Below are 144,179 nucleotides of genomic sequence, written 5' to 3'. Positions count from 1 at the left end.
AGAGGCAGACAGAGAGGGAGAGAGAGAGAATCCTCAAGCAGACTCCCTGCTGAGTGTGGGGCCTGATGCAGGGCTTGATCCCAGGACCCTGAGATCATGACCTGAGCTGAAATCAAGAGCCGGCTGCTTAACTGACTGAGCCACCCGGGTGCTCCTCCACCCTTACTGGACTCTTAATGGTGTTCTCTCTCACTAGGTGGAGTAGGAAATAGGGACTTTCATCCCTACCAGGTGGTAATGAGCCCTACCCAAACACTTGGTGTCAGTGGAGACCACAGGAGAGCCTAGACTTTTACCTCCGTTGACAGTTAGGAGGTACCCCTTTCCCTCTCTGCTGGGGTATTATCAGAAGAGGCCTAATGGAGAGTCAATATTTTCACTGTAAGTAGAGGCCCACCCCTTCTCCCACCATGACCTCCCTCATCCCTAACAATCTTCACCCCTTGTGGTGTGGTGTTAGTGAAAACCATGTGGGGAGCAGTAATAAATATTCCTACCCTTTCCAGTTGGAGACCTAGTGGGGATCCAGTATTCCTGCCCCCACCCAGCAGTAACAAGGAGCCTCCCCTTAGGGTGTCAACAAAGGCTGAGTAAGGAACCTCGGGCTTCTGATCCTACCTGGTAGTAATTAGATGGTGCTCCACTTTTCCTGTTGAAGAGGTGTTGGAGTAAACCACCTAACACAGAAAGCTAAATAAGATCCAGAGCCCTATAATGACCAAAATATTCAGATCTCAACCAAAATTCACTCATCATACCGAGATCTCAGACCGAATGAGAAAAGACAATTAATAAATGTCCACACCACTATGACAAAGATGTTAGAATTGTCTGGCAAAGATTTTACAGCAGCCATTATAACATTGCTTCAGTGAGCAACTGTGAACACACTTGAAGCAACTGAGAAAATAGAGTCTCAGCAAAGAAATAGGAAGTCTCAGCAAATATAGAGAAGATATAAAGAAAAACAAATGGAAATTTTAGAACTGAAAATATAATAAAAAGCTTAGGGGATGGGCTCAACAGCACAATGACAGGGATGGAGGAAAAAGTTAGTGGACTGGAAGATACAGCAATTGAAATTACCCAATCTGAACAACAGAGAGAAAATACAGTAAAGAAACAGAAGAGCCTCAGAGACCTGTGGGACTGGAACAAAATTTCTAACGTTCATATCATTGGAGTCCCAGGAGAGGAGAGAGAGGGTAGGGCTGAAAAAGTCCCCTAAGATGTAATGGCTAACCACTTCCCAAATTTGGCAAAAAACACAAAACTACATATTTAAAAAGCTGAATGAACTTCCAAATAGGATAAATCTGATCTGAGGAGACTCACATCGAAACACGTTATAGTCAAACTTCTAAAAACTGAAGACAAAAAAAAAAAAAAATCTTGAAAACAACCAGAGAAAAACAGCACCTTACCTACAAAGGGAAAAAACAATTTAAACAATAGTGGATTTCTGGGGCGCCTGGGTGGCTCAGTCGGTTAAGCGTCTGCCTTCAGCTCAGGTCATGATCTCAGGGTCCTGGGATCAAGCCCTGTGTCAGGCTCCCTGTTTAGCAGGAAGTCTACTTCTCCCTCTCCTACTGCCCCTCACCCCAACTTGTGCTCTCTCTCTCTCTCTCGCTCTAGTCTCTGTCTCTCAAATAAATAAATAAAATCTTAAAAAAAAAAATAGTGGATTTCTTACCAGAAAACAAAGAGGCAAGAGAAAATAACATTTTTTAAGTGCTGAAAGAAAAAAACTGTCAACCCAGAATCCTGTATCCAGTAAAATATCCTTTGGGAAATCAAGACATTCTCAGATGAAGGAAAACTAAGAGAATCTCACCTCAGACCTAGCCTAAAAAATGTCCAACAGAAGTTGGAAGGTCTCTAAACAGAAAGGAAAGGATTTTTTTTAAAAGGAATCTTGAAACATCAGGAGAGAAGAAAGAACATAGTTAAGCAAAAATATAAATAAGTGCAATAGATTTTCCTTCTTCAGTTTTCTAAATTACATTTGATGATTGAATCAAAAATTTATAATACTGTCTGATGTGGTTCTAAATGTATATAGAGGGAATGTATTAAAGACAATTATAATATAAACTGAATAACCAAGGAACATAAATATGTGAAGCAAAAACTGATAGAAATGGAAGGGGAAATATCTAAACCTACAATTATAGTTGGAGATTTCAATACCTCTGTTTTAACAATTTATAGAACAAACTAGACAGAAAATCAGCAAGAACATAGAAAACTCAACAGTGACATCAACGAACAGGATGTAATCAACATTTATAGAATATTTCACCTAACAATACAGAATACACATTCTTACCAAGTCCCCACGGAGCATACACTAAAATAGATCATATCCTGGACCATAAAACAAATGCAGCAAAATTTTTAAAGTTTTTTTTTAATTTATTTTAGTAATCTCTACACCCCATGTGGGGCTCGAACTCATGGCCCTGAGATCAAGAGTCACATGCTTTTCCAACTCAGCCAGCCAGGCATCCCAAATCTCAGCAGTTTTTAAAGAAGGAAATTATACTCAGTATGTTCTCCAACTACAATGGAATCAAACTGGAAATTTATAACAGAAAGGTAACAGGAAAATCTCTACATGCTTGGAAACTAAATAACACACTTCCAAGTAATCTGTGGTCAAAGAGTAAGTCTCAAGGGAAAGAAAAATACATTGAAATGAATGAAAATGAAAATGCAACATATCAAAATTTGGGGGACCAGCTAATGCAGTGCTGAGAAGGAAATTTATAACACTAAAATGCACACTTTAGAATAAGAGGGAAAGTCATAAATCAATAATCCAAGTTATCATCTCAGAAAGCTCAAAAAAGAACAAAATAATCCAAAGCAACAAAAGGAGGAAATTTTAAAGAGCAGAAATTAATAAAACTGAGAACAGAAAAACAGAGAAGATCAATGAAACAAGGAAGCTGGTTCATTGGAAAGATCAATTAAAGTGACAACCTTGGGGCACCTGGGTGGCTCAGTTGGTTAAGTATCTGACTCTTGATCTCAGCTCAGGTTTTGGTCTCAGGGTCGTGAGTTCAAGCCCAGTGTGGAGCCTGCTTAAAAAACAAAAAAAAGTGACAACCTCTAGCAAGACTAACAAAAAAAGAAGACACAAATTACCAATATCAGAAATTTGAAACATGAGATATCACTATAGATCCTGCAGGTAACAAAATGATAATAATGGAATGCTACAAACAACTTTACACATATACATTTGACAACTTAAGTGAAAGACAAATTCTTAAAAACACAAACTACCTCAACTCATTCAATATGAAATAGATAATTTTAGTAGCCTTATAATTATTAAGGAAATTGAATGTGTAATTTTAAACTACAAAAGAAATCCAGTGGCTCAGATTGATTTCACTAGAGAATGCTACCAAACATTTAAAGAATTTTAGCAAATAGAAGAGGAAGGAACACTTCCCAATTTATTTCATAAAAGTAGAATAACCCTGATATGAAAACCAAATAATACAGTACAAATAGTGACAAAGAAGCCTGCAGACTAATATTCCTCATTTATAAAGATGCAAAAATTCTAAAAAATGTTAGATAAAATTCAACTATATATATATATATATATATATATATATATATATTTTTTTTTTTTTTTTAATCATTCACCAATCATGCACCACACACCATGACCAGGTGGAGTTTATTTTAGAGATGCAAGGCCGTCTCAATATTTGAAAAATTAGTGTAATCCACCATATTAGCAGCCTAAAGAAGAAAGCACACAATCATATTTATCACTGCAGAAAGACAGTTGACAAAATTCAGTACCTATTTATGGTTAATGCTCTAAAAAAACAGGAATCAACTTCCTCAAGTTGCTTTCTGTCTCTGTGTTTTTGCTTTTTCTAGATACTTCATATAGGAGGAGTCATAAAATATTTGTCCTTTTGTGTCTGGCTCATTTCACTTAGCAAAATGGGTTTTTCTGGTTTTTTTTAAGATTTTATTTTATTTATTTATTTATTTGAGAGAGAGAGAGCGCGTGCATGCACACAAGCAGGGGGAGGGGCTGAGGGAAAAGGAGAAGCAGACTCACCCCTGAACAGGGAGCCTGATGTGGGGCTTGATCCCTGGACTCAGACATCATGACCTGAGCCAAAGGCAGATACTTAACCAACTGAGCCACCCAGGTGCCCCTAGCATAATGTTTTTAAGGCTCATTTGTGGTGTAGTCTGTATCAGATGTTCATTCCTTTTTATGGCTCAATAATATTCCATACCACATTTTCTCCACCCATTCTAATGTTGATGGACACCTGGGTTGTTTCCACCTTGTGGCTATTGTGAATAATGCTGTGACAAACATTGGTATATAAGTAACAGAGTCCCAGTTTTTTATTCTTTTGGACATTTTCCTAGGAGTGGAATTGTTGCACCATATAGTAGTTGTATGTTTAACTTTTTGAGGAATTGCCAACCTGTTTTTTACAGCAGCCGGACCATTTTATATTCCCACCACCGAGGTACAAGAGTTCCAATTTCCCCCACATTCTTGCCAATACTTATTATCTGTTTTTGTTTGGTTGGTTTTTTTTATAGCAATTCCTAGTAGGTATGAAGTGGTATCTCATTGTGGTTTTGATTTCATTTCCTTAATGATGTAGAATTAATGGGTAGAGTTCATGAATGAATGAATGAATAAATGCACAAAGGGACTTACTATTTTATTTTATTTTTTTAAATATTAAAGATTTTATTTATCTGAGAGAGAGAGAGAACAAGAGAGAGAGCACAAGCAGGGGGAGGGGCAGAGGGAGAGGGAGAAGCAGACTCCCCGCTGAGCAGGGAGCCCTATTTTTATTTTTTTTATTAAACATTTTATTTATTCGAGAGAGAGAGAGAGAGAGAAGGAGAGAGGGGGAGTAAGCACTAGTGGGGGGAGGGGAAAGAAGTAGAATCCACACTGAGCAGGGAGCTCAATGCAGGGCTCGATCCCAGGACCCTAGGTTCACTACCTGAGCTGAAGGCAGACACAACCAACTGAGCCACCCAGGGGGTCCCTGGGACTTACTATTTTAATAAAATTTATCATAAGAGGGTAAATCACTCTTCTAGTATATATTTGATTATGTTAATGCATAGGAGCATTAATATTAGTTTTGATAATGATAAATCATACCTCAATATTTATATATATTTGCCTTGATTATACAAAATACCCTTTTATTAATCTGCAATATAGTTTATCCATACATCATGGTGACTATAGATATTCTGCATTAAGAGAATATTGCAACTAATGTGTAATAGTTTTGTCTTTTTTTTATTTCTTGCCATGTGCCAGGCCGGGCCCTTCTTGGGAAATGAGCTATGCCATAAAATGAATTACAGCTCGGTCATTGTACAGTGACAGGGTTCATTTGAACAGGCACAGGCCACCTGTGCCTTCAGTATTCTCTGTAAAAACAGAGATACTTTCAGTCTACATTAGCCCTAAAAGCAGCCCCGGAGGAAACCATGAACCACTTTGATTGTAAATCATCATATACAGAAACCAGAGTGTAACACAATATATTTTTAAGTATCAGTGATGTGAATTGTGATAACAATGTATTTATAAAGTATTCTCTAGCAAACATGCCTGATGCTATATATTCAACCATTACATCATAAAATCTCAGTAAGTCATATTAAAAAGTTGTCTAAACCACACAGAGAAAAGCTTAAAATCTCCCCCTCCAAAATAAAGTGAAAGTAGTTTGCCGTTTGAACATTAGAAGACCTCAATGTTCTTCCACCCATTCATGATAAGGGGAGAAGGTCTAGGGGAGGATATAATCCTCCTCACCACCTCCACATAGGAAAACCATAGAACTTTTATATTAGTCATACTTGGGGCCAGCAGTCATGCGAGATTAGACACTTTTCCAGTCCTTCCTCTTAGAAATTATGCCCTTTCCTCAGGGTCCAAGGTGAATAAACATAAACACATCTATTAGACTATTTGTTTCATGTCAAGCAGATTCATTGTTTCCCTGTTTACACTTTCATTCTCAAAACTAACCTTTATCCCCAATATTAACTAATGGTTAACACTTCAGGACACCTAGCACATAGCGGGTGCTCAATAACTATTTGCTGGATAAGAGTGATTTAAGCAAAGAATGTTATCTTGATCCTCTCTCACCTTAGGGAAAGCTATGCAATTTAAAGTATTTGTTTTGCTACCAAAAGCCAGGCTGTTTCAGTATATTAACCTGGGCAAATAATTAGCCTTGAGAATAGAAAGTCAAGAAAAAGTAAATCAATTTGCAAACTATTCTGGTCTGAGGTGACATTAACTTAAGTCTACGGAGTCCCCAAAGGAAGCACTCTTCTAAACGTTATCTGAAGAAAGTGAAACATTCTAATGCATTCTAATACTTTCAAGAGGAATAAATTAAATACAGCAAAAAGCTTTTGCCACACTGGTGTAAAGAGACAGAATCAATATTTGTGATAAAGTGTTAAATATCAGGATTTTAATGTATGAAGTTTTGGTTTGGGGATGTGATTTATTCCACGTCAGATCAGAATCAAGGTAATAAATAGCCATGCTCTGATGGAGTTCTACTAAGTTTTAAAACGTTAAAAATATTCCCGCAGAACTGTCGGATGAAAGTCAAACCGTATTCAAATTAAAGAAAATAGCCCCCCAAATTTAATTTCTATTTATAGGCCCAGCTGTGTGACACTGGGTAAGTAATTCTGATATTTTAAAACCTGCCACAAGAAATGAGTTTCTGGATGGATGAAATATTGTGTATTAACCATATTAAAGGCTCTTCCTCCATGTAGGGTGTGGCCAAGAAGTAAACGTTTACTATGTCAGTGTGCTAATTCTCGTTAATGAATTGTTCGATTATCAAATGTAATAGAATCAGGGTCAGCCCACGGGGGCATGTCTCTGAAATGCAAATAACCTAGCGTGATGAAAATCCTGCTGGCAGCAACAAGTGATCCCCCTGCGGTGAGCGGCGGCGAACGGGCTGTGTGTGTGTCAAAGGGCGGGGACGGGGGCGCCTTCGTGGGAGGATGCAGCCCGGTACTGGACGGCGAGATCCGGGACCGAGGTCATGGTGAGTACTTCGTCTGCCTCGCCCCCTAGCGGCCCTCCTCCTTTCCCCTTGCGAGCCCTGCCTCTCGGTCTTCTAGAGGCCCTGAGTGACCCGTCATTCCGGGAGTGACCCCGCCTCTCGCCTCCTTCTCCGCCCCTCGGCGTCCCACCCTTCTCAGGTGCCTCGCCCCCTGACGGCGCACCTTTCCTCCCCTGCCAGTCTCGCCTCTCTCTCCCGACTGGAGGCCCCGCCTTTCCGGGCGTGGCCCCGCCTCTCCCTCCCTGGAGGCCTACCTTCACTCTCCGAGGCCCCGCCTCTCCCCGCCCAGGTTCCTCTTCTGTTCAGCGGCCGCGAAATGGACTGGCGGTCCTGGCAGGCAACAGCCCCCGGCACGCACTAGAGCCTCCTCCTCGAGTGTTCTCTCTGGGGCTAGCAGTTGGGGCCTCTGCGCCCCGGTCAGCCTCAGGCTTGTCCGGTGCTCTTGCCTGATGGCTGCTGAGGACGTAAGCTAGAACCCAGTTTGCCCTAAAGACTTTTCTCTCCGACCTGGGCAGAAAGCCTCTTCGTCTGACCCCATGCTCTCCTTCGTTTTAACGTTCCAGAAGGACTAATGTATAAAGGTCTTGAGCTCCATGGAATGGATTTTTTCATACAGATTTGAGACATAACCATTTAGGATGAGTGCATTATCTATTCTAACGTTTAAGCGCCTCAAAATTAACTGCCATTCAGGTTACGTTTTGAAGAAGCAAAACCTCATGTAGCCAGACCTGACTTAGTTTATTGAACTATTAAAAAGTAAACAATCTAAGGGCGCCTGACTGGCTCAGTCCGAAAATCATAGACTGGATCTAAGAGTGGTGAATTGGAGCCCCACTTTGGGTATAGGGATTACTTAAAGAAAAATAAACTTTTTAAAAATGCACACTTAGGTTAAAAAAAAAACCTAGATAATTAATGGTGGCCATAATGTGGAGAAAAGGGAACCCATGCGCACTGTTGGTGAGAATGTAAACTGGCTCAGCCATTATGGAAAACAGTATGGAGGTTGCTCAAGAAATTCAAAATAGAACTACCATGTGATCCAGCAATCCCACTTCTGGGTGTATATCCAAAGGAAATGAAACCATTATCTGGAAGAGATACTTGTACTTCCATGTTCATTGCAGCATTATTTGTAATAGTGAAGGTATGGAAACAACCTAAGTATCTATCAACAGTTGAATAGATAAAGAAAAAAAAAATATATATATATATGGATGGATGGATAGAATATGATGGAATATTATTCAGCCTTTAAAAAGAAGGAAATGTTTGTGACATAGATGAAACTGGAGGGCATATGCTAAGTGAATTAAGCTAGACAAAAAAATACTGCATGGTATCACTTATATGTCAGATCTTTTTAAAAAAAATTGTCAAACTCATAAAAACAGAGTAGAAAAGTGGTTGGCAAGGGCTGGGGGCTTGGAGGAAATAGGGAGAGGTTGGTAAAAGGGTACAAACTTTCAGTTATAAGATGAAAAATGTCTGAGGATCTAATGTATAATACAATGACTATAGTTGATAAACACTGTATTGTACAATTGAAATTTACTAAAAGAGTAGAACTTCAATGTTCCTACCGAAGAGGGAAAAAAGTATGTGAGGTGATGGATGGAAGGAATCCTTTTACAATGTATACGTATATCAAATCATCATGCTGTACACTTTAAATAGTTTACAATTTTATTTGTAAATTATACCTCAATAAAGCTGGAAGGAAGGGCGCCTGGGTGGCTCAGTCGTTAAGCGTCTGCCTTCGGCTCAGGTCATGATCCCAGAGTCCTGGGATCGAGCCCCGCATCGGGCTCCCAGCTCTGTGGGAGGCCTGCTTCTCCCTCTCCCATTCCCCATGCTTGTGTTCCCTCTCTTGCCATGTCTCTCTCTGTCACATAAATAAATAAAATCTTAAAAAAAAAAAAAAAAAAGCTGGAAGGAAAAGTCACAGAACCTAAAAAAAAAAAAAAACCAAACACTGATTCAAGCTCGTTAACTGACTTAGCACTGGATATTATGCATATCACTAATTCATAAGACAATGCAGGTAAAATGTGTAGAATGATGAAGAGCTGGTAAATGTAATTGACAGTAATTGAATTTAAATCATCCTAAGTTATGCATCAAATTGAGAGGCTTATACTACCACCAAAAGTATAATGACAAATGAGAAAAACAGAACATAAAAGTTTTATTTACAACATATTATGCTGAAAATGGATATGAATATGAAGATTGAAGGAGGACACAGGACTCAAACTAGAAAATCAGACTTCTTACAGGAAGTTGAGTCTGATTCATCCAATTGGGGTGATGCCTGTAGCTTGTTTGGTTTCTGCCCTTTCTGAGTTCTGGTTAGTCAGGGTTTTCCTCTGTGAGCTTTCCTGTGTAGGTTAGAGTACTGAGTATGCTACAATAACAAGACTCCCCCCCCCCCCAAGCCAAGTACAGTAATTTAAATGAGATAGAAGCTTATTTCTCATGTAACAGTCCAGAGGTAGGAGTGGCCCAGGCTGGCAGGGTGGCTCAGCTCCATTAAGTCAATAATGGACTCTGGTTTCTTTCGTTTTGATGCTCTGCTATAGCCTAGGATATTTTCTTCATTTGCATAGTTAGAGCTGGGGACTGCTGTGGGTTTGCCTTAGCGCCATCTAGCTCTGGGGAAGGGCAAAAGAGCAGAAGTAGAGGACAAAGGATTTATTTTTAAGCAAGTGATGCAGAGGTTGCACCTATCACTTTCACTCATATTCCATTGGTGAGAATTTGAACACATTTGGTTGTAAGAGAAACTGGGAAATGTGGTCTCTGACTTGGAGAACAAGGCGAAAGGAAATGTAGATAAAATTAAATTTCCTTACAACTTGCAGCACATTGACAAATACTTCAGACAGGCAGAGTATGACATTCCTCCAGGAACTCCCAAGCATCTTCATGTTAATGCTGTGATGGTGGCAAAAAGCAACCTTAGCTTGACAGGAGCTAGGCCTCCAGGATCTGTAAGTCTTCTTTAACATATGAAAATCCTTTTGGAAACTTCCTTTTGTCTCTACCCGCCCCCTCAACTTAAAATTATATAACCAATCACGCCTTACAATCCCAGTGCAGCCCTTTCTGCCCATGGGTCCTGTCCCCTGTGCTTTAATAAAACCACCATTTTTGCACCGAAAATGTCTCAAAAATTCTTTCTTACCATTTGCTCTTGGACCCCACATCAAATCACATCTGTCTCTAAGTGGGGCTTCATCTGCCCAACTAAAAATTTATTAGTGTAGGAAGAGGTGAGAACAGACAGGGACAAGTACCGTTCTGCCACATTTGCCCCAATGCCTTCCAATGAGTTCTTGCTTAAGAGGAGTTCCTTTATGGGGATTAACATAACAATAAAAAAAATTTAAAAAAAAAAAAAAAAGAGGAGTTCCTTTACTTCAGTTTACACATAGCCCTTATTGCTGGCAATTGAAGTACCCTAACTAATGTCTCATTCTTCAGGCCCCAGTTCAAATGACACCTTCTCAAGGAGGTTTACCTGACTACTTTCTCTTAAGTATGTCCCTCCCCCATTCCTGCCATCATTTTTCTCTCAGCACTTGGTTTCCTGCAAAGGCACTTAACAGAGCATATATATACTGCTGTGTTTTTGTCTCCCCCAAATGTCTCTTTTCATCGCCACCACATTTCTATCATCTAGCACAGAGCCTGTCATTGGATAAGCAAGAAAATAATATCTGGTGGTAAATGAATGAAACAGTGGTCAAGGATGACTGAGACAGTTCTGAAATGACCAACTAAATAATTACATTGGTAAAGAGTGAGAATATAGGAAATTGGGTGGGCAAGTTTAGAGGTAGGGATCAGAAGATGGTTAGGTTTGCTTGCACAAGTTGAATTTGAAGTTTTGAATGATTTCAAGTTGATATCCAATAGGCTGCTAAAAATATGGATCTGGAGCTCTGGAAAGAGCATCAGATTGGAGTTATAGATTTGAGAGCCTTGAGAATTGATGAGCTCATTCATGAAAAGTATGGCAAGAAAATAAAGGTTTAGAGGGGAACTACAAGGAACAGCAACATGTATAGAGTTGGCAGACGAGGGACTGGCAAAGCTTGGGAGGACCTATCAGAGGCTATCAACAAGAACCAGGGAAAAGAAAACTTCAGGGAGGAGGTAGTGGTCACAAATGATACAGATGGGGGTGGTGATAAACTATGTCACATAAGTCTTAAAGGGTTCCTAGATCTGTCAGTTAGGAGCATAGGCATGGGAGCCTTAGTAGAATAGTTTCAGTGAGTCAGTGGGCTGTGGACTGAAGATAGAATGTTAGGAACTGAATGTAGTAATCGTAGAACAAGCTTTCAAAAAGTGCAGCCATGAAAACAACACACATTCCATTTGGAAAAAGAGGCAAAGTCAAAGGAGAGTTCTTAAGATGAAAGAAAACTCAGCATCTCTTTAAACAAGTAAAAGAGAGATAGGATGGGTATGGAAATGATGGAGAAATTTTTACCTACTAGATTTGAGATAGGAAGCCACAACAGAGTTGCCCTTTCTTGAAAATGTAAACACAAATTTAGAGGAGGGAGTAACCAGGACTTGATAGAGTTTTCTGATGGTTTATCTATGAGGGAGGGATTGAAGTTGTGTGATGCAACAGAGGAGGTGGTGGGGGAAGTTTGGACTATCTTCTAGGAGAAAAGAGGAATGGGAAAGATTGTGACGGGACAGATAGAAGGTCTGGTGGTTGCAGATCCACTACGGTTGGAAATCCTTCTTTCTTCTTCCTCCTACCCCTTCCTAACCCACACTTCTTCCAAAAACGACGCCAGGCTGACAAATCCTAATCCTTGCGCCATCTACCCATATAGTAGATTTTTTTTCCTACAATAACCGGCAAAGAACATGCGAGGGCTACGAAAGCAGACCACTCCCTCAAACTTCCTTCATTTCAATAGTGAAAAGTGAGTTGGCCTCAGACATTTTTGCAGACCCCCAACCCCCTTGCTACGACAAGTTATACTTCTTCGTACAGCTGTAGAGCAAAGGCACCTGCTTGCTGTGGACAATGAGACTTTTAGGGACAGATGGTTCCCTCGTAAGTAACTTCCCCCAAAAGTTGCAGTATGTACTAAAGCCTGGTTTAAGTACAAGAACACAGTGTTCGGGCAAAACACCCAGAGCCGAGGCCCGAACAGTGAAAGCGACTTCACCGGCTCAGAGCCCAGTAAAGCAGGACAGCAACCCATCCCCGATGACGTCACACGGCCTCAGCCTCCGGACCGCCTCCCACTGGGCGTTTCCATTCTCGCAACAGGCACAACCCCGCCTTTGCTCCGCCTCCAGGTAACGTCATCACACCGTAGCCTCTAGTATCTGCTTTGCAGGCCTTCTGAGCGCCGGGCGCGGTGGCGCGCGCCTGTAGTCCCAGCTACTCGGGAGGCTGAGGCAGGAGGATCGCTTGAGCCCAGGAGTTCTGGGCTGTAGTGCGCTATGCCGATCGGGTGTCCGCACTAAGTTCGGCATCAATATGGTGACCTCCCGGGAGCGGGGGACCACCAGGTTGCCTAAGGAGGGGTGAACCGGCCCAGGTCGGAAACGGAGCAGGTCAAAACTCCCGTGCTGATCAGTAGTGGGATCGCGCCTGTGAATAGCCACTGCACTCCAGCCTGGGCAACATAGCGAGACCCCGTCTCTTTTGCCTCTCCCGGATTTAGAAGAGAATCCCGTCTCCTAAATAAACGGTAGAAGTTTGCCCCCTGTTTTTATGTATTCGGGAGTCTACTAATATGCACATTAAAAATAAATGAGATGTAACTGGTCTCTATTACTGGTTCCCTCGCCTCACCATTTTACGTTTGTCTCCTATTTTGCGTCTCTAGGGTCCAAGCTGACGGGGTAACTTAGAATATTCGGTGTTTCGGAGCCGCCTCATCGCTGACCCCTACCGGACCGTCGCCAAAACTTCACTGCGAAGGGCTGTTATCACCCTCGCAGCCAACAGGGGCTGCTCGTTTACTCACCGCCTGTTGGAGAAGATGGCCGTGGAACACGAATACGAAAAACGCGCCAGCATGCCCAAGTTCGCCCGGCGGCGGTGCAGCTCGCTGCTCTGTTACCACTGTTTCCCCGGACCTTTCCTCCCCATCTCCAGCCACGGAATATTACTTTCTTTCACCGCTGCTAGCTCAAGGTTTTTGCTTTCAAATGTTGCAGACGAAAGATCTGGCAAATCAACAGTCGTTCACCCCAATCCTTACACTCTACCTGTTTACCGGTAGGGCTGAGCTTCCCCCGGGGTATCCTGCTACTCCCTCCTTGGAAGGGGAAAAAAAAACCCACAAAACTTAAGAGGCGCCCGCACGCCTTTGTGAGAGCATATGTGAGGGGCCAGCGTGGCAGAATGCCGTCACCCGGTCTCCCCCTTGATTCTTGGATTGCCAACAGCCAACGTCAGGGATGGAATGAAGCGCAGGGAACTTAGAGCACCCTGTGCGCCGCTGAGTCTTGAACCCAGTGTTGCAGAGAGCAAAACCTCAGCGCTCTGCACCGAGCCGCACCGAGCCGCACCGAGCCAGTCTTGTGTCCCTATCTAATTTTTAAAAGGAAATAAATGAACACAGTATGAAAGAATAGAATGTTTCAAATAGCCAGAAGTTTTTGGTTCTCTGTGATCGTAATTTCACCTTTACGAAAGAACTATCTTAGAGGATTCCCTTTTAAATTCAGACATTTTAGGGACAGCGGAAGTTGATCAAATGTTCACATCGATCTTAACATTAATCTGATCATCTATTGGGAATTTCAAGACTCTAAGCACTAAACACAGACTTCACCACTTGTAAAATGGCCAGGAAAGGGGACAATGTAGTAAGCTTTTCATAAGGCTAATTGTATTAAGTTTCTTTGAGGTGATTCATTCTGTTTGAAGAAAGATAGCTGTCAGAAAAGGCCCTCCTTGAATTGAACGGATATCTTCCTCTGATGCTCTGGGTCTGCCCTCTACAACTACATGGAATAAATCCTATTCCAGTGCTTCAGGACAACATTTCAAGAATTTATAAGTCACCTCCAAATCAATACATTTCCACAAAATGGAAATATATGGAAATGCTTTTTTACTTTTTTAAACTTTACCCCGCTCCTCCCAGAAAACAGAAAAATACTTCAGGCATTTCTCTCTCTCTCTCTTTTTTTTTCCCACTACATGGACCCCTGAATTTGGCCCAGAATGACTTAGCTGTGACTATAAGGACTGCATTTCAGATACCACCTCTGCTAGCTTTGGACTTTACAGTTTCTATTACCCTTCAGTCTTTTCCATCACTTCTAGAAGAATGTAGCTTTCTGGAACTAAGGTGGGGTAAGCAGAATAGTGACCCCTCCCCAAAGATGTGCACAACCTAATATGTGGAACCTATGATTTGTTACTTTACATGGTAAAAGGAATTTTACAGATATGAGTAAATTAAGGATCTTGAGATGGGAAGAATATCCCAGTGGTTCCAATGTAATTACAAGGATCCTTATAACAGGGAGGGAGGCAGGAGGGTCAGAGTCAGGGAAGGATATATAGCCTGAAAGCAGAGATTGGAGTCATGCAAAGCCACCAAGCAAGAAATGTGGGCAGCCTCTAGAAGCTGGAAAAAGCAAGGAAACCAATTCTCCACTAAAGCCTCCAGAAAGAATGCAGCCCTGCTGACCCATGTGGGACTTCTGACCTTCAGAATTGTACGATAATAAATGTGTATTGCTTAAGCCACTGAATTTGTAGTAATTTGTTACAATAGCAATAGAAAACAAGATTAGTCTGTACCTAAAAAAGCTCGTTAGGTCAGAAAGGAAGTATATAGTAGATAAGCAGAAACAATATAGACTAGTTCTTGCCTTTGTAGAGCTTCTGGTCTAGTTGAGGGGGAGGAAGAGACCATCTTTTAAAAATGAGCCATGTAGGGCGCCTGGGTGGCTCAGTCGTTGGGCGTCTGCCTTTGGCTCGGGTCATGGTCCCAGGGTCCTGGGATCGAGCCGCACATCGGGCTCCCTGCTCTGTGGGAAGCCTGCTTCTCCCTCTCCCACTCCCCCGCTTGTGTTCCCTCTCTCGCTGTGTCTTTCTCTGTAAAATCTTAAAAAAAAAAAAAAAATGAGCCATGTAAGTTGTGTTTTACTCTTCTCATGATGCTCTTCCAACCATATTCAATTCATTAGCCTGCCTGTATGCCTGAAATCTCCAATACCAAAAACTTTCTCCTGGGTTAAGACATGGTTTTCAGTTACAGATGCACTTTGGCATTTACTCAACACCATTAGAGAACTTCTATTTCAACCACCCACCTGATACTTGGTTATACTTTACAATTTCCTACAATATCCATGAAAAAAGTTCAGTATATCATGAACTTGACCATACTTTTTTTTAAGACTTTTTGTTAACGTAATATTCTTGACATACAATGACTTTAAATTTTATGTATTCAAAACTGTTAGTCTTATCCTTTATGGTTTCTTTTTTTTAAAGATTATTTATTTATTTATTTGAGAGAGAGAGAGCAAGAGAACACACGAGCAGGGGAAGGGGGAGAGGGGGAGGGAGGAACAGACTCCCCACTAAGCAGGCAGCTCAATGCAGGGCCTGATCCCAGGACCCCAAGATCTTGACCTGAGCCAAAGGCAGACACTCAACTGAGCCACCTAGGCTTCCTCCTTTATGGTTTCTGCTTTTAATGTTTACTTTGAAGGGTCTCACCCATCGCAAGAGCATGTACATAGTCATATTAATGTTATAATAAAAAAAGTCATATGTACACATGTGACTGATTTTAAAATAACAGTGTTGGGGCACCTGGGTGGTTCAGTCAGTTAAGTGTCTGCCTTTGGCTCAGGTCATGATCCCAGGGTCCTGGGATTGAGCCCCACATCATCTGGCTCACTGCTCAGTGGGGAGTCTGCTTCTCCCTCTCTCTCTGCCCCTCCCTCCTTCTCATGCTCTCTCTCTTTCTCAAATAAATAAATTTTTAAAAATCTTTAAAAAATTAAAATAAAATAACACTGTCTCTCCAAAACAATGTTTTTTTATTCTTAACTCTACTTTGTTGTTTTTGTTGTTGTTGTTGTTCACATTCCTGGTGCAAGGTGCTTTGGCAGTAGCAGAAGCAGTACAGACATAATTCTCAAAAAATTGTAGTTGCGTGTTTTGACCTGGCTGGCAGCTCCCTAAGGGATCAGTTTAAGAGTTTGCCTTTGTTTTGACTACATAGGGGCTTTTCCAGGGCTGGGAAGGCTTCATGGACCATATTTGTTGAAAGCATTTAAAGGCAAATGTATTAGCTCCTGCAGCTGGGGCAAGAGATAATAGGGCAAGAAATAGATTAAAAAGGCTTGGAAGAAAGGAGCTGAGGAAGGACATACTTGGAGGAATATAGACTGTGAAAGTTCTGGTATATTACAGGAAATCTAGAAGGTCACACACATGCCTAGGGCAAGAATGCATGCTCAGAAGAGACCTCTCTCACCTCTGTTTGACCTTCAGGCTCAGAACAAGAAGGAAATGAAGGCTAAGGCAGAGTCATAAACTGCCATGCTAAATGTTGAAGTGCCCCAACATAGCACACTGCAAAATCAGAGAGAATTCTTTGTTTGGTTGTTTGGTTGATTGGTCGGTCGGTCGGTCGGTCTGTTCAAGCATTTAAGGAAATCTGTCAAACCATTAATGGCACATTATTCTAATGGAATAGGGACTTCAGGGGACACAAACAACAAAGAATAAAGACTTTACAAAATTAGTTCAGAAAGAGAGAATTCTGGAAAGATGGTAGAGTAGGAAGCACCAGGAATCTGTCTCTCCACCTGGACAGTAGTTGCAGAATTGCAGACAACAACTGTCAGAACCTGTCTGGGTACCTGTTTTGGAACTCTGAGTCTACTGAATGTCTGCAACTTCTAGAAAAAGTCTTGCATGGTAAATTACGGTTAGCTTTTATCAATTTCCGCTCCGAGCCCCACAGCAAGCAGTTGTGTACATGCTCCTGGAGCAGCTTGCACCTAGCTTTTGGCAGCCAGGACAGGCAAAAGGACCCTGTTTTCCGAATATTGAGCGTCTATGCTCTGATGATTGCAGCTTCTGGTCACAGAGGTGCAGACAGAGAGGCCTGTGGCCATTGTTGTTGCCCCTCCCATCATTGTTGGAGGCCACTGCTAACTTCCAGAGGATTAAAAGGGCCAGCCCCCTTTTTTCCTGTCTCTCTCATTCTCTCTCTCTCTCTCTTTTTTTTTTTTCCTTTTTCCCCTTTCGGGAGCCAGATATCAAAGACTAGGACATTCAAAAGCAACTGCATATATGGGGAAAATTAGAAATTTCTGCTTTTCAAAGGACTTGAATAGACATTTATCCAAAGAAGGTATTCAAATGGCCACTAAGCACATACAATCTGCTCAACATCATTGATCATTAGGGAGATGGAAACTAATACTACAATAAGATATCACTTCACACCCATTGGAATGGCGAATATATATTGGAAAAAAAATCCAGAAAATAAGAAGCATTAGTGAGAGTGTAGAGAAGTTGGTGGGAATGTAAGACGGTATCGCCATTGTCGGAAACAGTATGGTGGTTCTTCAAAAAATTAAAAATAGAACTACCATATGATCCAGCAATTCTACTTCTGGGTGTATACTCAAAAGAATTTATAACAGGGTCTTGAAGAGATATTTGTACACCCATGTTTGTAGCAATATTATTCACAACAGCTAAAATGTTGTAGCAACTCAAGTGTCCATTGATGGATGAATGGATAAGCAAAATGTGGTCTATACATACAGAGGAATATTATCCAGCCTTAAAAAGGAAGGAAATTCTAACATGCTACAGCATGGATGAAACTTGAGAACACTATGCTAAGTGAAATAAACCCATCACAAAAAAGACAATTACTGTATGATTTCAGTTATATAAGGTACTTAAATTAGTCAAAATTGAAGAGACGGTAGATTGCAGGTTTCTAGGGGCTGGGGACAGTGGAAATTGTGAGTTATTGTTTAATGGGTATAGAGTTTCAGATTTACAAGACAAAAAGAGCTATAGCGTTGAATGGTGGTGATGGTTTACAACATTATGTACTTAATACAAAATGTATTTTAATACCACTGAACAGTACTCTTAAAAATAATTAAGATGGGGCGCCTGGGTGGCTCAGTCAGTTAAGTGTCTGCCTTCGACTCAGGTCATGATCCCAGGGTCCTGGGATTGAGCCCCACATCGGGCTCCCTGCTCAGCGGGAAGCCTGCTTCTCCCTCTCCCACTCCCCCTGCTTATGTTCCCTCTCTCGCTGTGTCTCTCTCTGTCAAATAAATAAATAAAATCTTTAAAAAAAATAATTAAGATGGTAGATTTTCTATAGAGCATATTTTACAACAATAAAAAAGTGGAAAAAAATTAGTTCAGAAAAAAAACTGAAGTGTTTAGTTCACTATACAAACAAACAACAGCTACAAAATAAAAATGTTTGACCAAATATCTAGGCACAGTGGCCCAGGTAAGTTGACACATAAAATTAACCATCACAAGTCCACCCGTGGTCAACTAGATACTCATATACATCTTCTTAAACTATACTTAACTTCTAAATAAAGGCAATAACTATCCTGTGTGCAACCAAAAATGCACTAAGCCTTTCCCCAAAAAAGAGTGTTGAGTCGTTGGGTGATGTTTGTTCTTCTCTTTGATATCACATAATTTGAATACTATAATGTAAAATTAACAACACTTAAATACTATGATATAAAGTCATTACATCTTATGTTACATGATAAAGGGATAAGAAAGGGAAGAAAGCAAAGATATTTCCTTCATATATACATATCAAAATACACACACAAATACACACACAAAATAAGGAAGAAATATTCATGACAATTACAGTTCTTGTTTCTGTAACTGGGTATGTGGTCATAGCTGGTATTTATAACTCTTCCTTTGCCTCAGCTGGTGGTCATGGTCCTTTAACTGGTGGAGTTACACAAACCTTCTTTCCTGAGGGGTCTAAGCCATTAGTAGTCTTGTCTGGATCAAGTTTTTGTAGTTCTCTATTGACTTTAATCTCAGAGCATGGTAATGCTAAGAGATTCTCTAAGGGATCTACTATATTCCAGACATACTCTTCCTTACCTCCATTGTGGAGTAGCAAATTTCTCCTTGGTAGTCAGGACCAATCACCCCTGTAAGCACAATAACTCCCTTCTGGCCTACTGATTCAGAGGTACGAGGAACCCAAAGTGACTCAGCAGCTGTCTAAACTTCCAGTTCAAAGGAACCATTATTGAATCTCAAAACTAGCAGCTTTTTGAGTCTCTTGGTAAATGGACCTGAGTAGCACACACAAATGAGGAATATGCTGTCTCCAAAATCCACAGAGTCCACTACGCATTGTGGGCTCTTCTTTGTTGTAAGGGGGACATATGCAACAACTTATCTTTCACATTAAAAGGGATATCTGGCATATCCCTCATCACTGGTTCCCCTGGAAATTTCACTGAGGTAGGTCTCTGAATTTTTGTCAGATTTACTTCCTCCCTCTGACACAAATGTCTTACCAATGAGTCTACAGTTGTTTCTACTTCTAGTTTACTAGGCTCAGTCAGCATAATGTCATCAGCATAATGAACCTGTGATATCTTGTGGAAGGGAAAGGCGATCAAAATCCCCGTGAACTAAATTATGATACAGGGCTAGAGAGTTGATATCCCTGAAATAGGACAGTGAAAGTGTATTGCTGCCCTTTCCAACTGAAAGCAAACTGCTCTGGGTGGTCTTTATTAACAAAGATGGAGAAAAAGACATTGCTAGATCAATAGCTGCATATCAGGTACGAGGGGGTGTGTTGATTTGCTCAAGCAATAAAACTATGTCTGGTATAGCAGCTCCAATTGAAGTTACCATTTGGTTGAGTTTACAGTAATCCACTGTCATTCTCCAAGGTCCATCTGTCTTCTGCAGAGACCAAATTGGCAAGTTCAATGGAACATGGTGGGAATTACCACCACTGCCTCTTTCGAGTCCTTGATGGAAAAATTTAAAAATTTTTTTAAAGATTTATTTATTTATTTTAGAGAGACAGCAGGGCAGATGGAGGGACAGAGGAAGAGAATGTTTAAGCAGGCCCCGCCCTCAATGCAAAGCCCAGTGCAGGGCTCAATCTCACGACCCCTGAGACCATGACCTGAGGGGAAACTAAGAGTCGGTTGCCCAACCGACTGAGCCACCCAGGTGCCCCATGGTGACACTAATCTTTGCAGCCCTTCCAGGAATGTGGTATTGTGTTTCGTTTTAGGTAGAAGCAGTTTTAGTGGCTTGACATTTCCCACCATGATAGCCTCACTCCACAGGCCAGAGAATCTGTGTGGGGATTCTGAAACTGCTGAGTACGTCTATTCCAATCATACATTCCAGTATTGGGGAAATAACCACAAGATACGTTTGGAGGGGCAGCTGGGTGGCTCAGTCAGTTAAGCTTCCAACTCTTGGTTTCAGCTTGGGTCATGGTCTCTCGGGTCGTTGGATTGAGCCCTGTGTAGGGCTCCGCACTCAGCGCAGAGTCTGCTTGTCCCTCTCCTTCCCCCTCTACTCCTCCTCCTCTCTCTCTCACTCTCTAAAATAAATAAGTAAAATCTTAAAAAAAAAAAAAAAGGAAAAAGAAAAAAGATGGGTTTAGAGATCCCCTGGGACCACTGTGAGGCAGATCTGAGCTAAAACTTCATTTATCACCTGACCTCCATAAGCCCCTACTTTGACAGTGGACCAAAGTGACATTTTGAGTTTCTTAGAATTACTGTCAGTGAAGTCAGTGTCCAGCAATCCCCAAAAGGGATTTTTTTTTTAATTTTATGATTTACTGACCATTTCCTTTTTCCCCAAAGCACAGTTGCCTTAGTAAAAGGCCATCAGTCCCTATGGGGAAGACTGAGAGAAAGATTAACAGTATAAATTTTTGGAAGTATGCTAGGGTTCTTCTTCAAGGGGGGGACCTGGTCTCCCTTTCATTCAAGGGGCTTTGGGTCTGTAAACTGGCTCAAGTCTGGAAATTGACTGAATATGACTCTGTTTTTATGATTTAAGTTAGATTTTTGTTCACTTGAGCTAGAACTCTTCTACTTATACAGATCAAGCGAGAATTTAGTAGGCTTCCCATATATTTTTCTTCTAGGAACACCGTGATCAAAAGCCAACATCACAGGTCTCCAGGAGTCAGACTATTTGATTGCTGTTTTGACTCTGCTGCCCACTATGGTAATGATACCCAATTTGCCTTTGGCGATGGAGTGCTGCCATTTGGGCCCTGCCACTTCACCATCCAATTATTTTCATTGCATTTAGGTTTCTCAATTCAGTGGCAGCAGTTCCAAATATAAGTTCTGGCCTACAGAGAAATGTGACTGTAGAACCCTTCAAGGATGCTGAGGCTTCCCTCACAAATTTATTTCTCACTGTTGCAGTGAAAGGTGTGTCCACTGGAAATTTGCAAGGTGGGTGAGTAGGTCTTGAATGACAAATGCATCCTGGGGCACCTGGGTGGCTCAGTCGTTATGCGTCTGCCTTAGGCTGAGGCCATGATCCCAGGAGGCTGAGGCCATGATCCCAGGGTTCTGGGATTGAGCCCCGCATCAGGCTCCCTACTCAGCGGGAAGCCTGCTTCTCCCTCTGCCACTCCCCCTGCTTGTGTTCCCTCTCTCGCTGTGTCTCTCTCTGTCAAAAAATGCATCCCAATTTTATGGAACTAGACAGTGGAGATGGTTTCACAACATTGTAAATATTTTAAGAGTTACTGAAGTGTATATTTTAAAATGGTTAAGATGGTGAATTTTATGTTATGTGAATTTACCTCAATTTTTAAAAAATCTCGAAGACTATGTATAAAATATGTCCATGAGTTGAGTAGAAAGTAAGATTAATTATATCTTATTTTATGTGAAACTACATTAGTTCCTAGTGATCACCACTTCATCTTCTAGAGATCAGTCAACTTTCAAGTATGGGCCAGAAGCCCCTTTCATCTTGGTAGTTAAAAATGCAGATATGTTGAGCCAAATAACTCTGGGTGTGGTGCCCAGGAATTTGCTTTAATTATGTCTACAGTAATTACTGAATGTACACTAAAGTGTGAGAATCATAATTCTAGATGCCCATAAGTCACCCATTAATAATTTTCTCTAAATTTTTGGTTGCGCCACATGTTAATAGCACCTGTCTGTGGTTTCAAATAGTCACTTTTATCTTCTTTTTGAAAATCAGAAGATGATTTGCTCACCCTGGTTGCTTCTTATTTTTTCCACAAGTCCTCAAGTAACCTGTCTCAGAATTTTCTCAAAGTAGAGAAATTACTTCAAAAACTAGAAATGATAGAATTCAGTAGTAAATGATGCAGTTCTCTGGTAATTTTTACACTTATCTTGATCTACCTCTTCCCTTAGGGATTTTCTTTCATTTTCTTTCTGATCCCCACTTTCCTTGACAGACAAAGCAGAAGCAACGTATGAGTTAGTTAATAGGCAGACGGACCCTGTATAACTTAAATCAGTGTTCCTGCTCCTATCTTATTGGTCCAGTGCCCTAAGGTGGGAGTTTTGTTATGAGTACTTCAGTTTTTGTTTTTAAAGAAACACCTGAGTGTTGTCCCTTTCAATGTGGAGTTTTACTCGGCTGCTTTGATGCAAGATATTTAGGCAATCTTTTGGGAATGCCTTCAGAGCGAACATAATAACCTTAGTATTGTTTATGTACCCCGGGACCTCTCATTTTTGCAATTTGGACCACAGACTACTTGGCTCCCGCTCTCTCCTGACTCTCCAAATGGTTTATTTTACATTTTGAGCTATTCTGCATGGTTTAGTGTGTCCTAAGGCGCAGTGATGAATGCTGTGTGCCCTGTGTCCTATAGCAGTCTTCCTTAGCATCTACAATTCCCGCTTTCTTCTGAAATGGCAAGCGCATCCTTTCAACTTAGAGTCGCCTTCTGCTGGTGGGAATTGTGACGACTGGTCGCCGGCAGACTGGAGAATCCTCCCAAGCTCAGGATCCTCGCCGGGCGCGGTGGCGCGCGCCTGTAGTCCCAGCTACTCGGGAGGCTGAGGCAGGAGGATCGCTTGAGCCCAGGAGTTCTGGGCTGTAGTGCGCTATGCCGATCGGGTGTCCGCACTAAGTTCGGCATCAATATGGTGACCTCCCGGGAGCGGGGGACCACCAGGTTGCCTAAGGAGGGGTGAACCGGCCCAGGTCGGAAACGGAGCAGGTCAAAACTCCCGTGCTGATCAGTAGTGGGATCGCGCCTGTGAATAGCCACTGCACTCCAGCCTGGGCAACATAGCGAGACCCCGTCTCTTTTGAGTTCTCACCTTAAAGTATCCTTTCTTCTCATGCATCTATCGAACACAACGAAAAGTGGCATACTTATATTCTTGCCCAACAGTTTTCCTACTACCCTGTGAATTTCCCCATGGTGAGGCAATCTTCTCTTATTCTGTCTTACTTTTGATTATCTAGCGAAACACCTGAATATTCAGGTTGCCTAGCGTTTATGGAGTTCCTATTGTATACCAGGTACTACGCTGAGGCAAGGGGATGCCAAGACCGAGGTTAAATGAGAATCCCACAATACATCTCAAAATACTCTTCTGAGAGCAGGGCCCATCAAAATAGGAACTCCTTTCTGAACGTTGCTTCACCTTTATCATTGAGGGTAATTGTAAGGCGAATGAAACAGTTCCGCTTCGTCGCATTTCAAAATTCTACTGGTCCAGGTAACCGAATGGAAAGGGGTTGTTGCTCTGGCATACCGAGCCCTACCGCCCTTCTAGGGGAAATCCTCCCAGTACGCGCCTCATAAATTTTTACCACCAGCAGGGGTCACTAGGGAGGCTTGCTTAAGTCCCGAAACACACGGGGGAAAGGTAACCGGACTAGTCCGTCAGCTTTCCAGGAAGAAATGCACTTTCAGAGAATAATTTGGATTTATTTCGAATTCTTTTGGCATACGAAAAGCCAGCTGACGGCGACTTAATAGTCCAAATCTTCAGAAAAGTGACGCAAACACCTTCGCTTCAAGGAATATTGGGTCTTCTGCGCGGCCGTAGCTTTCGGCCAAGTGCGCCTGCGCATAAGAGTAGCGGCGTTGAGTCAGGCAGTCAGTGGAGAAAACTGCGGTAGCGACCCTCGGACCTCGCCATGAAGACTCGCTTTAGCACCATTGACCTCCGCGCGGTACTCGCGGAGCTGAATGCCAGGTACTGAGCGATAGGTGACCAGGCTCGTGCGGGGAATGCAGAAGACAGAGGCCAGTGCCCCAAAGCGGAAGAAAGACCAGCCTGATGTTTCCCCTTAGTCCCCAGTGCTTTTCTTCTGCGGACCTGGCTAGGCCTGGGTGGGCGAGCGCGTGACACATTTCCCGTGGCCCTCAGGACACCTGCGGGACCCCAGCGTCCGCGTGCCCCACACCCCGCTCTCGCGGGTTGCCTGTCTCACCAGGTCTTGTGTCAGGCTTTGGCGGGGCCCTCGCCGAGCTCTCGCCTTGTTGGCCTGAGTTGCCTGGGTCTGGCAGCAAACGTTTAGTAAAACACGAGACACCAGGTGCAAGCCAGGATGCCCCAGTAGGCTTTTGCCTCAGGGGTTTCCAGACTGGAGGCCTGATTTCTTTGACACTCCTCCTTACTCCTAAGAGGGAATATCGGCGTTTTAGCTGCAAGTAACAGATTCTAGTCAGGTTTCTATTCAGCTGTGTGAGTTTTGTCATTTTTCCAGGGTTTCGTTTATCTTTTTTTTCTTTTGTAATAAAGTGGATTAGATTGTACTATATTTCCTTAAAAATATTGGGTCATTTCAAGGACGCAGGGCATTGCATGGTTTTCTTAGGTTTGGCATACCACTTTTGTTCATAAAAAATTACAATTAAGTTTTGGGCTGAATGCCTGATGGCCTTCAGGCTCTGCTCCCTGGTTGACTCCATATCCTTAAAAGTTGGGGATCCCCTCTTTCGAAGGCTCTGCTTCCGCCTGCCGCTTTAATTTTTGTGAAGTTTTATATTTCAAATGTTGTTACAGGTTTCCTTTCTCTTTGCAGCTTAATAGGAATGAGAGTAAACAATGTTTATGATGTGGATAATAAGACCTATCTTATTCGTCTTCAAAAGTAAGAGCATTTTACAGGCTTGTTTTACTTTGGTAATTAAATATGAGATTATTAATTTTTTTTACTTGCACTTTTAGTCTGTTTTACTGAGTTAGCGTTGACAAGTGCCCTAAAGAAAAATTTAACTTTTTTCTTCTACAGACCAGACTTTAAAGCTACACTTTTACTTGAATCTGGCATACGAATTCACACAACAGAATTTGAGTGGCCTAAGAATATGATGCCATCTAGTTTTGCCATGAAGGTAAACTTTAAATTATACTTGAAGCTAAATTTTAAGGCCCTGAGATTGGTCACTAACGATTTAAGTTTTAAAACATTTGGTTTTCCTTTACTGTTACGAATAAAGTAGAGATAAAATAGTTGATAGATACTGGGATGAATAAAGTAGCTGTTTATTGACTTCTCCCTGTTACTCTTCACACCCCATTGTGCTCCAAATCTTTCTGTTCCCACAGTCACTATTCTAGTTTGAGCTTTCATAACATTTCCTTAAAGTCCCTTAATTACAGTCTACTTCTTGCTATCAAAATATCTAATTGTGTTAGACCAGTGTTAATTTTTCTAAAGCCTCATTTTCATCAGTTTTTCACCTTTTTATAATTCCCTAATTTCTGAATCCATATCCTGTTATTCTTGGCTTTCTATGATATGCCCTCCTCCCCTTTCCTAGTTTTCTGCAGTTCACTTTTGAGCTACCAGTCTGTATTTTGTTGGAATACTCAATGACATTAGTATGTTACCAATCATATCTTTTTACTTTTCACTTCTTTCTTTTGTTTTTTTCTTTTAAAACTGAGATTCTGCATTTGTGGACGTGTTACCTATCCATTTGTTGACATAACAGATATACTGAAAGATTATGTGGTACAGAGGAAAGACATTAGAATCAAATATACCTAACTTTGAATTAATGATTTTGCCGCTAAATAATTTTATAACCCAGAAAAGTTACTTAACCTCTTGAAACTTAGTTTCTTTAAATGTAAAATGTGGATAATACCTCCCTCATGGGGTTACTGGTGAGGATTAATTGAAGTAACATGTAAAGCACCTAACACAATGCCTGACACATATTAGGGCTCCATATGTATTAATTTCCTTCTTCCTCTCCTCCTCACTTTCCTTCAGAAATTTATTTGTTTTGGCATTGTGTTATTTCATTAGAGGCTTTACAGAGAAGAATCTTATCCCCAGCAACTTAGAATCTGTTTTGGATTACAAGTTAGGTAAGTGTTTCCCAAATCACAAGGCCTGTCACAAAATTATCAAACTCTTAAAAGTTTAATATACTTAATAGTAAGCCTACATGGTTCTTTTGGGAATTGTCCTTAATAATGGTGACACTTGGTATTTGTATAGCACTTTTCAAAATAAATGAATAATGTATATTTTAAGTTGTTTAATATAACAGTGGATATGAAGAACAGTTATTTTAGTTTTACAGATGATGTAACAGATGATAAGATATATGATACTGGGATTGTGTAAAAATCCCCAAATCAGGCTATACTAATAGGAAGCCAAATACTCTAAAAAGAGAATTTTATGAGTTAGGTGTACATGTTAAACTAAACGTATAGAGAGATACTCTCCATTGGAGCAGACAGTGTTAAGCACGTTATAAATAATTTAAAATAAAGAGCTGCTACTGTTGTATGGCATAGTCATGCTCAGTTTGTGGTAAATCACAGTGATTGTTCCTCATTCTCACATTTGGGGATGCCAGTTAGTGCTTTGTGGCACTGACAGTCATTTTCACCAAGCTCCTAATAGGGAAATAAACAAAATAAGCACTACATATGTACTGTATGCCCATCTATACTCATGATAAATAATCTTCCCTTTTCTCCATTCCATGGTGTGGATTTCTGTTCCCTTCAAGGATGCCTTTTATCTCCATTTTAACTTTATTTTTCTTGAATAAAAATGCTACTGGGAGACTCTGGAAGGATTGTGATTTTCCCCTGGGGATTTAAAAATAGCCCTATATGTAGGCCACTGTTTAAATCAAAATCATCATAGACCACTCATAAATCAGAACTATTGAATATAGTTAGAAGTTTGAAATTGTTAGAAGTTTGAAAAGTCTTATTACATCTGTCTGAATATACAAGTGCATAAAATAAGAATTTTAGTCAATCTGAACTATCAGGTCTGGGGAAGAAGTCTTGGTTATCAAAGAGTTGGCATTCTAAGAATGATTGTATATTTCTTTCTCTTTTTTTAAGGTGACTTTATATTAACTTCTCTGTAAAATTTGTCTTGAATTTAAGTCTTGAAAGCATTCTATTTTACTGGGCTTGACTAAGGGGTCATTCAAATTCAAGAATTAGAAACAATTGGAAGATTTTTTAGGCACTACAGAGTAATCTTGTTTCTGATCTATGTTATGCTTAAATATCTGTACTAAAGGATGGTATATATAATCTAAAGCAATAGGTATTTACAAAGTAATTTGTATTTGGGTTTAAAAATGTTAATTTTATTTTAATTGCTAATAAGAAAAGAACATTGTGACTTAGGGGTAGGAAGAATGGGATTTGATAAGGAATGAGAGTTAATACATTTGGATTTGAGCTAGGTTGATCAAAACCTTTGGAGAGAGTACCAGAAAAATTGTCTGGGTTATATTAATAAATTTGTGGGACTATGGGGCGCCTGGGTGGCTCAGTTGGTTAAGCGACTGCCTTCGGCTCAGGTCATGATCCTGGAGTCCCGGGATCGAGTCCCACATCGGGCTCCCTGCTCAGCAGGGAGTCTGCTTCTCCCTCTGACCCTCCCCCCTCTCATGCTCTCTGTATCTCATTCTCTCTCTCAAATAAATAAATAAAATTTAAAAAATAAAAAATAAAAAAAAAATAAATTTGTGGGACTAGAAGGTAATTGGATGAATGTAGAGGATTATACCAATAGAATACCAATAAGCTCATGGTTCAGAATTTGTATTTGAAGTGGAAGATTAGTGAAAACCACTAATTAATTTTGAACACAAAGGAAATTGGGGATACTTAAAAGATGGGACTAGAAAGAGGCTTAAAAAAAAGGTTATGGTTTTGAATGAGGTCATCAGGGTAAGAAAAAGGGATTTAGCAGTGGTATAAACAACAAAATAAATTTCTCTGTAGATCTGTCATTATCTTCTTTAAAAAGTATAAAATACTGTTTCAGAGTTAGAGTCGTCTGAAGTGTTTTTCCTTTGATTATCATCTGCAAGCTTTTGTTTACTACTTTTTAAATGTTATTCTTGATGATAATGAAAAGAGGAAACTTATTTACAAACCAGTATCAAAGAATTAGGAATTGACTTCTACATAAATGACATTTTCTTCTGTTTTTCACTAGTGCCGAAAACATTTGAAGAGTCGGCGATTGGTCAGTGCAAAACAGCTTGGTGTGGATAGGATTGTAGATTTTCAATTTGGAAGTGATGAAGCTGCTTATCACTTAATCATTGAGCTCTATGATAGGGTAAGTTAAATTTGGGGAATGAGATAAAGGATAATTGATCATTATATTGTTAATTATTTGTGTAATACTACTGTACTGTGAAACATGGGCAGGGAATGTTCTGCCCCTTCCCCTGCAGGCAACTGCAACTGCAGCCCATCTGAAATTGATTTTTGTATGTGGTCTCAGGTAGTGGTCAGTTAAAATTTGCATGATACCTACTTAAAAAAATTTTTTTAAACTTTTGTTTTGAAATGATTATAGATTCACAGGAAGTTGCAAAGATAAGAGAGGTCAGTGTCCCTCAGTTGTTATATTTTACATAATTATAGTACAGTATCAAAATCAGGAAATCGATATTGGTACAATGTATGCATCTAGTTCTGTGCATTTTACCACCTTTGTAGATACATGTAACCACTACTGCAGTCAAGATACAGAATTTTCCATTACCACAGAGATCTTCTTGGTGATACCTCTTTATGGTAATACCCACCCACCTCTCTTCCTCCCACCGTCCCAACCTCCTGACAACTACCAATGTATTCTGTCTCTATGATTTTGTCATTATATTGAGTCTTCAACAAAGAAGTCAGTTTCAGAACCTTGCTGGAAAGGATATATCAGATACTCTTAAACAGGAGTAGATAAATTACAGCTGGTGGCCCCTTGTTATAAAGCTTGTGAACTTAAGAATGTTTTTTATGTTTTAAAAGGGCTCTTAAAAAAAAAAAAAGAAGATGCAACTGAGACCATATGTGGCCACAAATGCTAAAATGTTTACTATCTTGCCTTTTACAGAGTTAGCTTTGTAAAAAAGTTTGCTGACCCCTGCTCTTATATAATAGACTCACATCGTCTGAGCCAGTATTGCTTAGACAAATGCCAAAATGTATCAGGGGACCAAATTAGAATTTATGAGACTGACTTTAATCTAGAAGCAGGTGCTTTTATGAAAATAGAGTGCCAACCTGTGGTCTAGGATGATTAGAATTAATCAGACAGGACTAAATAAACTGGAGAGAATCTAATTGTGGTTAATTTTTTTCAGAATATTGTTGGTGTTATTTTTATGATGAGTGTTTTATGGTAGTGTATGATAAAGCCCTTTACCTTTCTCTTGATCTGTAGTAGTTTGTACTTCTGCAAATTGAAGTGATACATTCTTTAAATGGTAATTTGCTCTCATTGATCCCTTAGAATTTAGGAACAAATGTCTTTTACGGAGATTTTTTTTACTGCTAATGGCAATGTGTATATTTACATAGGTTTGATAAGAATTTGTCCTTCCTTTTACCAAGATATAAGTAGGCAAATTGATTGTGCAACTAAGGTCAAATCTGGGGTATCATAGTTGAGAATAAGTCTCATTTAAGTAGGATAACAAGCTCATCATTAAAGAACAAAGGTTATATTGTATATGCAGAAGCAGTGTCCACAAAGCCCTCCTGAGAAACTGGTTTTGTACCTATTCTGTGGCGTGTAGGATCCTAGCCTATTGGTAGTAAGGAAGGGTAGGTTTGAGTAACTTTAAAGAGGAATTTACCTACATTTATAGGTATACCACAGACACAATGAGTAGTGGTTTTTTTGTTTGGTCTGGTTTCATAGCTTTGAATTAGAAGCAAATACTAATTGTTAAATCTCTGGGATAACAAACTTTTGAAAATAAAATCCCAGATTTCTTATGAATTCTCCAGGCAGCAGTAATTATTATGGCTTTAGTAATTGCTTCATACCTTGTGGCTCTAGATTTGCTGACTATAAGGAGATTTGTATATGTTAATTAACATTTCTTGCTGTACTTATATAAATAAATCGGGCCAAGATGCAGTGAGAGTAGCTTATGTGTATGTATATTTGTCATCAATAATTTTAGATGTTATGATCATGAGAGGGGACTGTAAAAAAAAAAAAAAAAGAGGTATCCAAAATTTGAAAAGAGACAAAAAGGACACAATGTCATTTTAGTATCCTGCTGAGTGCTGTCTAGCAGGCACTCCTGGGGATTATTTTTTTCTTGAAGGATGTATATCTTTGATTTGCTATTTACTATTGATTAGGTTTTTAAAACAACTCTATAAAGATAGATTTTAACTTGTAGGAAACTGATAGAAATACAAATAATTCTTGCCTCATAGCAATGAAAATAATTGCATCTAGTAGAGATTCAAATTATATCTGTCCATAGAAAAGATATCCCCAAAGGTTGGTCTTATCTAACTGCCTTGAATTGGCAATCTTATACAGTCATTCTCTCAGTCACTCTAAATATTTCACTTATTTCATTTCTCTTACAACCAGTTTTACAATCTAGTTGGTTCTCTTATTAATTAAATAAACTTTTTACAGTTACCAAAATAGTATATTGTCTTGTGTCAACCATTGTTTCTAGTGAAATCAGTGTTGGCTCTTTTGAAGGTAATCTGGCCTTTTAATCTGGATGCTTTAAAATTTTTTCTCTTCGTGTTCAGTTTTCAGTTTTGCTGTGGTGTGCCTAGTTGAGTTTTTATTTGTAATTATCTTTTGGGGGTTCATAGCACTTCTAGAACTGAGTTTATGTTTTTCATCAGTTTTGGGAAACTCAGCCATATTTTCTTTTACCTGTCTTCCAGGTCACTAATTTTATTGCTATCAGACAAGAATCATTTGGAGTCATTTGGAATTGCTTTGAGCGTCTGTTTTTTTGTTTTGTTTTGTTTTTAAGATTTTAGTTATTTGACAGAGAGAGAGACAGCAAGAGAGGGAACACAAGCAGGGGGAGTGGGAGAGGGAGAAGCAGGCTTCCTTCGGAGCAGGGAGCCTGATTCGGGGCTCAATCCCAGGACCCTGGGATCATGACCTGAGCTGAAGGCAGACGCTTAATGACTGAGCCATCCAGGCGCCCCTTGAGTGTCTGTTTTTATTGTCTGTTGTTTCTTTTGATTTTAATTACATTGTCTTGTCTCCTCACATGTCTGGTTATTGTATTGTGTGTCCGACATTGAGTAGGAAAAACAGTAGTTATATTGTGAGATCTGGAATGATGTTGTCTTCCTTTAGAGAAGATAATTGCTTTTGACAAGTGGCTAAAGGCACAGATAATCCCAGATTACCTCACAACAGTCAAGAATTGAATTGATAGAAGCTGGGCCTGGAAAAGCTGGTATATTTCCAATTCATCTCATCCCCTGAGATGCAGCCTTTATGACCCCCTATTCAGAGCTGGACCTATAGGATATCCCTCCCTCCCCAACTCATCTTTCACTTGGACTCTGAACTCTGGTTTTATTCCCCTTAGTTGTCCCGTAAGTCTATCAGAATTTATGCTCAGCTTCTCAGCCTATCATCAGCTGCTTCTTAACTGTTAGACAAATGATCCGAGGGGAAAATTAGCCCCAAGTGTGGGACCTATCTTTCTGAGTTTTCTTCTCCTAGGTTTCAGTCCTGTAAATGTTTACTATCTTGCTTGCATTTTTTATTTCTTAAAAGACAGGCTTTGTGTATTTTGTCCATATAATGTGATGTGTATATCCCCTAGAGAAGGATTTGTTACTTAGAATTTTCAACTTACTTGATCACAGAGTTCTTTTTTTATGGAGGGGGGACCATCTTAAGGAAGAGTTTGGGAAACCTTGATTTAAGGAAAAAACACTTCCAGGGAAGTAACTGCCTTACTGGAATCTGCCAGATGTTCTCGGTAATTGCACATTTTGATTCAACAAACATTTATTGAGTACCTTCTGTGTGCCAGGCTCTATGGCCAGGTGTTTTTCAAGTCACATATTCCTGAACTAGACACTATATGGACATTTTTCCAAGCTCCCAGCTTTCCTTCTCCAGTTAACTTTTATGTTAAATGCATGAATGCTTTGAAGTCAGAACTTTCAGGAGTAGGTATTACTCTTTGAACACCTAGTAACTTCTGGTTAATCAAGGTGAATGGTGGCCCCATCTACTAAAGCCACTTCCCCAACCTGAGATTGGGGCTACTCTTCCTATCTTCTCTGACCAACTTCTAAGTAGTTGCTAAGGCATTTGTGATTATCTATTTTAATTCTGTAACAACCCCTGTCTTCACTGTCTATAATAAATTTGGAAGGCTATATTCTTTAGGCAGTTTTATTTTCATTAAGTTTTTCCCCTTCTTCGCCTGAGTGGCTGAGTCAGTTAATCGCTCAACTCTTTAGTTTTGGCTCGGGTCAGGATCTCGAGGTTGTGGAATTGAGCCCCGTGTCCAGCTCTGTGCTCAGTGCAGAGTCTGCTTCAGATTCTGTCTACCTCTCTCTCTCACACTCGCGTGCAGTCTCTCCTTCAAATAAATAAATAAAGTCTTAAAAAAAAAGTTTCCCTCCTCTTTTTTATTGAAAAGATTATGTAACAATATTTTTAAGTCTTTTTAATATTTTCATTTTCCCATATATTTGCTTTCTACTTCCTAGAATACAGAATTTTTTTGTCTTGCTATTTTTTACTTAAGATTATAAACATTCTCCTACTTTTTCAAGACATAGTCTTAATAAGTTAACAGCTTTTAAATAGTTTGTTATGTTGATATATCATAATTCAGCAATTTCCCTAATTTTTACATTTAGGCTGTTGCCATTTTTTTTTTCTATTGTAAATAAACTTCAGTGAATATCTTTAAGCATGTAGCTTTTGGTTTTATTGAGTTATTACAGTAGGATATATTACAAGTGTGGAATTACTTGGATAGAGAGTATAACTGTCCTTATTCATTTTCCACGTAACTATTGCTATCAAAAGACAAATAGCTCTTCACTTAGCTCTAAAATGTCTGTTCTGAATTGTTCTTAATAAGCCACAGTATTTGTAGACCTTCCTCATGCAAAGGCAGCAGTTAGTTCAGCTGGTGGTCATCAGCGTGTTAATTGACTACAGGTTTCCCCTGCTATCCAAAAGTAGAGCCGTTCTTATGAAACCTTTTATAAGCTGAAATGGTGTAAAGCAAAGAAGCAGTTGCCATCAATTTATATGGAAAAATTTTTGAGCACTCCCAGACGCAAAAAATAACTTCTCTTAGGCTCTTCTGATACTTTAGGTCGTATCTTACTAATAGGTGCACAAAATAAGTAGAGATAAAGCACAGATGCTCACAGTTCAAAGCTATGATGGCTTGCTGCTGAGATGCTGAGTGTAGTTCCAGGGAATCGGCAGTGCCACCTTTCACTGCTTGGGGTATGTCCTGACTCTGTAACAGATCACTGCAAAACACACTGAGTGCTTTTTTTGCTTTTTGCCTTTTTTTCATAAAAGTGAAAATCCTTTAAAGATTTCTTTCAGTTAGTGAAAACAGGTACTAATGTAGGTCTTTTATAAGAAAGAAGTTTTGAAAACTGGGGGATAACTGTATTGTGCTTCCATTAGTGACTTCTATAGAACCATCAGACAATGAGTTTAAAGTTGCTGTACATTCCTTCATTATGTTTCAAACTTGGGGTCCTTTATTTGCTTATCTTATTTCACAGTCTGTGCTGTGCTAGTGCAAAGAGCAGTGTTTAGATGTGATTTAAATGTTTTTTGTTTGTAACTTCATTTCTGTAGCTTGATTAAGTTTTCAAGAGACTGCAATATTTTCCTCACTTTTTAAGAAGTTTCAAGAATGATTTGGGAAAAGCAGTAAATTATATTTTATTCTATTACAGGGGAACATTGTTCTTACAGATTATGAGTACCTAATTTTGAATATCCTGAGATTTCGAACTGATGAGTCAGATGATGTTAAATTTGCTGTTCGTGAACGCTATCCAGTCGATCATGCTAGAGCTGCTGAGCCTTTGCTTACCTTGGAAAGGTAACATGTTTTGTTTATAAGCTCATTTCATAATGTATTAGGAGGTAAAATAGGTCAAAGGTCAGAATATGAATGAACTGTCACATAAGAAAATATTTTGTTTACTTGCATGCAATAACTAAATTTGGATTGCTTGAACTACATAAATGTGCATATAAGCAATTAAGCCTCATTTGCAACTAGCAAATATATGTCTTTTTTTTTTTAATTTTTAAACATTTTATTTATTTATTTGAGAGAGGGACAGAGAAAGTGAGAGAGAGCGCAAGTGGGGTGAGGGGCAGAGGGAGAAGCAGATTCCCCGCTGAGCAGGGAGCCCGATGCGGGGCTCGATGCGGGGCTCGATCCCAGGACTCCGGGATCATGACCCGAGCTGAAGGCAGACGCTTAACGACTAAGCCACCCAGGCGCTCCGCAAATATATGTCTTTTTAATCTAAGTCTGGTGTTACTTCAGATGTTTATGATTTCTTGGTAAAGTGAGGGGACTTACTAGCTATTCTGTAAGAAGACAGATGTCTATCTTAGGCAGAGTGCAAATGGAAATGGTTTAGCCAAGAAAAGGGAGTACTGTGGGATAAGGTGCTGATTGTAATTATAAAATTATGATGATGAAATGTTTGCAAGAAAATGTAGTGCTCTTCTGGCTGAAAGGTTTTGCTGGCTAATAGCTATAGCAGAGGTTCTGAAAGTGTAACATGCATCACATTCACCTGGAGGGCTTAATAAAACATAGATTGCTGCCCTTGCTTCCAGTGTCTGATTCAGTGGATCTGGGATGGGCCCAGGAATTTACATTTCTTTTTTTTTTTTTTAAGATTTTATTTATTTATTGGACAGAAAGAGCCACAGTGAGAGAAGGAACACAAGCAGGGGAGTGGGAGAGGGAGAAGCAGGCTTCCCGCTGAGCAGGGAGTCCGATGTGGGGCTCGATCCCAGGACCCTGAATAGATCCCAGGACCCTGAGATCATGACCTGAGCCAAAGGCAGATGCTTAACGACTGAGCCACCCAGGCAGCCCCAGGAATTTACATTTCTAACAAGTTCTCAGGTTATGTTGATGCTGCTGATCTGGGGACCAGAGGGGCCCACAGCATCGTTAAGAGTTCTTATTAAAGCCATTCCAGGTATTAAGATATATCACCAGGTTCTACAAACATTTACCTGTTATATAAAAACATCACTTTCCTGTCATGTATGAGCACATTGACAATAAGCAATATGACTTAGTTGAGAAAGTATTGATTTTTCTTAGGAAATTTGGTTTCAGGTCCCAGTCTGCTGCTCCAAGGAACCCTTGGATAAATTACTTTTACAACCCATTTTCTTACCTACAAAGTGAACTAATTCCTCTTGTACTTTAGAGTACCATGATAATCAGGCAATTTGATGTGTATGAAAGTATTGTGAATATGAATATTGCTATAAATATAAGATAGTAAGAGGTGTGTCAATTTTGTTTTCACAGATTGACTGAAATAATAGCCAGTGCACCTAAGGGTGAACTATTGAAGAGAGTTCTTAACCCATTACTTCGTGAGTAATCCTAAATAGAGCAGTGAAATGTTTGCAAGAAAATGTAGTTTTCAGGATTCTCTTATGAATTTAGAAGGCATTAAAAAATTATCTCTGCAACTTTCCAACTGTTAGTATAGCACACATAAAACTTGTAAGTTTGGATTTTTTATAAATTTACTCTGTTAACATGGTGTATTGCATTAACTAGTTTTTGGATGTTAAAACAATCTTTCATTCCTGATTTATGTCCTTTATATGTGGCTCAATTCCATTAAATTTCTATAACTTATGCACTGACTTCTATAATTGTTTTATAGTCTCAAATATTTATAAGTACTTGAATTGTTATGTCTAATAACATTTCAAAAATAAGTAAAAATAAAATCTTAAAAAGCAAAATAAGTAAATTGTTATTTTCACTGGCTACTGTTATTGAGTAGATATTTATATTGGGATATAAATTTTGGATTATATTTTGAATGTTAAATTTTATAGGAAAATACTAAAAATGATACCCTCTGCTTTTATAGCCTATGGACCAGCTCTCATTGAACACTGTCTTATAGAAAATGGATTATCTGGAAATGTCAAAGTGGATGAAAAATTTGAAAGCAAAGGTATGCCTGCATGCTACAAGATTGGTCCATTTTCATTTATTTCCTTTTTTAAAAACTATGAAACTTAATTCTGGGAAAATAATAAAAGTGAGCAGGTAGCTGTAAACTTAAAAACATTTAACCCGTGAATGTTCTATCCATATGGTATTCCTGGCTTCCTACTCTAATGTGGCACTTTTACTTTTTTTTTTTTCTTTTTAAGATTTTATTTATTTGAGAGAGAGAGAGAGAGAAAGCACAAATAGGAAGAGGAGCAGAGGGAGAAGTAGGCTCCCCGCTGAGCAGGGAGCCCAATGCGGGGCTCAATCCCAGGGATCATGACCTGAGCCGGGGCAGATGCTTAACTGACTGAGCCACCCAGGCTCCCCGCTTTTCTCCTTTTTAAAGATTTTATTTATTTGGGACAGAATGAGAGAGAGAGCACAAGCTGGGGGCGGGGGGTGCAGAGGGAGAAGCAGACTCCCCGCTGAGCAGGGAGCCTGACGAGAGGCTTGATCCCAGGACCCCGGGACCATTACCTGAGCTGGAGGTGGATGCTTAATTGACTGAGCCACCCAGGCACCCCTCTAATGTGGCACTTTATCCCTAGTAACTCACAGTTCAGTCTCTGCCTTATTACCTTTCAACTTTAGAATATTCTCTCTTCCTCTCCCTAAATATTTGAAGTGGTTACCAAACTTGATAGTCTCTGTTACAGGCTTGAAGGAGTTGAATTACTCACCTTCTGACTAGGAAGTTGGAGTGCTTTTAGAAATAGCATTATTCATGCATTTTAATTCTGTAAGAACTGTAATGTAGCTATAAGATGAATTAGGCTTTTGTAATTACTTAAAGGAACCTAACTAAATTGCCAGATTAGGATAATAAAAATTAGAGGAAATATAAGGGAAATGGAAGACTTGGTTTTTGACAAACTTATCTGCAGATTCTCATGTAAAATTTTTAAAAAGTCATTCTTCATGTTTGTATTTTGGGGTTATATATAATTTAAGCTTTAGGGATAGTAATTTTTATGCTGTAAATGTTTTTATGTTTAAAAATACAAGTTAAATGTTTTAGTGAATGATTTAGTATTTAAAATACTAATTCAGTGCAATCCTGATCAATATGCCAACAGGTGGTATTGTTTTTGCAACTTTAGTGTTTTGTTTCAAATATGATATTCTTGTGGAATAAAAGCATGTGAAAATGTTCAGGAAAACTGGAAAATAATAGTAATGATGGAGAATAGCCCTTTCATAGATTAAAATATATTAAGAACCTAACAGTAAGTTTTTGAAGAAATACAAAATAAAGAATTCAGAAACAGGCCCAAGTATATATGGAAATTTAGTATATGAACAAAATACCTTTACCATCATGAGGGGAAAAATGATTCAGTAAAAAGCTGTTCGGATCGCAAGCTGGCCAAAACATATTCTTAATTACATCTACGGATTACAAACATGAAATAACTGTATCTACTTTTCTTGAACATTTTTTACTATTGCATCAGCACTTTTCTGTTTTCTACATGGTTGTTTAATAGTTGTTAATTGACACTTGATTTTTTCCATTTTTATTCTGTTAGATATTGAAAAAGTACTTGTTTGTCTGCAGCAAGCAGAAGACTATATGAAAACAACATCCAACTTCAGTGGAAAGGTAGCACCACATATACTTATTGTACATTGTTGTGGTTTTATTTATTTAGATTTTCAGAATTTAAAGTTCGTTAAGGATCACTACATGTAAGTTTTTTGTTGTAATTTGGAAATTCAACATCTATAATATGCTTACTCTAGGGTTTTTTGTTTTTTTAAATTGCTGTTGGGTTTATAATTTTTCTTGTTTCTTTTATAGGAAGTATTAGGTGAAGTCATTATTGTTATACCAGGAAAGTTGAGGGATTTGAAAATATATCCTCTTAGGTTGATTTTTAGATAGAGAAGCATGTTTTAATTTACCAGCACTTTTTAAAAAATTGGTGGTTTACATCACTCAATTTTTTATATTAAAAAAATTTTTTTTTAATTTAAATTCAATTAACCAGCATATAGAACATCATTAGTTTCAGATGTAGAGTTCAGTAATTCGTCAGTTGCATATAACACCCAGTGCTCATCATACCACGTGCCTTTCTTAAAGCCCGTGACCCAGTTACCCCATTCCCCCACCCACCTTCCCTCCAGCAACCCTTAGTTGCTTTCCCATAGTTAAGCTTCTCTCCTAGTTTGTCTCCCTCTCTGGTTTCTACCCATTCCGTTACATCACTCTAATAGGTAAACATCCTCTGAATTACCTCATACCTTCTTTTTCCTCCCTATTGGAAGTATAACTTTATAACAGAAGTTCAGAAAAAGTTCTGAGTAATTATACCTAAATACAGTGTAAATATCCTGCCCAGTTTTTTAAATAAATTAAAATTTCCTACCAACAAAGTGAATCTAAGATTTTTTCTGCTGGAAGTAAAATGCTTTTGGTTGTTTTAAGTTGCAGAACATCTAAAAATGGAAAGAAAAAAGCATAGTGCACATGTATAATCCCACCACTTTATTAAATCACTAGTTTTCATTTTCTTCCTTATTTTTTCTTGTCCATGTGAAAAAAAAAAAGTATTATTTAATAATACTTAGCCTAGAAACATCATCTGAGAATTGATACAGTCAATAGACAAATGCAGCAGATTATTTAAAACTGGAATAATTTTTTAAGTTAAATTAATAAAATTTGTATCAGAAATGGAAAGTAAATCTTTGTTAACTATGAAGAGAAAGAATTTTAATACTGGATTTTTGTAGGGGTACATCATTCAGAAAAGAGAAATAAAACCAAGCTTGGAAGTCGATAAACCGACTGAAGACATATTCACGTAAGCATGTAGGCATGAGTCAGTTTGCTTTGGATGTTTATTAATGTTCTCGAATGATATAATAAATATGTTTTGCAGGTATGAGGAATTTCATCCTTTCTTGTTTTCTCAACATTCACAATGTCCATATATAGAATTTGAATCATTTGACAAGGTGGGTTTTCCAATTCTGTTTTTTTGACCAGTTAGCACGATATGAGTTATTAAATTAATACCAACTTGCTTTGATTGATAAATTGAAAATATTTTTGGTTTACAATCACTGAATCTGGGCATTAAAGATCAATGCAGTCACAAATAAAAACTATTGGAAATTTTTGTTGCCATTTTATTTCAAGATGAAGGACCAAAGATTTTAACTTAATTTGATTCTGTCTGTTTAGCTATATGATACATTTACTGGGAATCTGTTCAAGTTCTTTGAGTAGTGTTATAACACAAAATGGACTCTAAAATTCTATGTATGTAAGTTGAAGTAGAGACCATGTTTTTTTTTTAACTAGTTACTATCTTTTTTTCTTTTTTTTTTACTAAGGCTGTGGATGAATTTTATTCCAAGATAGAAGGTCAGAAAATAGATTTAAAAGCTTTACAACAGGTATGGTATTGCTGAAAACATTTATATTAAACCAGCTAGCCTTAGTGTGGTTTTTGTGTGGATGATTCTTTCACAATAGGAATGGGCAGCCTTTCAGAAGTAGTATGGGAATGCCCTGATCCCTTGGTTTATTGATAAAGGTACAGGGGAGGTCTCATTGTTGAAAAGCGTTCCCTCATTTGTTCCATCAGTATGTCAGATATTCTCAAAAACGGAAAATACAGTGGGAATGTGAGGCCTGTTATTTATTCCCTAGTATAATTTGTGTTACTGCAGCAACCCAAAGCTTCCCAAACTTTGATATGAAGGAAATACTCTTCCGAGGAGATTTTTATATAGGCCAAAAGAGAGGGAAATGTCCTTTCTTTACAAATAATCATATTTATCATTAAACTGTTTTTTTCTAAGTGGGCTTTCTAACTCCACAGGAGAGTTTAATATGCTCTGTTTCCCCAGCACATTTGACCATGTTTTTGGAGCATTGCTGCAGAACAGCTTCAGAAATCAGCCACACTCTTGATTTGAAATTGATTTGATTTTTCAAAAATATTGATAAGTAAAGTCTTGATATATGTGTGAAAAATTTGGAATTATGTGAATCCCTATACCCTCCCCCTGTTATAAAAAATTAACAGCACAGAGGCACCTGGGTGGCTCAGTCGTTAAGCATCTGCCTTCAGCTCAGGTCATGATCCCAGGGTCCTACGATCGAGCCCCGCATCGGGCTCCCTGCTCGGCGGGAGGCCTGCTTCTCCCTCTCCCACTCTCCCTGCTTGTGTTCCCTCTCTTGCTGTGTATCTCTCTGTCAAATAAATAAAATCTTAAAAAAAAAAAAAAAATTAACAGCACAATTTCAAAGCATGTGGGTTGAATGAATTAAATAGTGTGACTGCCACATGGTGGCAGCACATGAACTAGTAAACATATTTCGTGGGCACATTGAATGGCATGTTTTTATGTGCATCAGAATATCCATGAATTATTTTAGTGATCACTGTGTTCTTTTAATAGTCACTGTTCTTTTTTTTTTTTTTTTTTTAAGATTTTATTTATTTGACAGAGACACAACGAGAGAGGGAACACAAGCAGGGGCAGTGGGAGAGGGAGAAGCAGGCTTCCCGCTGAGCAGGGAGCCCGATGCGGGGCTCGATCCCAGGACCCCAGGATCATGACCTGAGCTGAAGGCAGACGCTTAACGACTGACCCACACAGGCGCCCCTGTTCTTTTTTTTTTAATTTTGTTTAAGATTTTATTTATCAGAGAGAGAGCATGAGAGCATAAGCAGGGGGAGGGGCAGAGGGAGAGGGAGAAGCAAACTCCCTGCTGAGAAGGGGCCCAATGCAGAACTCGATCCCAGGACCCTGATATCATGACCTGAGCCGAAGGCAGATACTTAACCGACTGAGCCACCCAGGCGTCCCCTTTTATTAAAAATTTTTTTCCTTAAGATTTTATTTATTTATAGCCACCATTCTTAAAATTCAAATTTTTTAAACATTACATCCAGCATTCAAACATTCATTAATTAGTGATGCTATTACTAGTGTTAGAAAATTTGCTCCAAATCAGTAACCTTGAAAGGTAAATGATATATGATAAAATGCTTTATAGAAGGTAAATTAACTACCATGAGCCTTTGTGGCATTAATTTAGGAAAAAGAGTACTCTGTAGAAATGATGAGAAAATTAAAAGCAGCAATAAAATAAAAAGAAGCTATTTTGGTAATTTATGTTTGTTAAGAATGCATTTCCCCAAAACATTACTTTTATGTGATAGGAAGACAGTGTCTTGAATTATGCCTTCTTGAATAATGCAAGGGCATTAGGGGCACATATTACATACAATATAACCTATAATCAAAATACCTTCCTATATAGGGAATGGGAGGTAGGTAGTTGGGAGAGGTAGTTTGAGAGCATGAAACACTTCGGGGTAGGATAGACCTGGGAGGTGGAGTATGGGAACCTTAGCTAGCAAGGTGACAACATTGAGGGGGCTGAAGTGGAGGTGGGACAGTGAGTTTCAGGACGTAAGAGAGAAAAAGTGTAAGAGGCATGAGAAATCTAAGTTTTTAAAAATCTGTTTTGTCTACAAAAGGAAAAACAAGCATTGAAGAAGTTAGATAACGTCCGAAAGGATCATGAAAACCGATTAGAAGCTCTTCAACAGGCTCAGGTATTATGTTTAGCTTTTTCAGATTTCAAAAATGGTAACTTTAAATGTAACACTGTGTGTTAACTAAGTGGAATTAAAATAAAAACTGAAAAGATGGTAACTTTAACTGGCATTATAGTAAACATTTTTGTTTATTTCTTAAGGAAATAGACAAACTTAAAGGAGAGCTCATAGAAATGAACCTACAAATAGTTGACAGAGCCATTCAGGTTGTTCGAAGTGCTTTAGCCAACCAGATAGATTGGACGGAAATCGGGTTAATTGTGAAAGAAGCCCAGGCTCAAGGAGACCCTGTTGCAAATGCAATTAAAGAATTAAAACTACAAACAAATCATGTTACAATGCTACTAAGGTAAGTTTGATTCTTAGTTAAGCAGTTCATGATTGTTTTTATTTTGCTGTTTAATTGTTCACTGTATTCATTTAAAATTTTTTCTCTTTTATTTGGAAATTTATCCTCAAAGATACAGGAAAAAACAATTTACATTAAGATAATGCAGCTATTTATTTAATTTTTTTAAAAGATTTTATTTAGAGAGCGAGAGAGTGCCAGCGTGCGCATGAGTGCCCGTTGGGTGGGGGGGAGAAGGAGAGAGACTCTGAAGCAGCCTCCACACTGAGCTTGGAGCCCATCATGGGGCTCGATCTCATGACCCTGAGATTACGACCTGAGGCAAAACCAAGAGTTAGACACTTAACCGACTGTGCCACCCAGGTGCCCCCCAAAAATGCACCTATTTAAATATTGTAAACGGTCTATAATGTCGTTGAGGAAAAAAATTGAAAAAAAAGTGATGTCATTGACATTAGTGAAATACTATTGAATATTTTTAATAGAAATCCGTACTTGTTATCAGAGGAGGAAGATGACGATGTTGATGGTGACATCAGTGTTGAAAAAAATGAAACCGAACCACCAAAAGGAAAAAAGAAAAAACAAAAGAATAAACAGCTGCAGAAGCCTCAGAAAAATAGGCCATTACTTGTTGATGTTGATCTCAGCTTGTCAGCATATGCCAATGCCAAAAAGTAAGTGTTAAATTTAAGTATGAATTGTAGATAAAATATCTGCAATAAATCAGGATATTGAGGATAATATATGTATATATATATATTATGTATGTATGTGCTTTTGGGTGAAAACACTTTTTTAAATCTCATTGTGTGCATTATACAACTTTGTTTTCATAGAGAACATATAAAACAAAGTTGCATAATGCACAAAACTTGTTCTGTGTGATTTGAGAATCTAAAATAAGATAAGACATAAATAGAAAGCTAAAGAATAAAGATTTGACTTAAAATTAAGAGAAATATATTTTTCTAGATACTATGATCACAAGAGGTATGCTGCTAAGAAAACACAAAAGACCGTTGAAGCTGCTGAAAAGGTACTTAATATCTCTTAGAGTGAACATGAATTGTTTTTCTCTGCTTTAACTTAATGGCCTTAATTATTTCTTCTGTTTAAATGAGGTTTTCTAATTCACAGATACCTTTCAGGTTTGATTTTGCTTTAAATATGTGTATTTTTGGTATTTATTTTCTTCCCTGAACTTCCTTCCCAGTCTTCCCTGTCTTGGTAAATAGTGCCTTCTTTTTTCCCTTTAGTTAGGTTAAAAATGCTGGACTCATCCTAGACCCTTTGCTCATAAACCGTATCCATTTCCTCATCAGCATATCCTTGTAGCTTTTCCTATAGGGTGTAACCAGAATCTGACCACTACTCATTAGTCCAGGCCCTCATCATCTCTGTTCACATGGATTGTAACAGTAGCCTCTTCCTGGGTCTCTCTTCTTCTACCCTTTTCCCCCTGCAGTCTGTTCTTCATTCAGCAGCCATAGTGATCTTTTAAAACAAAAGATGAAGTTATTTCTCTCTGTTCAAAATCCAGTTGCTTCCCATCTTAAGACAGTTTAGGGGCGCCTGGGTGGTGCAGTCCATTAAGCATTGGACTCTTGTTTTTGGTTCAGGTCATGCTCTCAGGGTTGTGAAATTGAACCCTGTGTTGGGCTCCATGCTCAGCCTGGAGTCTGCTTGGGTTTCTTTCTCCCTCTCCTTCTGCTCCCCACCCCATCTCCCCCTGCCCCTTGCCCGCTCTTTCTCTCTCAAATAAATTAAAACAAAACCAAGGGGCGCCTGGATGGCTCAGTCGTTAAGCATGTGCCTTCGGCTCAGGTCATGATCCCAGGGTCCTGGGATTGAGCCCTGTATCGGGCTCCCTGCTTGGTGGGAGGCCTGCTTCTCCCTCTTCCACCCCCTCTGCTTGTGTTCCCTCTCTTGCTGTGTCTCTCTCTGTCAAATAAATAAAATCTTTAAAAACAAAAAAAACAAAACAAAACCAAGACAGTTCAAAGCCCTTCTCTTGCCCTATAAGGCCCTACATGATCTGCTCCCCTCCCATCTAATCACCTGCACTCCTCTTGTTAACATTCTTTCTAGCTACACTGGGATCTTAGCTGTTCCTGCAACAGTGACTGATGCTGCCTTCTCAGGGCATTTGTGCTTGCTGCTCTTTCTGTTGAGAATGTTCTTCCCTCAAAATTTCCATGGTTTGATCCCTCCGTTCATTGGCATGTCTACTAAAATGAGGCTTTATCAGAGAGTCCTTTCTTGACCACTCTTACTAAAAATAGTACTACCCTCAATCACTCCCTCTTTGCTTTATTTTTTCCTTAAAAAACACCCTTCCCAATTAAAAAAAAAACACCCTTCCCAACATATGTTTATCTGTCTTCCCTCTAGAAAGTAGATTGTATGAAAGTAGGATCTTTGTTCATTACTTTGTCCCAGTCCCTAGAATATTGCCTAGAACATAGTAACATTAATATCTGTTAAATGAGTGGCCTTCATGACTTGGCCCTCTATCTGCCTCTTCAGCCTCATTTCTTGACATTTTATCTTGTGATCACTACTTTGTGGTCAAGCTGGCCTTTTCTTTTTGCTTACAGTGATCTTCTTCGTATTTTAGCCATGATGATTCTGTTAACCCTTCAGGCTTCAGCCCAAATGCCATTTCCTCAGAAATACCTTCTTTGACCATAAGCAGTTATAAATTAGGTTCCCTTGTTATACTCTCATAGCATCCCTAGAAGCACTTAACATATGTTTATTTGAATAATTATGTGTTTTATATTCGTATCTTCTCCTAGAACCCCTGGTGGGGTTGGGGTGAGAACTTTGTCTTGTTCACTTGTGTGTCTCAGCATCTAGTCCAGAACCTATTATATGGTATGTACTCAGTATCTGGTAAACAAATTGATACTTTTTGTTATTTGTGGGTCTTGAGCAAATATTTGTATGCGGCAAATCCTTGACTTAAATTATTTTAATATTTAAGGCAAAAATCTTTTCTTCATTTCTTTCATGTGGGTATGGGGTGTGTGTGTAAATGGTGCCATTTTGTGACATTTAAAAATAATTTCTTGCCCTATCATTTACTTGGTGTTACTTTATTTATATTTTATTATTATTATTTTTTTTTTTTTTTTTGAGAGAAATAAAGAATGCATATGCTCCTGTGCATGTGGGGGGTGGGAGGAAGAGGAGTAGAGAGAGAGGGAGAGAGAATCAAGCAGGCTCCACGCTCAGCGCCGAGCCCAATGCGGGACTTGATCTCATGACCTTGAGATCATGACCTGAGCTGAAATCAAGAGTCGGATGCTTAACCAGCTGACCCACCCAGGCACCCCTTACTTGGTGTTACTAAAATGTGTTCTTAATAAATTATTTAAAAAGTCTCTTCTTATAAATAGGCATTTAAATCAGCAGAAAAGAAAACAAAGCAAACCTTAAAAGAAGTCCAAACAGTTACCTCTATTCAGAAAGCAAGAAAAGTATATTGGTAAGTGTTCTACCTTTTAAAAATAGTTTTTTGTTTTTATTAAAATTATACATGCACATTGTTTAGCAAATGAAGCAGTTCTACAAAGCTTGTTGCAAAAACTAGTACCCCTGCAATATTTTATCCCTACTCCTGTTATGTCCTCTCCATAGAAACTATTTTTAGCTCTTTTAGCTGATTACTTTTGGTATATACCCCCTTTTCTCTTAGTAATATCCTTATATTGCTGCTGCTTAATTTTTCTGTTTTATACTCTATTAATGACTTCCCACTGTCTAAGATGAAGATTTTATTCTTTCCTCCTGTGCTCCATTACACACATATACACTCAGCCTCCCAGTAAAGGTATAGCATAATTTGCCACGGTTGATATTCAGCATTAATATTATATTAATATTTTAATTGTAGTCACAGCTGAGTCATATAACATTACGTTTCTTTTTCTTCCCTGCTCAGCTTTTTGTCTTCCCTGAAGGTAATAATTGTCGTTTCATTTACCTTCCTCTTCCACGTGTGTTCAGACACATTGGAATTCTATCAGTATCATCTTGCAGAAGTCTCTCCTGAGCTTTTTGATTTGACCTACTTTGTTCTAGATCAGTTACTCTTAACATCTTAAGATCTTCTTTTATTCTTATCCTGAAAATTCTCTTTTCCCCTCTCTGTTGGATTCTCTGTCCTGGATTTCATACTTCCTTTTTCTTGGTTGATGGAATATATGCCCTAGAGGCTGCAGGAGAAGGGGTGTATAAGATGTAAAGTTTTTGAGGTCTTCAATATGTTAAAAAATTATTTTTACCCTTATACCTAATTATGTGACTGGCTATAGATTCTAGTTTGAAAATGTTTTCTTCAGACTTATAAAGTCATTGTTCATTGTGTTAACTTTCAGATTTGATCTTCAAAAGTCTGATGTCATTTTGATAGTTATATTTTATTGAAAATTTGTTTTTGCCTTTCTGTAAACTTGTAGATCTTTTTTCTCTCAGTTTTCCAAAATTTCACAATGATGTAGGTTGGTGAAGATGTTTTAATCTATTATTGCTGGATACTCTGTGAGTCTTTTTAATTGAGAAACTTTCAGTTCTGAGAAATTTTCTTGAAATATTTCTTAGCACTCTGTGGATTGCGTTTTTCTTTTTGGTTTGTTTTCTTTCTTTTTTTTCTTCTGGAAGTCTTATTTATTAAATATGGGACTCCTTGGATGGTCCTCCAATTTTCTTGCATTTTCTGTTTTTCAACTCTTTTTGTTCTATATTCTGAGAGATTTCTTTATCTTTCAATTCCCCCTGAATTTTTAAACGTTTTATTCCTTCCTACCATGTTTTTATTTTAATCTATTTTTGTTTTTTGTTACTTTTTAAAAACTTCCTGCTTCACTTTCTTTATACTGAGAATAATTTTGATGTATTAATTTTATTTAAAAGTACTCTTTTCTTGCAGGTCTTCTCTAAGATTTTTGGTTTGGGTTTGGGTTTTTTTTTTTTTTTTAATTTGCTGGGTTTGTCTTCAGCTTTTGTTAAAGACTTTTGTTAATGTCTGGTAATCCTGAATTGTCTGTTCACGTTATTGTCTGTTCACATTTTATAGTAGAGTATTAAAATGCTGACTGGAAGTTTTCTCTGGGTGTTTGGGCTTATGAGATGATGTATGTGGGCCATGTTGTGTGGAACTCTAAATGTCTTCAGCTTTTTGACTCTTAAGCTGGTCTCATTTCTCAGGAAAGATTTTTTTCCCCTGCTTGGAAAGTGAAAACCTGGCTGTCATAATTTTGGTAGTCCAGTAGGAATAGATTGGGGAGGCTTAGTATCCAGTAATCCATACATTTACTTAATTGCTCTATTTTACATATGTTACCTCTACTTAGAACTGTGCCACTTTTCCCCTAATTCAGAGATACTCTTTGTACACTTCCTAGAGAATTAACTTCTGGCCTTCTGTTAGGATGTGGAAGGGGCAGCTTACTACCATGTTCAGAGCTGGAAAGAAGATCTAGGGAAGTAACTGCTTCTTGAGCAGATTTTTGGCCAGTTCTCCCGTTTTTAACCCCATCTTAAACCCTATTTCTAGCAGTACTTTGTACTGCTATTTTAAGCTTTTTATGGGTTACACAGTGTATATTGATTTGTTTCTTGGCTTTTTCCATTGTCAGCCTTGATTTCAGCTTTTTTTTTTTTTATTGTTAGTCACCATACATTACATCATTAGTTTTTGATGTAGTGTTCCATGATTCATTGTTTGCGTATAACACCCAGTGCTCCATGTAATAGGTGCCCTCCTTAATACCCATCACCAGGCTAACCCATCCCCCCACTCTCCTCCCCTCTAAAACCCTCAGTTTGTTTCTCGGAGTCCATAGTCTCTCATGGTTCGTCTCCCCCTCCGATTTCCCCCCCTTCGTTTTTCCCTTCCTTCTCTTAATGTCCTCCATGCTATTCCTTATGTTTCACAAATAAGTGAAACCATATGATAATTGACTTTCTCTGCTTGACTAATCTCGCTTATCGTAATCTCCTCCAGTCCCATCCATGTTGATGCAAATGTTGGGTATTCATCCTTTCTGATGGCTGAGTAATATTCCATTGTATATATGGACCACATCTTCTTTATCCACTCATCTGTTTAAGGGCATCTTGGCTCTTTCCACAGTTTGGCTATTGTGGACATTGCTGCTATGAACATTGGGGTGCATAAGGCCCTTCTTTTCACTACATCTGTGTCTTTGGGGTAAATACCCAGTAGTGCAATTGCTGGGTCATAGGGTAGCTCTATTTTTAATTTTTTGAGGAACCGCCACACTGTTAGATCTTGTTAGATCTTCTTGTTGGATAGACCCTTTAAGAATGATACAGTGTCCTTCTGTGTCTCTAACTACAGTCTTTAGCTTAAAATCTAATTTGTCTGATATGAGACCTGCTACCCCAGCTTTCTTTTGAGGTCTGTTGACATGAATGATGGTTCTCCATCCCTTCGCTTTCAGTCTGGATGTATCTTTAGGTTCAAAATGAGTCTCTTGTAGACAGCAAATGGATGGGTCCTGTCTTTTTATCCATCTGCAACCCTGTTCCATTTTATGGGAGCATTTAGGCCATTCACATTGAGAGTGATTATTGAAAGATATGATTTTATTGTCATGTTGCCTGTGAAGTCCTTGTTTCTATAGATTGTCTCTGTAAATTTCTGTTCTATATCACTCTTGGGGTCTTTCTCCTTTTATAGAACCCCCCTCCCTTAATATTTTCTTGCAGGGCCGGCTTAGTGGTCACATATTCTTTCAGTTTCTGCCAGTCCTGGAAGCTCTGTTAGATTTCAGTTTCTTGAGTCCAGTCACTTGATTGATTTTTCCATTTCTCAAAATGCTGTTGCATTTTTCTTCTCTCTTTCTCCTTTCTTTTCCTCACATCTCTGTTGATGAATAGGATAGACCTGTAATTTTCATTTCTTCATAATGTTCTTCTTAGGATTGGTCTTAAGGTAATATTACCTCATACCTGTAATTTTCATTTCTTCATAATGTTCTTCTTAGGATTGGTCTCAAGGTAACATTATCTCATAAAATACAGATTGGGAAGTATTCCTTTATTATTTTTTTAAAAGATTGTATTTATTTATTTATTTGAGAGAAGAGGGAGAGTACAAACGGGGGAGTGGCAGAGAGAGAGGGAAAGAGAAGCAGATTTTCTGCTGAGCAGAGAGCCCGATGTGGGGCTCCATCCCAGGATCTGGAGATCTTGACCTGAGCCGAAGGCAGACGCTTAACTAACTGAGCCACCCAGGCGCCCCTGGGAAGCGTTCCTTTATCAGTTGTCCTTGGATGTTTGACAAAATTCCACCTTTGAAGCTGAGTAGTCTTGAAGTTTTCTTTATGGGAAACTTTTTCACTATAGATTCAGATTCTTTAGTACTACTCAGATTGTCTAATTCTGGTTAGTAGTATCTTCCTAAGACTTTGTCTATTTCTAAAGTTTGGAATGTACTGCCATAAAATTATAATATTCCACTTAACTTTTTAACATCCTTATGTTCTTTAATAGCCTTCCCTTTTTATTTATGATAGATGTTATTGTGCCTTCTCTTTTTCTTGATTAGTCTGACCAGAGGATTTTCAGTTGTATTAATCTTCCAGGAACCAGTTTTGACTGTTGATCTCCTCTATTATATATGTGGTGTCTATTTTATTATTTTCCTCTTTCTACTTTTCTTGAAGATTCATTTGCATTTCCCTTTCTGATTTCTTGAGATGGAAACTTAGTTCATTGATTTTTTTTTTTTTCTCCCAGCCTCTTTTCTTTTCTAATATGTATTTCAGGCAGTAAATTTCCTTCTAAGCCTGGCTTTAACTTTATCTAAAAAGTTTTGTTATATTGTATTTTCATTATATTTCATGTGAAAATATGTTCTTGTGATTTCTTCACCCATGCGTTATTTAGAATTATGTTATTAATTGCCAAGCCTATGGAGCTTTTTTTTTTTTAATTATGTTACGTTAGTCACCATACATTACATCATTAGTTTTTGATGTAGTGTTCCATGATTCATTGTTTTCGTATAGCACCCAGTGCTCCATGCAATACGTGCCTTCCTTAATGCCCATCACCGGGCTAACCTATCCCCCCACCCCCCTCCCCTCTAAAACCCTCAGTTTGTTTCTCAGAGTCCATAGTCTCTCATGGTTTGTCTCCCCCTCCGATTTCCCTCCCTTCATTTTTCCCTTCCTACTATCTTTTTTTTGTTTTTTTAAACATATAATGTATTATTTGTTTCAGAAGTACAGGTCTTTGATTGATCAGTCTTACACAGTTCACAGCCTATGGAGCTTTTTTAGTTCTCTTTTTGCCATTAATTTCTAACTTAATTTGCATAATGTTCAGAGATGGTATTCTGAATTATCTCAACCTTTTGACATTTGTTACTGAAACTTGCTTTATGGTACAGCATATTTGTGGTCCACTTTATTTACAGATGTTTCATATGTAGTTGAAATGAGCGTTTTATAGTTGAGTGCATTTCTCTAAATATCAGTTAGGTCGCATCCATTAATTACGTTCAGATTGTTGGCATCTTTACTAATTCTTTTTTTAATGATTGTTTTCTCAGTCACTGAGAGTTGTGTTAAGAATCACATAATTGTGCATTTGTTTGTTTCTCCTTTTACTTCTGCTAGTTTTTGCTTTATATATATGAGGTGATAAAAATATAGAGCTGTTATCTTTCCAATGAATTGAGCCTTTTATTAACTGTAATCAAATGTTCTTTTAACTTGTAACTTCTTTTTCCCTTCTGTGTGAGATATTAAAACTAAATCAACTTTATTTTGGTTAGTGTTTGCATGATATATCTTGTTCAATCATTATATTTCAAACATTTTATATTCTTATATTTTAAAGGAATATACATATTATTTTCCAGTCTGACAGTGCATTTTATGTGGAGAATTGACTACATTTACATTTAATGCAATTTCTGATACATATGGGTTTAAATCTTACCATTTTACTGTTTGCTTTCTATTTGTCCCATTTGTTCTTTACTCTTGTCTTTCTGCCTCCTTTTAATTTTTTTTCCTTTTAGTTATATGCTCCTTTACTAAGATGATTACAGAATACATCCATATGTTTCTCATTTTCTGTCTTTGTAGGTTTGTCGTTTTACAAACCTCTTTACCATCAATAGGGCAGTTGTTAAATAAGTATAGTACATCCATTCAGCAGTGAAAACTTTTTTTTTTTTAAAGATAGTATTTTTAAGTAATTTCTACACCCACCATGGGGCTTGAACCCACAACCCCAAGATCAAGAGTCACATGCTCCACCAACTGAGCCAGCCAGGTGCCCCAAGAAGACATTTTTAAGTGAAAAAAGAAAGCATTTTCAGAATAGTTTGTGTTGTGTCTAAAAGAAAAGGTTTACAATAGGCATTTTATTCTAGCTTTTGTATGTATAAAGAAACTCCAGAGAGGGAAACAGAAAGCTAATAACAATGGATTCCTGTTTGGTAGTGGTAATAGGACTGAAAGAGGATGCAGGATCTCTCACCATACCTTTTGTATAATTTTAGAATTTCTGAACTGTGTATATGTATTAATAAAAAATCAGATTAGAAAACAGGGATAATTTTGGGAGCTATAAAGGAGTTTAGTTTAATGCCTTGCTTAATCTATCATTTTTAACCAGAAGGTTTTAAATTGTAGATTAAGTCATAAAGATTATCATCTTGGTAGTCAGGTGTAATATAGGAAATACTTCTATTCATCTCTATGTCATTTTTTAAATGTCATACAAATACACTCTTTACTTTTTATCATGATGGTACGTATTAATCATGAAAACCCAAATTATTTTGTCCCTTGAGAAAAGTTATAATTTTATACTTCTAAAGGTAATTTTTGCTCTATAAAAAAAGTATAAAGAATATCATATATGTAAACATTCAGTTGAAGACAGAATGGGAAAACTTTTCTTTCTTACCAGTAGCCCCAAAACCTAGCCAGTGCCCCACAGAGGGACCATGTGACGTTTTATGCTTTTGCTTTGTGTAATTCATTGTTGTGTTAACCTTGAGTTTAAGAAGGCTCTGTATGAGAGTGAGATAAGGAGAGAACATACTTTTTTTAAACATAGAATTTAATTACTCTCTTCTAAAGAATATCCTAAGGCAATTTGCATTACAACAATTCAATAAAATACAGTTTGATGCTTTAAGAAATTAAACCATCAATTTGCCTTAACATATGAAGGTAGGATAGCTTCATTGGGTTTTTTTGGTTGGTTTGTTTGCAAAAAGGATGTGAATTCAGGTGACTATAAAGGAAAAGAATGTTAACTTTTTTTCTTTCAATTTGATAGGTTTGAGAAATTTCTGTGGTTCATTAGCTCAGAGAACTATCTAATTATAGGTGGACGAGATCAGCAACAGAATGAAATAATTGTGAAAAGATACTTGACAACAGGTAAGTAAGATTAAAATTTAAAGATTAAAATCCTAAGTAATTGGATCAGTTATCTCAGTATGAGATATAGATTTTCATCTTACAGTCCTTTGCTTGACAGGTTTAATTGGTAGGAAGAGTTTCATCTTGGTGGCTTATGGTTTGTTGAATATGTGCTTTGACACTTACTTCTCATTTTAAGTGAATAGTCCTAAAGTAGTAGTACTGAGCTACTCTGTAGTATTGGAATTTTGATTCTCTGCTACATTGACAAAATAGCTTTCAATCCTCCAAAGTCATTGTACGTCAGAATTTTAAAGGCTTAATTTTTTAGTGCTGAAGTTTGTAACTTTTTTTCACATTTAGAAACAGGACTTAAGCCCTGTGGTGTAAGGCTTCTCATTTATTTTTGTTTGCTGATAACTACAACCTCACTGTGGTTGAACCCTCAGTGTGGGTATCTGAAATCAATAATCAAAGGTAATCTGATGTCCACTGAAGATCCCAAACCAGGAAAGAAAGCAACAGGGAACAGGTTACTATAATGGTGCTCAGGGTTTGGTCTCTTGTCTTCTGTAGCTCTGTTCATTGTGAGCTGAGCCTTTCTTGGAGCAGTATGGGTTTTTCTGTTCTTTGAGTTTCAGATCCTGGACGAACTGTCATGGCAAGCAGTGGCTGCTCATTTTACCTTTCAGGAACCATGCACTTCCCTTTTCCCTTAAAAAAGGAGGAAAGATCTCACTTCCGCATTTCTTTGTTCATTTGGTTATTCATTGGTATCACATACTTAGAATACAATCAAGGCCCTCATTGTTGGCTTACAAGCCTCCTGGCTTCTTCTCCAGCCTCATTTCTTACTACTCTTCCCTTAGTCTGGCCTTCTGACTGCTCTTCATACATGTCAAACATCCATGGTCCTCAGGACCTTTACATTTGCTAGGATGACTCATCTGCTCCATGTGTCTCTCACCCTCCAGCAGGTTAGCCTAGATTGGTTTACATGGTACCTCAGCAAGTTTGAGAGAAAAAGAGGAAGCACACAAGGACTATTAAGGCTTAGGCTGAGAATTGGCACTTGGTCACAGCTGCCACATTCTGCCAGGGCAGGTCATGGGGCAGGCCCAGATACGAGGGATGTGACTCCACCTCTTGAGCAAAGAGGTGTAGATCGCAGGGGAGAGAGGATCTGACCATTTTTGTAATCTACCATATTAGCATTGCTTTCCTATAAGGAAGCTTGTGAGAGCCTCCCCAGGGGTGGGAAATGGACTTTTCCTTATATGCCTTCTTATACCCTTTGGATTTTGAACCCATTAAACCCATTTAAAAAAAAAGAAAGAAAGAAACAGGACTTAAAGTATTATTTCTCATCTGTTTTTAAGGGGACATTTATGTACATGCTGATCTTCATGGAGCTACTAGCTGTGTAATTAAGAATCCAACAGGTAATATATTTCTCTTTATTATTCAGAACTTTAATTCCTTTCTTTAAAATATTTTTAGTATAACTGTAAGACAAAAATTGTTAATAGAGATAAAGGACACTTTATAATGATAAAAGGGTCAATTCATCAATAAGATACAACTATTTTATATATTTTTTTTAAAGATTTTTTTTATTTATTTGTCAGAGAGAGAGAGACAGAACACAAGCAGGGGGAGTGGCAGGCAGAGGGAGAAGCAGGCTCCCCACTGAGCAAGGGGGCCAATGTGGGACTTGATCCCAGGACCTGGGGTCATTACCTGAGCCAAAGGCAGACACCGAAACGACTGAGCCACTCAGGCATCCCCATCACTAAGATATAACTATTATAAACATATATGCACCCAACAGCAGAGCCCTAGAATTAGCCATGAAGCAAAATCTGACAGAATCGAAAGGAGAAATAGGCAAATCAACAGTAATAGTTCAAGAATTTAATACCTACTCTCAGTCATGGACAGAATAACTAGGTATAAGATCAACAAGGAAATAGAAGATTCTATAAGTTAATATAGAATACAGAATAGAAGATTCTGTAAGTTAACTCGACCTAACACATATCTCTGGTATTCTCACCTAACAACAATAGACTACTCAAGTGCGTCTGGTATATTCTCTAGGCTAGACTATGTAATAGTCTATAAGACAAGTCTTAGTAGATTTAAAGCTACTGAAATCATACAAAGTAAGCTTTCTGACCATAATAGAGTGAATTTAGAAACCACTAATAGATGAAAATTTCAAAAATTCACAAATGTGTGGAAATTAAACAACACATTCATAAGTAACCAGTGTCAAAGAGAAAATGACAGGGAGTGTTAGAAAATACTTTGAGATGAATGAAATGAAACACAATATATCAAAATGATATGAGTTGCAACTAAAGCAGTGCTTAGTGAGAAATTTATAGCTGTAATGTTTATAATTTAAAAAGGAGGAAAGCTCTCAAAAATGAAAGTGTATACATAAGACCTAGAAAAAGAATAGCAAATAACTCATAGTAAGGAAAGGAACTAATAAAATTTAGAGTGGAAATAAATGAAACAGAATAGAAGAACAATAGAGAAAATCAGTGAAACCGAAGTTGGTTCTTTGAAAAAGGTCAACAAAATTAATAAAACTTTAGCTAGACTGACCAAAAAAATAAGAGAATATTCAAATTCCTAACATTAGGAACACAAGGGGGGACATTACTACCAACTTTACAGAAATCAAAAGGATTTTTAAAAGTTTACTAGCTTCCTCTTACAAAACACCGTTTTAGAAATACTTGTGTGCTATTCCTTGTGGTGAAGGTGCAGTAAGACAGCAGAACTCTGTTTTCTCTCCTAAGTGGCTTCTTTAACCGAAGAAGGAACTTTTCACTGTGATGGAAATTAGATCTATAGTCTATATCTGGAGCATTTATTAAATACCTTTGGAATCTACATTTGTTGAAGGGAAAAAGGATTGTGAGGACCTGTTACATACAATTGTATAGCAACAAATTAAATGACCTAGATGAGCAGGCTCATTCCTAGAAAGACACAGACTACCAAAACTGACTCAAGGAGAAATAGAAAATCAAAACAAACGTATAACAAATAAAGAGATTGAAATAGTAATTAAAAAAAAAAAATACCTAGGGGCACCTGGGTGGCTTAGTCGGTTAAGTGTCTGCATTCAGCTCAGGTCATGATCCTGGAGTCCTGGGTTCAAGCCCCACGTTAGGCTCCCTGCTCAGCAGGGAGCCAGGGAGCCTGCTTCTCCCTCTCCCTCTGCCTGCCACTCTGCCTGCTTGTGCTCTCTTTTTCAAATAAATGAATAAAATCTTAAAAAAAAAAAAATACCGAAAACAAAAAACATGCTCACAAAGAAAATTATGGGCCCAGGTAGCTTCACTGGTGAATTCTACCAAACTTTTAAAGAAGATTGAACACAAATCCTTCACAAACTCATCCAAAAAATAGAAGATATGGGAAAACTTCCTCACTCATTCTGTAAGGCCAGTATTACCCTAATAACAAAACCAAAGACATCACAAGAATTGAAAACTACAGACAATATTGCTTATGAATAGACACAAAAATCCTCAACAAAATATTAGAAAGCTGAATCCAGCAGCATATTAAAAGGATTATACACTATGACAAAGTGGGATTTTTTCCCAGGAATGCAATGTTGATTTAATATATGAAAATTAATGAGTATAGTAAAGTGTATTAATAAAGGACAAAAACCACATGATTATCTCAATTGATGCAGAAAAAGCCTTTGGCAATAATCCAACACCCATTTATGATAGAAATACTCAACAAACTAAGAACAGAAGGGAGCTTCCTCAACTTGGTAAAGAACATTTATGAAGAACCCACAGCTAACATCAGACTTAATGGTAAAAGACTGAAAAGTTTTCCCTTAAGATCAGGAACAAGATAAAAATGTCTGTTCTTGTCATTTCTATTCAACCTTGTATGGAGGTTCTTCTAAGTAGGTCATTAGGTAATAAAAAGAAATAAAAAATATCCGCATTGGTAAAGAATAAGTAAAGCTATTTCCATTTGCAGATGGCATGATCTTATATATTTAAAACCTCAAGGAATCCACCAAAAATTATTAGTAAACAAGTTTAGAATGTTTGGTATACAAGGCCATTATATGTAAATCAGTTGTAGTTTTTTTTTTTTTTTTTTTTTTTATTTGAGAGAGAGTGTGCACACATGAATGGGGGAGGGGCATAGTGAGAAAATCTTCAAGCCAACTCCCCACTGAGCATGGAGCCCGACTCAGGGCTTGATCTCACAACCTATGAGATCATGACCTGAGCTGGAACCAAGAATCAGATGACTGATTTAACTGACTGAGCCATACAGGCACCCCCAAGTCAGTTGTATTTCTATATACTCGCAGTGAACAGTACTAAAGTAAACTAATAAAACATTCATTTATAATAGCATTAAAAAGAATAAAATACTTAAGAATAAATTTACCAAAAAGAAATGTAAGACATACACCCCAAACTATAAAACATCATTGAAAGAAATTAAAGAAGACTTAACTAAATGGAAAGAGTTGTAGTGTAAGGATTGGAAGTCTTAATGTTGTTCTGATGGCAGTAACTCTATAGATTTGATGTAATCCCTCTCAGAATTCCAGCTGCCTTTTTTTTTGCAGAGATGGATAAGTTGATCCTAAAACTCACACAGAAATGCAAAGGACCCAGGTCAGCCAAATCATTTCTAAAAATGAAGGACGAAATTGGAGGACTCACACTTCCTGATTTCAAAACCTCCTACAAAGCAACAGTAATAAAGACAGTGAGGTATTGGTATGAGGATGGACAAATAGATCACTGAAGAGAATTGAGATTCCTCATTTCTAGTCCATTGACTTTGAACAAGTGTATGAAAGCCATTCAATGGGGATAGAATAATGTCAACAAATGGTGTTTGGAATACTAATATCCATGTACAGAAGAATAAAAGTTAGGCCCCTGCTTCACACCATTTATAAAAATTAATTCAAGTGCATCAAAAACCTAAACTTAAGAGCTAAAACTATAAAACTGTTAGAAGAAAATAAGGCATAAAGCTCATAATGAATCAGGAAGTCATTTCTCAGACATCAAAAGCATAAGCAACAAAGAAAAACAGGTAAATTGGACTTAAAAGCCTTAATTCAAGGGAAGCTATCAAAAAAGTGAAAAGACAACTCACAGAATGAGAGAAAATATTGGCAAATCATTTATCTGATAAAGAACCAGTATCCAAAGAACTCATAAGTCTCAACAATAGAAAGGAAAAAAACAAAAACAATTTAAAAATGACAAAGGGTCCAAATAGATATTTCTCCAAAGATATAAGAGTGGCTAACAAGCACATAAGGTCACATAAGCACATCATTCATCATTAGGAAAATGCAAATAAAAACCACAATGAGATACCACTTCACACCCAGTAGAATAGTTGTAAAGAAAAAATAGACGAAACAAGTGTTGGTGGGGATGTAGAGATTGGAACCTTTATATGCTGCTGATGGGAATTGAAAATGATTCAGCTGCTATAGAATAGAGTTTGGCGGTTCCTCAAAAAGTTGAACATAGAATTTACCATGTGACCTAGCAATTCCGCTCCTAGTTCTATAGATAGACATGATCACACTAAATTTGTTTGCAGATATACTTAACAGCATTATTTATAATAGCTAAGAAATGGAAACAACCTACATGTTCATTAGCTGATGAATAAACAAGACGTGGTATGTTGATATAATGGAATAGTACTCACTCTTAAAGAGATGAGGTACTGGTAATTGCTCTAACAGGGATGAACCTTGAACATGTGATGCTAAGTGAAAGAAGCCAGACACATTTGATTCCATTGATATGAAATTCCAAAATAGGCAAATCCATAGAGTCAGAGTATATTTGTTATTGTCATGGGCTGGGAAAGTGGAGAATGACTATTAATGGATATAAGATTTTCTTGGGGGATGATGAAAATGTTCTGGAATTAGTGGTAATGGTTAATAGGTTTATGAGTATACTAAAAACCACTGGATTATGTACTTTAAAAGGGTGAATTTTATAGTATATAAATTATATCACAATTAAAATATATTTGAAATCTAACTGCAGGGTTATATTATTAATATGCTTTTTGTTTTGACGATTTTGGTGATCTGTAGTAATTCTGGGAGTCTTCAAACTTTGAATAGGCTTTTCTAAATTATTCTATCTGGAATGAAGTTAGAGTTATTAATATACGTGAGAGGGCATTTCTTCTCTGATTTATTTAGACCATTAAAAGCCTGCTTTGTAAATATATTTTTATTGTTGTTGTTTATTTTTTATCTCATTTTAATGCCAGTATAGTTAACATACAGTGTTATGTAAGTTTCAGGTGTACAATTAGTGATTCAACAATTCTGTGTATTACTCAGTGCTCATTAAGATAAGTGTATTTTTTTTTGTAATTTTATTATGTTAATCACCATACATTACATCATTAGTTTTTGATGTAGTGTTCCATGATTCATTGTTTGCATATAACACCCAGTGCTCCATGCAGTACGTGCCGTCTTTAATACCCATCACCAGGCTAACCCATCCCCCTGCCCCCCTCCCCTCTAGAACCCTCAGTTTGTTTCTCAGAGTCCATAGTCTCTCATGGTTCGTCTCCCCCTCCGATTTCCCCCCCTTCATTTTTCCCTTCCTACTATCTTCTTTTTTTTAACATATAATGTATTATTTGTTTCAGGGGTACAGGTCTGTGATTCAACAGTCTTACGCAATTCACAGCGCTCACCATAGCACATAACCTCCCCAATGTCTATCACCCAGCCACCCCATCCCTCCCACCCCCCACCACTCCAAGATAAGTGTATTCTTAATCGTCTTCACCTGTTTTACCCATCCCCCTACCCAACTCCCCTCTGGTAATCATGTGTGTTCTCTGTAGTTAAGAGTCTGTTTTTTGGTTTGTCTTTTTTTTTCCCTGTGTTTTGTTTCTTAAATTCCACATGAGTGAAATCATATGGTATTTGTCTTTCTCTTGACTGGTTTATTTTGCTTAGCATTATACTTTCTAGATCCATCCACGTTGTTGCAAATGGCAAGATTTCATTCTTTTTTATGGCTGAATAATATTCTATTGTGTATATATACATGACGTCTTCTTTATCCATTCATCTATTGATGGACACTTGGGCTGCTTCTATAATTTGACTATTGTAAATAATGCAGCAAGAAACATGGGGTGCATGTATCCTTCTGAATTAGTGTTTTCATATCCTTCGGGTAAATACCCAGTAGTGTGATTACTGGATCATAGGGTAGTCCTATTTTTAGTTTTTTGAGGGACCTCCATACTGTTTTCCACAGTGGCTGCACCAGTTTGCATTCCCACCAACAATGCCCAAGGGTTCCTTTTTCTCCACATCCTCACCAACACTTGTTGTTTCTTGTGTTTTTTATTTTAGCCATTCTGACAGGTGTGAGGTGATAATTCATTATGGTTTTGATTTGTATTTCCCTGATGGTGAGTGATGTTGTAAATACATCGTTAATAAAAAATAGTAACTTTATGTAATATTGAAATAAAAATGTGGTGTCATTATTTAAGATGTAAGAAGATCAGATCTGTCATGCTGCATGTAATTTTCATATGTTGCTGTGTAGAAAGTCTGTACTTGGGTACTGAAGCATTGCAGTGTCGTTATTACAGGAGAACCCATTCCCCCTCGGACCTTGACTGAAGCGGGCACAATGGCACTTTGCTACAGTGCTGCTTGGGATGCACGAGTTATCACTAGTGCTTGGTGGGTGTACCATCATCAGGTAATAAGGGCTGTGGTCCTTTTTCTTAATTTATTAAGAGCTATTGTGTACCGGGACACCTGGGTGGCTTAGTAGGTTAAGTGTCCGACTCTTGATCTCAGCTCAGGTCTTGATCTCAGGGTCATGGGTTCAGGCCCCATGTTGGTCTCCCAAAAAATAAGAAATAAAAGAGCTATTGTGTACCAAATTTTGAGGGTATAGACGTGAACAAGGCAAAGTGCCTACTTTGATGGAGCTGACGTTTTGGTGGTGGAGAAAAATACATACATAACGTCTGGTAACAAGTGCTGTAAAAATTTTTCTTGAAAGTGGCGTAGGCAGTAGAGAGTGATAAGGGCTACCATTTTGAATGAAGTGTCAGGGAAGGCCTTTCTAGGAAAGTAAGATATGAGCAGACACTAAATGAAGAGAGCAAATGATTCGTGCAGTTACACAAGATGACAAATGTTCCACTTATGACTGGCATACTGACCTAAAAGATCTTTCTCCTCTTCATCTTTGTTGGAATTTTCTGATCTCTCTTTGGCCCTTCCTGAAAAATAGCTATATCTGGTGTTTTTTTATTCACTTGGGTTTAGTAATTGTCCTTCTTAAATGCTATTTTACTTGATGCTACTTCAAATATTAGCATATTTGACTTCCCATTGCTATTTCACATTTTCGGTAATTACAATTGATAACGATGTACTTTTACAAGGTCCTAAAGCTATGCAGCAAGGTAAAGAATTCAATACTATTGGGGCACCTGGATGGCTCAGTTGGTTAAGTGACTGCCTTTGGCTCAGGTCATGATCCTGGAGTCCCGGGATCGAGTCCCACATCAGGCTCCCTGCCCATCAGGGAGACTGCTTCTCCCTCTGACCCTCCCCCCTCTCATGCTCTCTCTCTCTCTCTCTCTCTCAAATAAATAAATAAAATCTTTAAAAAAAAAAAAAAAGAATTCAATACTATTATCCTCCCTTATTTAATTTTACATCTATTTATATTCATTATTTTCTGCTGTGCTGTGATACTGTTTTCAGGAAATTAATATCACTCTGAGATTATATTTTCTGCCTCAGTACTGTTATAAAAGTGGTTTTAATTCTTTTATTGAATTGGTTTTTTAAGGGTGAAATTAGTGTGCTTTAATCCCTCCAGTATCTATGACAAAGATACTTTCAGATTTGGGGGTTTCACAGATAAAATTTTATTTTATTTATTTTTAAAGATTTTATTTATTTATTAGAGAGAGAGAGAGAGCACAAGCACGGGGAGCGGCAGGCAGAGGCAGAGGGAGAAGGAGGCTCCCCGTTGAGCAAGGAGTCCGATGCAGGGCTCGATCCCAGGACCCTGGGATCATGACCTGAGCCAAAGGCAGATGCTTAACCATCTGAGCCACCCAGGCGCCCCGATAATAGAAAATTTTAAAATATTGTGCAATTATCTTCTTACTTTGCCAAATTAGAATGCATTTTTAAAAATCTACTATCATCTTTTCCCTAAAATGAAAGGTTATTTTACTACCCCAAAAACAGTACTTCAGGAAAGGATTTTATTTAATAAATACAGTATTAGTAAATATAGCTTTATGATATAAGCGTATTAAACTGTCCTTATTTTTCTCATTATATCTCAAACCAGAGGAAACATGTGGACAAGTTCTGGCTCTAATCCATGGCATTTGAAAGTTATTGGTGTAGTGTATCCTTCATTATTTCTTTTCTTTTTTACTGCCAAAGGTATATCTGTCTGAAGAGATATTTCAGCGTTGAGAATTTTTACTAAATTATAAACTTTTTAGGAAACAGTGCTGTTTACTTGAATATGACTTGACTTTATTGAGTGAAAATTTTAAAAATGTATTTCTTAAGACAATAGTATAATGTGGTGTTGTGTTCCTCAGGTGTCTAAAACAGCACCAACTGGAGAATATTTGACAACAGGAAGCTTCATGATAAGAGGTAATGACTTGTCGGTAGGTTATGGAGATAGGTTTGAGGACCATTGCTAATAATATTTTCAGAACAGAAACTATTCTGATTTCACGTATGAAATCTGTTATGAAATAAAGAATATTTTGTGCTGCTGTGGCAAATTTAGCATTTGTCATGTCATCTCCATATATATTTTTCTTGATGAGAATGTGCTTTCACATAAAGTTATAAGGGTAAGAATGTATAGCATGACCTTTTTTCTAAAAATAGATTATTCAGGGCTTGACTAACTCAAAGATGAGAACAAATATTTGTATTTTTTCTTTCTTAATTCCTGTTCCTACACATAATGCCAAATTCTGTGAATGGGAAATGTTCCTTCATGACAGGAAAAAGACAAAATAAATGTCACCACCAGTGTCAGATAATTTGCAAGCATGAAATGGAAAAGGATTTTTTAACATTTATGCTTATTGTCTTTTATAGGAAAAAAGAATTTCCTTCCTCCCTCATATCTAATGATGGGGTTTAGTTTCCTCTTTAAGGTATTCTTCAGCTTCTTTGTTATTTTTTTTTTCTGATTTTCGTGAATCTTACCTAAAGTTCTGTCAGTGAAAAAGAACTGTTTCCATAGGTAGATGAGTCTTGTGTTTGGAGACATCGGGGTGAACGAAAAGTCAGAGTGCAGGATGAAGATATGGAAACACTGGCGAGTTGCACAAGTGAACTCATATCGGAAGAAATGGATCAACTAGGTAGTTTACAGATTTTAATAAAATAGCTTATAGTGTTCCCTATTGTCTAGTTTATCTTCTAGATTCTTAGAGGATCATATCTACTTTGGGATAATTGAAATTTCAAAAGAACACTTGTTACTCAATTTTACTGAATTTTGTTTTTGGCAGTATTAAATATACTTGTTTTAGTGAATTATAAAGTGTTTAATTGGATCTGTAACTAATATACTATATAAACATATATAGTAAAACTTTAGTATTTAATGGGTCAAACATAAATGTGTTTAGCAGAGATAGACTCAGGTATTTACAAATGAGCATTTACTTTTGGATTTAAGAATTAGAAGTGATACAAAGATGAGTTTTTAACAAGTGTAATTTCTCACATGAGAATTTGGCTTGATTTAATAATACACTTGCTTCAAGTGGAAAGCAACTGCGGTTGCTGAAATAAATTTACCCACCTACCTAAAAGAACTAGGGAAAGTGTGCCCTCTATATTATTTTTATAGTTATTCTCCTAGGGTCATTCCTTTTTAGGACTAATACTGCATTGTTTCATTTATGACTACTGTTGGCATTACAAGATTTTTTTAAATTTTCACCATGTTCCCAATACTGTACAAAATTCTGTATTTACATTATTTTTAATGGAATTCTCACAACCATCTTTGTCAGGTGGTGATGGCATCTCCTATCATAGGTGAGGCAACTAATATTACTACTACTAAACAGTGTTTCTTTTGAGAAAGTGTGAATACCTTCTGTGTGCCAGTTATATTACTTGCCTCATTTCACTTCTCATGTGCAAGTTACAATAACAGCTGCAGAATTTATGGAATTACTTCTCTTGTCCTCCTTTCTGGAAATACCTAACCAAGACAAGTCAGAGTTTTCATTGTAGAAATGGTTGCAATTCCAAGAAATTTATATAGTATCTTGGAGAGCATTTATTCCAACCAGTTCATGATACAAGAGTATCCTTTTGTCTGAGTACCCTTTGGGGATGATCGGGCTTTTTTTTTTTTTTTTTTTTTTTTGGTGATCTTTTGGAGAAATGGAGTCAACAGAATGCTTTTTTGAAGTTTTCGAGGTAGTCATCTAGCTTTGTTATGGTGGTATCACTCTGACTTAGCTTATGATATCTACAGATGGAGGTGAGAGTAGCAGTGAAGAAGATAAAGAGGAATCACACGAAACTCCTGTGGAAATGGAACTCATGACTCAGGTTGACCAAGAGGATGTCACTATTCAGAGTGGTGGGGATGAGCTAACTGATGAACTACTTCAGGAAGAAAGCTCTGAAGATGAAGGAGAATCCGAAGATGTAGTAAAAGATCAGGAACCTGTTGGTGAAATGAAGGATGAAGGGGAAGAGACATTAAATTATCCTGATACTACCATTGACTTGTCCCACCTTCAGTCCCAGAGGTAATTAAAAACGATTGTTTTATAGCTGGCAATGATGGAAGAGTTAATCCTTCTAAAATAATACCAAGGTTGACTATAGTATGTTTACCCTCCATTGTCTACAGTCTTATTACCTATTCACCATTTGGGGGGTAGATTTCTCTAAAGAAATTTCCAGGACCAAGGGTAGAAAAATACAGTAAACATAAAAGTGGCCAAAGTAGGTCAGAAAAGAAACAAGTATATGAGTATAAATGCTAATAATATAAGAGAGGCAATTCCATTAAAAAAATTGAAGCGTTTTAATCTTTATTTAAAGTCTTACCGGTAGATCACCAAGTAAACAATATCATAGTTTTAAAAGCTTTATCACTAGAATAGTTAAGAACAGCTTAGGAGTCAAGCCAGAATTGAGTCTTAGGGTATGTCCCTGGGCAAGTCACTCTATGTCTGAGCTTCAGTTTATTTCTCTGTAAAAATAGAGTATTACCAACCCCCATAGGGTTTTGGTGAAGATTATACGTATATAAAGCATCTGGCAGTGCCTGGCACATAGTAAGTGTTCAATACATGTCTGCTATTTAAGAATATATTTAAAAGTGTGAGATGAGCAATATGATTTTTAAAAATTTTATCAACATGTGAAAATTTGTAGATTGCCAGTAATTAAGGGTATGATACAGGAATGTTTGCGGACTTTGTAAATGAATGCCTTTGACAGGCTAGTGGATGCCTCTTTCTGTTTATTTTCATAGGTCCCTCCAGAAATTGGCTTCAAAAGAGGAATCTTCTAATATGGTAAGCTATTTTCAAAGTTTTGTGAAGAATATCATGTCTTTCTCATTGAATCATTTTTTACTTTTAATTTTACTTTCTGGAAAATTAATAGTAGTGATGTTATTGTTTGTATTTGCTTGTGTTTTTTTTGTTTTAATTTTAATAGAGTGACAGTAAATTACAGAGCCGGAGACATTTGTCAGCCAAGGAAAGAAGGTAAACATATTTGTGTTACTTAACTGGAAAGCATGTAAATTTTTTTTTGGTTACTGGTGATTCAGTTACAACAGATGACTTGGAGGTTCTAAAGACCTCCCTTATTAAAATTAACAAGATTTAGCATAAATCTTGTTTAGTTCTTAATATTGAGCTCTATACAGGTTTTTTTGTTTTAGGCCCCTAATCTGTCACTACAGTCAGTGAGATAGGTCAAGTAACATGAGACAGACCCTTTGTTACATAAATATGTGCATTAAATAGGCTGGTTCTAGGATAATATTGGCAGGAATAAACAGGAATACTTGAAAATGATTAGGAAAGTTTCATTTAATAGAAAAGATTTTTTTCTTTAACATAGAAGGTCTCAGGAGGCAAACAGAAAGGCAGAAGGAAAGGGACAACTGAGACAATCACTATAGGGTAAAAAAAGGCTATAAAGCTAGTGTAAAGCAGTCCAGGAAGAGATTCTAGAGTGGAATGGATAATAAACCCTTTTGTTTGAGAAAGAGTCATTAAACAGTTTCAGCAGACTCTCTGAGGACACAGCATTATGCTAGATACTGAGTATACAAAGAGGTAAAATAGGAGAAAGTTTGTGCCTTTAAGGAGTTTTTGAGTCCTGGATTCAGGAAAGAGCCATACAGTAGGGATACAGTAGTTCAGGAGTAAGAAATTGCTGTGAGGCCAGGTGTGTTGAGAATGCCATCAGAAGTATACCTTGAAAATCTGTCAGGACTAGGTAAATGAAGATAAGAAGGTCAAAGATTCCAAGGAGAATTAGCATGAACAAAGCAAGGCAGGGATTTGGAAGTAATATGCATAGTGCTTTGGGGAAATGATAAGTAGACTGAGGTGAAAGGGGCAAAAGTTCACGTTTGTGAACTGGTAGATGGTAAGATTGGCAAAGTGAACTTGGATCAAAAGTGGAGAACTGACTAGAATGATAAGCTAAGTATTTTTGGACTTAATCCTGAAAGTGATGTGAGGAGCACTTTTGGAAGATTTTTAAATGGGAATGTGAGATAGGTAAACAAGGAAGATTAATCTAGAAGTTCATGTAGAACAGTTTATGGGGGAAATGCTGGAGAAAGGTCTGGGTAGGAAGTGATGAGGACCTGCGGTGGGAATAGGAGAGATTGCACATCAAAAATACCACAGTAATAGGATTTCCCCTTTCTCCTTCTCTGTATATCTTTATCCATTTATTTATTTAGCTAACCTATCACCATATTTTATTGAATACCTGAGATCTGCCAAGGCCATGCTGATACATAGACTACAAATCCCAGTGCCTGGCCATCAAGATGTTGAGGCTACTGAGTAAGGATAAGTCAAGGGTGACAGTGGGTGAAGCCTGGATGACAGAAAGAATGATAAATCCACGAGAGAGAAGTTTTCAGTTTTTTCTTATATGCTGATGTGCGCTGCTTTTATACTGTAGCCTGGTGTTTATGAAGTTAAGCAGAAGCTGTGATCGTTTATATATTGTACATGTTCCCCGTCCCTTGTAGTATTTTAGGGCACTAAGAATTAGATGTTCCCATTTCATTTCTATTTAGGGAAATGAAGAAGAAAAAGCTTCCAAGTGACTCAGGGGATTTAGAAGTGATCGAGGTAAAGGACAAAGAAAAAGAAAATACTCTACACATTGAAACTCATGCGGACACAAGCAAACGTGCGCCGGCTGTGCAGCCGATGAAACGAGGCCAGAAGGTAATACAGCCTCCGGCCAAGCTGCTAGAGTGAGTCCTCTGTGGGCCATAAAAGGAGTTGTGAGCTGCTGCTTACGTTTTTAAAGTTTAAGTGAAACAAAAGATGGAGGCAAAAAAAAATAATCCTTTGGGACTTCCTTTTAATGAAAATTAAAAAGAGATAAGATTTAGGGAACATAGAGATCACTGTTCTATGTCCCTTTAAGATCATCTAGATAGAAGCTCTCATCTTATGTAGAAGAGGAATTAGAAGTATAGACTTTTAGAAATCTGAATTATCAACCTTTTCTTTTATAGTTAGTTCTTTGTGCCCTGTTTAAAGAAATCTTCAAAAATTTATAAAGTTGTTATTTGGGCCCCAGCTAAGATTAATAAGGACAAAAATCTAGGTGAGGCCTAGAGGTCTATAGTTTTAAAAATTACTAGGTAATTTGGATATGTAGCCCACATAAAACAATCACCAGTTAAGAAAATTCAGTCTTGGGGCGCCTAGGTGGCTCAGTCGTTAAGCGTCTGCCTTCGGCTCAGGTCATGATCCCAGGGTCCTGCGATCGAGCCCTGCATCGGGCTCCGTGCTCAGCAGGAAGCCTGCTTCTCCCTCTCCCACTCCCCCTGCTTGTGTTCCCTCTCTCGCTGTGTCTCTCTCTGTCAAATAAATAAAATCTTAAAAAAAAAAAAAAAATTCAGTCTTAAGAAAGCCTTTATCCAGCTTAGCTTTTGCTGCCTTGTTTCCTGTTCTTTCTCTCTATGTAGATCCTCACTCCAACCAAATGCAAGGACTTGCTATTACTATACTATACTGTCCTTTTTCTTATGCTCCTGCTTTTCCTATAAAATTCACTTCTTTTAAGACCTTCAAGTTGTACTTTATTTCTTCCCCACAGTTCTTGCTTAAGCTGAAAGAAATCTACCTCTGAATTACCTTAGAAATAATGTTTGCATTTAGAATATGTTGCATTAATTTCTCTTTACTCTTACATGTGTCTTCTTTTCCTACTAGATAGTAAATTCTTTGAGGCTGAGGACTGGTTTATCCATCATTTTAGCCTCCATATTGTTTATTATAATGGTACCTTCTCGGCATTTTTGACAGAATAAAAGCACCTTTTCTTTACAAACATTTGTTCACATTTTTTAACTGCTGAATTTTTCCAACTAAAGTCTTTTGATTTTGTAGAGTAAAATGAAAAAAATGAAGGAAAAGTACAAAGACCAAGATGAGGAAGAACGTGAACTCATCATGAAATTGCTGGGGGTAAGTAACATCCAAAACCATTTTCTTTTTTTTTTTTTTTTTAGATTTTATTTATTTGACAGAGAGCGTGTGAGCATGTGTGTACAAGCCAGGGGAGCGGCAAGCAGAGGGATAGGCACAAGCAGACTTCCCGCTGAGCAGGGAGCCCAATGTGGGGCTCAATCCCAGGACCCTGGGATCATGACCTGAGCCGAAGGCAGACACTTAACCGACTGAGCCACCCAGTCGCCCTCTTCTTTTGCTTTTTAAGGGGCATCCAGACCACTACCTATCCTATGCTAGGATTCAATACATTTTGTTAAAATATTGACAATATTGAACATACATTATTTTTTTTAAGATTTTTTTATTTGTCAGCGTGAGCACACAAGCAGGGGGAACGGCAGGCAGAGGGAGAGGCAGGCTTCCCGCTGAGCAGGGAGCCCGATGCAGGACTTTATCCCAGACCCTGGGATCATGACCTGAGCTGAAGGCTTAACCGACTGAGCCACCCAGGTGTGGCCCCCCTTTTAAGATTTTTTTGTCAGAGATAGAGAGCTGACATTATTTTACCTCTATGAATTAAAGTCTGCAGGTTCAAACAAAGAAGAAAAAGGGAAGAAGGGGAAGAAAGGAAAAACAAAGGATGAACCCGTGAAGAAACAGCCCCAGAAACCTAGAGGTGGACCAAGGGCTTCAGACAGCATAAAGAAAGAAACTCCCTCCCTTGAGGTTGTAACTCACGAGTTACAAGACTTGGCCGTAGATGATCCACATGATGACAAGGTAGGGCTACCACACATATGTATGTGGGCTTTTGCTTCATTTAAGGTCACTAACCTCCTCAGGGTTCCCAGGACACAAGGCTTACGTAAGTGCTAAAACCAGGACAAGTGGTAACCTTATTCTTAATGGAAGGTCATCTTAGAAATACAACCTAAAAGACTAAATTTCCAGGATATGTGTAAAAATGGTCGTGTTCATGATGAAAAGTTTTTTTTACAAGCCTTTAGAAAATAATTTTATGGAGAGGCTTTATCTGATTCTAATGTGGGAACTTAGTTACAATAAGACAAATAATTCGGATTGTCTTGAAGATGAGTAGAAAGTAAATTTGCACTTCTCTAGATTTTTCTATAGGAATATATGCTGTTTATCTTACATAAATGTTTACAGTGCCTGTGCAGCTAAAGTGCCAAGTGCCCTGGTTGAAAAACCAGCGAGAAGTGAACATTTATCCAGTTTAAGATGGTTGCCTAATTATTCTATCAGCTGAATACAAGCCCAGCTTTAAGTGTATCTTCTTGAAATCCTGAGCAAAGGATTTATTACTTTATAAAACTGGAAAAAATTTGGCTTCACTGGTATTTGTATTTATAGCCCTTAAAGCTTTGGTTAGAATCATGAGCTCTGTTCAGTGTAGGTAATGCTTACAGGGGTTCTCAATGTGTTACCTTTTTCTTCTTTCCCTGAACAATGTTACTGTTTTATAATGTGACAACCCATTTTGATCCTCAAATGTTTACACTGTTCTCATATCTGTAATTTATTCTATAAACTAGAGACTCATAAATAATTGAGGTGTTAATGAATTATACATAAAAAATCTATTTGGAGATAATCTAAGAAGAGCAAACAAAAGTAAGCTTACCTTAATATGTGAAAAATTTATCCTAGAACTATTGAACGGAGACTAAAAAATAAAAGTTCTGTTCACCAGGATTCTCCATTTTCCTTTGGCAAACATACCAAATTTAGTTGTCATTTTAAATTATTTTACATTGAAGATTGTCATTTTACATTTAATTTCACTGTTTTAGCATGCACTCCATGTGAAAGTCTTTTTTTTTTTTTTTAACTTCAGAGAACAGTGCTTTTTCTCTTTGAATGGCATTGCTCTCTAAAATAGGAGATGCACAAATTAATTCAGAGTTTTGGGACACTGAAGAACACAGTCTTGGGGTCCATAACCTGTTGTTTAGATGTGAGTCTTATTATATTGTTTTTTTTTCTCCTCATAGTTTTTGATCATGTGAAATTTCAATTTAAGTTATAGCTGACTTTTAAAATTTTGTTTGGAGCAGGAAGAGCAAGATCTGGATCAACAGGGTAATGAGGTATGATTTTGTGTTGGGGTCCCTACTGTAACACTCTGACTACAGTCTAGTTCCCAAAATATTTGATATACAATTTCTAACTAATTAAAACTTCTAAGGCTAAGACAAGATTGTAGGCTCTGGAGTCCAACATTCTGGGTTTGAATCCCAACTTTGCTACACGTAACTGCAACCTTGAAGCATTATTTTTTGTGCTTCTGTTTCCTCATTTGGAGAGTGGGGATGATTGGTCCCTACCAGGAGAGTGTTGTTTGGAGAATATACATAAAGCATTTTAGAAAAGTCCATGGCACATAGTAAACACTTCAGCACCAAGCATCTTGTCCAAGTTTTATTCATGTTGCTAAATAAATATGGCTTATCCTGTAGGCAGCCCACCAAAGGGCAACTCTGAGAAGCCCGTAAGATTTTTTCTTAAGAACAGGCAAAATGTCTGGGGTGGGCCAGGGTGGGGCCACTAGAAAATCCCCCTAGTCAAAAACTGCTGGTCCAGCTAAAGTATCAGTCCCATTTCCAGGCAATGGATTTAAATCTGTTTGTGGTCATTATTATAAATCATTTTAATCCATAGTAGTTTTCTGCAACAAATAACATCCAACAAGTTTTTTCTCCCTTAAATGTATTTACAAGTATTATTTTTGAAAATCATTGTTCTCATTTCTCATTATGCTATACAAAAATTTTAGTAGTAAAGAATATAAACACCATTGGTCTTAAACTCTGGAACTAGAAATAGAAAGCAGAGCTTAGGACTATAGGTCTATCAGAAAAAAATAAAAATATATTGAGATATTAGACTTTTTTTAGGACTGGTAAGAATTTTATAATTGTTTTTGTTTTCCCTTTTTAGGAAAATCTCTTTGACTCTTTGACTGGGCAGCCACATCCTGAAGATGTATTACTGTTTGCCATTCCAATATGTGCCCCTTACACCACCATGACAAACTATAAGTAAGTCATCTATAGTTAAAACTGCTGACACAGTAGTGACTTATGAATGATTTTGTAATCTCTGTTCAGTAACACACACAATTCCTTTTTAAAGATACAAAGTGAAACTTACTCCTGGAGTTCAGAAAAAGGGAAAAGGTATTTAAAAATTTTTTTTGAATTATGATTTTGAACATTTCTTCATTGAACAGAAGTAGATTCTTCTATTTTGTATTTACAGCGGCAAAAACAGCCTTGAATAGTTTCATGCATTCCAAAGAAGCAACAGCAAGAGAAAAAGACTTGTTTCGCAGTGTAAAGGTAAAGTATTCCTCCTGAAGTCTGGAGATAGTGGTGTAGTTAAAAATGTTAGCAGTTACAATTTTTTACTGTCAGTTCTTTATTCAGTAGATGCAAGCTGCAGCTGTTGTTTTGGTAGAAAATGTTGTCTTACTAGAAGCAGTGTAAAATAAGTAAAATCATTCCAGTTGAAAATTTTGGAAATGCCTTTCTTTTGACAGCAGAGGACACATAATTGTCATAAAAGAAACATGACCACCATATAGAATGTGAAGATATTCAGCAATTCTCTTTTTTTAGGACACGGATTTATCAAGAAACATTCCTGGCAAAGTCAAAGTGTCTGCACCCAATCTTCTGAATGTAAAAAGGAAATAGCTGAAATGAAATCCTAAAATATTTGAGAAGAGCCAATTTTATAGCCTTTTGGAAGTTCAGAGATGAAAACACCATGTAACCAGACTTCCGCATTTAAAAAATGAACTAAACATTGCCTTGCTATATTCGCCAAAAGGACTTGTTTTTTTTCCAGTTTTTTAGAGAGGAAACACTATGATAGGACTTCCTAAAATATTTGTGGACAGTTAAATGCTAATTGTATACATCTGTAGTTATTCTCCTACATTTTCTTAAAATTTGGGAGGTTAATACTAAGTTTTCATTTCATGTTGTAAAGAAGTCGAACAGTGAAGTGGCTCAGTTGCTTAGACTATTGACTTGGTAGTCTACCGTATATAACATCTAATATATCTATTACAGGTCAATCACAAGGTTTTTTTTTGTTTTGTTTTTTTCTGGTGGCATGGTGAGGGTTGGGGGGGGCTCAACATTTAGGTTTAAGTCTTGAAAACCTTCTGCCTTTACTTGTCAAAAAATATATTAGATCAGATTTAAAATACACATTATTCAGCCTAAGAAATAAGACCTAGAAAAAATTGGTATTGATCATTTCCATGCATTTACACAACTTCACTTTTCATCCTGATTTCTTCCTTGTTTCTACAATTTTATTTTCTACCTCTAGTAATTATCAGCATGTTACAGAGTATCTTAACCTATGATATCATAAGTGCACTTTTAGGCTTATCACTAGACTCCTGACCCAGTTCATCCTCTTCTATCTCTTAACAGAACGAGGAATTTTTTTAATGAGCTAAAACACTGTTACTTATTAAATGATTAGACGATAGCTACCTACAGTCAATAAGGCCACTTGCCCCACCCCATACCAGAGCATTAATAAGGTCAAAGTACTGAATAGCTGTTGGTCCTTCCAAAATTTCTTTAACCAGCTTAGTCCTATTGAGAATATTTTTCCATTTGAAATTAATGTAAAAAAAAAAAACCTTTGTAATTATATGGCCTAGTGTTGTAAATACAACAGACTACTCTTGCCATTAAACCCTAAAATATTAATTTAAAAAAATAACCATTTTGATAGTAATAATAATTAGCATAATGTTTCTACATCTACAGCTATATATCCTGAAGTTACTAAAAAGGAAATATAATAACCATTCCTTGGGGTAAAAAGCCCAAGTATTAATGAAGACAGTTACTGGTGTTAAATACATTTATTGTAAACTTTAGACACAAAAATAGGTTCTCTAGGCCATTCACATGCACATTAAAACCAAAAAGCTGCAAACTACAACAATGCATATAATTATACAAATGACGCCACTCTCTGATGTTTACAGAATTGCTGTCCATGCAAGGTGATCAGAGGCATTATCTATGAAGCCTTAAGATCCAGAAGTGTTGTTACTACCAAACCTCTGATTAATACTGTGAAGTAAGTGTTTCGGAAGGCAGTTCCACGAGTTGGCTAACATTTCTTTAAAGCAAATGACTGCTTCTAAGCTTAGCCTGAAAGTGGACAAGAGAAAAATAGTTTTGCTTTACTATTTGGAAGTACATTAATTTGAAGACTTATAAACCCCCCCCCCCCCAAAAAAACACTTTAAAGATTTTCACCGGAACTGGTTAGTTCTATCATTGAAGGCTTGTTATTGCCCTTAAGTTATCAATAAACCTGGTTTTTCAAGAGCATTAATTTAAAATGAAGTACCTAGTAAAAAGTTACTTACCTTACAAGAGATTTTGGTTGAACTGAAAATATAAGTATTTCATTACTGTGTGCCTGAAAAATAGATACGAAAAACACATTCAAAAGTAAGTATTCCACAGTAAGTTTCAGAAGTATTATGAAGTGTCCTTTAACTAGGGTAGTGTACTTACAGCTCTGTGATGGACAAGGAGGTTATTGGCGCACCCGCCAAACACAATTACTTCTCCTTCATCGCTGGCACAAGCTGTATGCCATAATCTATATTTAAAACAGAAGCTTGAATTTGAAGCTACCCAAACACCAAATTGACAATTTATACTACAGAACAGAATGATGAAATAAAGACAAGAGATCTTTAGTACAGACCAGAAACATGTTGAGAAGGAATTTATCTTAAGTAGCAAACACTAGAAAAAAATCAATGTCTGTTTTATCTGGATGTTATCATTTTAGCTCTCTGGTCCAGTCCTAATTTATGCAATGAGGGGTTTGAACTGAATGATCTGTTCTCTAGGTCTTTGTTAGCAATAAAAACCTTATGGGAGATGTGTGGTATATGCCCTCTTGATCTTCTTTTCATGGCAGGGCCAGTCGACCTGGATGCTCAATCTGCCTGAGATACGCAAAGTATCAGGCCTGGTAATTCTATGGAAAGAATTTTTGTGCCATCAATGAAGGCTTTGTGCATAAGTGTACTTAAGTTAGAGGTTTGGGGGGAAAATGCAGGCTGGCCTACTTAAATGTGATTTGAATACCAGTTGTGACTATATCATATCCTTTAGCAGTTTTTCTGACAGTTCTTTTTGGGGGGATTTGACTTAGTATTTGTTCTATAGAGCTACTGCAAATCTGATAGAAAGTTCTTGATTTTTTTCCCTATATACATTCTTCTCCCCTTTCCAGTTACTTTTTTAAAATGGCAAACCTAGAAGCAGTTGAATTCACTTGAGAAAAGAGCTTGATTATAAATTTTAACTACATCAATTTTATGATAAAAGCAGCAGCAAAAGTCAAAGTCCAGCTCTGTTTTTTTATGCAGTGACAGAAAAGAAAGCATTTGATACTAGGATAACATTGGTTTTCTTTTCTTTTAAGAGGTACGATGTGAAACCCGAGTGAGTGCTAGGATTTTTATAGTAAGAATGAGGGATTTAATGCAGCCACAATTTCCTCTCTCATTACCAGTCTTGTACATCTTTATGGACCTCAATTATTCAGTACAAGAATATTTTTTAAATAGTTCATACCTTGGTTTCTCAGTATAAGGATGATTAAACTGTATCCATTCATTTTTACTGATGCAGTAAGTCCAGGCATCACCTGATTGAAGCAAAGAAAAAATAGCCATGAATAGCCATGAAGTATATTATTTTGTCAATAGGGCACTGATAAAGGGCACAGCTTTAACAAGAAAGATAATAAATCAGATTGTGAGTACAAACAGGAAGTATATATCCTTTTTTTAGCCCTTCGTCTGTTACAACCCTTCAGCGGGGCTTTTAAGTGTTTCACTGGACAGAATCGATGCATGTCCTAGTATAAAAACAATTACAGGTTTGTTATGGAATCAAAATTAATAGCAAATCTTCCAACCAACCCTATAGCCCTCTGATATATCTAAAATAGACTGATTTTTTTCCCAGCTATTTATAGATCACATATGAATGATATGATTTCTTATATTTTTAAAAGACTTACTCAGCGGCTGTTTATCAGTGGTAAATCCTCCAAAAAGAAAGAGATGATCTGAAGAAACTGGTGTTAGTGAGTGCCAAGATCGGCCAACTGGGCATATGCCTTGTGGAATTCTGAAAACAGCAGCTAAGTTACAATATCTGTGTTTAAAAGCAGCTACTATTTAATACACAGAAATACTGAAGAAGTTTTCTTTTAAAGTTTATATAGAATTATGAAAAAAAGAGACTTTAAATTTAAAAAACTTCTTGGTATTAATAGCTACATGCTTTAGAATTAACCATGTTCTTAGAAGGTAGAGCCAACCTCAGGCCTTTTTTTTTCAACGAACACTGGCCATACGCTGTTGTGCCAGGTACAGTTACGGGAACAGGAAATTTAAAAAAAAATTCCTTTAAGGATCTAGTCATGTTTATTTAAATACTCAGTTATAGAAAATTTAAGCAAGTACATTATATACTGATAACAGAATTAAAAAAATTAAATGTTTTTAAAATAATTATCTAAAGTGATACATACAATTCATTCCACTCCCATGTGTCCAGATTAAGATAGTGAAGATCATTCATTCTAGCATCCTGAAGAAGGACAATTAAGTAATTATCATTTTGAATGACTCAAAAGCAAGTCATTGAAACTCTTCCTACACTTACTCGGTATCTGCCTCCAAACACAAAGCCTTTGTTTCCAACAGTTGCACAGGCGTGGGCAGCACGAGGTGAAGGTGCTTTACCCTATAAAAGTCATAAAAGCAATTTTTTAAAACAAATACCAGAGTCTTCTCTGGGTATGTGATGAGGATATGCAAGACACCTGAGCTTTTAAGCGAAAGTGCAGATGTCTGTTCAACAGTAACACTAAAACTGCGAACTGTAATTTTATATTTGAGATGTGTTACCGAATGCGCTAGTTAATAGAATCCTTGTCTTATTTTTATCTTTTGTAAAATAAAAGGTAGCACATTATATGACACCTGTGTCAGAGGAAAAAGAAATCTAATATTTGAGTAACTTAAACTACAATCTAGTGCTAGGTCATTTATTTAGTTACAAACAATACCACTTAACCTCTATTAGATAATGGATGCTGGGTTAGTCTATATATTCACTAAACTTTTCTGAGGTATGGACTCCTTGGAGAATAATGAAAGCAATGGACCTTCTCTCTCCAGAAAAAGAGGAATGAACTGTCCATTTTTACCACCTCCCAACTCCCTTTCTCCTCCAAGGAGCCTTGCTTTAATAATTCATTATTCTTCAGTAACTCACAGTAGTGATAGGCTGACTCCAGATAAATGTTTCAGTGTCTAAAATATGTACATGATCATTCCATCCTCTTGGGTGGCTTGAATTCTACAGAAAATGAATAAGAATCTGAGTTATTTTACAAATGTTTGTAAAATTATATAGCTTTGTCTGGTTTATGAATAAGGCAAAACAAGACTAGCAAATATGTATTATTTCAATATACCAAGAAGGCCACATACAAATACGAAATCTCACTTACCCAAAAAGATGTTTCATCAAATTCAAAAGTTCCCAATACTTTATCTTCAGGTAAATATCCATAACCTCCAAAAAATATTAACCTGTTTGATAAAAAACCAAAACACTAAAAATTCAAACATCCACCGGTTAGGAAGATACAAGAAGTTTTTCTTTTGTCATGCTACGAATTGAGAAGGCACACTTAAATATATAAAATACTTATTCACATAATAATGGCTACTATGGCTAATTATGCCTTCAGTGCTATGTTAAGCACTTTAATGTATGGATTCACTTAACCCTCATATGGGCCCTAGAAGGTACGTTCTAAGGTTAGAATGGTTATTGTCTAAAGATACTCGGATGGCAAACCACTTTGCACATAAACACTCAAACCTACGGGGCTGCTAACTCACTTGTTTTTATATACCCAGACACCAAGTTTGTCCTTTGATGATGGAGGAATTCCTTGGCAATCAATCCTTTCCCACTGTAATACTCTGTCAGTAGACCTTGAATCCAGCATGTAGAACTGTCAGAAGCAATGATTTCAGTTAGATTTGGTTATGTGCAAGAAATTCCACCTTGGCATTTAATTTGATTGTGATTTAACGATAATAGGAACGTCCTTTAATTCAGTTCTCCTAAAAGTGTGATTACAGACTGTTACTGGTCTGAATCTACATAAGGAACTTACGCCAGAATGTAAACTGCCTAAGTCACTAGGCACCCTGTTCAGCTCATTTTTTTCCCAATCGCCTCATTTTTTTGATGAAGGAATAGAAGTGTGTGGATTTTTATTCTATGCCTTATTACATAGGCACTTTGCGTCCTACTAATCTAATTTATGGGTAGGAAGATGGTATTACCAAAAAAATTCAACTCAGCAATTTCACCTTGAAATTGAATTTAACAAACACGTCTTAAGTGCCTACTTAGTCGTTTAAGATTTATCCTTAGCTGCTACAGTTAAGTACTGGTCTTTCTTTCGAAGGGTTCCCATCCAGGTACTTGAATAAATCTGATCATTTTATATATATCTTCTTACTTCTCTTAAGACTCCTAAGCTTCCTTCCGATCAAATTTAAAATACTCAACCCCCAGCCATTTGATACACTAACTACTCCCATTTTTCTGTCCAGCCCTAAAGCCACAGCTTCTTTCCCAGGCTGCTTCATGTTGTGTCGAAGTTCTCTTTCTCTGCCTAGGCCCCGAAAAACACATGGCTCCACTACACCCACAGCAGTGCCTTGCAAAATCTTTTAGGCACAGAACACTTTCTTCAAACAAAATCTTCAGCAAAGCCGAACTGAAGAGGAGCTACGCTTGTTAAGATGGGAGTCGGGAGGGGTGGTCTGGAGCCTGCCCAACACCAGTATGCTCGTCCCCCAGGTGTCCCAAGGCCTGTGAAAGAAACCCCTAGAGCGCCGAGGAGTACAGTTTGAAACGCTGTCATCCACACTGAACCACTTGGCGTTTCCATAAATAAGACACACTTGTTTATACCTCTGCCTCTTGATCTCTGTATCTTGGCTACCCCTTCCAATTATGATTCAATTCAACCCTCTTGGGTGAAGACTTTCCTTATTCTGTTCCTCCATCCTGCCAAACACAATGTCAAGGATTCTTTTTCAGATTTAACGATACTTAAATATTTAACAGTATTTACTGAGCTATTATACTATGAGCTCTGTGTATCTCCTTATATGCTACTGAAATCAGCTACTTCTTATGTGTGTCCCTTTTAGAATGTGAGTTCCTAGGGGTGGGGACTGTACCTTTCATCTCTGTGTCTCCGGAGTCTAACCAAGTGCTCACAAGGTGCTAAGTTGCTAAATAAATTTATGAGTCTCCCTAAATCATATGCACCTTTCTGACTGACATTTGTGTCTTACTGGCTTGAGACAAGAACTGTTCTCTTGTTCCTATTTGGAAAAAAACACCGACAAAGTCTGAACAACAGTATCTTATAGTGCCATATTATAGGAATGTTAGTATATAAAATGTTGTCAGTATTAATTTATCCGTATAGCTGAGTGGTGGTCTGCTAATTTTTACCCTGCTCCTCATGATTGCATCTTGTTTTCATTTGGTTTACTAATATTTATCTAACACCCCAGGGTTCTAAGAGACTAAGCAGCTGCAGAGAGCACAAAGCAAAACCACTTAGGAAATTACTGCACATGAGTTATCAACCAAAGTTGATTTTGCCAAAGGCCTAGATGTAGACTGGTAGACAAAATACTAAAATAAAATGCACATTCATACCATTGTCACGTACGTGTATTTTTTAAACTGGGACAGGAGTAAGTATGGACTAACCTTAGAAATCTGAAGTTGTCTGAAAAAGAGTAAAATTGCCTTGAACCATAATCCTGAGAAACACTAACCTTATTTGTGTTGCCTCTTGAATGGTGTCCCCCGAACAAGTAGAGCACCCTGTCTACACACACAGCACAGCTTCCTGACATGGAAGGAGGAACATCTCCTTCCGTGTTAATTTTTTTCCTGAGGGCAGAAAAAACAATGTAAATGTTTCACAAAAGGGAAGAAATGCAAAAGTTATTCACTTTTCTCCTATCCCCACAATAAAGGGAAAAAATAAAATAGGCTGGCCGGCTAGATAACACCTGGGGTCTGGTCTCTTCTAGCTCTAAAATTAATCCAGGGAAGGAGTTCTTTCCTCCCCAGCCGCTCTCCAGGCAGTACTAGATGCTGCCGCGTGGGCAGTGAGAATTCGGAAGCTTCCGTGTTGGGTAAGCCTAAGAGCACACCATTTTGTGTGGCTCAAACTAAACTGCTGCTCTTTATTGACATAACCAGTGGCTATTTCGTTCATTTGGTTTCGAGTGAGCCAGGAACCCCAGAGGATCCTGACAGATTAATTCAACAAGTGTGTTTTATTCAGTCACCTTTTAGCCATTCAAATGAATCTGATGATTCAGACCTTATCTAAAATTATAGGCAGTTAGTACTCACTGTAGGCCAAGCACTCCTCTGAGTGCTTTGCATGCCTTAAAACATTCTGATCTCAATCAAAAAGTCTGAGAAATCCAAGATTCAGAATATTAATAGGTTAAGGTCTTCTGCTCACTTTATCACTTTATGCTAAGCTTTAAGTTTTGGTAGGCTTATTTTTACAAATCCTGTATGGGGCTGAATGTTTTAAAAAATTTGTAGAATTCCCCTATTAAAAGGAATACTATTAAAATTTCCAATTCCCCCCCCCCAAAAAAGCAAACAGCTTAAATCAACACTGATTTGCTATGTACAGAAATAATGTTGACTTTTTAGTTGAAACCCTTAAATCAGGTAGGACCACTACTCTTCTAGTTCTGTGATTTAGAATGTGCAAAATACATAAAGGGCACAGACTTCTTACAAAGCAAACCATGGAGAAGACTACTTGATAAATCCCCAAACCTGGCTAACCCAGCATTTTCAGAACCATATTAATTCTGCCAAGAACATACTCTTGAGTACCACTGTTATGAGACTGGCAAAAGATCTTTTCAGAATATGCCCAGTTGTATGGAAGGCAAATTTAGGTTAGTGTTTTTTAACACTATTTTAAGGAGATCTGCATTGAAATTTTAATGTTAGAGCTCAGGAGAATACCATCTTTATTTCTAGCAGATACAATCTAGAAATCCTTTTCTCATTTACCATATAACAAGATAGAACATTTTGAAAAAATATATATAGAACTTTTACTATATTCCCATTCCAGGATCTGAAGCCTCTACTTCTTTAATATTACAAGGATACTTTATAGAGCCTTGAATAGAAGTGTCTTCAAAGGTCATCAAAGTACCAAATTACTGAACTACTGAAGAGTTGCTAAAATATCTAAGCTTAGCAGCTAAGCTGAACTAGCAGAACACTGTTTGTAGAACATAGTTTTGCATCTTCAATTAAAATATTTTTATTCTAATAGAATGAGCTTTACAGAGTTTTTTTTTTTTTTAAGATTTATTTTATTTTAGAGAGAGAGCAGGGTGAGGGGGTGCAGGGAGAGGGAGAGAATCTTCAAGCAGATTCCCTACTGAACATGGAGCCCAACTTAGGGCCCGATCTCACGACCCTGAGATCATAACCTGAGCCGAAACCAAGAGTTGGACACTTGACTGACTGAGCCACCCAGACACCCCCAGGGTTTCTTTTTATTTGCAATCTTATTTGAACTTTTTAGTCTCCCTCATAATATCCACAGTTACCATCTTCCAGTCTCCATGTTGTAGATCCATAGTTCTTCTCTAGGCAGATAAAAGTCATATAATCCTCTGACTTGATTACTCTAAGAAGAATAAAAAAATAGCAAATATAAAAAATAATTGGTATTCTAAAGAGGCAATATTGTGTATTTTTTCATATCTACCTAGAGATACTAATGAGAGTTATGAGAAGTTAAAGAGGTCTTACAATTCAGTTCTAGCCATGGGCAATCCCCGCCCCGTTCCACATACTCAAGGTAATGCTTATTAGACAACCCGACCCTTAATTCAGGCTTTGGATACAGCAGTTGCGATGCTGCAGGCAGTGAAGAGATCTCCAGGAAATCTCCAAGGCCACTTTATGCAGAATAGACCATGCTCCAACTTTCAGCTGCATGACTTCAGGAGAGGTTCCCTGTGCCATGGCTCCCACGTTACAGACCTAGTGTGTAAGCGCCTGACCCACTAACACGCCATGTCCTTTTCTAGCCATCTTCTTTCATCCATCCATTCTCTACCAAGAAACGCGGGGGCAGAACTGCACCTGTGCAATTAAGTCCATATGCAAAATTTTAAGTTCCTTGTTCTGCTCCACTTCCCTTCAGGTAGTAATTCTTAACAGAATGAGCTTACCATATGCCAGAACTAGCTGAGCGCTTTCAATGGATTACTTTATTTAATCCTCCCAACAACCCTAAAAAGCAGTTGCTATTACAAGAAAACAGGTTTTTGAGAGAGGTAAGTAATTTGCCCAAGGTTACTTGCAAGTAACAGTGGAACCAGGATTCAAGGGAATTTGCAACTGCAATGGAGGCCCAACCTCCCCAACTTTTGAACCTCCCTGGCCACTTTTTGAACAATGTCAACAAACGGTGAACAATAGCAGTTCACGGAGAATGGGTGTCAGAGTCGAATAAGCTTGTATATTAAGTATTATACAGAAATAGAGGAGGTGGCCATGTAAATATTTTCTATTCCACCACTTATGAAGAGAAGGCTGGAAACAAGACAGCAGGCTGACCCGGAGTAGATCAGCCTCGCCCGAAGAGAACGGACTACTGTGTAGGAAGCTAAGGTTTATTGCCTTCAAAACAATCTCCAAAGGCTTCTCAGGGTTCTAGCCAAAATACTGAGGACAGCCTGTTTTGGAACCACCCACTTACTTCACTGATCATGCCTCCCTCCTGCGAAGTCCTAGGCATCCAGGCCCTCAAAAACTCACCATCAAAAATCTTCCTGACAACCTTCCCCATCCCCACTCCCCAAAGTAAAGTCCCATTCCCTCAACGCTGCTGACTTTCACAAACAGAATTATGAATTAGTAGTTTAGACCAAAGTGGGACTAACAGGTTAACTTCTCCAATGGAATCATTTACATTTAATAAGCGTCTCTACATACCTGTCCCTTCCTCCTACCAAGTACCCTCCTCTAAACACCTATTCATTGGACCCTGAGGAAAACGTTGCAGATTAATTAGGACTGGTGCCAAAAAAAAAAAAAAAAAAAATGCTCTTGTGGTTAAACTAAATGAATTCATCGGGACAGCCACAGCAGTTTATTCCATCTGCCTTTTTGGACAGTCATCAGCTATGATCAGGTCAACTGTGCCAGAGGCCAAAATCTATTACCAGAGTCAAAATAAGTCATCCCAAGACACACATGTAGTGGACCAGATTTCAAGCAAATGGGGGTGGGGAGATCAATTTTAAGACCAAAAGGGACTAAAAAGTATTTTTGGTAGGAATGGATCAGAGCCACCCCTGCAAATGCAATGAGCCAATTCTAGAATGTGGAATGTTACTGGGAAGCTCTGATAGCAAAAGGGCAGGAGAACTGGTGAACAAGGTTTCAGTAGGAAACGGGAGGATTCCGCAGCCAGAGGTAGCAAGAAATGCAACTGACTCTAAACTGGTAACGAATCACATTGCTTATGATTAGGGGTTAAAGAGCTGACTTGGTGGTTAGAATTGTTGCTGTTGATTTTTCTGGTTACTGGTGGAGACTTTTCCGTTAATTTTCTTAATAGGGGTTTCTTCTGAAAAATGTCAACCCTTTCTCAGCTGAAACCAAAAGGCAATCAGCCCTGCAATGTTCAAACAACAGGGTAACGGCCATCTGCACAGGTGTAGCTGGGACTCCTGAACCGGCGGGAAGGTTGAACAAGGCGATTCCTGCGGCCTTCGGCAATTCCAGGGAGTTTTCCTACACCTCGGTTACCCCGTAAGCGGGCAACGGTATCCGTGGGCCAAATGACCCCAGCTCCGGAGGGTAAAGTGCTCCCCAGCGGGCCCGATAAACGGCTAAGAGTGACATCACACGTCACCTCTCTTACACCCCCCCCCAACCTTTTAAAATAAAACACGTCTCGGAGTCTTGCGCCGCCCAACGCGCCCTCCCCCAAATAACGCTCCAACTTCCACCAGTGCCCAGGGCCGCCGGGGGCGCCGCGCGCGGGGGGACGGGGGGCGCGCGGGGGGACGGGGGGCGCGCGGGGGGACGGGGGGCGCGCGGGGGGGCGGGCTCTGCAAGCGGCGGGCTGGCGTGACAACAGCCCAGGCGCGTCCGGCGGGTTGGGGGACTGGCGAGGAGCCCCCCGCTCGCGAGAAAATGCACCGACGGGCAGAGTAGCGTCGCGGGGGCGCCCCGGGGGGCCGCTCTGGCCTGCCCGCCGACCCGCACTCGGGGACCGGCCGAGCGACGCCCGCCGCGGCCGGCCGCCCACTGACCTTGTAGCCGCCCCAGACGAACATGTGGCGCCCGTCGCCCACCGCTACGTGGCCGCTGCGCTCGGCCGGGCAGGCGAGCTCCATGGACTCATAGCCCTCGTAGGCTGGCCCCGGCAAGTCGTCCGCCCGCAGATCCTCGTTGCCATCAGCCATCTTGAGGCTGCACTTCTGTTCACCAACAATCCTCACACCCGCGAGGGGGGAAGAGACAAAGGAAAAGGAAGAAATGCACGGCGGCGAGAGGCGAGCAGAAGGCGGCGGCGAAAGGGACGGCGTGAAGGCCGCTCGCTGGCCGCCCGCTCGCCGCCCGCGCCCTCCCAGCCCTCCTCAGCGAGGACAGCCTCTCCGCCGCCTGGGCTGCGCCGCGGGGTCGCGGGCCGGGGGCGGCGGCGGAGGCTGGCCCCCGCCGGCAGCACGGCCGAAAAGGGCTCCACTTGGGGCCAGGACTAGCTTCCAGCCTGCCCGCCCCGCCTCCAGCTCGCCTCTCGCCGCCGCCGGCCCTTGTTTACGCCGCGGCCAGAACCGCCCGTTCCGCTGACGCCGCCCGCCGGGCTCCGGAAGCGCGGCCGGGGCTCAGCGCCCCCAGCGCCGGGTCTTCCCGCCGCAGCCGCCGCCGCCGCTCGCTGGCCCGCAGGCGGCCCGGGCCCCAAACACGCTCCGAGCCTCCTTTCACTGCGGGCGCTGCAAGGATGCGAAGAATGGGAGCCCCATTCTTGCAAATTTTTTTTTTTTTTTTTACCGAGAAGTCCTCCTCGTGCGATTGAGGAATGTTCTCAAAGGGTTCACAGTCCGAAAAGGGGTAGTGACATTGCTCAATAAGTTTCTGGTCTCAGTCTCTCCAAGAGAGGAGTCCACGCCCTGTTTTCCTGTGGCCACGAGCCGTGGCGCCTGGCCCTCCCGCCGGCTGCCCGCCCGCGTGCTCGCGCGCCGGTGCGCTGGGGGCTCACGACTTCGCGCCACGCGATGCCCGCAGAGCGGTTCCTGGCACCTCCGCTCGCTGAGCTCTTCTGGTTCAGCAGAGATCTTAGTGCAGCATCCTTCACCCAGTTTGGAAAATTGTACTGAAAAAGTACATCAGAAACCACCACCGCCCAGCCCTTAAGGGAGGATGGCAAATCCTGTTGACACAGTTACTGTTTTGTCTTACGTTTTATGTGATACATTTCAGTTAGGTCAAGAAAATTCGGAATTATTGTAATCTAAACTTGAGTCCTCACCTGTAAAATAGGGTTGGACCAGAATACATCTTAAATCCCCAGTGTAATGGTGCCTCTTTACTTGGATGTGTTTGGTGAGAGGAGTCGTTTTATTATCCTGTTTTTTCCCCCATCTTCACGCTGTGGCCACTACTTGGAAGGAATACTTTGAACAATAACAAAGGCTTTCCGGACTCAAATTTTCATAGCCTGAAACTCCTTCCCTAGTCACTGCCCGTATGTTTACAATTTATCAAAATTTGTAGGATGGGTGAAAGCAGTGCTTAGAGGGAAATTTATAGCAGTGACTGCATGTATTAGAAAAGCAAGACCTAGGGGCGCCTGGGTGGCTCAGTCATTAAGCGTCTGCCTTCAGCTCAGGTCATGATCCCAGGGTCCTGGGATTGAGCCCCGCATCGGGCTCCCTGCTCAGCGGGAAGCCTGCTTCTCTCCTTCTCCCACTCCCCCTGCTTGGGTTCCCTCTCTCGCTGTGTCTCTCTGTCAAATAAAATCTTAAAAAAAAAAAAAAAGATAGAAGCAGAATACATTCCTAACTCATTCTGAGACCAGCATTTCCCTAATATTAAAAACAGACAAAGACATCACAAGAAAAGAAAATGACAGGCCAATATTGGCCAATATTGAACATAGATGCAAAAATCCTCACCAAAATATTGGTAAATCAAATTCAAAAAATTAAAAAAGAACTATACACCATGATCAAGTAAGACTTACCCCAGTATGTAAGGCTGTTCAAAATTCAAAAAGCAGCTAATGTAATCCACCATATCAATAAGCTAATGAAAAATCAAATGATATCAATAGAAGCAGAAAAAATATTTAACATCTATTCAGGATACAAACTCTTAGCAAGGGGAAGGTGAGTGGTTCAGTCGGTTGGGCGTCTGACTCTCGGTTTCAGCTCGGGTCATGGGTTCCGTGTTCTGTGTGGTCTGCTTGTCCCTCTCCCTCTACTCCACCCCCACTCATGCTTTCCTCTCTCAAATAAATAAAAATAAAATCTTTAAAAAAAATCTCAGCAAACTAGGAATAGAGAGGAACTTCCTCAACTTGATAAAGAACATCTACAAAAACCTACAGTTCACATCATACTTAGGGTGAGAAACTCAAAGCATTCCTACTAAGATCAGGAACAAGGAAAGGATGTCTCCTCTCACAACTACTTTCCAACATCATACTGGATTGTCCTCACTAGTAATTATCTACGTAGAAAATCCTAAAAAAATTATTCTGGTACATCCAGACAATGGAATATTATTCAGTGCTGTTTTCAAGCCTTGGAAACATACAAACTTAAATGCTTATTGCTACTGAAATACACCAACTTGGAAAGGCTACATACTGTATGATTCTAACTATATGACATATGGAAAAGGTAAAACTGTGGAGTAAAAAGATCAGTGGTTGCCAGGGGTTAGTGGGGAGGGAGAAATGAGTGAACAGAGCATAGAGGATTTTTAGGGCAGTGAAATGATTTTATATGCTACTATAATGGTAGATACATGTTGTTACACATCTGTTCAAACCCGTTGAATATATACCACCAAGAGTGAACCCTAATGTAAACTTTGGACTTCAGATGTGTCTTAGCTTGGCTGCTATAACAAAATACCACAGACTGGGTGGTTTGAACAACAGACATTTATTTCTCCCAGTTCTAGAGACTGGGAAGTCCAAGATCAAGGTGCTAGCAGATTTGATTCTGGGTGGGGGCTGGCTTGCCGATGGCTGCCTTCCCATTGCATCCTTACCTGGCAGGGAGCGAGCAAGTGAGCTCTGGTCTGTGCCTCTTCTTAGGACAATAATCCCATCATGGGCTCATCACCTCATGACCTCATCCAAACCTAATTACCTCCTGAAAACCCCACCTCCAAATACTACTACTTTGATTGAGGATCAGAGTTTCAATATATGAATTTGGGGGGACACAAACATTCAGTCTGTAACAGGGTGACAGAAAATGTTCTTGCTGTTCCACGTGCTGGACTGTGTGATAACCTCATCAAACCGGAAATTCCAATATAATCACATTAATCCGGGCACACACACACAAGGTGGGCAGGGAGCATTATATGTTTCTTAAAATTGCTTCTTTTCTTTTGAAATGCTCTGATGTCAACAAATTTTAACTTGTCAGATAGTATACACTATCCTGAAAATTATTCTTCTTAGTTTGTATTATTTCTCTCTCACACACACATACAATATAAATAAAGCATTACTTTGTGCCTAGACAGAAGGCACGAAGTTCTAAAGAATACTTTTACGCTTCTATTCAAAGGCTAATCATTTTTAAAGGTGTGTGTGCAAAGATACCATTTGGAAAAAAATGTATGTGTTATTGAGTATATCATACTAAAGATGATAATACGCAAAAGAATTCTTCCTGACAACAGGAAGAATATCCTAAGAATACCCATAATATATATGGCTGGAAATCTTCTTCCTTGAGAACCAAGTTGGAAACCTATTCTGTGAACCATCTGGAAAAAAGACTATCAATCCCTGTAGAGTCGTTTTTCAAACAGGGAGCCTGTGAGGGGAGCTCAGAGCAGAAGTTACGAGGTGTGGCTGTCTTGGGCTCCTCCACGCTGAGGAGATCAGCAGCACAAAAGTGGATCAGCTGGTGAGAAGTGAGGAATTAATACTGCTAAAACGGGCTTTGCAGGCTCCCAGAATTTCTACACCTACTACCAGCAGAGAAGCCAAGTCTGGTTTAAGCCAACTTTTGGAGCTTGAAGGTAAAGATCAGAATTTCCTGCCCCTCCTACTATGGGGCTCCTACCTCAGGACCTATAAGTTCTCGAAGCAGCACAGTATATTAAGTCAAAAGTTTTGTGTGCCACAGATAATAGATTTCTGTTGAAGCCTAAATGATAATGTATTTTGAGGGGGGCTAATCCAACTTTTAACATTCTAAGTAAACCATTTCAAACCAGAAGTGCTTTTCTAAGAGGCTACAGAAGGCATCTGCAAAATCTAGGATTTAAATTCACGTGATCCACATTTTAAAAGATGTTCATTCCATTCACTGTCATCTATCACTGTCCAATAGGTTTTGATATTTTTCCCCTTAAAAATGCTGACAACAGAAGTTCATGTAATAATTACTTCTAAGATGTATATTACCTGTGAGATTCATTTTCTAAATCTGTTATTCAGCCTAAAAATAGTAAAAAAAAAAAAAAAAAAAAAGAAAGAAAGAAAAGAAAACTTACACTGAAATATTGTTTGCACAATCAACTCTAATGACTGGTTCACACTAACAAAACTAGGAAAATAGTAAATCTATATAGTTCGTATAATAAAATGTAAGCACAAAGTATTTCAATACATAAATAGAAGCTTTACACATCTAAAATACAGTATATATATATAAAATATATCTGTAAAATTTAATGAGCTACTATAATTATTATAAATTACATATCTATTTCAATATAGAAATATATTCTCTCTAACATTTTAAATTTTAGAGATAGCTTGAATGCTGATATTATGGAGAATAATTTCATATACTGAGCTTTTTAATAATTCATTGTTATTAGTAATTCAATGGAAGGGTATAAATGATAATATGAGTAATTTCTTAATTATGGTAAAAGTACCAGTTTAAGGAATATAAAGATAAATACAGTGTGCCGTTTCTGTAGGGCAGTTAATACTGACAATCAGTGGGAAGAGAACATATTTCCCATATCGTGGGTCTTGAGGACCAGCTCTGTAGAGTGGTGTGGGCCAAAGAGCAGGGTTTCTATACTAGGTTACCATCCCATTTCATTACTTACAAAAACTACTTTAGGAGCATTCTTCCAAGGCAAAAATATATTTTAACGTGTCTGAAAAGTTAATACATCTATTGCTTCTCAATATTTCAAAGTCTGTATGGTTAAGTAAACCTCCACTTTAGACACTTTAAAATATGGTCTTTATATCTATGAATTTGGATAAACTAACAACTTAGGGGTAATGGAAAGACAATTGAAGACGTTTATTCCGCTACTCAAATAAAGGTGAGGAAAAGTTATGATGATGCTTAACGAGAGACTTTGCTAGGTAAGCACTGAAGGGCAGGAGGCCCATACTAAACACATACCAGTATTTGCCCATTTTATCATTTCGCCCAGCTGGATCAGTTATTCAAGGAGAAGTTTTTAAATAACTGGGTTATTTAATGAGAAGCTGTAGATAATTTCAAACTGGCTTGAGAAAATCCACTCTTTCCGAAAGCTGATGTATAGTGTTTTTATCTATCTATTATTATGTTGGGGGATTTCTACAGTCCTTGGGTTAATCTCTCAGTCTCCTGAAATTCATATAAACTTCCCAGTAAAGAGTATACAGTGAGTTAAAAATATCTTACAATTGTACTTACTTTCAGAAAGTATATTTCTTCCTGCAGCTTACTAGGAAATTAGTTTACAATTATAAATATAATCTTCCGTTAACATCTTATTCCCATATATTCCATGACATATAATCACTTTAACATAGCATTTTTGTTTCAAATTTTATCTTCCAAATAAAGCCTCCAATTTGGGGAGGGGGAATACACAGTCTGATTAAAATGTTTACACATATTAAATATATAGAGTATATAACAATTTAATTGCTAGTGATCCACTGATACTTATTTTCTGTTTCTTCTTTTTGGGCTCTTTGTTCTTCTCGGTGATTAGCTGCAGCCCAAAATGTTATTTTTTTGAGTACTTGCTGCAGAAGTTTAGGAGGTAATAAAGATATCTGACTTTCTAAAATTATGGCATTTTTGCCAATACAGTCAAGGCATGACCTGTAAATAAAACATAACAGAATTATAAGTTTTTGCACCTGAAGTTATAAAATATTTATACATAAGTATTCTTCATAAAAATCATTATAAAATTTTTACATGATAATGTATTTCCTCTGTAGTGTTTGGAACACGATAGGATACATGTTCTTCCCAGAGCACCACAGTAATTACACATTTTTATAGCATAGAGGCCATATCTGAATCCAATGGAAACAGCAGTTGCAACCTACCATGCACCACACATGTTATTTAAGCAGAAAAGATTCAGACTTAATTTCAAAGCAGGTTAGTCTATAGCAGATCGTTTTTCATTTATCCTTCCGGTCCACTAACCACTTAATCTTCTCTGAGAACTATCTTTTTCTTCCATCACCCCAAGATGAAGTAGCTGACATCCATGTTCATGCCACAGGACCCGTCCCCCCCACGCCGGCGCCGTAACCCACTGCACTGGTACACCTGACTTACACCGACCCAGACAACAGGTCTGGGCAGACGAATGAATGGAACAGCAATATAGAAAGAGCCCACGAGAGACCACCTGAGGTCTTCCCCTTCCGGGGGCCCCGTGTTCACTTTGTCCCCTTTGATTCTCCTAGAGAGTGTGTCCTTCCAAATACAGTTCCCTTTTTATCTTAAGCTACGTTGAAGAGGATTTTGTATTTTAAAACCAAAAGAAACTTGACTGAGAACTATCAAGAAAGCATCTATTTCAACAAATAAACTTTAAATCAAAAAGGTAAGTAAATCTTTTCAAAAAGTTTTAAGGATAGATTCATTTGATTCTGCTGTAGTTAACCTCAGTTGGCACTTTATAAGGACTTACACTCTAGCTATTTGTATCATCTTCTATACTTTCATGAAGCCTTTTCTCTCTACTCTGTGAAAACTCTAAGGAGAGTGAAAATGTTCTACACAGATACAGGAGAAGTACAAGTGAACAACATGAATCTTATGCCTGATGTAAACTTAACTCTGCTGCTCTGGTAACACAAGAGCTCCCAAAACCAGTCCACATCCATGATGGGGGGAAGGGAAGAGTCAGATGAGGAGGTGGACTCCGTCATTACTATTCATTCACTGATTCAACAAATATTTATTTGTGTACACTTAGGAGGAGGAAACCCAATTTTGAGAAAATCCTATTTCAACTTTTAAAAAATAGATTTATTTATTTGAAAGAGAGAGAGAGAGCATGAGGTGGGGAGGTGGGGGAAGGAGCAGAGAGAGAGAGAGGGAGAAGCAGGCTCCCTGCTGAGCAGGGAGCCCTGGGGGGGAGCAGGCTGGATCCCAGGACCCTGGGATCATGATCTGAGTGGAAGGCAGATGCTTAACCAACTGAGCCACCCAGGCGCCCCCCACTATTTCAACTTTCAAGGAGGTTACAATTTAGTGAAGATAAATAGTGCTGTGACTGGGAAAACAGAAAATTTCCATGACGGGTACAGGGTTCTAGGGGACTCAGAGAGGAAGAATAACCAAGACAACTGAAGCAAGGGAAACTTCCAGATGGGATGTCCAAGCTGAGACCTTGAGGGTTCAACAAATTAAATAAAAGTATTCCATGATAGAGGAACCACTCCTGCAAAGCCCTAGAAATGAGAAATTAAGATTTATTACAGAAACTGCAATTGAGAGGTTCAAGTATAGCTCTGGCAGAATGTGGGGGGTGGGGGGACATGGTGAGGAATCTGCAGTTTGTCTAAGGGCAGTGGGAGCCACTGACTCATCACAGTATAAAATGTGCATATGCCCTGATCCACCAACATCCCTTCTAGGAATTTCCTCCCGAGAAGATATGCAAGTTTTCCAAAAGCATATACAAGAATATTATACATGTAATTTTTTATAATGGCCCCAAATTGTAGATATCCTAAATATATATTAATAGACTAGTAAGTAAACTATACTTCCATGAAATAGAATACTGTATAGTCATTACAAACATAAATATAGATCTATAAATCACTGAATGATTATATATCTACATGAAATATATCCACAATATGAGTTCCAAAAGCAGATTATAAACAGGATGCATAATCTGACCCTTTATACACACACACACAAACACACACACACACACCTATGTCTACTGCTCTCGCTAAGGGTCCAATGACCTCTTAGCATGGTTAAATCCACAACATTTTTCATTTTAAAGTGTGGGAGGATAAACATCAAACTCTTAACAATGATCATTATAGGTGACGGCTCATTTTTTTACTATATATTTTTCATATTGTATGAATTTTCTTGTTAAATGCATCTTATTTTATCAGAATAAATAATTGAGGTATTTCTTTTTAAAACTATGTATGCAACCAAATGTATGATGAGCATGAGCCCACAAATACATCAGACCATGTAAGTTCTTTGAGATGAGGAACCATATCCTATTCATCTTTTGTTTTTTCCCAGTGTCTCAACACCGGAAGTGCTAATGTCTTCTGACTGAAAATTTAAAATAAAAAGATGGCTCTGGCTACACTGTGGACTGCGGGGTGTGGCCGATATGCTTCACACAGTAATACCACTAAATTCCTGCCATATTCAAGGTTTAGTTTTATATTCAAGGTTTTTTTTTTTAAAAAAAGATTTTTTAAAGTGATCTCTACACGCAAGGTGGGGCTCAAACTCACAACCCCGACCTGAAGAGTCGCATGCTCCACCGACTGAGCCAGCCAGGCGTCCCTTTTATATTCAAGTTTCGATGCATCGGAATAGGCTCAGCATGAGAACGGTGTATAGGCACTCAGGGAAGCACGGTACTAGGGGCCAAGGGTGCCACCAAGGAGCCTGACGGAGGGTCCGCCTCCGTCCCAACCTCAAACACAAGCCCATCCTCTCGGTCCTATCGGTTTCCCTCATTTCTCTGCTGGGGCATCTTTCCCATCGCTGTTCATGTGCCCACCCAAACTCCGTGCTTTCCGGAACCCCAGTCGTGTCTGCAAACACCTCTGCCCCCGCGGGCTTCCCGTCCCCGCTCTAACTGCTCTCTCGGCACGCCGCTCTGTGCAGCCTTCTAGAGAGGCCTGCAGCCCGCCCGCGTCTCCGCGAGCCCGGACCCGGAGCCCCCGCCGCGGCTCTCGCTCCTCCCGCGGGCCCCGGGCTGCGTCACTTCGCCTCGGGGTCGCCACTGTTAACCGCTCCTTCTCCCCCGTCCCTGCCGACTTCGTGCGGAAAACCCGTTGTAGTCTTTACAGGCTCACTCGGGACCGCCTCTGGAATCTTCCCCTTCCACGCTCTGCACCTGCCCCACAGCCCTGGGTGCGGTTCATCCCGCACTCCCTTGCTCCCCGCGCTCCTCCCGGTTCTCCGCACACCACGGCCCCTCCGGCTTTAGCTTCCTTTCCCACCCTGCCCGGTCCGTCCACACTTCACTCTCTTGCCAGCAACCTTACTCCCCTTCCCCGCCGTGCCTTGGCGACCCCGTCCCGGCTAAAGTCAAGTGGGGGGGCGGGGCGGGGAGGGACAGACACTCGGCACCGTGTCCTTCCCGCGCGGGCCACCTGGCAGCTTCGTGCGGCTGGAGCAGAGCGCGCTTCGGCAGCCGGGCCGTCCCTGCGGGTTCTCTTCCCTCCTCCGCCTCAGCCGGGCCCTAGTCCGGACCTTCTCGAAGCCGCTGCGGCCGCGGTTCCCAGTCTTTCCCTCACCCTTCTTCTCCGCCCCCCCCTCCCCGTAAGTTCATATCCTCACCTCTTCTCTTTCTTCCCCGACGACCTCACTCGCAACGAAAACTTCCTCAGCGCCCTGTCCCCCACCCTCCAGCCAACGAAGTCCTCTGCCTTCATAGTCCTACTTCCCTCATTATTTTACAGTAATCTTCTCAACAACTAATTTAATTACCTGTTGACTAAAATCCACCTTCTCAAGACCCTGCTCTGACAATTTTTCCTTCATTTTCTTGCGTTTCCAACAACTGGCTGCCGCTTCTCAGCATATAAACAAATACAGTCACCTTTCAACAGCGAGAGGGTTAGGGGCACCCAGGCCCCACGCAGTAGAAAATCCACACGTAACTTTGACTCCCCCCAAACTTAATCGCTAATAGCCTACTGTTGACTGGAAACCTTATGGATAACACAGTTAATACACATTTTGTATGTTATATATTATATACTGTATTCTTACAATAAAGTAAACTGGAAAAAAGAAATGTTATTAAGAAAATCCTAGGGAAGGGGCACCTGGGTGCCTCAGTCGGCTAAGCGGCTGCCTTCGGCTCAGGTCATGATCCCAGGGTCCTGGGATGGAGCCTCGCATCTGCTCCCTGCTCAGCGGGGAGTCTGCTTCTCCCTCTCTCCCTCTGTCCCTTCCCACCACTCATTCTCTCTCTCAAATAAATAAATATTAAAAGAAAGAAAGAAAGAAAATCCTAGGGAAGAGAAAATACATTTACAGTGCTGTGCAGATTTACTGGAAAAAAACCTGTATATAAGTGAACCTGTGTGGTTCAGACCTGTGCTGCTCAACCCTTCCTGTGGACCTTGGAGAAATGATCCTTGTGATTACTGCCAAACACCACGGCACTTTTCAATCCAGATATTCTGTGACCTCTTTACAGTAAGTAATCTCTCCGTCTTCAGTTCTTTCCTCCCTCCAATTCGCATTCCCATTATCTCCTGGTTCACCTTTCACTTCCCTGTTCATTCTCCTGTGCCACTTTTCCTCCAACTCCTCAGATGTTATGAGTTCTTAGTGCTCAGTTGTTGGCTTCATCCTTACTCTCAAAACTCTTCTTGGCAGAGCTAACACATGCCCATTTAGACTCCAATGATTCTTTTTTTTTTTTAAGATTTTATTTACTTATTTGACAGAGAGAGAGAGAGAGCGAGCACGTGCACAAGCAGGCAGAGCAGCAGGCAGAGGGAGAAGCAGACTCCCCACTGAGCAGAGAGCCCAATGTGGGGTTCAATCCCAGGACTCTGGGATCATGACCTGAGCCGAAGGCAGACGCTTAACTGACTGAGCCACCCAGGCATCCCCATGATTTTTTTTAAAAGTGGGCTCCATGCCCCAACATGGGGCTTGAACTCATGACCCTGACATCAAGACCTGAGCTGACATCAAGAGTTGGACGCTTAATCAACTGAGCCCCCCAGGAGCCCCTATCCTCCAATGATTCTTTATGTCTAGCCCAGACACCTCTCCATATATTTAACTAGTTAATGAATAGCTCCATTAAAGATACCATAAGTACTTCAAGCTCAAAAGACTCCAAACCAAATTCATCTTTCTACGCTATCCCACTTCAAACGCGCTTTCTTCTTCATAGACTCTCTATTATTAATTCTTCCCTCTTCTTTTCCTACCAAGCCCATTCTACCTCCATCCCTTCTCCAGCTCCATGGCCACTTTCAAGGTCAGCCCCACACTTTGTGCTTGATCACTGCAAGACTCTATTACTTTCCTTACACAGTCACATAGCCCTCCAGTCTCTTATCCACATTGTTCTCAAAGCAGCTTTCTAATTTGTAATATGATCATCTCATTCTTCTGCTCCAAATTTTTCAATGCTTCTTGATCTCCCACAAGGTAATGTAAACTCATCTGCATGAAACACAAAGGCTCTAGATGATATATGGTTTCTGATTTCTTGTCCAACTCCCCACCTCATGCTTACATCTAGGAACACTCAAGAATTCAGTTTCCAAAACATGCCATACTTGTATATCTTATACTAACACCCTTGCACTGCTTGTTTGTAGCAAATTGTCTCAAACTCTTCTTCTTCTGCAAATACTCCTCTACCCTCACCATCTTAACCACATGTAGAGGGTCTTTTTTGCCAGTAGTCTCATTAACTTTGTATATGCTTCTCTTAAAGCAATTTTATTTTTCTTTTATAGTTGTTGAAAGCCTGCCTTCTATATTACTAGCAATTTAAGGGAAAGAGCATGACTTTTCACTTCATAGCATAGTGCCTTCTCATGGTAGGCACTCAAATACTATATTTTTTTATCCCTGCATATAAGGAACTTGCAATCTACTTAGGGAAAGGAGTTATGTTCACAGCAAAAGTTAGGTAATGATACAAGACAGTTTAATCTTGACATCAGCAATTTCCAAACTCTGCCTGCACATTAGAATTATGTTGGGGTCTTTCAAAAATTCCTAAGTTAAGGCCACACCCCAGACCAATTAAGTCATAACATGTGGGAGTGGAACGCAGGCCTCAATGCTTTTTGAAGTTCCCTATGAGATTCTAACATGAAGTAACAGAAGGAACCACTGTAATAACAGAAGGCGCAGTTAAGACATTAGGATGGTCCAGTGTGAGCTGGTCCAGTGGTTTTCAAATGGTTCAAGTTGTAGAATGTCTGGATGTTACAGACCACTCCTTGACATCTAGCATGTCAGCTTCTCTCTCACATGCCTTCACCCATGTTATTCCCCCTGCATAAAAAAACCACACTTGGGGGGCACCTGGGTGACTCAGTCAGTTAAGTGTCTGCCTTCTGCTCAGGTCATGATCTCGGGGTCCTGGGATCAAGTCCCCGCATTGCATCGGGTTCCCTGCTCAGTGGGGAGTCTGCTTCTCCCTCTCCCTCCTCCTACTCGTGTGCTCTCTCTCTCTTTTTCTCTCTCACTCACTCACTCTCTCAAATTAATAAATAAAATCTTAAAAAAAATTTAAAAAAACCACACTTGGTCATTGGGCAACTTCTACTTCACTCAGATCCTTCCTCCTGACCCTCACAGGCAGAAACAGGGATTTTTTTCCACAATCTTCCAACTAAACCTTGTATATACTCCTTTTAAAGCAAGAGTGTATGAGCTAAGACACTATAAGTCATGCCACCAATTTAATAACAGCTTTGGTGTTAAAAAAAAGAAATTCTACTAAATTAAATACATATATATGTGTGTCTATTATTGGACACACACTGATTTCAGAAAAGTTAAAATATGAAATATTTCAGGCTTAGAATCAAGGAAATACATGTTTAATGTTCCCATATGAACTAAATGCAATTTTATGCACAAAATAAAAATATGATTGTACTGTATATTTTAATTTTTAAAAATCACATTTGTGTATGGTTCACTATTACAAATATGATTATACTTTTAGGAAGATGTAAACATTTTCTTAAATTCAAATCATAAACTACTTGAAAAATTATCACACTCCCCAAAAAGGAAGATGAAAGAAATTATCATATCTTAATAGCATATACATATCATAGCTTCATAGCATATATATATGTATATAGCTATATATATATATATAATAGCATATATATGTATATAGCATGTAGCTATATACATATATATGCAATATATGTATATGCTATTAAGATATGATTATTTCTTTCATCTTCCTTTGTATATATGTATATATATATGTATATATGTATATAGCATATATATATATATAAAATGAATTTACTTACCTGAGTAGTGAATAAGGCTGTGTTTGAAAGATCAATAAATCATTACAGTGGCCCTAATCAACATAAAAAAAGAATTATCAAGGTGTTTAAAAGAATAAAAATGCATTCATAATTTAATATTTTTATTTTGTAAATGTAAAAGAGGTTATGTACAGCAGCAAATAAATCTCTCTCCCTCTAGTTATTCACACACACACACACACACACACCCCATACATATACAGACACACACTGCTAGCCACACAAACTTTGGGTACATCACTACCATTTCTCAGTGACCAAGTTTTTACCTAACCACAACCTATACAATTGCAAATTTAAAACTCAGGTACATGTTTTTCTCTTAGAACAGTGAGTTCAAAATGAGAAAAGTAGTGATTTTCAAGCTTTTTTGTTTTTAAGCAGAACTTTCCTCTTCCAAATGATTCTTACTTTAAAATCTCTTTATCTTGTCTCTCTTTTCCAAACGGTCCCAGGATTCCCTGGGAATTCTTCATTTGGAAATCTCAGATCCAGAAGATTTTTTGAATAATGATTCTCTCATCTAAAAGTTAATGTGGAAGAATCAGCAGAAAAATGTCCCTAATCCTTTCAAATAAGGATTCAAATCTTTAAAATTTCATACCTTATGATCATGATTTTAATCAGGATTCCTATTTTAATGATAAACTCTATCCTACCAACTTCTAGTGCCAAGAAAAAGAAGAGAAACCACAAAATTTGCTTTTTAATTAAATGCAAAGTCGTGGTTTTAATCTTTTGTTGAAGCACTGAATTCTCAGCCAAAGAAAGTTCTAAAATTTTCAATGTACGTAACGTTTAAATTGAGGCTTCCAAACTATAAAGTAAACCAAATCCCCTGGAGAGAAGCCAGCTCATTTCAGGTTTCGCTGCTTGGCAGGCACAACTCTGGAGATAACTATGTCTGAAAAGATGTCAGGGAGAGAACTGGTCCCAATGTGGCTGGATTCTGGCTGGTGCCTCCTGTCCCTGCCAGCTCAGAGTTCCGCTGTTCCCAAACGTCCTCCACCAACCAGAGCAACCAATCCTGAGCTCCTGTCCCATCACAACACAGTAGGAGCATGGCCACCTTGCTCTGAATTCCCCAAGGTGCAAGGAGTGAAAGAACAATACTCTCCAAATGCTACTCATTTATTTCTTTGACCTTAGTTTTATCAAATTTTAAAACTGGAATGCTTTAATCTTAAATATAAAATGGGTAAAGCAGTGGCAAAAGACACATAAAGTAAAAAGAAACTACACTTTAAAATTTCAAGCTACTTTCCTCTTGATGGGAGAAGCTAGCATTGGTGTTCTAGTTATTAAGTGAGGGAGCAAATTTCATGAGTATTTATTACTATATTTAGTAGTTTACATATACATTATATATATTCTTATAAAATATCAATTATAACTTGCTAATATTTTAATTTAATACAATTATAAACACCCATACTATGGTGAGACTCAAAGAGAAAAGGAAGAGTCATCCTTTAAAAGCTTTTCTTAATAATTTGACTAATGAGGTTAATAGACCTATTTTGATTTGTAAACTCAAAATACCCTGAAATACTTCACAAAAGTCACTCATTCTGAAGATTAATCACACTACAGAGTAACATTTCATATTCTTCCATATTTTGCAATGTGGGACTATCAACAATTTTAGTTTGAATAACAAAACTACTCAGAGGAAATATTTAGATATGAAATTTTCTTACTGTATCCAAGGAAAGTAAATCATCTTTGCTCCCACCAAATACCATTATTTCATTTTCTTTCCCCAAACAGGCTGTATGCCATAACCTATAATTGAAAATTATAAGCAGAGTAAAATACTATGAAAAAAGAAACTGTATGTGACATATAAGTCAATTTTAAACTGCACACTTCACATTTAATCTATTTCAAAATGGGCATGATTGAACTTGAACCTTTGGCATATCCTAAAAAAGATTCTGAAGATTCCTCTAGAATCACTAAAACATTAGCTTCTCATTAAATCACGTCAATGAAGGAGATGACCCCTAATAACTCTTTTCTACTATATCCCCCAACCTTTTTCTAGCCTCATAGATATTATCACTGAAATAAAATTAATTAAAAAGGAACTAATCATCCTATTGCTGAACTGGACCTTTTCCCCAATTTTCTTATTACTACCTGCCATGTTACTGTTTTCAACATTTTTGACTTTTCTTTCCTGTTCTCTGTTCCCCATCATCTGACAAACCCAACTCGGCCATCCCTTCACATTTACACTGTCACACTACTTATCACCCTGGGCACAGAATATCCGACTTGTTCCTCATTTTTCTGTCTCTAGTCTCTCTCAGCTACATTTAAGCTGATAACATTTTTCAAATGTTTTTAACCATGGACATGTCCTGGTCAGGAAGCAACTGTGCCATCTTGCTTAGCCTCATATGCATGATCAACAATTATTTCTTTTCCCCATAATTCTTAATTCTTGCCCCCCCCCGCAATGAACCCTCTACTCTGGCCAAGTTCATTTATTTGCGTCCCCTAAGAGAAAAGCTTATCTATCTGTAGGCTTTAGTTCACCCTGTTTCTTATGCTTAAGATGATAAATCATTCTTTCAGGACTTTAAACACAGGTTCAAAATCCCCAGGAAGTATCCAAATACCCAAACAACCTGGCTCTGTTGCCCTCCCTGGTTAGCACCTTTGAACACTTACGTGCTCATTTTATAATCTTCCCACTTACATTTGAAGATAAACTGCTCTATATACTACTTTAATTATTTGCTATGTGGATCTTCTAAAGGTCCAAACGTGAGGTCCTTAGATCACAACTTGCCAGTGGTGAGCTGGAAGTGGCTTCCAGCTCAGGGAAACCAGTTCTGCCTGTCTCTATCCAAATCCATGTTCAGTGCCATCACGGAGGGAGCTTGAAACTGGCCATGGTGAAAACCAGCAAATGCTACAAATTTGGCTTTTCGTTTTGTTTTTCCTGGAAAGCAGCTGTTAACCCTTTCCCAGCACACCACTGCAACATGGGAAATCTAATTTTATGCTTCTCCTTAAAAATGCCTAAATATGGTGTTCTGCATCCAGTGGGTGCTCAAAAACTCTAATTAACAAAAGCAAATACAAAAAACCACCATAATTTATTCAATTATTAAATAAATTATTTCATAAGAGTAGAGCATCTAATGTTCTTTTGGAAATGGTCTGATAGCTCACAGTCATCTCCAATTTCACCTTATTTACAAAGCATAATCTTATGTTTGATAAAATTCAATATTTCTGGGAGCTCTCTCAGGACAAAAACATACATGTAAAGTTCTCAATTTTAGAAGATAAATCAAGAATTTTACAAAGTCATTGCTTTCACTCTGAGAGAATTTTGATGACTTCCCTTAATAGACCAAATTGCTGAAGCAACAGACACCCCAATTACACATTATCACTTCTTTTATTACCACATAACTTGTTTTTAGTACATTTATCCTTTTCACTTAACTCCCACAACTGCAAACAGTAGGATTATGCACAATTGGTTACATCAAGTACTTTCCTCAAACGATCGCTCACACATTCAATGACAGTTGCACTCGGGACCCAGGATAGAACTGAGTCATAAGAGATTTTGTTTAGGAACTACTCTGCCCAATTCTCCAACTTATATGTTAGAACATAAATTGATATAAGTCTTCATCGACACCCAGATTATGGTGTGGGCTTTGGGGAATTGGATAAAGGAAATGGAATATAAGGAACGTTTAATTTCCGGGAGAGAAGGCCATGTGTAACCTCGACAACAGTCATGGGATCCGTCAGGAAGTACCTGAGGCTCTGTAAGTCAACACTTTGTTGGACTTCTTTTATAGACCCATTAAAAAAAGGGTCCTTGCTGACAGCCACTTATACAGGCAATGAGATGTGGCTAGGTAGATGGCCTTTCAGCCAAGCCTTGCTCTAACTAAGGTGAGACCTGGAAGAGAGAGCACCACCCTACAGAATAGTGGTTTTCAACCAGGGCTGATTTTTGCCCCCAAAGGACATTTGACAATATCTGAAATATTTTTGATTGTCACAACTCCAGGTGTGTGTGTGGGGGGAGGGGCAGTACTACCGGCCTCTAGTGGGTGAAGGCCAAAGACGCTGCTAAACATCTTCCAGTGCACAGGACACCCCTAATGACAAAGGATAATTTGGTCCAAAATGTCAATAGTGCCGAGGTCGAGAAACCCTGCTGTAGGATTACAAGAGGAGAATTGGGCCATTTACATTTCAAATTATAACTTGAAACAGTTTGCACAAAATGTATTTAGATGTTAAATTCTCACTCATAAAAAATTAGTATACATACACACACATATATATATATGTTCTCCTTACACTAAACTGTATCCCACCTGTTCTCCTCCTCACCTCATACCTGAAGATAGATCTGCCTCTGTCTTATCTGCCTTAGGGAAACTCTGGCCTGGACTTCATCATCGAAGAACACTGGAAAGCCTTTCCTGCCTTGATTTTGGTGACATCTAGCTTGCAACCTGATGTTTTGTCTATAGACTGATAGTTTATGTCCTCTCACAGCTGCTCTAAACTTATCACCTAAACATTCTAATAAAGCATATTATTTACATGACACATCAGCTGAATTCAAAGAAATCTCTTTACATAGCTCAGTTCTAACTGATATTATTATTAATAATAGTTGTGTTGCTCTAATTACTTATTAAGGATTGAATTATAAAATAGGAGCAATTTAAAAATTAAACATATTCTTACTACCACTTTGGTCCAAAATTAATGCATTCGTATAATTAAATAACTGGAAGAGAACTAAGAGCTTCTCCAGTCCAAGTCCCTCATTTCATGGGATGAAGAAATTAATGCTCAGTTTCTTTTAAGTGACTTTCCCAAAGCCAAAAAGCTAAGTAGTAGCTGAGCAAGGATTAGAATGCTGGGCTCCCATATCTTAATATAAAACTCTTTAAATTAAAAAATGCATTTCAAAAGATCCAAATTGCTAAAATAATACATTCCAATGAATTTTTACACATGAAAATATAAGAGTCACATATGTAATTATGATAAACTCTAAATGTTTTATACATATTAATATAGATACAGACACTGAAATATATACACATTTTTTTCAGGCCTTTTTCTCAGGTAAGTTACTTAATTGCCACTTATTAAACTTCTGAAATGCATACCAGTAAGTTGACTTCACACTTGTATACATAATCTATAGCAAAAAAAAATTCTGAAATACATGGCATGCAGAAGAGTAAACTCCATTACTAACTCTAATGATTATAATGTGTTGACTCTGAATTTCCCATGAATATATTTTTATTATACTACTCTCTCAAGTTAGAAAAAAAAGAATTACAATACTAATGTGGTTTTCTTTGTACAGTTGACCCTTGAACAACGCAGGGGTTGGGGTGCTGATACCCCCCAGCATTGAAAATCAACATATGGTTTTTGGCTCCTCAAAACTTAAGTACTAATAGCCTATTGTTGACCAGAAGCCTTATCAATAGCATAAAGTCAATTAATACATATTTTGTATATGTATTATGTACTGTATTCTTACAATAAAGTAAGCTAGAGAAAAGAAAACGTTATAAACAAAACAAAACAAACAAATAAATAAAAAGCAAAATCAGACCTACGAATACAGAGAACAAACTGATGATTGACAGAGGAAAAGGGAGTGGGGAGGATGGGCAAAACGGGGGAAGGGGATTGGGAGATACAGGCTTCCAGTTATGGATGAATAAGTCATGGGAATAAAAGGTACAGCATACAGAATACAGTCAATGACACTGTAGTAGCGTCTGGGGACAGATGGTGCCTGCGATTATGGCGAGCATAGATTAACGTATAGAGGTGTTGAATCACCATGTTGTACACCTGAAACTCATGTAACATTGTGTGTCAACTACACTCACATTTTAAAAAAGAAAATGTTATTAAGAAACTCATATGGAAAATACATTTACAGTACTGTGTTTATTAAAAAAAATCCATGTAATAAGTGGATCCATGCAATTCAAACTCGTGTTGTTCAAGGATCAATTGTAGTCTAATAATATATTGTTTCTACAACTTTTACTCTATAATATATGACAAATAGTTAACATATTTCTTTTTCAAAAAATTCATATTAATGAACACATCAGTTAATTAAAATAATAATCTGCCATCTATTTGATCAACATGAAAGTAATTTTCTTATTAAATTGCAAAAAACCTCTTCCAAAAACAAGTAACTACTAAAGCCATCCCCATTCTTGTCTACTTATCAAAAATATTAACATTATATGATACTTCCAATTTCTTAGCCTTTTCATATTATCAGGCAAGATTATACATTTACCTAATTTACCTATAATTTACCTAAAAGAGTAACATTTTCAAATATGCAAATATGGATGAAAACAGAATAGGCCACTTCTAACAATCAGACATAATTAAAATGATAATTAAATTACTTAGTTAACATCAAGCTTATTTGAAAGATATCTTTCTTGATGATTTACAATTTTAATGGCAAACACTACAAAATCAGTGCTATATTTTAATACTCCAGAAATTCTTAACTATTTTACTATTCATTAACTTCTAGACTTACCTGGGTCTTGTTTTAGGTAAGTGTGTAAGTTGTTTCCAACCATTTGTTATGACATTATAAATCCAACCATCACCTGCAATTATGACAGTTCAGAAATTAAGATTAGGTCTTTGGGATAAAATTTAATTTTTTCCCCAAATTTATCTGCTACATTTATGCAACTATCTTTTGTGTGTATGCATACTTTCTCACAAAAATTTTCAGAGATATACAAAAGTAGAGTGACCATGACAATGAACCTTCACATACCCCAGATTCAACAACTATCAAGATTTTGTCACAGGTGCTCCATTTAGCTCTTTTTTGTTATTCCTGTGGCTCAATTACTCTAAAGCAAATCCTAGATCTCCTGTCATTTTCCCCATATATACTTCAGTAAACATTGCTTTAAAAAATACATTGTTTACAGAACCACAATGCCATTATCATAGTCAACAAAATTAAAATAATTCTTTTTTTTTTTTTTTTAAGATTTTATTTATTTATTTGGGAGAGAGAACGAGTGGGGTGAGGGGCAGAGAGAGAAGGAGGCTCTCCACTGAGCAGGGAGCCCAATGTGCGGCTTGATCCCAGGACCCTGGGATCATGACCTGAGCCGAAGGCAGACGCTTAACCAACTGAGCCACCCAGGAGCCCCAAAATAATTCTTGATATCATATAATACCCAGAAGTTAAGCCCAGGAGGACACCGACTGAACTAAGAGCTAGGACATGGAATTCCCCACATGTCAATGACCAAAAACACCAAATAGGAATTCAAAACATTACAGCTCAAAAAGACATGATATTAAACAACCCCTACTGAAACAAATAGATGTCAGTTTTTTATTAGATTCCAAATCTCTTTTAATTAAAAACCTTCAAATTGGAGAAGCATAATCATCTGCAATAACTAACATCCCCTACTAGAAACTCCTGTTTCTCTAACCAACTTTTGGAGTTTGTTTGCTGCCTGATGCATAGTTGATGCTCAATAAATCGTTGTTGAAAAATAAAAAGTTGTTTCCAGATCCTATATGGAATTGCATAAATGAGGTTTCTTATGAAAACCCCTCTAGTCATGGAAAACTTCGAGTTAAGAAAACACAAGACATCTAACCTATCAAACTAAGAAGTGGATACTCTTAGTCATTTGTCTATCCTGATGCCATAATTTTACTGCTGGGAAAAAAAAAAACAACAACAACCCTATTACAAAACCATAGCCATTGGAATCAGCAGTAACAGGAGTTTAAAGATTCTGGCTAAGCACTTTCCTTTAGAGTTCTGGAACAAAAAGAGAAGCAACTGGCCTTCCCACCTTATATTTCCAGAGCCTTCTGGGGAAGACTGTTCTTCTAATCCCCATTCCAGCCTACAGTGTAAGTATCTGGATCAAAAATCAGGAAGGCACAGAATCACAGAATATTATAGTTGAAAGGGGCTTTAATTCATCTAGGTTCAACCATCACCCTTTCTTTTCTATATACCTAGGAAACAGGAGAACATGGAGAGCCAAAGGTACTAAAGCGAAGGGGTCTTCTAATTCTTAATACAAGCACACAGCTGGGGATAAAGGTAAACCAGAAAATTAAAAAAGAAAGAAAGAAAGACACCTTACATATCAAATACAATTAAGAAAAAAAAAATGAGATAATAATTGTAGGCTAAACTTTAATTGACTTACTTAATGGAATATTGTCTGCACTTAGTCCACCAAATAGAAAAAGTTTATCATCAGCTATTGGTGTTAAAGTATGCCATGACCGATGTTTGGGGTTTTCTCCATTAACAGGAATCCTGTGGCAAGGGAAAAAAAAAAATATAAAAATCTAGTTACTATGTTAGTCAAAATAAAAGGTTTCTGATCCTCTCAGATTAAAGTAAAAAACTGCCTTCATGGGGCACCTGGGTAGCTCAGTCAAGCGTCTGCCTTCAGCTCAGGTCATGATCTCAGGGTCCTGGGATTGAGCCCCACATTGGGCTCCCTGCTTGGCGGGAAGCCTGCTTCTCCCTCTCCCACTCCCCCTGCTTGTGTTCCCTCTCTCGCTGTGTCTCTCTCTGTCAAATAAGTAAATAAAAAATCTTAAAAAAAAAAAAATCTTTCCATTTAGCTCATTCCACCTGGTCACAGAACACAGACTGAAAATTATGAAGTCAATTCCCAGTTAATTCCCAGTGCATACTTCGTATCATTCTTGTTGTTTAATCCATATAACTTCTTCAATTTTTCAACATAATTATTTTCATGTCTGTAACTTTTTATTGTTGGCCCATGTTTAATTTTATATTTTCAGCTGATTTCTTCAAGGATATTATGGGGTTTGGGTGTTGTTGTTTTACTTTGGTTTACTTGCTGTACAACTTCCCAAAGCTTCTTTACCTGAAAATGCTAGCTACTCTAGCTTCAAAATAAAAGTATGCAGGGGTGCCTGGGTGGCTAAGTCAGGTAAGGGGCTGCCTTCAGCTCGGGCATGATCCCAGGGTCCTGGGATCGAGCCCCATGTCAGGCTCCCTGCTCAATGGGGAGTCTGCTTCTCCTTCTCCCTCTGTTCCGCCGCCCTCTCATGCTCCCGGTCTCTCTCTCTCTCAAATAAATGAATAAAACCTTTAAAATAAATAAATAAATAAATAAATAAATAAATAAATAAATAAATAAAATAAAAGTAGGCCTGGGTGGCACAGTCAGATAAGTGTCTGTGTTCGGCTCAGGTCATGATTCCAGGGTCCTGGGATTGAGTCCGGCATCGGGCTCCCTGCTCAGCAGGAGGCCTGCTTCTCCCTCTGCCTCTCCCCCCAACCCTGGCTTGTGCTCTCTCTCTCTCTCTCTCCTCACTCTCTCTCTTAAATAAATAAAATCTAAAAAACGAAACAAAACAAAAAAACAAAGACACCCCAAGAAAAGAAAATGACAGGCCAATATTGCTCACGAACATAGATGCAAAAATCCTCACCAAAATATTAGTAAATCAAATCCAAAAAATTAAAAGAATTATACACCATGACCAAATAAGACTTATTCCCAGTATGCAAGGCTGTTCAACATTCAAAAAGCAGCTAATGGAATCCACCATATCAATAGGCTAAAGAAAAATCAAATGGTCATATCAATAGAAGCAGAAAAATAGAAGCACTGGGTTTCCTGCTTAGCAGGGAGTCTGCTCCTCTCTCTCTCTGTCCCTCCCCACTGCTCATTCTCTCTCTCTCTCAAATAAATAAACAAAATCTTAAAAAAAAAGTATGCAAACCACTCCAGTTCCAGAATAAACCTCTAAAGATTCCAAAACAAATACTGTCCTATTCTTTTTTTTTAAAGATTTTATTTATTTATTTGACAGAGAGAGACACAACGAGAGAGGGAACACAAGCAGGGGGAGTGGGAGAGGGAGAAGCAGGCTTCCCACGGAGCAGGGAGCCCGATGAGGGGCTCGATCCCAGGACCCTGGGATCATGACCTGAGCTGAAGGCAGATGCTTAACGACTGAGCCACCCAGGCACCCCAAATACTGTCCTATTCTTAAAAAAATAAAAACCTAAGTACAAAAGTTTAATTTAGGAGGTGAGAAGATACCATTCTCCAGCATTCTGGAATGTCCCAGAATAATATGGGTCATTTGTGGAAGATACAATTATTTTTTCCAAAATGGAAATATTTTTATGGTTTGTGCTGACTATAAGAACCATTTTGGTGATTAACATAACAATAAAAAATTTTAAAAAAGAATCATTTTGGTTACAAAATGTTCAACAACCACAAAAGTATTTTTTTTCCACAAAAGTATTTTTAAAAAGGAGAGTTCTTTTATAATCCTGTCCTCCAGCAATAAGAAATCATAACAATTTGGTATCTATCTTTCTAGGTTTTAATGTACATATAAACATATTTATTAAAAATGTAAATGGGATCATATATTCTATTCTGCAACTTTTTTCATTCAATTAATATGTTGTAGAATATTTCTATAACTTCCTTTGGTAATGGAAGCATAGTAGCCCACTGGGCAAATGTACCATGATTTAAACAATCCCCACTTGTGAACATGAGGGTTGACTGCCAGTTCTTGGTTTTATAATAATGTTGTAAAACAAACGCACACATGTGCACATGTCCAGTTACTGTTTGGAGAAATTCTGGGTCAAAGTAGAAATTCCATTTTACGTTTTATTTTTTTTTAAGATTTTATTTATTTGACACAGAGGGAGAGAGAGCAAACACAAGCAGGGGGATCAGCAGGGAGAGCGAGAAGCACGCTCCCCGCTGAACAGGGGGCCCAACACCGCGGGGCTCGATCCCAGGATCCCGGGATCATGACCTGAGCCAAAGGCGGATGCTTACCCAACCGGGCGCCTCTGGCTTGCATACTTTTATTTTATTTTACATTTTAAACATGTTACCCCCCCATTTTACATTTTAAACATATTGCCAAACTACCTTCCCGAAAAACTGTACCAATTTATACTCCTGCTAATTGTGTTGTTATAACCTAGCACACACTGGTTATTTGTGATTATTTTTATCTGATAAATGAAAACTATTATTTTTAGTTCCATTTCTTTGATTGTCTATAAGGTTGAACATCTTTTTTTTTTTTTTTTAAGATTTTATTTATTTGACAGAGAGACACAGTGAGAGAGGGAACACAAGCAGGGGGAATGGGAGAGGGAGAAGCAGGCTTCCTGTTGAGCAGGGAGCCCGATGCTGGGCTTGATCCCAGGACGCTGGGATCATGACCTGAGCCGAAGGCAGATGCTTAACGACTGAGCCACCCAGGTGCCCCTGAACATCTTTTTAAAATAATTTTTGGGGGCACCTGGGTGGCTCAGTTGGTTAAGCATCTGCCTTTAGCTTGGGTCATGGTCTCAGAGCCCTGGGATGGAGTCCTGTGTTGGGCCCCCTGCTCAGTGGGGAGTCTGCTTCTCCATCTCCCTTTGCTCCTCCCCCTACTCATGCTTTCTCTCTCTCTCTCTCTCACTCTGTGTGTGTCTCTCTCAAATAAATAAAAGCTTTTAAAAAATAAAATAATTTTTGCCCATTTGTATTTCTCGTATGAGTTGCTCATTTATGTTCTTTCTTTGTCCACTTTTCTGTTGGATTATTTGTCTTTTTCTTACTGATTTTCTAAGTTCCTGTGGATTTAAGCCCTGTAAAAAATACTGCAAGTGCACCCAGGTGCCTCAGTCTGTTATGCATCTGCCTTCAGCTCGGGTCATGATCTCAGGGTCCTCGGATCCAGCTACACATTGGGCTCCCTGCTCAGTGGGGAGCCTGTTTCTCCTTCTCTCTCTGCCCCTCTCCCCACTGGTGCTTTCTCTCTCTCTCAAATAAATAAATAAAATCTTAAAAAAAAATGCTGCAAATATGACTTCTAATTTGTTTTTTGTTTGCATTTTCCAATTTGCCTTTTAACTTTGGTACAGTTTTCTATTTTTTTTAAAGATTTTTATTTATTTATTTATTTATTTGAGGGGCGCCTCAGTCAGTTAAGCATTTGCCTTCAGCTCAGGTTATGATCTTAGAGTCCTGGGATCAAGCCCCATGTCGGGCTCCCCGTTCCGTGGGGAGTCTGTTTCTCCCTCTCCCTCTCCCCCTCCCCATTGTTCGTGCTCTTTCTTGCTCTCTCTCTCAAGTAAATAAAATCTTAAAAACAAAACAAAACAAATAAAGATTTTATTTATTTATCTGAGAGAGAGAGAGCACAAGCAGTAAGAGAGGGAGAAGCAGGCTCCCCGCTGAGCAGGGAGCCCACCGCAGGGCTTGATCCCAGGACCCCAAGATCAAGACTGGAAAGCAGACACTCAACCGACTGGGCCACCCAGGTGCCCTGGGGTTTATACCATCTTTAGAAAAACTTTCTCCATGCCAAGATTTTAAAGACAATCTGCTATAATTTTTTTTCTGGCAGTTTCACAGTTTCATTTTTAATAGCATTTCTATTTTAGAATAATATATAGCTCTGATTCCATCTCATGACACGAACAGCTGAAGTGATAGCTAAATAGATTTATGCTATTGTTAAATATATATTTTGAACTACAATTAAAATCTGACTTTTACCTACTTCATTATCTGTTTACTTGTGATGACCCCAATAAACTCTTCCTTCATTTCTTCTACTGACCAGTTCTCAAGAATATTTAGTACAAAACCAGTACTTTTACATAATCAATTTTAAACTGCTAGTATTCTCATGTTTTATTTAGTTTAGTTAAAGAACAAACTCTGCATTTAAATCTGTATATTCTTTGCTTAGACATATAATCTGAAGGAAAAAGATACTAATTCAGTTCTAGAGACTCAAATTTGGATTATGGTCCCAAAGAGACACACACACACACACACACACACACACACACACACACAAATGCCTTTCGATTAAAATATACTTAAATCTCAAACTTACCTTCCAGACCAAGTCCAGGTATCTAAGTTCAGATAGTGCAAATCATTCATCCTAGTTTGCTAAAATAAAAGTGTGTTAAGTTAGTCTGTATTTTACATTTTTCATGGGCTAAAATTTTGGTTTTAAAATTATTTCAGATTAAAAATAGACCATCTGCATTTTACTTAACATAAGAAGTTTATATATTGGGAAACAATGCTAAGTGTTAATCAAATTAATATAGAGCTACCCAATTAATTTGTCAAGGGGGAAAGGAAGAAATGGGTTTAAACTAACAAGATTTAGATGTTCAGAAATTAAACTTTTCTGGTTATGCACTGAAGTGAAGGATTCTCCTCATTAAAATATGATTTATAAATCATCTGTGATGACTCATGTATAGTCTGTTTAGGGGATGGAAAATAAGTAAAAGTTATTACTGAACAGCATTTTAGTATCTAGATAATTTGAATAGTTATTTGTTCCCCAAAATCAGAAAATAATTTTTGTAAGAAGAATCACACATAAAAATACCATTTCCATTAAAAACACTAACCAAAACACGTCCGCCAAAAATATAGCCCTTATTTCCAAGAACTGCACATGTGTGCGCGGCTCGCGGCTGTGGAGGAACTCCATCCTGCAAGCAGAGATGAGAAAACACAGTGCAAAGCCTTGAAACATCTCTAAAGGAGTCCCACTCCTACGCTCAGTATGAGAAATACCTGGCCACCAAATCACCATTACCCCTGTAATTCAGTAAAAATCCTAATGCAGGGGCACCTGGGTGGCTCAGTCGTTAAGCACCTGCCTTTGGCTCAGGTCATGATCCCAGAGTCCTGGGATCGAGCCCCGCATCTGGCTCCCTGCTCAGCGGGAAGCCTGCTTCTCCCTCTCCCACTCCCCATGCTTGTGTTCCCTCTCTCACTGTGTCTCTCTCCGTCAAATAAATAAATAGAATCTTAAAAAAAAAAAAAAATCTCATGCAAAAGTTCATTCTAAATAGTAATGATTATAGACAAACACTGCTCTTCAAGAATGAAATTTAGGGGCGCCTAGTTGGCCCAGTCGCTTGGCATCTGACTCTTGGTTTCAGCTCAGGTCATGATCTCAGGGTTGTGAGATCGAGCCCTGCCTTCCATGGGTGCTCAGCTGGGAGGCTGCTTGAGATTCTCTATCTTCCCCTCCTTCTGTCCCTCCCCCTGCTCCTGTGCACGCTCTCTTTCTCTCAATAAATAAATCTTAAAAAAAAAAAGAATGAAATTTACTCACCCTGATCTTTACTTTTTAAAGTGTTTTTCTTAAATGCCTGACACTATTTAGCAAAATAAAATTTCATGTAAATTTCAGCTTGAAATATAAAGATTTAAAAATCAAATTTAAAAGATTCTCTCTCTCCTTCCCACTCTCTCTCCCCACACCCTTCCCCCACAGAGTTCATATTATGAGTAAGCAGTACACAGTGTGACGATCTCAGAGACTCTAAAAAATCACATCTGCCCCCTCAAACTCTTGGTGTCTCAAATTCTACAATAAGAACTTCACTCTTGCCTTAAGCCAAACAGTGCTTTACCTCTTACTAAAACTCTTCCCATTAACTGATAACACTTTTCTATACTTTACTTTGAATAAATATAGCAGATCTTTTCTCCAGAGAAGTTTTGGATTGGTGTGAAAAGAGAGAATGTAATGGGCAGATGAATGAATGAGATTTGAAAGAAAAATTTTCTGCATAATTTCCATGTGTTCATGGTGGGTGCCTTTGTGTATGCATTTCAGTCCAAGTTCGGAAAGAACTTTTTCAACATTTTCAGCGCATTGGCTCCTGAATGTGGGCACAGGACATTTAAGCTCTACCACCAATATCATAACTCTCTAGACTTTTCAGGCTTACTTGAATGACTGTCCTGAAGCCAACACAGTAAGAAATAATTCAGATATTACCAGTTTAACACTTAAATGAGAGAGAAGAGAACCTTTTGAAATGTGGTTCCCAGCCATTCCAGCAAGACAAAATCTTTATTATTACCCCATTCCTGATCTGAAATTTTGGAAAAATTATTCTACTATATACACATTTATTATGAAATAAATACCAAACTTCTATCAAATGCATTTATTAGCCACCTAAAGCTTCTGAATAAACTGAGTTCATGTAATTCCAAACAAAAACAAAGAAAGGGCACTTGGATTAATCCGTGTGTCTAACTGCCTAAATAATGTACAATGCTTCTTAAGTTGCTTGAAATACTGAAAATAACTCAAAGATCCCTACTACTAATATATTGCTCTTAAGGGGTAAAAATCCCATGTAGGAAAAACACTTTCAATCTTCCATTTTAGAGATGACACACTAAATGGCTTATCTAAAGTACAGAGCTCTTTTAGGACAGAATTAGAATGCAAATCCAATTTCTTTTAACTTTGACACCAGTAATTGGTACACTCTACCATGCTGCCTTGTCTTTTGGTGCTGATATTTGGGAATAATGTAGTACTTTAAGAATGTGTCTAAAAAAATGAAGAGATATCCAGCTACAGCATGTCAGAAGAACTTTCAGATAAAATATAAACAACATAAGAACTTATTTGAAGAAATCATCAGAGAAATTACAGTGAAAATCTTGGTAAATATGAACTAAAGTAGGGTCAAAGTTATATAAGAATGTTGGAGGGGGGTTACAGACTGAGGTAAGAAGAGAAAGAAGGAGCCCAAGAACTAATTATAAGCTACCTCAGCTCCCTTATCCTCAGGAGCACATTCTACCTTTTTTTTTTTTTTTTTTTTTTTTTAAAGTAGGCTCCAGCCCAATATGGAGCTTGAACTCAGAACCCTGAGAACAAGAGTCGAACGCTCCACTGACTGGGCCAGCCCGGTGCCCCGACAGAAGCACATGCTACAAATATGCCTTTGAGAGCTGCAGACCTCTGCTTTTTCTCTAAAGAAGGAGAGGCTACAGATGCCTGAAAAAGATCCAGGATGAGTTTCAGTAGATCCAGTCTCAACACTATTTCTTGGCACCTGCTGGCTGACATAAAATTATCTGAACAGAGATAAAATGCTTTTATTTCATTAACAAAGACATAAATCTTAAAATTCAAATGGATGTATGTCATTTGTGCATATTAGTGGACAGTTTTGGTTTTGCCTGTTTAGCACTCCATTCTGCACAGTTCAGGTGACCTATCACCCACAATCCTCTGCTCTCCTAGGGTAGGCCTAAGAAGTGAGCCTAGCCTATCACCCCCTTGGCAACAGGGACTAATGTTAAGAGTGGGAACCTGCCCAAATACGGCCAGAGTCCTTTTCTAGGACTAATTTGTAGACCCTGAAAGAACACAGCACCAATGGAAAGGACTGCTTGGATAGCCAGGACCATATTCCCTCCTAAATGAGGTGGCTGGTCTGCAGTAGACAGAATGAAGCTAGCATACAAAGAGCATCAGAGAGAAGCTGACAAAGAGATGGAAAATGTTGTGATGGTGTTGAGTAACTTGCTCTAGCTCCTGAGGCCCTAATCCCTGCAGCCCTTCCACTGTGTGACACACTCCAAAATAAAACTTCCCTCTATGTAAAAATTCATTATGGCTTAAGCTAATTTGAATTTGGGTTTGCTCACCAGCACATGAAAAAGTATAATAATGTATTTTTATCATGCTTTAATTGCATGTAGATTTCAAGAGTTTATGAAATATGGGCTTTTCAAAATTGTGGACTTGATTATAAAAGGACATTAAAAAATATTTTATTTATTTTTACGAGAGAGAGAGCGAGCAAGCATGAGCAGGGTGGGGGGGCAGAGGGAGAAGCAGACTCCCCACTGAGCAGGGACTCTATCCCAAGACCCCAAGATCATGACCTGAGCCAAAGGCAGATGCTTAACGGACTGAGCCACCCAGGCGCCCTAAAAGGACATTTTAAAAGTGCCACCATTAAATAAGGACATCACACTTGCGCGTAAAGAATGATGATGGTACCCACTTTGGAAGATTTTTCTAGAAAAACTTAGCTAGCCTGGAGAAAAACAGGTGATTAAAAAAAAAAAAAGAGTATTAGTGATGGTACTCAAGGGATTATATGATTATAAACTCAATTACTAAAATCCAAATAATTTAGCAAAAAAATATTCTTTTAAAGTATCAATGAGTAGGAGCGCCTGGGTGGCTCAGTTGGTTAAGCAGCTGCCTTCGGCTCAGGTCATGATCCCAGGGTCCTGGAATCGAGCCCCGCATCGGGCTCCTTGCTCGGCAGAGAGCCTGCTTCTCCCTCTCCCTCTGCCTGCCTGCTGCTACCTGCCCCCCGCTTGTGCTCTCTCACTATCTCTCTCTCCATGTCAAATAAATAAATAAAATCTTTAGAAAAAAAAAAAAAAGTATCAATGAGTATATAAATACAAAGGTAACTTTTTACAATACTTACTTTAATTTCTGGTTGAAACCAATTCTGTGTCTTTGTATCAAATACATGAACATCATTATGCCATCCCCAGAAGATCTGTTCTTCCTAAAACAGGAATTTTTAAAATATTTCAAAGCTTAATTGCTTTAGGTTATTGTAATAAATGTCATTGCATATTTAGTGGTGAAATAATAGACACCATTATAAAAATAGAGGTAAGTGTTACCATAGTCATAAAGCTAATGCACACGCCAGTGGCCCACAAAGTGTGGCCTCCAGACCAGTAGCAACTTGTCTTCTCTTAGCACTGCCTGCAGTGAGTCATAAATTTATTTGTTGATAATCTTCCAATTCCCTCAAAGAATTGTCTCTGGAAATTGCAGAGGACAAAATGACATTTATATCTTGCAATCTGTGTTCCTAGAGTGCACGCTCAGAATTCCTAATCTTTGCAATTAGGAACCTTAGGGGACCATGGTTCCTTTTTCCAAAAAGCTCCAATCACTTCTACTTAACCAAGTAATTTGTTCTTACAGGTCAAACTTGGGCTTACTCTCTTATCTGCCTTCTAAGAGACAAAATTGTCAGCAGGGCAGCCATTTAGCAATTATACTATATTTAGCATCTCTGGATTGTTGAAATTCTCTATTACTGCTTTAGCTTGCCTCTGTGTCAATTTTAGGTTCTATGCCAGAAATACATCATTCATTTTTGTCAGAACTTGTCAAACAAGTTAAACACACTAAACAATTTCCTTAATTTAAAATATAAATGAAAAGAAATCTACTTGTATACCAGAAACTTCAGGACATGATTCTTAGCCTAACTGTACTAGGAGAGAAAAAAAAGTGAGTAAAAATATGTAGATATAAGTAATGGGAATTTATATTTCTAAAAATTATCAGTAATACTATAAGTAACAAAACTTTAAAGGTATTTTATTTTAAAAACTCAAAAACCATGTAAATACATAGAGATCTTTTTAAATACCCATACACAAAAAGATATACATGAAATGTACATATATATTTACATTACAATGTACAATAACAATATATGCTAGTAAAAGGTAAAACGGAAGAGCTACTATGTATCTTGGTGCTAGGATCAATGGTTTTTACAGTTATCTTTTAAAAGGTTTCATTTTTATGTCATGTCTTATTTCATTAGTTTATTCTCTAACCAGTAAGAATAAGTAGGAAAGGTAATATCACGACCAACTTACTGTCATAGAGAGGTCAGCCTGAGCTATGAATAGTTCTGGTGGACATACCTAAAAGGAGGTGTATGTCAGCAACAGCCATTCTGGTTGTCTATGAACAGAGTTTTTCCAAGTTGTGCTAAAATCTCTACTTGTCTAACAGAAACAGGTGTAAGTGATTAATAAAGTAAGACATTAGTCTGCCAGAAGCCATGAAGGCTAATACCACTAGGTGAGAGAAGGTGAGAGAAGGTGAGAGAACCTCCTCTAACTGAATCTGAATCCAAAAAAGAGAAAACATGTTTTTTTTTCATAGTGTCAATTATGGCAAGTTAAACTGAGAAAGACTGGAGTCATTATTTCTAAAGACATTAAAGTGATACTAAATTAGAGGAAAATGTAAACAGTGATTACCCAAGATGCATCATGAACATCAAAACAGTCTTGGAGTTCATTGTGTCTCCTACACCCATAGCCACCAAAATATATTAATCTGAAAAACAAATACAAAAGAACACACTTTAGAATTTCTATTTCCAGTCTGCTCATTGAAAGTTAAAAGAGATCATCTCTCTCACCCTAATAACCTAAACTAGCCAAATAACCTAAAAAACCATAGTTTAAAAAAAATCGAAGAGAGAAGGGAAAAAAGAAATCTAAATGAACTAATTCCAGAAAGTGATGAACTCTCAATAGGAGGGAAGAGACCCATGCATGGCTGCTTTCATTCCTGGTATGACAGCAAGAGGAGGAAGAATCCAGGACAGAGAGGGTTTGTAAAAGAAATCACCCAAAATTTTAACAGCCACTTGTAGGCTGGCATGGCAAATTAGAATCTTAAGAAAATCAGCCACAGTGGGAATTTGAATCCACTCAACAAGTCTTTCACATAGTCTTCAGAAGGCTCATGCCAGTCATCAACAGGTTGAAAGCAGAAGAGAACTAAGCAAACATCTTTGAGGCAATATGAGCTTTAAACTACTGAAGTTTGAGACCAGGACAGGAGATCTGAAGGAAATACCTCAGAGGCATATCAAGTCATATAGCACACAGGATGGCTGCCCTCAAAAGTCCCAGGGAGGAGGTACAAGGCTGAAAAAGATCTTCCAATGTACAGAAAGCAAAACGTGGGACTGGAGAGCAAAGAGAACTCCCTGGTGACCCAAAGACCTCCCAATGAGGCTATAAAACAGGGAGAGATCTTCCACAGTTCTGAGGGTGAGAACACTGTGAAGTACAGCTGAACATCTTTAGATAATCTGCATGCAGTGCTCAAACATGGGGTCCTAGCAAAGGAAAGTCATGATCTTGCCTCAAAACATTTGAAGCCAGTTGGACAACAGTTGCAATAATCCCAAACACAACTCAACTACAAATGAGACTGACTGAACTACCACTCTAACAGCCTGAGAAAAACAGAAAAGGACATGTCCTTTTCTGGAGCTAAATATCCCTTTTTCTAATACTTACTATTCTTTCATACAGAACCTCTGGAATGTGGTGAAAAAATTACAAGATACATGAAAAGGCAAAAAAAAAAAAAAAGTGACCTATGATCAAGAGGGGGTTAATATAAGCTGACACCAAGGTGGCCCAGATAGTGGAATTATCAGACATGGCATCTACAATAACTATGATAAAGATGCTAACAGACCTAGTTTGTAAAATGTGGACAACATGCAGGAAGAACAGAGCAATTTTGGCAGAGATATGGAACCACAGAAAAGAACTACTAAACGGAAATGCTAAAAATGAAAAAAAAAAAAAGATGTCAGACATAAAGAATTGATTAAATAGGTTTCGCAGGAGACTGGACATAGCAATGGGAAAGACCAGTGAACTTGAGACAGGTCAAGAGATTAATAAAAAGTATCCAAATTAAACTAAAGAGAAGAAAAGAGATGGGGGGGAACCCAGGGAGCCCAAGATCTGTGGAGGAATATGAGATGGTCTAATGTCGTGTAACAGGTATCCCAGAAGGAGAAGAGACAAATAAACGTGTAGAAGAAATATTTGATAATTACTAAGAGCTTCCTAAAACTGATGAAAGATGTAAACCCACCAACCCAAAAAGCTCAGCACACTCCAAGCAGGATAAATACAAAGGAAACTACAAGTAGGAACATTTTAATCAAATCAATGAGGAACAAATATAAAAAAATAAAGAAAAGCCAGAAGAAAAAAGACATATACAGGGGAACAAAAACACAAATGAGAGTGACTTTCTCACCAGAAAAATGGAGGCCAAAAGCAATGTAATAAAATCTTTAAAGTGCTGAAAGAAAAGAAAAAACAACTGTCAACCAATGGGTGGAGAAAAAATACACAAGGGAAATTAAAAATTACCTAGAAATGAATAAAAATGAAAATACAATAAAATAAACAAAAAAGAAAATGCAATAAAACAAAACTTATGGTATGCAATGAAGGTGGTGCTCAGAGGGAATTTTATAGCTGTAAATGCCTAAATATTTTTTTTAAAAACATCTCAAATAAATAACATAACGTACACATTAAGGAACTGCAAAGAAGAGCAAACTAAACCCAAAGATAACAGGAGGAAGGAAATAATGAAAAACAAAGGGGAACTAAACAAAACAGTGATTAGGAAAATAGAGAAAAACAACATACCAAAAGTTGGTTCTTTGAAAAGATCAATGAAATTGACAAATCTTTGGCTAGGTTGACAAAAAAGAAGAGAAAACTCAAAGCACTAACACTGGAAATGATAGAGGGGACATTACTATCAACATTACAGAAATTAAAAGGACTATAAGAGAATACTACAACAGATTGGATAAGTTAGATATAATAGAATAATTTCTGAAAAGACACTATCAAAAATGGCTTATGAAGGAATAGAAAAACTGAATAAACCTATATAACTGAGCCAGTAATCAAAAAACCTCCCAACAAAGACAAGCCCAGGACCAGATGGCTTCAGTGGCAAATTATACCAAACATTTACAGAATATTAATACCAACCTTCTCAAAGTCTTCCCCCCCCAAAAATGAAAAGAACACTTCTTAACTCATTCTATGAGGCCAGCCAACCCAAAACATTAGAATAAAAAAACTCTACATATGTCTGATAAGAGATTAATATCCAGAATAAGTAAAGAACTCCTATAACTCAACAACAAAAAGACAACCCAATTTTTAAAAATGGGCAAAGGACTTGCACAGACATTTCTCCAAAGAAGATATACAAATAGCCAATAAGTATATGAAAAAATGGTCAACATCATTAGTCCCTGGGGAAATACAAATCAAAACCACAATGAACACCACAGCATACCCACTAGGATAGCTGTTACTTTTGAAGAAGAAGAACAAGAAGAAGAAGGAGGAGGAGGAAGAGAAGAAAGGGAGGGAGGGAGGGAGGGAAGAAAGAAGGAAGGAAGGAAGGGGGGAAGGAAGGAAGGAAGAGAAAAGAGCAAGTGTTGGTAAGGATGTGGATAAATTAGAACCTGTGTACATTGCCAGTGGAAATATGAAATGGCACAGTCATTGTGGAAAACAGTTTGGTGTTTCCTCAAAAAACTAAACCTAGAATTACCATATGACCCAGAAATTCTACTCTTAGGCATATACCCAAAAGAATTGGAAACAGGGACACAAACAATACTTGTAAGCCAATGTTCATAGCAGCATTATTCACCACAGCCAAAAGGTGGAAAAAAGCAAGTGTTTATCAACAGACAAACAGATAAACAAATGCATACAATGCATATAATGAAATGTTATTCAGCTGTAAAAAGAAAGAAGTTCTGATACATACTACACATAGTGAACTCTGAAAATATTTTGTTAAGTGAAATAAGCCAGACACCAAAGAATAAATATTGAATGATTCCACTTTTATAAATATCTATAATAGGCAAATTCATGGAGATAGAAAGTAGATTAGAAGTTACCAGAGGCTGGGGAGAAAGGGGAGTGGGGAAGTGTTGCTTAATGGGTATAGAGTCTCTGGAGTGATGATAAATTTGGGAACTAAATAATGGTGATGGTTGCACAAAGCTGTGAATGTAATGAATGGCACTGCATTAGACACCTAAATATGGTTAAAATGGCAAATTTTATATTATATGTATTTTATCATGACTTTAAGAAAAAGGGGTAGTAAAAATAAATCTCTCTCCTACTCTCAATCAATTTCCCTATCTAGGGCAACCACTGTTTCCTGTTTCTTATATACACGAACAAGAAAAACTTCAAAGGATCAAAAATACTTTGTAGAGTTGGGATCAATTAAGTCTAGGACACAAAAGCACTAATCATAAGGAAAAGATTGGTTAATTAGACTATATTGAAATCAGATTACACTGCTGAGAGAATGAAGAGATACATACCCAATAGAAATGTTTACCTTTATGTATCAAAGTACATAAAAGAATGTTCATAGCCATATTATTCCAAAGAGTCAAAAAGTGGAAATGCCCCAAATGTCTATCAATAGTAGAATGAATAAATATTTTGTAGTATTTCATTTAATAGAGTAATATAAAGGAAATAAAACCATAGGTATACACATCATGAATGACTCTCAAAAATATAAGTTCAGAAAAAAAAAAATAAGTTCAGTAAAAGGATAAGTTCTATAGGATGCCATAGCTAGTATAAAAAATAAAACAATAACTAATTTAGGATACTAAAAGTCTGCATAATGGTTTCCTTTAGCAAGGAGGCTGAGCACAGTGATTATGAGTGAACATAATGAAGAATTTTAGAGAGTTGATGAGGTTCTGTTTCTTTACTTGGGTGGTAGTTACGTGTGTTCATTTTGTGATAATTATTTATTTAAGGTATACACTTAATGATTTACAGTAGTCCTGTAAGAATGTTCTGTAAAGCTTCAATATCTATACTCGTGAAGTACTTGTTCATTAACAGATCAATGTAATAGAATAGAAAACTCAGACCCAAATACCAATGAAAATTAGGGGAATACATGATAAAGGTAAGGAAATAACTGAGTTACAGACAGGTAGCCATTCAAAAAAAGATAAACTTGGATCCATATCTCATAACCATTCACAGAATAAGTTCCAAATGAATCTACGATTTAAATGTAAAAAATAAGAGGAGGGGGGGTGGAGGGATGGGGTAACTGGATGATGGTCGACATCGGGGAGCTTATGTGTTATAATGAGTATTATATAATGTAATGAGTATTATATAAGACTGATGAATCACAGAACTGTACCTGTGAAACAAATAATATATTGTATGTCAATTGAATTTAAATTAAAAAAAATAAATGTAAAAAATAAAATGACAAAGTACTAGAGGAAAATATATAGTTAAATTAATGTATAACCTTTTAATCAAGATTCAAGATCAGGAAGCCACAAAACATGCAGAATACATACTAAGCAAACTCAAAAGACAAATGACAAACTGGAGAAATATTTTCATATCATATCATAGTCAAACACTAATTTCCTTAATATATAAATAACTCCTAGAAATCAAGTTTACAAAAGTAAAACTCAAATAGAAAATAATTAGCACAGGACACAAACAAACAGTACAGAGAAAAAGAAATAAAAATTGCCCTTAAACATATGAAAATACATTCACACCCCACAAAAAATTTTTTTCAGTGAAAATGAAAATAAGACTGAGATATTTCTCATTTATCAGTCTGGCAAACAAACAAACAAACAATCTGAGTTTGTCAGCAAACTCTTGGCAAGACTATGGAGAAACAAGCATTCCATTGTTGGAATGCAAAATGGCCCCACTTCCATGGAGGAAAAATTGACAGAATCTATTGCTATAGGTTTAATTGTGTTCTCCTTTCATATGTTGAAGTCCTAATCCCCAGTATCTCAGAATGTGACCTTATTTGGAGATAGGTTCTTTACAGAAGCAATCAATTTAAAATGAGGTCATTAGGGGAGGCTCTAATCCAGTGTGACTGGTGTCCTTATATAAGGGACAAATTCAGAGGCAGCCCTGCACACACAGAGAGAACGCTGTGTGAACATGAGGCCGAGATCAGAGTGACGCCTCTACATATGCTCAAGAACAGCAGAGACTGCCAGCAAGTCCGCAGAAGTTAGGGGGGAGGCAGGGAACAGATTCCTCCTCAAAACCTAGAGAAGGAGCCAGTCATGCTGACATTTTGATCTCGGACCTCCAGTTTCTAGTAACACAAGAAAGCACATTTTTGTTGTTTAAGCCACTTAGTTTATGGTATTTTGTTACAACAGCCTTAGCAAACTAAGTATTTGTCAAAATTATAAATGCAATCTCATTTTATCCGATGGATAGATCTGCAATCACACACACACACACACACACACACACACAGATATTCATTAAAGCATAGTCTGTAATAGCAAAGGAATTGAAATAAGTATTATTTCATTTACAGGGGAAAGGTTAAATAAACTATGGTATATCCTCAAAGGGGAATACTATGCAGCTATTAAAAAAAAGAAAGGAAGAGAAAGAGAAGGAAAGAAGGGAGGGAGGGAGGGAGGGAGGAAGGAAGGAAGGAAGGAAATCAGCTTTCTCACTCAGGATACAGAAAGATGAAAGATCTCCATGGTATACTGTTAACTAACAGAAGCAGCAGGGTGCAGAAGAATGTACGGAGTACACTGCTATTTGTGTAAGGAAGAGAGAGAAAAAAGGAATATGTGCATACACTCCTTTGTATTTGCTTCTATTTGCATAAATTAACACTGATGGCAGTGGTTTCCAAACTTGTCTGCATCTTGGACACACTTGAGGAGTTTCAAAACATCATAACCCCAGAGATGACCATTTAATTGGTATAAGGTATCACCTGGGCTTTGGAATTTTTAAAAAATCCCCAGGTGATTCCAATGGCAGACAAGTTTGGGAACCACTACTCTAAGAATACGAAAGATATTAGTAGAAGTAGCTATTTGTGCATGGTGGGAGGGAACAGAGTGGATGGGGATAGGAGTGGGAGCCAGACCTTTCACTATCAGCTTTTTAATATGGTTTCGATTTTTGAACCATGTGAATGTGTTAACTATTCAGAAAGTTTAATTAAATAGTAAGTTTATTTAAAAAAAACAAATAGTTGCTTCCACAATGCTTATTCTTATGACATGGCTCTTATCCAGGATGCAGAACTGCCATTATCCACAGAGTCAAAACAAGTTTGTAATTATACCTTGAAAAAAATATCCAGACTTTCAAGTTTTCTCTATTTTGGCCACAAGCTATAACCCTTACTTAAGTGTAGTTAATGAGACGATTTTGCTGCATTACCTGTCTTTATATACCCAGCAAGAGAGTTTATCACGTGGTGTGGGTGGTTGTCCTTCAAAACTGGTGATTTTTTCCCAAACGTAGGTTCCATCTCTTGTTCGCAAATTAACAAAATAAAGCTTTTAAAAGAGGAGAACACCATTAGCAGACAGGGCATTTAAAAATTAAGTCTGTGTCTGAGGGAATATGTGATCCAAGAATTAATAATATTACTCTTTTCTCTTTAAAAGATAAAATTATTCATTGTAAAGTTAATAAAAATGAGACTGTGTTTTAGAAGCAAAAATGACATATAAGACATGCTGAAATGGATCCTGTCCCATCATGCTCTGCCCTATAGACACCAACTAAGCACGGAGCTAACTCCGAAGCAGAAAGACGTGGAAGAAGAGAAGAACACAATGGCTGCATTTTCCATCTATTTTTAAAACCTTGTAAGCTCAAGATTTTCTATTTTTATCTTCTTTTTTAAATATTTGTAAACTTGTAAGATTAAGTGATACACTAAATATTACATTTTGCTGCATTCCTGAATTGAAAGAAAGTATTACTCGATTGCTGTATCCTTTGTCATCATATCCTCCAAAAACGTACAGCTTTCCATTAATGCAAGCACCACAACTTCCTGACATGGAGGTAGGGAGTTCTCCTTCCATGAGGTGCATGGTCCTGCAGCAAGAATAACATGGAATTCCATGACTTTCCAGAAAGGCAAATTAAAATTCCCTTTGAACTCCATGAGTACTCTTTCAGTGAAGACTGTCAGTGACAATTACAATTGAAATGCCATGGTAGCCAATACTGTAAAAACTCTAAGATCCATGGTAAAGACTTTTCAACCTATGTGAAAAAAATTGCAGAATCTTCACGTATCACTAGAATTGGGAATTAATTGGTAGAACAAAGCAAAGTCTTCTGGGACAGCCTTTGCCTTGAAAGGAATGGCAAATGACAAAGAGAAAAGAGAGGAAGGGAGCAGGGAAAAGAGCGAGCCAGCGAGAATAAAGCATCCAAAGAAAAGGAAAGGGAGACAATAAATGTTACAGTATGTTCTAAGTTTGGTCTTAAATTCCCTGTAGTCTATGAAAATATTTAAAACAGATATTAAGACTGGACATTTTGCAATTTAAAATTACTTACCACAACCCACTATCAATATCATAGGTCCAAATTTCATCATTAGGCAAATATACTTCATTGTCTTCAATAGACTAAAAACAGAATACATAAAATTATGTTTATCAATTACACAGTAACAATTAAATAGTTCCTCAGGATGGGAAAACTGCGGTTAAGATGCTGCAAAATATAAAATCATAAACAGGCTCCAAGATGGGTTTTTCAATTTAAATTAAGATAGATCAAAAAAGAAAGGAAAAAGACATCTTTTAAGAGAAAGTGGGCAAACAAGAAAGGTTTAGAATACAAAATAACAAGTATATGAGTCTCAAGAAAAAGACTCAGGGCAATTAAACCTTAAAAAAGGGATTCTGAGTAAGGGAATATAGCAAAATAACAACATTCTGAGCAGAATACTGAAGACTACAAAGTCAGGAAGAAAAGGAATATCAAAAAAGGGCAACATGTTTTGGGTGAAAGGAAGGAATAAAGGAAGGAAATTTTTATAAGGTAAATTAAGAGCACTGTATCAGATATCTTGATTTACTGAGCATATTTTTTGAGTGCCTACTATGTGCAAGGCATAGTGTTAGGTGTTCATTAAATATAGACTCTAAGGATCAAGACAAATTTAGCTAGTCAAAATGACAACTCAGAATCTGAATAATCTCTAAAGAAGCTGATAACATAAACAGAATAGTACATTCTGACATTTATGATGAAAAGAGAAATAAGAATAGAGAAACAATCTTATTTATATTAAGCCTAAAAACTTAGGGATTAAAACAAATCATTACACAAATCCATCATAATTTATTAGAGTCTATAAAATAATTCAAAAATAGCTAGTTTTAAAAGATAGCAGTTTAAGAATTTCTTAGACTATATGATGCATACATTATTTACATGCTAAATAGAGTTGGTTAATTTTCTCATTGGTTGTTAAATTTTAAAAAATATATCTTGACTACCAAGTATCCGACCCCTACCACCATCTCTCTCTCTTCCTCTCTCTCTCTCTCTAACACACACCCTTACACACACACACACACACACACACACAAAGCAGAAGGTCATTCTGTTAATTCCAAGGAAACTTCCACTCATGTCTGGTTGTGGAAGCCATATTAGATGGATAAGTAAACAAATTAATTGTAAGAAGGAGTGTGGTAACTGTATGATTCTAAGGTTTAACGGCATCAGGCTCCAGTAGCCTCACGAACACACTTTTACAAGAGAAATATTATGAAAATAGATTCTGTCACTCTTCTCCTTAAGTCCCTTTGATACTTCCCAACTGCTCCCAGGATAGTCTAAAATTCTTATGATTCTGTACTATATGGCACCTGCTCTCCTTCCAAAGCTCATCTTGCTTTTCATTCACTGTGCTCTAGTCTTCTTTCAGTTCCTAAATTTCTGCCAATTCCTTGCTGGCCACAGGGCCTTTACCTGTGCTCTTCTCTCTTCTTGGCATGCTCTCCCAGAATTTGCCTGGTTAACTACTCATTCTTTGGGAATCAGTTTAAATGTTGCTTCTCAAATCTCCCAGAAAAAGGGTAAAGGATTTAAGGTCCCTTTTAAATGCTCTCCTACTATTACTGTACTTTCCCTTCCAAGTCTTTGTCTGTGTCACATCCACCCACTACCACCAACCCATAAGCTTCGTGAGTGCATGGGTCATGGTTATCTTGTTAAAATTCTGTTCTCAGAGCCCAGGACAGTACCCGCACAAAAGAGGCAAATGTACTATTTGTTGATTGAGTGAACGGATACGTGAACAATACTTGTTAAATTGACAGCAGGCTCATCTCAGCCTGATTTAAAAAAAAAAAAAATCTCTTTCACTAATCTTTAAATGGGGTGGTACAAAAACACAAATGAATCAAAGAATTGAAAAATGTGGACTTGTTCCTTCTTGTTTTCTGAGAAATTTCATTCTTAAATTATCCCCTCTTTTCTACATCATGTTTTCCTTCTCTACTAGATCATTCCTATAGATATCCAAATGTGCCTTAATATCACTCACCTTTAAAACAAACAAACCCTCCCTTAATTCCTTCTCCTATTTCTTGGCTCCCTTCACAACAAAACTTCCATACTAACTAGAGTGAATGTCTCTACTGTTTCACCTGTCATTTTCTCATCAATCCAGATTAATCTGGCTTCTGAGCCCATCATTCCACTAAAACTGTTCTGTCAAGATGACCCTAAAAAAGAAAATTAGTTAACTGATTTATCTGGAAATATGGCCCAGAGAGATGGAATATATAAAAAAAGAAGTTAAGAGACATGGAGAAAGAGAAGAACTTAGTCTAATCAGGATTTCACCAGCATGTAATAAAGAGAATGAGGAAGAGGCAGTATTTGAAGAGACAAAGGGTGAGAATTTTGCAAAACTGTTGAACATCATCAATCCTTGAGATCTAGGAAGTCCTAACAAGTTTCAAGCATAAATAAATAGAAATCCATACCAAGACACACCACAGTAAAACAAAAGAACATCAAAGAAAAATACATATTCTTAAAAACTACCAGATTAAAATCAAATCACCTTCGAACAAATGGCAACTAATGACTGAATTCCCATTAGCAACAATCAAGACTAAGTACTAGCCAATGTGTTGAATGAAACTGTCATCCTATAATTCTATTACCCAGTAAAAATATATATTTGAGGGGCGCCTGGGTGGCTCAGTCAGTTAAGCGTCTGCCATCGGCTCAGGTCATGGTCCCAGGGTCCCGTATTGGGCTCCCTGCTCAGCGAGGAGTCTGCTTCTCCCTCTCCCTCTGCTGCTCCCCCTGCTTGTGCTCTCTCGCTCTGTCAAATAAATAAATAAAATCTTAAAAAAATATATATATATACATATTTTAAGAACCAAGGTAAAATAAAGAACTTTTCAGACAAACAAAAGTTGAGACAATTGGCCAATAATCAACTCTCACTTAAAGAAATTGTAATAGTTGTGCTATTTCAGACAAAAGAAAAATGATCTACAACTAAAGATCTGAAATGTGATAAGAAACAGTATGACAAGAAATTGGTAAATGTGTGGGTAAATTTAAACACATAAAAAGGGCTAAACTTTTTTTTTTTTTTGATGCTTAATTTAAGGGGAGGGAAGCAGGATAGGACCACCTAGGGAAAGGGGTGACTGGACTTTAAACTTTCTAAAGTACTTGAACTCTCTGGGAAGAAGGAAAACTATTAACTTTGACCTTTGTGAAGTATTCATGTTGAAATAGAGCAGCTACTACATGGTTAGAAATAAATCATAATTTCTACACAAAGACAAAAAAAATGGAAAGAGAACAAAAAACTCCTTAAACAATCCTTGAAATGAGAAAGTTAAGAAGGAGGAGGAAGAGAAATAGAGAGAGGCAAATATAAAACAGATTTGGGGATGCCTGGGTGGCTCAGTCGGTTAAGCCACTGACTCTTGATTTCAGCTCAGGTCAGTATCTCAGGGTGTTGAAATGGAGCCTCATATCAGGCTCAGACTGGGCATGGAGCCTACTTAAGATTCTCTCTCTCCTTCTGCCCCTCCCCCCCCCCTTGCTCTCCCTCTCTCTCTCTCAAAACAAAACAAAACTACATCTGGTGAAAATAGTATATCAGAATCACATTAAGTATAAATAGGCTAAATAAACTCTTCAGATAAAATATACAATGTCAGACTAGAAAGAAACAAATCCAGCTATTTTCAGGTTATAACACACACACCTAAAATATAGAGATATACAAAGTTTCCATCAGAAGATAGAAAAACGTATACCACGCAAATATTAACCAAAAGAACACTGGTGTAGATGTATTGAGAAAATAGATTTTAAGGCAAGTTAATATTACTATACATAGAGAGGATCATTACAAAATAATAAAATATTCAATTACCCAGATAGAATAATTCTAAAATCATATACACATCAAAAGGTAGCCTAAAATACATTAAAGTAAAAACAGACAAGACCACGGGGAGAAACTAACAAATCTACAGTCAGAGTAGGAGTTTTTAATCCCTGTTGCCATAATTGATAGAACGGGAAATAAAATAATCAAAAAGGATATAGGAGATTTGAACAACACAATCAGCAAGACTGATAAAACAGACATATATAAAACACTTCACCTGATCATTAGAATGTATATTCTTTATAAGAACTAAGATATAGGGGCACCTGGGTGGCTTCGTCGCTTAAGCATCTGCCTTCCGCTCAGGTCATAATCCTAGGATCCTGGGATGGAGTCTCATATCAGGCTCCTGAGCAGGGAGCCTGCTTCTTCCTCTCCCTTTGCCTGCCCTCCCCCCTATGCTTGCACACGTGCTCTAATATTAAATAAATAAAATCTTTTTTTAAAAAAAGAACTAAAGTATATTTATGAAAACTGATCACAGGCTAGTCCTGAAAGCAAGCCTCAACATATTCCAAAGGACTGGCAACAGATAGACATAAATTACATTCTGAATATAACACAATTAAGTTAGAAATTAATAACAGACACCTAACTGTAAAAATAACATAGAAATTTAAAATATTTTCCCAAACAACATATGGGTCAAATAAGAAATAATAGTGGAAAGTATAAAATATTGGGATTGTAAAATAACAAAATACTGCTTATCAAAATGAGGAAGACAGTTAAAGAGGCATTTGGAAGAAAATGTATAGCCTTACACACTTAAAGAATTTAAAAGTCTCAAAAAGAATGAGTTAAGCATCCAACTTCAGAAGTTCAAGAAATAACAACATAGAAAGTAGAAAGTAGGACATAAAAACCCATAGAAAGTAGGACATAAAAAGCAGACATTAATGAAATAAAAAAACACAACAGAGAAGATCAAGTAAACCAAAATTTGATGTTTCAGAAGGCTGATAAAGCTCTGGCAAAATTATTCAAAAAAGGAAAGAAAGGAAGTTGCCATTAAATGATTTTAGGAATGGAAGAAGGGACATACCTATTGCTACTACAGAGATTAAATAGAGGGTTTTATGAACAACTTAGATTTATGCCAAGAAATTTTAAAACCTAAATGAAATGGATAGACTCCTGAAGCTGGTGGGGGTGGTGAGGGAACCTTACCAAACTTGACTCAAGAAAAAAATGGAAAATCTGAACAATCCATAGAGTTAAATAGATTGAATCAGAGATTTAAAACCTCCCCTACAAAGTAAGTACCAGATGGTACCTTTACAGCTGAGGTCTTCCAAACATTCAAAGAATAATTAATTCAATCTTACAAAAATCATCCCAGAAAATAAAAGAAGGAACAATACCTAATCTACTTACAAACAGATGTAAAAATCCTCCCTCAATAATTAGCAAACAGGATCCAGTAATGTATAAAAAAAAATTATACTAACTTACATTTAATCTAGAAAATGCAAAATCAGTTTAGCATTGTAATACTATTACTATAAATTATACTAACTTACATTTAATCTATAAAATGCAATATCAGTTTAGCATTATAATACTATTACTATAAATTACTATAAATTAAGAGACTAAAGGAGAAAAAATATGATTATCTCAGTATGATGCAGAAAAATCACTCTCCAAAATTTAAAAGTCGTTCATCGGAAATCAGATGGAAGAAAATTTCATCAATTTGAAAAAGGTTATCTACAAACAAATAAACAAAACACTAACACAAACATCAAACTTAATGGTTAATAGTTGAAAACTATCCTTCTGAGATTAGGAACAAGAAAAAACACAGCTTCTATTTAACACTGTACTTTGTGTCCACCAGTGATGTAAAGAAAATTAAAGGAATAAAATTTGAATGGAAGAAACAAAACTGTCATCACTTGCAGATTATCTAACTACATAGAAAATAAAAAGAAAATTAACAGATGAATTATGAGAATTAATGTAAATTAAGAAAGCTTGCCAGAATCAAAAGTATTCAAAGTCAACTGTATTTCAAAACACAGCAACAATCAGAAAATTTAGTTTAAAAAAATTAACAATAGAAATAAAAAATACAAAGAAATAAATATAACAAAAGGTGTACAAGATCCCTATGAAAATACCATAAAGCTTTTTAAAAAAATATTTTAAAAAATCCTGAAGAGAGAGATATACTATATAATTGGAGAAGACTCAATTTCATAACATGTCTGTCACCCTCATATGGTCTAATGATTGAATACAGTAACATAAAATCTCATTAGGGTACTTTTTGACAATCTCCCTCTAAAGTTTATGCAAATGAGGAAGCACTGTGAAAACAATTATACAGTTCCTCTAAGAGTTAAATGTAGAATAACTATATGACCGAGCATTTCAACTCCTAGGTACTCAAAAGAATTGAAAATAGGGGCCCAGATATTTGTATGCCAATTTCATAGCAGCATTATTCACAGTACACAAAAAATGGCAACAACCCAAGTATCCCATCAACAGATGAATGGATAAGCAAAATGCCGTACAGACATACAATGTATCTTATTCAGCCATAAAAAGGAATGAGGTTCTGATATATACTATAACACAGATGAACCTTGAAAACATTGTGGTAAGTAAAATAAACCAGACTCAGAAAGACAAATATTGTATTATTTCCAATTTTTGGAATATCTAGGAAAAGGCAAATTCATAAAGACAAAAAGATTAGAAGTTACGAGGGACTGAGGAAAGGAGTATGAGTTATTGCATAATGGATATAGAGTTTGTTTGGAGAAATGAAGAGTTTTGGAACTAGACATGGTAACACTGTACAACATTGTGGAATGTAATTAATACAACCGAATTGTACACTAAGCTATGGCTAAAATGGCAAATTACAAGTTTTACATATTTTACTACAAAATAAAAATAGTAAAGAAAATCACAAAAGCACAAAAGGCTCTAAAAAACCAAAATATTCCTGAAGAACAAGACAGAATGGGTATTTAAACTTATAATTTAACATTTAAACTTCTAATAAAGCTATTATAATTTACATAATGTGGTTCTGTCAAAAGAAAAAAGAGACCAATTGAACATAATAAAGAACCTAGAAAGAGAACACACATGCATGAAAACTTGATGTGTGATAGACTGAGTTTACATGTTAGCAGGGAAAGGGGGGACTATTTAATATATGACACAAGGACAATTGGTTATCCATATAGAAAAAATAATGAAACTGGATCTCTATCTTAAACCAATTAAGCAAACAAAAAATTCAGATTTAAAAAAGGTTGAAAGAGGGACAGCAAAACTGACAATTGTTTAGAAGACAATATAGAAAATTTTATGATCTCCATATTGTGACAGATTAAACATGCAGAAAGCACAAAGAATTAAGGAAAAGACTGAAATTACATTAAAATGAAGAACTTGTGTTGAACAAAGACAATCATCAAGAAAGCACAAAGACAAGCTACAAACTGGGAAGACATATTCAATTCGTACAACTATATACTTAAAGAATTCCTATAAATCAGTTAGAAAAAAACAAATACCCAAAAGACAAATGAGCAAAAGATTATGAACTGGCATTTTTACAGAAGAGGAAATACAAATAGTTTATAATAGTTCATAGGAAAAGACACTTAACTTTATTAGTAATCATAGAAAAGCAAACAAAACCACAATGAAATATGTCACACTCACTGGACTGGCAAAATATTTCAGGCCAGATGGTACCAAATGCTGTCAAGGATGTGGAGTAAGGAGGCTGAGGGGAGTGTAAACTGATACACATATTTTGGGAACAGTGACATCTCCAAGTAAATTTGGAGATGTGGGATACCAAGAGACCCAGCAGTCCATTCCTTGGTATGTGCCCTAGAGAGCGCGCATGCTTGTGCACATATAATAGGAGACATGTAGTAAGAATGCTCAGTGTAGCACTTCTTAACAATACCAAAAAAAAAAAACAAAAACAAAAAACAAATATTCAACAATAGTGGAATAAATTGCAGTAAATTCACACAACAGAATATTATACAGGACACACATCAGATGAGTGAATCCAGGGGTGATTTTCAAAATATTTAATAACCAGGCAGCACAGAAACTGACTAATCAGAATGGACATCAAGTCAAAACAGGTACAGCCATGCAAGGGCACTTTAGCCGAATACAAGCAATGTGTGAATCTAGAACATATACATTTACTAAAAGAACTAAGTCACAAAAGAAAACGTATGCTAGGCTTCCAAAACCAAATAATATACTGTTTAGAGATAGACACGTGTGTGGCAAAACTATAAAGAAAAGAGTGATTAACTAGAAATCAAGATACTGGTATCCTCTGGGGTGGGAGGAGCATTGTGATCAGTGAAAGACAAACAGAAAACTTCTAAGGTACTGGTTCTAGTCGAATTCTTAATCTGGAAGTTAAATATGTTTAACTTAAATGATACTTATTTTACCTATTCTTTTTGTACGTATGTTTCAAATTTTAAAATTAAGAAAATAAAATTTTCAGAAGTGAATATGAAGTCACTCACAAAACCGGCAAGGGAAGCTGGAGAACCAGCCTCTGATGTCCACGAGGAAGAGCAAAGTCTGAAATCATGCCAGAGAACAGGGCCGGCGAGCGAACCGCTGCTGTCGCTGGGAAGCAACATGCTACCGTTCGTAGCTCTGCCTTTTATATCAGGGACCTCAATCTTCCTATAGATTCTCTTGCTGGGTAAGAATCCTCTGCAGCTCCTCGTTTTTACATCTTTACTCCAAGTCCAAATCTAACACAGATCCATCTAACCAAGTCCAAGCCACTTGCCCACAACCTAGCTGCAAACGAGGCTGGAAAAATGAATACGTGGCACTCAGGCTCTTTTTATAGGTCACCTCCTCTAAGCTCTACCCAATTCTAGATACTGGGGATACAACAGGGAACAAAACTTCTATCTTTATAGAATTTACATTCTAGGGAGGTAGGTAGGAGGTAGTCAGACAACTACAACAAATACCCCTACAAGACTCATCTGATGGGCGATACTACAATAGAGAAAGGAGGTTCAAATTTTGAGCATCTGAAAAGAATAAATGTCTTCCACATGACATGGATGGCCTATGTGACCGTCTAAGAATATGTAAAACAGAACGATTAGGTTAAAGAGAATACACACTTAAGGCTTTTGATACACATCACTAAACTTCTCCTTCAAAAAGGTCATACAAATTTGTGCTCCCATTACCAGACTAATTCATTTCCCCATGCTCTTCTCAAAAATTCTTTTTAATATTTGCAAATTGAAGAAGAAAAGATCTCATTTTCGGTTGGGTTTCTTTGATTCATATTACATTTCTTCTTGTGTACATTGCTTGTACATCTCCACTGGTCATTTTTCAATGGAGATACTTTTATTCGTACAGTTATTAATCTTTATTTTTGCCTATCATATATATTGCAAATATTTTCCCCAGTTTGTCATTTGCTTTCTTACTTTATGGTGTTTAAAACCATATTTTTTTACTTTTTTTAAAGTTTTATCTACCAATCTTCCTTCATAGTTTTACCCAATTCATTTTTCTTTTCTCAACTTAAGATTTGAAAAGAGTCACATATTTTCTTCTGATATGATATAGCTTAATTTCCCTACATTAACTCTTCAATCCTAAGGCTCTACTATCATTTTCCTCTAGCTATACTCAGGCCATTTATTGAACGAGTAATTGTTTTTCCAGAATTAAAATGCTACCTTTTAAGTATAAAATAGGCTAGTGTGCTAGGCTGTTTATGTAGTTTCTTTTCCATTCCATCATGTTGTCTCATCTTGCATCAGGAGCACTGATTTAACTATTATAGTATTGTGATATGTTTTAATATCTGGCATTGTAAGCCTCTCATCTGGAATCTTTTCAAACACATTCTAAATTGATCTTCCCTTTAAGTCCACATCCAAAACAGAAATATGTAGTTATGCATATTTATGCAGATATTTTCTATAAGGAAAAGTTCAGGGCAGAAAGTACTAACATCAATTGTGTTATGGAAATAAAATCCTAAGAGGAAAGCATACTACCTACAAACATGCTTTTCCTCCAAAATTTGGGGGAACTACTCAGGAACTTTTCAATGTTCCCTGTAGCAGTACTAAAGTTTGCATGAAGTTCAGTGATACTGAAAGGATATGGAAGAAGTAGGAGCAAAAGAATATTCTGGCACCAATTCAAATGTGCCACTTACTCTTTTCAGCACTTCTGCTCTCACCTCTAGAGAGAGGTAGAGTTGTTTTCAGATGCCATGTCCTATAGAATATGTCCCAACAACAGAGTAATGAGTAATCTACACAGTTATCTGTGGGCCATTCAAGCTTTAGGATATATATTTGTGAATTTTAACACATATTGTTTTTTGTTAATAAGGAAGAAAACTGTGATTAGAACATACAATCTGGAATTATTTGATCATTATTCTTAACTACTGACTACTGGATTACCTCCAGATTCCAAGGCCTTTTAGCTATCTTCTGTTCAGAGGATCTGAATAAAAAGGAAGGATTCAACTTTTTCTCATGATATGCTGTGTCTTCTTTTTTGCTTCCCATTTTCTTTCCTTCCACTCATGCCTTAGACATATTTTAGCTGCTGATAATCCCTGAAATTTAAAAAGTACAGGCATACCTTGTTTTATTGCACTCGTTTTACTGCGCTTCACAGATACTGAGTTTTTTTAAAAACTGAAGGTTCAAGACTTCAGTGGCAGAAGGAACCGCAGATGTGGTAGAAATAGCAAGAATACTAGAATTAGAAGTGAAGCCTAAAGAGGTGACTGAGTTGCTGCAATCTCAGGATAAAACTTGAGCGGATGAGAAGTTGTTTCTTATGCATGAACAAAGAAAGTGGTTTCTTGTGATGGACTCTACTCCTGGTGAAGAGACTGTGAAGATGGTGCAAATGACAATGAAAGATTTAGAATATTACATTTTCTATTCTTAATAAGGCAGCAGGACGGTTTGAGTATTGACTCCAGTTTTGAAAGAAGTTCTACTGTGGGTAGATATGCTATCAAACAGCATCACATGCTACAAAGAAATCATTAATGAAAGCAAGAGTCAATCAATAATGCAAACTTCATCACTGTCTTACTTTAAGAAGTTGCCACAGCCACTCTGCCTTCAGCAACCACCAACATCAAGGCAAGACCCTCCACCAGCAAAAAGATTATGACCTGCTGAAAGCTCAGATGATGGTTAGCCTTTTTTAGCAATAAAGTATTACATTTTTTAGACATCATGCCATTGCACATTTAATAGACTACAGTATAATGTAACTTTTATATGCATTGGGAGACCAAAAAATTCATCTGACCTCCTTTATCACGGTGGTCTGGAGCCAAACCTGCAATATCCAAGGTATGCCTGTAGCAGACTCTAGCTAAAGCTGTGTGGCACTTTTCAGAGCAGTTCTTACTGCACTCTACTCATTGGATCAATAAATAGTCTATTCACGGAATGCCACCTGAACACCTGGAATCTTACCAATTACACGATTTTCAAGATTAAAATGAGATAAAAATATTCAGACATGTCATTTGTAGGCCCAAAAGAAATGTACACTGTCACCAGATCCGAGATAGTGCAGATTACTGTTTTAAATGAGATTTTTTCACTTAACTTTTACAATCTTAAGAATCAATATAGCAGAAGAAGTTTGACACCTCTATATCTTCAAGTGGCAGAGCTCAAAAACAATCAAAATATTTCTTCTGCATAAAGCCATCATTATATCTAGGCTCTTTCTATAAAGAACAAATGGTGGAAATATTAGACATTAAGAAAGCAGTCATCTAATTTATGTTAGCTTATCATAGGAAAAAAATAGCCTTTGGAAATCCAACATACCTACGTTGGAATCTCCTGCCCTTGAGGTCAAATGGCCATTATTCATTCTCATTGACTCATCATCCTTATTTTTAATGGGGATATTACTTACCTGACAGGGTATGGAAAAGATTATATAAGATTAGGGATATGAAAGTTCCTAGCACATGCCAGGTATAGTAGGCACTCAAAGGTTAGTTCTAATTTTCCCGTCCTGAGACTGCACCAAATTAAAAATAAACACACAAACAAAACAACAACAAAAACCGACTTGGATCTGAGAATCATTTAACAGAGATAGTATGTACTTTATTTCAGTGAGTGATTCAATCATGTTACATCTGTCACATTATAGTATCGAGACAGTCAGAAAATGTAGGTTCTACTTCCAAGAGAACTTCCAGATGGCTTGCTTTAAAAAACAAACAAAACAACAACAACAAAAAACCCTGTAAACGGAAGGGGCTGGCATATATTCCTGAACTGTTTTCCGGCTTTAGAATCCTTGGTTCTATAATCCTATGATTATAGAAACTAAAACAAATACACACATTCAAACCTCCACTGTGATAAGCATTTAAGCAATTTTTAGTATATTGTTGCTAATATGCCTCTATTTTGAGACTCGAAAAAACTTCGTAATTACCCAATGATAAAGGAATGCCACTAAAAATCGCTTAGAAATATTCAAATGCTTCAGTGATTTCAATATTCCGAATCGCGCTGTAGCAATAGGAAATATTTACAAAATAATACAGCACGGCGTCCTCGTTGTGCCTTTAAGTCTGCGCAAGCATTTAGAGAGAATTAATCGCGCAGAGACGGACTTAGTGTTGGCCAGACCGGGGGTTACTGGACAGCTGCGGGGAGTCGGGGGGCCGCAGAGTGGGAAGAGCCCCGGAACGCGGGTTTGAAGGCTTTCAAAGTGGAAGCAACGGCGGGGCGGCGTCAAGCCCTGGCGCGGCTGGGAGAGCGGCCGACGGCGGAGGGGCGGGCTGGGCGCGGGGGGGGGCGGCGCCGGGCGCGCCGGGCCCGGGCCGCGGACCGGCCACCGCCTCGGGGCCGGGTGTGGGCGGGCGCTCGGCGTCCGCTCGGGCCGAGAGGCCGGGCGGGCTCCCGGCGCGAGTCCGCCCCGTCCCGCTCTTCCCCTTACCACGTAGCCCCCCCACACGTAGAGGAAGTTTCCGTCCACCACGGCGCAGTGGCCGCTGCGCTCCTCCGCCACGCAGAACGGCTGCGAGTCCGCCATCCGCGCCGTCGCCGGGTCCAGCCGCTGGGCGCGCCGCAGCCCCTGCCCACGGAGCGGCCTCTCCTCCCGCCGGGCTCCTCCACGCACGAACGGAACGCGTCGAGGGTCGAGATTGGTGGGAAGGCGGAACGAGTGCGTCTGCGCCGTCCCGCAGCCCGCCCGGGAAGCCCGGCCCAGGGTGGCGTTGCCCGTTAGGGATGCTCGGGTCTGAGCAGTGACGGGGGTGCCTTGGCTTCGGCACCCTGCCACCTGCTGATTTCTTTCCGCTTGGGATCGCGTCCTTTTGGCAGTACAACCGAACTCTGTATCTTATTCCCTCCATAAATAGACTTCTGGTCCATAGAGTTGATGCTGCCGTGACATATTAATTAATTAATGCTTTGTGTGGGCTTCCTTTTCCATTCAACCTCCAGCAAAGACGGTTATCCACAAGAATGGGGGGGGGGTGTTTGTATGTATTTAATAGAAATATATATATATATTTTTTTTTTTTTTTCTTTTTTTCATTAGGGATTTTCTAAAACGTCTTCCAGCAAACTACGGCCTGGGGGCCAAAGTCAGTCTGCCGCCTGTTTTTGTACGGCCCACAAGCTAAGGACGGTTTTACATTTTTAAATGGTTGAAAAGAAATCTAAAGAAGAACGCTGTTTTGTGACTCGTGAAAATGAGAAGAATTCAGATTTCATCATCTGTCCATGAAGTTTTATTGGCAGTCAGCCACCCTAATTCGGTTAAGTGTTGACTACGGCTGCTTTAACCCCACAACCACAAGGCTGAGTGGTCTGAGTTGAGCAGTTGCAACAAAGACCATATAGGCCACACTGCTGGAAATACGGACTCTCTGGCCGTCCTACAGACAAAGCTGGCGAACCCTTGTCATTAAATGATGCTACCGAAGTAAAACTATGGTCAGGAAGGAAGATAATTCCGCCAGTGTCTGTAAATGTGCTTGTCCAGAGCCATTCTTTGAAGAGATTGTGGCTGCCCATGACTCAGAACAAGTTCGTTCATTAATTCTTTTATTCCGTACATATTAAGTACCTGCTTAATCTGCTTAATGTAGATCCTTGGTTCTCAGGCTCTTTTAGACTGGAAACGCTGAAGGACTCAAGTATTATTGAGTCCCCAGAACCTAGTACCAAGTACATAATAAATATTTGTTGACTGAACGAAAAAACAAAGTGAATTTTAAGATGAGTAAGACATAGTTCTATCACAAGGGCTTCAAAGTCCAATCAGAGGGAAACATATATAAAGAAATACATGTGGTGTTGGATGAGTTGTATAGTTGAAATGTGGATAAAATACAGCAGAAAAATGGGAAGGAAAGATGTGATCTATTGAGGAAGGGGGTGTACAAAAAGAGACACTTGAGTTTTCATACAGGTTGTATAAGGTTATTAATATATGTAACCCATATGCCCACGGGTAGGTCTTTGTCCCAGGAACCCCCTTTCCACCTGCAGTGGAATTCCAAAGCCCTGTCCAAGATTTCTGTAAATTCTTAGGATTATAATCTCATAGTCACTTCTGGCTTTAAACTCCTACTGCTACTGGAACAATCCCACTCACAGACGTACAGATCTTCTCGCCATGGAGCATGCTGTATCTCTTCTCCGATGCATCATTCCAGGCATGACACTCAGAAGCATGCCATATTTTCTTTAAAAATCCGCTCTTAAAAGTCATTTGTATTGCTACTAAATTTTACTGAAATGAAAGATAAAAGTAAAAAGACGATGGAGAAGGGGTTTATATCATAGAAAATAATTGCAAACAGAACATTAGATACCCTTGTTCCTCAAACTCCATTAGCCACCCCATCATTGTGGCCTTTGTCAAAGATAAAGTCAGACACTGGTTAAAGAGGTGAGGATGGATTTTTTTTTTTTTTTTAACAGTAAACTGACAGAAGGAAGGGGTTCCAGTATGACTTGAAATCAACTTTATGGAAACAGAAGGCTGGAGACTTTCAAAAGGCAGGGAGGGGTGTGCTAAGGGAAGGCACTGAGGAGTGCTGAGGGCGGGGATGATCCATGTGACTAAGCCATCTGGGCTTGCTAATTGGAGCCTAACCAAGGGAAGAAACAAACTTCTATCTTTATGACCAGAGCTGGTGGTGAAAGTTAAACAAGGCGCCCACCAAAGTTAGGCCTGTATCTTCCCACTCAGGAACTGGGATTGAGAGCCACAGTTCTCTCCCTGAATGTTTGCATTTCAAAAAGACAGCTCTCCCATCTTCAGAGAAAGGGTTTGGGATGGTAGGTTTACATCTCAAAGGCAGAGAAAGTATAATTGCAAACTTTCTAAAGTAACTGCTGTAAGAGAGGGCTCAGGATCTATCTGTCTACCACCAGATTTGGGACTGGAACAAACAAAATTCTCCTGGCAGCCTTGAGCTTTTTCAGGAAGGGACTCTAAGGGGTCCTGGGGTCATTCTAGGGAATGTGGCCTTGAGCTGTTAGAAACAATGCTAGCGTCCAAGTCTCTAAGTGTGTGTACGCAGGAGGTGTGGGGGATGAAATCATTGGTGCTGAGAGTATGCAGTTTTTATAGGCCAAGGTTGAGGCCTAGCTGAGAATAGTGCTCAGGTGAGCACGACTAGAATTTGGTCAAGGAGAGAGTCTTGGTCACGTTTTCACTGGCCTTCTCTCCTTAGTCCCCAGCCTCAGAACATTTGCTGACTCCTCTCTATATTCTTTCCCTCCAAGATTATCCCCAAGGAATATTAAATTCTTCTCTATTTTTCAGAAGAACTCAGGCTACCAAACTCCTTCCCAGATTCCCAAACTCGGGTCTAAGGGCATCTTTCCTTGTCTAACCCCACCAATGGTAGAAAACAAAAAAGGCATGAGCAAGACCCAATTCCCTTCAGAGCAGTTGTAACTTTTTTAATGGTTTGTATTTAATAATGAAGAAGGACAAACAATATTTTAAAGCAAAAAGAATAATGTCAAACGAGCGCCTCTGTACTCACCACTCTCTTTAAAAAAAAAAGGATAACCCCTTTGCCAGCCCTTCTTCTCAGACTCTTGCCCCCCATGCAGCAGTAATCACTAGACTGAATTTCACATTACTTATTCCCTAGCTCCTCTTTATAGTTTTACCACACAGATCATTTTTGAACTTTGTATAAATGGAATCATGCTGTATATATTCTTCTAAGATTTGCTTTTATTCACTCAACATATGCCTGAGGTTAACTCCCTTGTGTAGGGGTATAAATCTGTTTTTCCATTGCTTCCACATTTTATTGTATGAACATTTTGGAATATATTTATCCTTTGTACTGTTAAAGGTCATCTAGGTTCTTCCTAGTTTTTACTATAACGACAAGGTTATTAGTAAATATTTTAGGGTTTATGGACCACAAAGTGTCTGTCAGAACTATTTAATTCTGCCTTTGCCACATGAAAATAGCTACAAACAATACATAAACAAACTTGGCTATATTCCAATAAAACTTTATTTCTGGACACTGAAATTTGAACTTCATATAATTGATATGTGTCACAAGAATTCCGGCCTCTCGTCATGGAGACAGAGAGAAGTGGGCAGGGTTGAGAAATACTTAAAAACTAGAACCCAGAGCACCTGGCTGGCTCAGTCAGTGGAGTATGCAACTCTTTTTTAAAATATTTTTATTTATTTATTTGAGAGAGAGAATGAGAGAGAGAGAGCATGAGAGGGGGAGGGTCAGAGGAAGAAGCAGAATCCCTGCCAAGCAGGGAGCCCGATGTGGGACTCGATCCCAGGACTCCAGGATCATGACCTGAGCCGAAGGCAGTCGCTTAACCAACTGAGCCACCCAGGCGTCCCAAGGAGTATGCAACTCTTGATCTTGAACTCTTGACCCACCACATTGGGTGTAGAGATTACTTTTTAAAAAACAAAAAGTACAACCCAAGGGACTTGGTGGCTGATTGATTTATGGGGGATGAAGGAGAGGGAGGAGTCAAGGATGCTGCCTAGTTTACTAGCCTGGTCAGTGGGTGAAGAGGTAATGAATTAGTGTAGTGAACATGAGAAGAGGAACATATTTGGGAGGGATGATGGTGAGTTCATTTGGGGGCATACTAAGTTGGATTTGAAGCAGAGAGAAATAGGGGCTAGAAATACGGATTTTGGCGTCATCAGCATAGAGTTGTTCACTGAAGTATTAGGGCTTTATGAGCCAGCCAGGTGAAGGAGATTTGGATGGCAAGTTGGTGCTGGCTGTTGGCAGGAGGCCTTTACATCTCAACACGTAGACCCTTCTATAAAGCTGCTGGAGGGCAGGGGTTTACCCAAGAACTAGTGACCCAAGAGAGAGCAAGACAGAAATAGCAATGTCTTTTATGACCTGTCCTATCTACAATATCCTACTGGTTATACGGGTCAGTCCTCTTCCGTGGGGGAGGGGAATACACAAGTTATGACACCAGGAAGCAAAAATCAGTGGGGGCTATCTTAGAGGCTGGCTACTACAATCTGGATGGTTGCTTCCATCTGTTTTCTCCCATGACACTAACTTTTTGAAGAGAACAGGCCAGTTGGCTTTTAGATTGTCCCACATTCTGGATTTGTCTGATTGTTTCCTCCAGTTGTAATTTAACTTAGTTCTCTCTCCTCCATGTCTTCTTAAGCCAGAAGTTAGATCTACACTTGATTAAATTGAGCTTAGCATTTTTGGCAAGCATACTTCATAGGTGACATTGTATATGTCATATTGCATTACAACCTGTAACAAAGCTTCAAATTAGCCCCCTTTTAGTGATGCTAAGTTTGATACTTGGTTATCTCTGAATGATTCATTTTAAGAGTAAGTTCTCTCCTTTGTATTATTACTTTGTTAATCTGGAGGGTAATACTTTGGGACTGCACAAATATCTGTTCCCCAAAACTCTTATCTGATGTTTTCAACATTTTATATCCCTATTCCCTCCACTTTCCTGCCTATAGATAACCATTTGTTTTCTGTTTATCCTTCTAGTGGTTAAACAGATACAGTCAATGATCATTATTTATGCATTCCATATTTGTGAATTTACCTACTTGATAAAATTTATTTGTAACTCCCAAATCATACTGGGGGCCTTCACAGTCATTTGAAGACATGCACAGAGGAGTGAAAAATTTTAGTTGCCTATCACACACGTTCGTGGCTGAGATTGAACAAGGTGACACTGTTTTCTTTCTTCATCTCTCATCCTATAAACAAGTGTCTATGCCACATTTTCTGCATTTTTATGATTTTTGTTGGTGATTTTGCTGTTTAAAATGGCCTCCAAGCATAGTGTGAAAGTGCTTTCTAGTGTTCCAAGGCACACGAAGCCTGTGATCTGCCTTAGGGAGAAAATACATATGTTAGATAAGCTTCCTTCAGGCATGAATAATAGTGCTATTGGTCTTGAGTTCAAGGTTAATGAATCAATTACATATTGAGGGTGCCTTGAAATAGAAACATCCATCAAACAAGGTTATATATTGGTTAGTTGATGAAAATGTTGTGACCAGAGACTCACAAGAACCTAGCCCTCTATTTCCTCTAGAAGCAATGATTAAATATTTGCTAATGCAGTGTTGGTGGTGACTTTATAGAACATTACCTCAAATGATGAGAATCAGACTGTATGTTTCTCTATTTTTATTTCTTCACCTTTCTTACATAAACGTTCAAATTTTCTTTGCAATGCTTTTGTCCTCAGAATATATTTCACTGAAAGTATATAGAGAACTCTGTTCAATAATCAGTTTTTTCTATGATGTTATAGTTCCAATTTAATGTACAGTTAGGTGTATTGATTTGGGTGTGCTTTCAATTTTAAGTTTACTTTTTTCTTTTCTATTTTTTGAGTATGTAAAACATATAAATGGGTCTATGGTTGAAAGTCTTACCAGGAAGAAAGTCTCACTTCCATCTTTATCCCATTCTGTCCTTTACAGTTAGCCATTTTGGGGCTCTTGGGTGGCTCTGTTGGTTAAGCCTCCGACTCTTGATCTCAGGGTCCTGAGTTCAAGCCCTGCATTGGGCTCCATGCTGGGCATGGAGCTTACTTTAAAAAAAAAAAAAAAAGATACAGTTAGCCATTTTTTCAGTGTCTAGTGTAACATTCAGGTTTTTAAAAATACAAAATCAAGTAAATACATATACATGTATGTATTGTATTCTTATTTCCTCTCCTTTACCATATTTCAAAAAGTTAATCATGTACGCTGGAAGTCACTGTATATCAGTACTTAGAAATCGTCCTCATGTTTTATAAGGCTGCGTGTTCACTTATAAGCACTCGATGGTTTTGTTCAACTCATTGGAGCGTTTTTAAAGTGTGGCAGATTAACAGTGCACTTGCTGGAATCAGACTAAGTTCACATCACTTACCGAATGTTTCATCTTGAGGGAA

The 144,179-nt window shown here is 38.1% G+C and overlaps 3 protein-coding genes across 4 annotated transcripts; 1 reads left to right on the top strand and 2 right to left on the bottom strand.

The window, feature by feature from the left end:
• The first annotated feature begins 24,239 nt into the window (after positions 1–24,239).
• Positions 24,240–73,695, top strand: NEMF (nuclear export mediator factor). Of its 2 annotated transcripts, none has more exons than XM_032405038.1 (33): positions 24,240–24,395; positions 25,228–25,296; positions 25,438–25,540; positions 28,642–28,767; positions 34,392–34,540; positions 36,008–36,075; positions 36,588–36,674; positions 38,245–38,318; positions 39,455–39,525; positions 39,604–39,679; positions 40,061–40,123; positions 42,223–42,300; positions 42,444–42,652; positions 43,138–43,329; positions 43,628–43,691; positions 46,057–46,145; positions 52,991–53,094; positions 54,456–54,518; positions 60,760–60,872; positions 62,758–62,815; positions 63,275–63,333; positions 63,423–63,543; positions 64,677–64,956; positions 65,691–65,733; positions 65,879–65,928; positions 67,491–67,644; positions 68,821–68,898; positions 69,466–69,663; positions 70,962–70,994; positions 71,845–71,945; positions 72,040–72,083; positions 72,166–72,245; positions 72,525–73,695. In XM_032405038.1, exons 1-33 carry the CDS (start codon positions 24,337–24,339, stop codon positions 72,600–72,602), a joined length of 3,234 nt encoding a protein of 1,077 aa, XP_032260929.1. In that variant the 5' UTR covers positions 24,240–24,336; the 3' UTR covers positions 72,603–73,695. The 2 variants fall into 2 exon arrangements, with proteins under 2 accessions (XP_032260929.1, XP_032260928.1); XM_032405037.1 differs by having other exon boundaries at positions 70,959–70,994.
• Positions 73,696–73,783: 88 nt separating this feature from the next.
• KLHDC2 (kelch domain containing 2) lies at positions 73,784–84,761 on the bottom strand. The gene is made up of 13 exons (XM_032405039.1): positions 84,419–84,761; positions 81,695–81,774; positions 79,868–79,985; positions 77,894–78,009; positions 77,497–77,578; positions 77,259–77,342; positions 76,644–76,724; positions 76,510–76,568; positions 75,994–76,103; positions 75,543–75,615; positions 74,466–74,553; positions 74,315–74,367; positions 73,784–74,093 (listed from the first exon to the last, which is right to left on the bottom strand). Exons 1-13 carry the CDS (start codon positions 84,569–84,571, stop codon positions 73,970–73,972), a joined length of 1,221 nt encoding a protein of 406 aa, XP_032260930.1. The 5' UTR covers positions 84,572–84,761; the 3' UTR covers positions 73,784–73,969.
• A 4,400-nt stretch (positions 84,762–89,161) lies between these two features.
• KLHDC1 (kelch domain containing 1) lies at positions 89,162–137,882 on the bottom strand. The gene is made up of 13 exons (XM_032405036.1): positions 137,701–137,882; positions 124,803–124,873; positions 124,214–124,331; positions 123,663–123,781; positions 116,820–116,898; positions 115,226–115,309; positions 111,362–111,445; positions 110,827–110,885; positions 106,113–106,225; positions 104,447–104,519; positions 99,549–99,633; positions 97,828–97,880; positions 89,162–90,427 (listed from the first exon to the last, which is right to left on the bottom strand). The coding sequence occupies exons 1-13, from the start codon at positions 137,794–137,796 to the stop codon at positions 90,241–90,243; spliced, it is 1,221 nt and encodes a 406-aa protein (XP_032260927.1). The 5' UTR covers positions 137,797–137,882; the 3' UTR covers positions 89,162–90,240.
• Between the last annotated feature and the right edge of the window lie 6,297 nt (positions 137,883–144,179).

The sequence above is a fragment of the Phoca vitulina genome, unplaced genomic scaffold (assembly GCF_004348235.1).
Source record: "Phoca vitulina isolate PV1807 unplaced genomic scaffold, GSC_HSeal_1.0 scaffold7, whole genome shotgun sequence".
Lineage (NCBI taxonomy): Eukaryota > Metazoa > Chordata > Mammalia > Carnivora > Phocidae > Phoca > Phoca vitulina.
Note: the sequence above shows the minus strand (reverse complement) of the source record. Positions and strands in the feature narration are given on the sequence as shown.

What these genes read in the sequence shown, in the direction of transcription:
- NEMF (XM_032405037.1), top strand. Translation starts at nt 24,337, where the DNA reads ATGAAGACTCGCTTTAGCACCATTGACCTCCGCGCGGTACTCGCGGAG. An exon ending in GAAAAGATACTTGACAACAG is followed by an intron (nt 53,095 to 54,455) that starts GTAAGTAAGATT and finishes TCTGTTTTTAAG; the next exon opens with GGGACATTTATGTACATGCT. An exon ending in TCCCACCTTCAGTCCCAGAG is followed by an intron (nt 64,957 to 65,690) that starts GTAATTAAAAAC and finishes TTATTTTCATAG; the next exon opens with GTCCCTCCAGAAATTGGCTT.
- KLHDC2 (XM_032405039.1), bottom strand. Translation starts at nt 84,571, where the DNA reads ATGGCTGATGGCAACGAGGATCTGCGGGCGGACGACTTGCCGGGGCCA. An exon ending in TTGATGAAACATCTTTTTGG is followed by an intron (nt 77,343 to 77,496) that starts GTAAGTGAGATT and finishes CATTTTCTGTAG; the next exon opens with AATTCAAGCCACCCAAGAGG. An exon ending in TCCTTGTCCATCACAGAGCT is followed by an intron (nt 74,368 to 74,465) that starts GTAAGTACACTA and finishes TCTATTTTTCAG; the next exon opens with GCACACAGTAATGAAATACT.
- KLHDC1 (XM_032405036.1), bottom strand. Translation starts at nt 137,796, where the DNA reads ATGGCGGACTCGCAGCCGTTCTGCGTGGCGGAGGAGCGCAGCGGCCAC. An exon ending in TGCTGGGTATATAAAGACAG is followed by an intron (nt 116,899 to 123,662) that starts GTAATGCAGCAA and finishes TTTGTTTTTCAG; the next exon opens with ATTAATATATTTTGGTGGCT. An exon ending in ACCTGGACTTGGTCTGGAAG is followed by an intron (nt 106,226 to 110,826) that starts GTAAGTTTGAGA and finishes CCCTTGCCACAG; the next exon opens with GATTCCTGTTAATGGAGAAA.